This window comes from Coffea arabica, chromosome 6e, assembly GCF_036785885.1.
Source record: "Coffea arabica cultivar ET-39 chromosome 6e, Coffea Arabica ET-39 HiFi, whole genome shotgun sequence".
Lineage (NCBI taxonomy): Eukaryota > Viridiplantae > Streptophyta > Magnoliopsida > Gentianales > Rubiaceae > Coffea > Coffea arabica.
Genome location: NC_092321.1, coordinates 20,475,899 through 20,620,077, shown reverse-complemented (window position 1 = coordinate 20,620,077; position 144,179 = coordinate 20,475,899). Strand labels below are relative to the sequence as shown.

General features: G+C 36.1%; 8 protein-coding genes, 1 non-coding gene and 2 pseudogenes across 11 annotated transcripts; 7 read left to right on the top strand and 4 right to left on the bottom strand.

Annotated features, from left to right (window-relative positions):
• Positions 1 to 20,105: 20,105 nt before the first annotated feature.
• Positions 20,106 to 21,419, bottom strand: LOC140009776 (protein FAR1-RELATED SEQUENCE 5-like). Its single transcript, XM_072056090.1, has one exon. It carries the CDS (start codon positions 21,417 to 21,419, stop codon positions 20,106 to 20,108), a length of 1,314 nt encoding a protein of 437 aa, XP_071912191.1.
• Positions 21,420 to 39,307: 17,888 nt separating this feature from the next.
• LOC113739104 (uncharacterized) lies at positions 39,308 to 42,720 on the top strand. Its single transcript, XM_027266350.1, has 5 exons — positions 39,308 to 41,406; positions 41,507 to 41,815; positions 41,899 to 41,998; positions 42,080 to 42,174; positions 42,270 to 42,720. The coding sequence occupies exons 1-5, from the start codon at positions 39,308 to 39,310 to the stop codon at positions 42,718 to 42,720; spliced, it is 3,054 nt and encodes a 1,017-aa protein (XP_027122151.1).
• A 12,322-nt stretch (positions 42,721 to 55,042) lies between these two features.
• Positions 55,043 to 56,476, bottom strand: LOC113739105 (UDP-glycosyltransferase 71K1-like). The gene has a single exon (XM_027266351.2). It carries the CDS (start codon positions 56,474 to 56,476, stop codon positions 55,043 to 55,045), a length of 1,434 nt encoding a protein of 477 aa, XP_027122152.2.
• A 17,601-nt stretch (positions 56,477 to 74,077) lies between these two features.
• LOC113739993 (pentatricopeptide repeat-containing protein At1g80270, mitochondrial-like) lies at positions 74,078 to 81,731 on the top strand. 2 transcript variants are annotated; one of them, XR_003460358.2, is made up of 4 exons: positions 74,078 to 74,261; positions 76,138 to 76,747; positions 79,361 to 80,705; positions 80,816 to 81,731. XR_003460358.2 is itself a non-coding variant. In XM_027267449.2 (3 exons), the coding sequence occupies exons 1-3, from the start codon at positions 74,224 to 74,226 to the stop codon at positions 80,606 to 80,608; spliced, it is 1,896 nt and encodes a 631-aa protein (XP_027123250.1). In that variant the 5' UTR covers positions 74,078 to 74,223; the 3' UTR covers positions 80,609 to 80,817. The 2 variants fall into 2 exon arrangements, 1 of the variants encoding a protein (XP_027123250.1); XM_027267449.2 differs by having other exon boundaries at positions 79,361 to 80,817.
• Positions 81,732 to 83,865: 2,134 nt separating this feature from the next.
• On the top strand, positions 83,866 to 86,509 carry LOC113739995 (probable F-box protein At4g22060). The gene is made up of 2 exons (XM_027267451.2): positions 83,866 to 84,146; positions 85,117 to 86,509. The coding sequence occupies exon 2, from the start codon at positions 85,126 to 85,128 to the stop codon at positions 86,236 to 86,238; it is 1,113 nt and encodes a 370-aa protein (XP_027123252.1). The 5' UTR covers positions 83,866 to 84,146; positions 85,117 to 85,125; the 3' UTR covers positions 86,239 to 86,509.
• An 878-nt stretch (positions 86,510 to 87,387) lies between these two features.
• Positions 87,388 to 91,866, top strand: LOC113739994 (pentatricopeptide repeat-containing protein At1g80270, mitochondrial-like; annotated as a pseudogene).
• A 12,631-nt stretch (positions 91,867 to 104,497) lies between these two features.
• Positions 104,498 to 109,227, bottom strand: LOC113739101 (zinc finger BED domain-containing protein RICESLEEPER 2-like). Its single transcript, XM_027266347.1, has 2 exons — positions 107,235 to 109,227; positions 104,498 to 104,829 (listed from the first exon to the last, which is right to left on the bottom strand). Exons 1-2 carry the CDS (start codon positions 109,225 to 109,227, stop codon positions 104,498 to 104,500), a joined length of 2,325 nt encoding a protein of 774 aa, XP_027122148.1.
• Positions 109,228 to 113,201: 3,974 nt separating this feature from the next.
• Positions 113,202 to 114,561, bottom strand: LOC113739394 (enoyl-CoA delta isomerase 3-like). 2 transcript variants are annotated; one of them, XM_027266602.2, is made up of 2 exons: positions 114,135 to 114,561; positions 113,202 to 113,953 (listed from the first exon to the last, which is right to left on the bottom strand). In XM_027266602.2, the coding sequence occupies exons 1-2, from the start codon at positions 114,368 to 114,370 to the stop codon at positions 113,365 to 113,367; spliced, it is 825 nt and encodes a 274-aa protein (XP_027122403.1). In that variant the 5' UTR covers positions 114,371 to 114,561; the 3' UTR covers positions 113,202 to 113,364. The 2 variants fall into 2 exon arrangements, with proteins under 2 accessions (XP_027122403.1, XP_027122404.1); XM_027266603.2 differs by having other exon boundaries at positions 113,202 to 113,887; positions 114,135 to 114,554.
• A 3,178-nt stretch (positions 114,562 to 117,739) lies between these two features.
• Positions 117,740 to 119,398, top strand: LOC113739100 (putative UPF0481 protein At3g02645). The gene has a single exon (XM_027266346.1). The coding sequence runs from the start codon at positions 117,740 to 117,742 to the stop codon at positions 119,396 to 119,398; it is 1,659 nt and encodes a 552-aa protein (XP_027122147.1).
• A 15,244-nt stretch (positions 119,399 to 134,642) lies between these two features.
• Positions 134,643 to 134,749, top strand: LOC113740495 (small nucleolar RNA R71). The gene has a single exon (XR_003460490.1). It is a non-coding gene; the product is annotated as a small nucleolar RNA R71 (small nucleolar RNA).
• Positions 134,750 to 144,156: 9,407 nt separating this feature from the next.
• LOC113738700 (pentatricopeptide repeat-containing protein At1g80270, mitochondrial-like) overlaps positions 144,157 to 144,179 on the top strand; it is a 5,749-nt pseudogene continuing 5,726 nt past the window's right edge.

The following is a 144,179-nucleotide window of genomic DNA, read 5'->3' as shown; positions in this document are numbered from 1 at the left end:
GTCTCAAATCCGCAGTTCTTCACTTTGATGGCACCAACCCTTTGTAAAATTTGTGTCACTTTATCCACAACCTAGTCATACAAATATTGGGTTATGCTCCTGTGTTGCCATCGAGAAGAAGAAACAAAAAGGAGTAAAATAACAATGTCACATATAGTTGCCCCTTTTCTGGTTTGTTCAGATAGTATGACAACATCTTCAAGGTGTGCCTTTTTCCCCACAACCGGCCGCACCTCGACCCCAGCACACTTCCCCCCCTTATCCATTTCTTTTATTTCTTCAAGTTTTCTATTCGCGTCCCCAGTCTGACCAATGACAGCATCAGAGGTATAGGATTTCTTCCACATCCAACTACCATCTTCACCTTTGAATGCCAGTCTTTTGAAGTACGATACTCCCATTTTTTGGGCGTAAAATCCTTTGTCAACATGGTCAGCCAAGAATGGCACATTAAAGCGCCTAAAGAGCCTGGTCAGCAACATACCAAAAGGGAGATGTGTTCTCTTATTCTCCCTGCTCTTAATCTTCCTAATCCTGTTGAGCATTGTTGCAATAATCAAATTGCCTATGTTGACGGGTTGTTTGTGTAACATATGCCACAATATAGCTCTTTCTAATGCACTAACGGAAGTGATACTTCCGGCTTTAGGTACAATGTTATGCGTTATTATCAGATGTAACAGCCGTGGCAACACTTTCATATACGGCGCATAAAACTTATTCTTTTTGCCCATGTTCATAACTCTGTCACCATTTAGCCTAATCTCTTCAAGAAATTCTAGGTCATTGTACCCCTTCACAGCAACCTTATCTATATTCTTTGTGCTAATCCGTTTATAGTCAACAGTGTATCCACTGTCAACCAACCCAAACTCTGAACACAAAACCTCAGCAGACAATTCCATGTGTACATTCCTAACCACTGAACGCAGAAAAGGCTTCCGCTTATTTGCCCTACAGTTAGCATAGAACTCCCTAACCATTGCATCATAGCACTTGTCATTATTTTCCAGCAAATTTAACAAATTTTGGGCATTAAGATATCCCGTGATATCGATACACTCACCAGCGAGAGCTTCTACGTCGACCCACATGCCTGCATACACTGGAAGACTCATACAGGCCTCCATTTTACTGCCTATGCTTGCTTCGAGATGCGATTCAATTGTTGAGTACGTTGAGCAATAGAGGAAGCGAACGTGATAAATCTGATTTATTTGGACCTTGCTGCCTAAAACTCTTCGAACTGCTCCAAATTTCAGAAGGGGGGAAAAGTTTAAATCGAACCTTTTCAAGTGTGTTTACACAACAACGGAGCTTTTAATGGGCTCAACAGGAGAAACGATGAGAAGTTCAACAAAGACGAGCTTTTTGTGGGATAATTGATCAGGCGGGGACGGACGTGGAGGGGAGGCAAACCCGATTTCGTCAAATGAAAATCAACCCGATTCGGTATTCCAGCATGTATTCCGAAGCGGATTATGCAGAAGCCAAATTACAAGGGGTTATATTACAATCTATTCATAATAATAAATGTAATTATGTATTTATATAATTTATTAATATTATATACACATATATTATAAGGGATACTTTCAGAAACCTCCCCTGAATTAGCTTATGGAAAAATCAGAAAATGGATAATTTATGGACGATAGCGAAAAAGAGCTCGTGTTTTATTCAAGAACTTGTTTATTTTCATTTAATCCCATAAATAAATTTGTTTACGTAAATCGATTTTATTGTAAAGGAAAGCCATAAAAAACTGATCTTTTATTGTAAATCGAGTTTATTTTTAATTTATCCGATAAATAAATTTAGTTGTGAAAAAAAGGGTACTCTGTTCTTATAATGGAGGAAAGCCATAAAGAGTTTAGAAACATTAACGTAAATCGATTAAATTTTTATTTTACCGGAGTGAAAAATTTATTTATGGAAAAATGGGTACTCTGTTCTTATAATGGAGGAAAGTCATAAAGAGCTGGTCAATTAACGTAAATCGATTTTATTTTTATTTTACCCGATAAAAAAATTTATTTATGGAAAAATGGGTATTCTATTCTTATAATGGAGGAAAGCCATAAAGAGCTGGTCTTTTACGAGAAAGTGATACTTTACAGAACATACAAGGGCCAAGATAAGCTATTTAGCTTTTCATACCAGTAATATTAAGAGAGTAAGAAGTAGCGGTCAATTCAGTGAAAAAACATAATTAATTTGTACACGATGGTGACAAATTTGTGCAGTAAAAGGAGTTCTCAACATATAATCTTAAACACTAACGATAAGGTAGGGCAGCACAAATTGCTCCAATTTCTTCATCACAAGCGCAGCCTTCACATGTACTCTCCTCCACGTCATCGGCATCCATAGGCCATGAAGATGTTTTCCTCTCGTGTGTCATGGCACAACAAATGGGCGTTGGGTTTAGAAACAAATGCTTCTTGACCCATATCATCTTCAGCAGCGCTCGCAAATTGTCACGACAAAGTTTCACTCTGACTTTCAGAATTCTGGATTTCTTCAACCCGCTCAGCAGTCGCATACCTTTGCGCTTTAACTCGTCCCCACCAACAAAGATGTAAATTATTTCCAACGCATATGCAGCATCGGTATGGCCTGAATTGGCAGCTTCTTCCAGGCATTCCGATGCTGAGTCCTCATGTTTGTCCGTAAAATAATCAACCTAAGCAGTGCAAGGTTGATATTACACTCTTGCGTAAAAGTCATGAAATAGTAACGAAAAAGTCAAAAAGTCCAGGCGAAACAGTGGCGGCGGGACAAGAATTATTTACTGGGGCCCAAAGCTGCAGTAACCTGTTGTATATATCTTTTGGGGGTAAAGTGTGCAGACCAAAATCACAATGAAGTTCAAATGAAATAGATGACGTGAGCTTAGTCTAGAAATTTTCAAGCAAACGGGACATCGGCCCGATGCTTACCACTCCTTTTCGATACAAGGCTTCTGGATTTTTGCTTTCTCTACACTTCTTCAAGAATCTCGACACTTGGTCATTTTTTGCCACGGAACGATTTCAAACTTGTCGAGTGACACCCGGTGGTAAATGTTGTCTGCGTCCGAAACTTCGTAAAACAACTTACAACTGCAAAATAAGAGAAATGATCCATTAAACGCAAACGAAAAGCACATGTCAAACAAGAAAACGCCTCTTCCTGTTTGTATCATCAATAGCAGAACGAACCATAGTTTTGCCCGGAAAAGATCAGTGGATGAAGAAGATGCGACACGTGCAAGCACCTTGGATAGCACCTCGGTCGGAAGGGAGAGGATGGAGGTTGTTGAACTCCCTTTTTGTTCGTTGGCCATGTCCGGTTAACTCCTTTTACTGGCCACAGTTGAGTGAATCCGTCAAAGCCCCAAGAATGGAGTAAACTTCAAACAACACCTACTTCCTAATAAAATCCAATAATGATTGATCAGGTGTAATATATACGGAGTTTCTGGGAGACCGACTAACCGTAGCGATAAACGAACAGAAATGGGAAAGTGGCGACTTCTCCTGCAAACGACGCAACATTCTGTCGTCAAAAAACAGTCATCCGAAACAATTTTACAAACCGACCAACGTATGTGTCAATACGGTTAATTCATCCGAACCGTAACAAAACACCGATAGCAAGGGAACATGAACAGTCATGATCTACACGTACATCGTAAATTGACTGACGTTCATCGCAGATCAAAGGAGCTTCCACAGTGATAAACAGGGAGGCTTAGTTCGTACCTGTAATGGGTCGTCAACCAGCTTCTAGAAGTCGCTAGCACAGATTTGGCAGAGAGGTCCGGCGGGGTAAATGGCAACCAAAAGGTCGCGTCCGATGCATATACTCCCGCCAGACTGACTCCTCGTATGCTGCCACGGATGTCCGAACTGGAACCCATTAATTGAGAAGAGGCATAAAGAGCTGGTGTTTATTCGCCAAGTGGGGTAAATGGCATAAAGAGTTGGTGTTTATCCTCTGTAAGTCTTTTCTCTATTATAATATGATTATGTATTATTTTTTGTTATAAACTAATAAAATGAAATACTATAATTCAATTGAAATATGAGAGAAAATGAGTAGAGGATTGTACCTGTAATGAATTGTAACTTCTATACATAATATAGCAATATTTCATGAATTAATCCTCTTGAAAATACAAAGGGACATCCACACTTTTAGTTGTTTCACAAAATTTTTTATTTTATGTAACTTTCACATATTTGATTTATGTTACACAGAAAACATACTAGGTTTCCTTTTGGCCGCTATTAAACCCTTTTTTCCTATAAAGAGCTGGTATGTTTCCAGCAAAAAATCGGATACAAAACGTAATACAAAACAAGCCAGTTTCCCATTCAGCGCTGGTATAGTATGCGTTGTTTGTTCAATTTTTTCTAATAAAAACCATACTAGTTCTGTCTTGGCCGGTATTTGCTGCTATAAAGAGCTAGTATGTTGCCCATAAAAAGTTGGTACAAAACATACTAGTTTTCCTTTGGCCGCTATTTAATCAAATTTTTCCTATAAAGAGCTGGTATGTTTCCCATAAAAAGCCGGTACAATACAGAAAAAAAACCTGTCAATTTCCCATAAAGAGCTGGTATGTTATGCGCTATTTCTTTTTCTTTTTTAACTTTCACATATTCTGGATTTATGTTAAATACATAAATTTAACTTTCAGAAATTGGCGCCAAATTACTTCTTCTATTGCCGCGTAGGAGTAATAATTTTTTAATCACCTTCATTAGATATTAAATTTCTGTTATTCTAGTTAAATGTAATTACCAATCACCAGATACATTTGCCAATTACTTAACGTAAGTAAAATTTAAAAGGTGATATACTAATATTTTTACGAAAGGAAAAGTAATAGGTTTTGTATTTAACATAAATTAAATACGTGAAAGTAAAAAAAAAAGGTGATTGCCCAGTAATATATCCGTTTTGTATAGGTTTCCTCTATTACGAGTTTCTTCCATTTAATTAGTTTAATTAGTTACTTATTTTATGTTAAATAAATAACCTACTAGTTGACTTAAAATTTATGAAAATCGGCATTTTTCCTGCCACATCTGGTGCTTACAATTTTTTGTATTGTACTTATAACCCCTCAACTTTAGTAATCATTCTAATAATTTATTCTTCTTTCAATCTTCTACCAATACAAGGACCAAAGGGGCATCCATGGAATAAAAATACCTTCTCACAGATGAAAATAATATTGTAATCAGATTTGGACTGCATTGTTACAAAAAACTCAAAAGTAAGGGAGGTCAGTGAAATTTTGAGAAGCTCAGGGGATGCCAGTGAAAGTGTCAGAAACCTCAGGGGAGGTTTGTGAGATTATTCATATTTATTGTATTCGTTCCGAAACGTCAACTAAATAAGCAAACAAATGTGTTGACTACTGTTGGGGAAAACCTATTCCTTCCAACCCCCAAATTCTTGTTAAAGGCGCTGTCCGTGGACACCGTGGGAGCGCCGTGTCCTTGTGTTTGGCAGGGATAAAGTTAGGCGGTGTACCGGAGGAGATTAACCTTTGCGAATGGCTTCTTCGTCTTCAGCCGGGTCAGCCAATAGCACGGTCTGACCTACATTATATTGCAATTGTGGTCGAAGCTGTGCAATTCGTGTTGTCTGGAAGTCTGAAGCAAACAGGGGGCGCCACTACTATCGCTGCGCTAACGCCCTGGTAAGTTCTTCGGTAGAACTGTTCCGAACAAATATTTCGGATTGCTAAAGTAGTTGTATTGCAGAGGCCCTGTCGAACGTTCATTGGCTGGTGTGATGAGTTTGCACGAGCAACGGGGTTTGAAATTCCCGATCCCGCCCAGTCAAGTACCGCCCCCGTCACCAATACACCCGCGGTGGAGGTGTCTGCCATCATAGATGAACTGAGAAGCATGCAAAAGAACGTGACAATCCTTAACATTGCTGTGGTAGCTGTGGTGGCGGTAGTCCTTGTTCTGGTTCTGAAACCGTGAATTAATGTGTTGACGTTGATTGCATTCCCTCCAAACCCCCCAATACAGTACTGTTTCTATGGTGTCCATAAGGATAGAATGGGCATTTAGGCTCGTTTACAGCCTCTTGTATTTTTGGTTGCTACTGCTGTGGCATTGCCTTTTGTCCATCCGTTGTCAACCGGTGGTTGCCGCATGTGCGATTGAGTTGGCCCAACCGGCGGAGTGTTACTGTGTAAATAGTGATTTTGCGTTATATAACATACTAGATTTTCGTATTTGATTTTTGTTTACATTGTGCATTATGTGATTTTCCGAAATGCCTGTTCCTTTTGTCCCCCGAAATGTGTGTGCGGATGAGGTACTAGGGATTGTAGATGGATCGATGAACGTCATTAGTCACTGCGATGGCAACCGCTGCGTTGTTAAATATGAACTTCAGCTTAGCCAGCCAACTGAACAAGCTGAAGCTTACGTACAACCAATTGGGATGTGGCACAACATTGTTAGGTTTATCACAGCGAAATTTGTGGAGTTGAACGACGAAACAAGTTCTTACTTATATATTTGGATTTAAGTACCTCTGCTTACTGCTTACATATCGACAAACGGTGCACTCCTAATTTTCAGGCCTTGCATATTATCATCCCCTAACCCCTACCCTTCATACGCTTACAATCAAAACCATGCATGGTACGACCAATAACAGCAAGGGCCATGAACTAAAAACCACCCACCATCCAAATATGATGTTGAACAAAAAAAATTAAAAGCACACTGCTGTACCTGCGAATGTTCACTCGAAACGCTCCACAATAAGACCAAACATAGGGTTTAAGGAGGTAACCGTGGTAGCTACCCTGAGAAATCTGCGGTATTTTTTGCGCCGCACAGTGAGGAGAAGGCTGTCAATAGCATCTCTGTCTTCAAACGTGATCTCTACAGCTGATGGATTCCAGCAAATGGTTGCGGTGTGAAGGTTGTCCGCAATGGCAACGTTGCGTATCATACTGGCGGGATATCCCTGTTCAGCCAGAAACCGTGTTACAGACCAGTCTTCAAAGTTGGCGCCGAAGAGGATCCACACGTCGGTATGGAGCAGTGGTTTAAGACCGAGGAAATGTGCAACAAATTCCTCCTTGCCCACAAACCAGGCATTGTAGGTCATGATGTAAAATGCCTTCAGGTTCTGCATAAAGGGGAGTGGATGACGGCGCCACTTGACCAGCGACCGGAATACTTCCTCGTTCGCAATGGGGTTGCGAACGGGGATGCAAGACACCAGCATCGACTACGGAAACTCCACTCCGGGAAACCTATCTAACCGAACCAGCGCTTCCTCAACTATCCACTTCACTCCAATGTGGTGAAGTGGTAAGATCTCATCTTGAAAGTAGCCGACCATGCCTCCGTTGTTGAGGACATGTATTTCAGGAAGTCGTTCATACCCTGCCATGAGTCAGTCTGGAAAAGGATTATGTTACGAGGAGGCTGGTCGGTTCAGGAAAAAGAACATACAGAACGAAGCGAATCTTTCGTCTAGTTACATGTTACAGGTGGTAAAGAAAGATGCGAAACTTATACAACGTGGTTGTATGAAGCTGGAGTGGCATGCAATAGCGAAGCCTGTTGTGCGAAACCAACGCGGGGGTGAATGGGCATGCAAGGAAGAAATTTAGTTGTGTGAAGCTTTTATAGGAGGAGATATGGATGACGGACCTAAGTTTAAATGGAGGAGCTTGCAGTGCATCGATTGAGTCGTTAAGAGCAGTTTGCCTCTATAATGATTTTTTTGCGGACTACGGTTAACGAACCTAAGTTAGGTTAGTGCGATAATAAGCCACAGTTTGCATTGCATCTAAATTTTTATTTGAGAAAAATAGAAAAATCAAATCGCATGCATATTTCTGAATTGCACTACTCCGCTGTAGAAGACCAGCTGTGGACGGGTTCGGTAGGAATATGAGAACAGAGTACCCATTTCACGTAGACAGACATGTTTTTCTGAACGGTATTATAATAATAATGATTTTTCCAATAAAACACCAGCCTTTTATGTGTTTCCGCCATTACAACAGGGTACTCAGTTTCCCTTCTACAAATACATTTAGTTGTGGGTCGAATAACAATGCAACCGTTTTCGAAGAAAATAGCAGCTGTTTACGGCATTCCTCCATTACAACAAAAGAGTACCCATTGTTCCATACACAACTTAATGTAAGGGATAAAATACAAATAAAAACATTTTTGAATAAAACACCAAATATTTTCTGCCTATCCTCCGTTCTAAGATGACGGTTCTCATTTTCTCATTAACGGCTTCAGTTCCTCCTTTGGCTGAAACAATAATAAATCCATTTTGGTAGACAAGAACAACCTTTCCTACCCCTATTTGCTTGGAAGAAGTTTGTAGTTTGCTTATTACAATAAACGAATTGAAGACGGTTAAACAAAACGGACTTTATGGCTTTCATGTTGCACAAGTAATACCACAGTGCACATTTAAGCAGAGTACCACTAACCAAATTATGTATTTGAGTTATAAAGTAACCCTTGTCCACTTCAACTTACGCTTTTCTTGAGAAAATTGCTCCATTGTAATCGGAGTACCCATTTTTAGGGATCAAAGCGAATTTGCTTGAATTCGGAGTATCGTCCCCCCAAAATAATTTGAGAAGGTTAAAACACCAGCTCTTTAAGTCTTTCCTCCTTCATGACCTTTGACTACCCGTTTTCCCAAAACGCGTTATGAAGTTGGGATGACATAAAATGCCAGGTAGTTCTCGCATAAAACACCGGCCATACTTGGCTTTCCTCCATTCAAGTCAACAAATACATTTCCTAATCTAGGTCGAATGGGGCATGAAAGAGAGATTTTTTTTTCATCAGTAACAATACATTTGTATCACTTACTGTATCTTAATCTATGTTGGATGGGAGCCTACGGAAGTGGTTGTACGAGTTAGTGGGTTAATAAGACCCAACTAGGTTCAACAACTGGTGTAAGGCACACCAGTTATATTTTTTAAGGCGGCACAAAATTTGGCTCCGGTGATCATACGACTCACATGACTTACAAGGAGCTTATGTTAGAGAGCAAATTTAGCTCGGTTGGGGTGTAATTCCCCAAGATGACAAGACTGGCGCCAGTCTTGCTTATAGGAGAAGATGCAAAAGTTGTACGGTTGCCAGATAATGAACGGTTATACGTCAATGGTGGCCCACCTTTGCTTGTGTGAATTCCAATGTGAGATTTCACTACTATCGTTTTTGAATGACTACTGCAGCATGGCCCTTCACATATGCTTTGGGGCGCAACACTGGCGGTCCCAATCCCGTATGGTGAAAGGACGAAAGCATGTTCCCGCCTTCAAATTTAGTCCAATCTTTGCAGGCCATATGCACTGTGCAGCCGCAGATATCAGTCATGACACATCAGCAAATTCACAGTTTTCTTTACATTTGATAAACTTAAGTGTTAGTACTTCACTCCAATTCGCGGGTTGTGAAGATTAGCGAAAGAATTAAAGAGTTGGGTTCAGCAAATGGGTTGTTCATTTTATTTGTTTGCAAGGGTAGAATAAGCGATGTTGTTCCTTTTATTTTGTCATGGTCCCCTACGAGTTGATTGCGTAAATTGAAATTTACAAATTCGGCTGCTGAATCATCCAAAAAAAAGTTTCATTATGCTCCTTAATTATCTAACAATTATTCCATAATTTTTTCCCAAACTTATGCATAGTTCGACACAGTAGTATTTTGACACGTCCTAGGCCCGAGATTGTATTGAAAATGAAAATAATATTTTTACATCTTTTTATATTGTGGTACAGAATAATAAATAAAATATATATACATGTGTATATATGTATATATATACAGAAAATTTGGAAAAAGTGATGCATGACATGCTAAAAAAAATGTAATGTATAATGATTTACATAACAGAAGGATTGTTAAATACAGTGAATGAGAGGGTTAGGTTGGTTGGGAAGATTAGAAATAGAGTTTAAAAAATGTATCGATATCCGACAAATTATATTAAGAAATACCTATCTACCAGTACTTGCACTATTATAAAAATTTATAACTAATTCGATCATTGCATTTCTTGACAAACAAGTGTAAGTGGTATGTTGTGGCCATAAAATTGTTGACTGTGAATATTTAAGGTAGCAGTTTCGATAAATCTGAACACAAATTTAAAAAAAATGGTGTTGTTTACTTATATGTTCGGGTGAGTTTTCAAAAATGTGAAAATGCATCTTCATTTCTTTCTTCGTTTATCTGTCCCCTATCCATCAGACGCCTCCTAGTACTTTCATATCTTATATCATGGTACAACTCTCTCTAAATATGCAAAGTTGGTATGAAGTTGACAAGTGGAAGGGTAAATAATAGGAAAGCATTGTCAAACTTATTAGTAACAGAAAAAACTTAGCTGTTAATATTTTATGAAGTTAACTTAATAATCCTAAGTAAAAGTGCAAGTTTAACTAGCAAATAAAAGGGAAATAATGTCATGCATTTAAAAGATCAACAAACATGGCAGTATTAAAATCCAAAGTAGTGCGTACAATAGTGTGATAAGACTTTAGTTTGGTATGGAAAGAATATAAAAAAAGGTACCATTAGAGAACATTATAGATCAGTACAGAGAGATTATACACTCCACATTCAAAAAAGTAACATTATACTTTAAGAGTAAGATTCATAATCTTCTACTTTTAATGTCTCTCTTTGGTATATACTATTTGATATTTTTTTGGTCATAAGACTTTAGTTTGGTATGGAAAGAATATAAAAAAAGGTACCATTAGAGAACATTATAGATCAGTACAGAGAGATTATACACTCCACATTCAAAAAAGTAACATTATACTTTAAGAGTAAGATTCATAATCTTCTACTTTTAATGTCTCTCTTTGGTATATACTATTTGATATTTTTTTGGTCATTTTTTGCGTCTTGATAAGCAACTCTGTGCTTATTGCTTTTCTCACCTATTTCTTCTTCGTCTGACTTTCTTTTTTGCCCAAAAGAGGTATGTGATGCTGTGAATATTTTTCTCCAAATCTAAAGAAACATTTGTTTAGTGTTTTATTTTTTATTTATTCTGAAACTACTTTTTGATATTTTTATTTTTGGAAAAATAATAAAGTAAGGATGACAACAAGACGAGTGGTGATTACATGAACAATTTTTAGGCTAACAATGAAAGAATTGTAACTACTTTTCCCTCATAAAATAAATAACACCATTATGCAGATTACCAACCCTTTTTAATTTTTTTTTATTAAAATTGTTATTTGATAATAGGGTGATAGTACTACAATAGAGGACAAAAAAATCTAATAAATGAAAATCGAAGGTAAACGATGATCAGGAAGAAAAAAATGATCCTTATTAAATTAAAAATTAATCAGAATCTCTTAATTTATGGATAGGTAATTATATTTTAATGTATATAAAGCTTATTAATTGTGAAAAATGCTTAGAAAATGGATAAGGTGGATGACGTGTAAAATAATTGTTGGGGCTAGCAATTTAGAATGTGAAGATAATATTTTATATCTCTTCATTCAACATTTTGAATGACTAGCTTGTATCCATGATAGGTAGTTAATTTTCATGGTTTTAATTTTAGCAAATGATAGCTTGGAATTAAAAGAAGTGCAAAATTAGATTTCAGAATCTTTTACTTAAATTGGTTCTATATGACTTACTCTTATCCTTTTCTATTGCCCATAATGATAGATAATGTAATTAGAGTTTGAGCTGATTGTTAGGCATAGAAATGGACATGTCATTACTATTTGGCTAAAGAAGTTAATAATATTTTGTTCATTTGACTAGTTAAAACAATTGTAGTTTTCAAACGAATGCATTTGGTGGTGGAAGTTAGTATTCAGGCTTTTAGCTTAGAGTGTCACTCTACAAAATATTATTAGAAAATTCTATTTTGATTAAGAAGACATATTTGCAATCAAACAAATTGTTGGATTTTAATTTGTATATGTAGATTTACAAATATGGCAATTCATGTTTTTATTTAAACTTGCTATACATATTCTATAACTACTGCATTTGATAATGTTTTCATCTATTTGTAATGCTATTAGACATGATTTAAATGGATAGCTTAACTCGCTATTTCTCTCAAAAAAGAAAGAAAAATATGCAAGTTTGTATTTTTTTTTATTGATGTTGAAGATAGTGACAGATTTTTTGTGGCTTTCTATATTTTTTCTAATTATTAAAATTTTAGAAACATTATCACTACTCTTTATGTAATTACAACTAAAACTATGCTGCTATTAAACCGATAATGCACTCATAATGGATTTGCTTTCTTTTCTTTTTTGGTATCATTACGTACACATAATATTGGTTAAAAATTCTTTTTCAAAATCACAATAAATTGGGGTTAACTTTATATGTGAAATTTCTTTTCACAGCAAATTTTAATTGTTTTTATACTTAATATTTTTCCTATATTTCTATTCATTATGTACTAAAACATTTGTTGCTATGTATTTAACTAATGTTGTAGAGGGCCTAGGCCGTGCGTTGCACAGCAGTTTGGCCTCTAGTATTTTTTTTTTCGATTGTCATCTCTACTTCTACTCTATCTACGAGGGAGGTTCAACTGAGCCTATGGGGACCGATGGGGACAGAACCACCACCGGACCAGACGGGTGCACTACTAACCGGAGTTTCTGGATTTGAAGCAGAGCCACAAGAGTGGCATTTTTTGGTGGGAGGCAAACCTCCCACCCCACCAAAGCCTTAAGGGCTCGGTGGTGGCCACCAGCCCAAGAGTTGGTGGTTTTGGACTCTAGTATGAATATATGTGGAATGTTATTTTGATTTGAAATATTAACCCGTGTCAACATAGTAGTGTCATTGGAGTTGTGGCAACCCGTATTCGTTTATCATCCGGACCATCCATTACAGTTGCTTTTCAATTTTAGCTGTTAATGTCCCGAAATTACGGTTTGTGTTTTTAAATTCAAATTTTTTCATCTTTTCTAATCCAATTTTCCCCCTTGCTATAATGAAACATTCGGAGACATTTAATTGCTTACGACGCACAGGTTGGCCACAATACTGTTTCCGTAGTCGTCCAAGTAAAACTGAAAAGGGTATGTATGTAAAGGCCAATGAAAACATGCTTAGCACACGCGCCGACCGTCACTGTAACACATATTTCCCAATTTGCAACCCTACTTAGAAGGTACAAGGGCATTGCACGCCCAACCTGGCCACAGCCGTCCAAAATATCTAACTATTCAAATTTCTGAGCGAAGAAAGACGCCTACGCACCTACAAGGCCGCAACACTTAACAGCAAAGCTGTTCATAATCGCGGGTGGGGCGACAGGGATTTTGTGATAGGCTGCGCCGTCACAATATTCGTCCAAAATCTAACTCCAACAGCCGTGCGATGGGCAGGCTCTATCGCTACCGGCCACCGCGTGATGAAGAACACTCGCAAGAACTACTGATTGATCGGAAAAGCCACATATCACACATTTTCATTGCACAGGGGTTAAATGTTGCAGAATCAATGTCGACAATTACTTGTGCTTATTTTGCCCTAAGTCCTCATTTGGTTTATACATATATATAAATGGCTGAATTGGTTCTACATTAATGCACAGGAAGTCTATTCAATTTATCCTAAAGGGTCGTCAGTCGAAATTATGGAGTGGTGGAAGAGGCTGCCTCGTAAGGTGGCCGCGAAAGTTGTTAGTGCTGGGTTTGGGGATTTTCTGAGCCACTTGCCCGTGGCCGATAGAGATAGGAAGTTGCCTGTCGCACTTGCGGAGCGATGGTGGAACTCAACAAACTCCTTCCACTTGCCTTTCGGAGAGATGACACTGACACCCTTGGACTTCACCTGTATAACCGGTGTTGCAGTGGGCGGCTTGCCCATTCCGTGGGATTACAATGTTAGGGAAAATGCCAATTACATCAAGGAGCAATTGGGTTGGGTGCCAGCTTTTGCTTCTGCTGGTGCCATAAGAGTTACCGATATATTGTCATTCTACAAAGACAAGGCGATTGACGAGAACGACGACGTCCAGTTGGCACATCTGACTAGAGCTTTCTTTCTATACATGCTTGGCCGCACTTTACTTAGCAACACGGCCGAAACAATTCACCTGTGCTGTCTGCCAGCGCTGGAGGACGTAGATCGTATAGGAGATTATAACTGGGGAGGGGCGGGCATGGCAACCTTGTACAGATTTATGTCCGCCGTCTCCCGACGCCTGACGAAAAGCCTTGGCGGCTACAGTTTCGTTTGGGAGGTAAGTCCAGAATTGCCTTCACTCTGTGTCAATTCGACGTTTCCATGTTCCGTTACATAAACTTTTCGGGCAGTTAGTGTTCATCTCGAACGGTGGACATAATTTGTACGACCACGTGTAGGTGTGGTCTTACGAAATTCTTCAGTTAAGTCCGTATAAACTGAAATAGGACGAGAGGGACGTATTGCCCAGAATGTGGCGATGCCGCTCGTGTAATAGAGCCAACCGACAATCACCGTCTACGGTCGAACATTTTCACTGCGCAATTGACACCATTAACCCGGAAAACGTTAGTTCCCGTACTTAGAACATCCAATAGTTTCTACCGTCTAAGTGTTAACAGTTGTTATGAATTTGTTCCGCCTGTTGAACAAACCAATGTTACATCGCTTGTTAATTGTGTGTCATAGGTGAACTGGCTGCCCTTCCCTGCAATGGCATTGCCGAGTCGGTATCTCAAATCCAAGAAATTAACTGCAACGAGATTGCTTTTGGATGGCCCCATGGGAAGATTTTACTACTTGGGCGAGAGGGTTATTAGGCAGGTGTATGCAGGTGTATGTGCAAAGCAATCTCCCCATCGGCCATCAGATATGTACAGCACTGATACAATTTCGGGAAACAGGCTACATGATGTGCTTCATGGACTGCCCATTGCAAACCTATACCCAGATCCCCCTCCATATGCTACGTATGACGAGTTTGTGCGTAGCAGGCTAATGAAACCAATGACTTCCTCCACGTTGGCACCCAGTGGGAAGGAGTGCGTAATTCATATATGTGACCAGTTGCCACTAAGTGAGGCCACAACACAGTCACTGAAACATCCAATTAATTACCCTTCCTGGTCTGTGTTGTGCATACAAACTGATGGATCACTGGAGCAAGAGGGCATTCACAGAGTTGGTGGCGATGTAATAGGGTTGCCTCTTCCATGTGCTGTTGGTGATGTGGTATGGCATTTTTCGCCCTGTACTTCACCCGCCATTTAATTTGCGCAATTTGTGTAAAATTAATACAGCCATCTGTGTTGTTTTCGCTTAGGTGCCTAGACACTGGTACGAGGACCTGCTTGTTCAGTGCATGGGCCTGAGAAAGAAAGTCTTAGAAAAAAGTGCAGAAATATTTCGTTTTGTATCCAATATGTCGGACAACTCACAAGTGGTGGACCAAAGGCTACATCAAATACAGGTAATTTTAGAAAGTGTATTGAAACTCCAAAAGGGGACAGGAAAACCCTGCCTTCGCGGTGAACTTGGTGGCCGGGAATCCTGTGTTTGTAAGCGTTCGAACACAAGTGCCGGGACGCAGACATTTATGGATGAGCTTGGTAGAGGCAAAGCTCACGAATGTCAGGGAATTCATAATGCTAAGACTGAGCACCCATGACCCCAAACCGCAAACAAGGTTGTGTAGCCGGAGGAATGAGTATGCAAACTACTTGGGAGTCCCTGCCAACAAAGCTAAGCTGTGAGCAATCGCCACGTGTGTTGCGTAATTCTGATACAATTTTAAATTTGAACACGAAAAATGTTAACAGTTGACAGATAATTCCCACAACTAATTTATAGTCCTGTTCCTATTTTTCGTCTGTCCCAGATTGTTCTTCACCTGCAATTGAAGTTTGCAGTGAAATTAAATATTTACAACAAAACAATTTAAATGGAAGTTGTTGTTATTATAAATCTATCACATTTAATGCATTATATTTTTCGAACTTATTTATATCTTGACAGAAAAGCCTTTTGTATGAATGCAACTCCAACACAAGAATATGAGTTCAAATTTGTACAAACAAGTTACGTGAAATATTGTACTCCATTGGAAATGTACAAATGCTGTAAAAAAAATTAATCGTGTTCAGCTCTGTTTCGTTACTTTGTGCACAAGACACATTTCCCTTTTTCTTTCACTTCAACAACTTCCTCTGCAAATTTTCGAGACTAAGCTCCTATTGCATATTTTTTCGAGAGTAAACCCCCTCAAAGAAATTATAAATATCTATCTATAATTACATAATATATATATAAATACTAATTAACTAATATTTTACACAGTTATAACGTATATAAGATATTAAATTAAATCATTTTGCAACCTTATATGCATAATAATAAACATATTTATTATTATATAAATTATTAATCTTACATACACATATATATTGTAAGGGCTAATTTCAGAAACATCCCCTGAATTAGCTTATGGAAAAATGGGAAAACGGATAATTTATGGAGAAAAGGCATAAAGAACTGGTGTTTTAGTTCAGACCTGGAGTACTTTTTTTACCCAATACATAAGCAGGGTTTGAATTCACTGCGCTAGTTAACCAATTTTTCATATATAAACAAATTTACTAAAATTAAAATAGCGTATTTCAAAGTTGCGCTTCTATTTCGAAGTCAACTACTCTTAAACAGCTAGTACTTAATTTATATAATGGAACAAACCCGTAAAGAACTGGTACATTATAGCAAACAATTTTTTTTGTTTACTTTAAAATATTTCATTTATATTAAATAATTCAAAAAATGCTAGTTTTCCTTTCGTAAAAATGTTTCTGTAACGGCTTTTGAATTTTATTTGCAAATTTTTATGTATTTAACAAAATTAAATGATTTATAATAAAATGTTCATACAAAACATGGTATTTCATTCATGTAATACAGAAAAGCCATAAAGAGTTGGTACTTTATGGGGTATTTCCTTTTTAAACTATTTTTTACTTATATTACGTAGATAACCTACCATTTTTTTTTTCATAAGAAATTACTGTACCATTTTTTGAATTTTACTTAAAAACATTTCTAACTGAAACAGCACCCACAATAATGGCACAAAAAAGGTGCCTTACTCCCTAATCCAGCTTTACTTCATGTATTACTCTCTAAGTTTGTGTTATTGTTGTTAGGCTTCATTAATCACTGAAAGAGCTGGTCTTTTTCTCCGACTAAATGGTAATAATAAACCCCAACATCAGTAATAAATCCCAACTTCATACCATATATTTGTAATTTTGGCCTTTATGATGTCAGCTAAGGGACCCAATAACTCAAAGGCAAGGGAGGTCAGTCAAATTTTGACAACCTCAGGGGGTGCCAGTGAAAGTGTCAGAAATCTCAGGGGAGGTTTCTTAAATTATCCCTAATAAATATATTACAAACCACATCGTAATTGATAGTTATTGGCTAATTAAATATATTAGTACAAATGTATTAGTAAAGTTACTCGAACTAATTAATAATTTCTATTAGTAAATATGTATAATTAGTAGTATAATTCATATATTAATTATATTACATAAATTAATATACGTATATAATACATATAACTAATAATACCATTGTTATTGGTGCACTGAAGAGACGCATAAGCATTGTGAGCAATAAAAATAGATGGGGAGAAACAGAAGTTACTGTTCCTACACCTGAATGGAACGATGGGCAAAAGAAAAGGCGTTGGGCCTTACGGTCATTGGTTAGGATAGCAAGGAGAGGAACAAACAGCCCATATCGTAAAAGCAGTTTATAGCAGCAGCGTACGGCACCAGTTTACAAAAGTTGGGCAACTGAAGCTGATTCCCAAGTAGCCACTTCGGAAAACGTCTATCCCACGAAGAGATTTTGCGCAACATACGCTTCCACTTAATTTCGTATTTACAAAAAAAGGAACAAGTTTGGCTCGTCCAATAAACAATTTGTCAACTACTTACTCTCCTATTAACCAAGTGCAGTAGCAGTATTTGCTACAGCAGTGCTTACGACGCAATCTTGACAGTCATGCATCTGGTGATCCTTCTGTGCATGACCCCTTCGGTGGAACTACAATGACTTACCCATCTAGACCTATCAACCTTGAATACTCTTCATCTCATCGATACATAACAAAAGACAATCCCTCAAGCCGGTGTTGCTCTGTAACTTGTCTGTCGTCACGGCTGCTACTTCCATGCACAACCATACCATCTCTTTCAACCTCTGCATTTCACACCTAAAAGAATATATAATAGGATTTACACACGCAACAGCAGTGAAATAAGAACAACAAAGCCATTTACCAACAGGTACTGCATCAGTACAATGACTGTTTACTACCTTTCAGTGGCTGTGGTCATAGCAGCTTATAATGGCCCATGACACATTCAAACTTACATTATTTACACTTCAATGGTAACGGAATCAAATTTTTTTAAACACCACCACAACCTGTACCTAGCATTCCCCGCATTCACGAATACCTTGTAGCCTTCTCATGCTCAAGACAAATTAATGCGAAGGAAAGATACAAACCCTTCCCCTTCTACAATTTCGTACTTGTTTCATGGAAAGACTACTTTTGCACCTCTACTCACCAAAACCTGCCTTATTTATTGCGTAACTACAAACCGAAGCATCACAACAGTAGTGCCTCATCTTTCTCCTGGACTTCTTTGTTGGCCACCTGTGTCCCTTCCACCGCTACCGAATGGTTGTGGTACAAATGCTTGTCCTCTCCATTCGCCTGAGTCGCTCCAGCCCGTACCAATTTCAAATGATTTTTCCAGCGAGTCATCCAAACAATTTTCCATATAATCATCATGAACTGCTGTGTTGTGTGAATTCTTTTTGTATGGGCATGTTCGTTTGGTTGTGGCCTGCCTGCAATCTTCAACCCATATATCACATGTCAAATCATTTGTGACTGCAAGTAATCACGTTAACTGAGCACAATGCTAACATTACACCACTTCAACTTTCTTGCATTGCCAATAACTTTGTATACTTTGTATGCACTTTTAATTATGTGTTTATTTACTACTGTTCATAATAAGAACAAAAAATACCTACTTCTTTATTATTACCTTCACTGTCCACTTCATGTATTTTATCAATTAACTACTGTATAACTACGTATGCAATTCCGATAGTACCTGCAATGACCACACTTTCTTTTCTTCTTTGCTTCTGCATGCTTGTGATCACCTTTAGACCGGGACACCCTGGGATCTAACAGCCCAAATGTTCTTCTACTTCTATCGTTCCTCACTCTTGAATCCATTGCAAATCCATCTCCCCCATATCCCCTATCAATCCACTGCTCCTTTAGGTCCACAGAATGCTTGTCAAACATCTGCTGCAGGTCATTAAACGCATCATCCATGTAGGAGGCATAGTAACACATAGTATTACAGCTGGACTTTAAAGTGCCATATCTGGCCATTTGTGTCAGCTGTTCGTCTGCAACAAATGCTTTCATTCCATTATTAGTACAGTAAACTCCCTTTGTCCACCGCTTCGAAATGCATGCTTCTGGGATCCTGTTCATTCCTTCTACCACCATCACGCGAAACATGTGGGCACAAGGAATCCCCTTTGACTCGAATTTCATGCAAGAGCAGATTAGCTTCTCCATTGACCTATCATAATCCACCCTCCAACTTATTTTGTGTCTACCATATTTCGAGTAATAATATGTACGACTCCCTCCATCCTCGCTCCAGCCCTCAGAAATTAGAAGTCCTTGCCTGTTCAAATGCTTCCTCACCATGAAGAACACATTCCTTGTAAACACCTCCACTGCGCTCCCCTCTAATTCGGGCAGGATTGTGGTTAAGACTGGTTTTGTATTTTCGCTTGTGTAAACTGCTTTGCTCTCAGTATGTCGAAACCATGCTATTGCCAAATCAAAACTTCTAACGAATTCATATAGTCGCATTTTTTCATTCAAGTACTCATTCAAAAAAGCATTCATTTTCTCACACCTTTGAGTACTTCTCATACCTGCAAAAAAATGACCGCGTAAATAGGCCTCTGCCCATAACCTTCTCCTACGGTACAACTTCTTCACCCACTCATTCTCTGCCACCCCACATTCATTAACCAACCTAGCCCACCGATCCTCAAACTCAAGAGTGCTACACTTTCTCCCATCAGGTTATAGAACCTGTTATTAAACTCCTCGCAGCGAATATTACTCCGTGCATTTCTATGCAAGTGCCACGAACATAGCCTGTGACAAGCATCCGGGAGAAGATTCTTTATGGCTCTTCGCATTGCACTGTCCCCATCTGTCATCACTGCTACTGGCTTTCTACCTTTCATAGCCTCTACAAATGTACTTAGCACCCATTCATATGTTTCAATCCTCTCATCTGATAGCAGTGCACAGCCAAAAACAGTACTGTTCAAATGGTTGTTTACCCCTGCAAGTACAACTAATGGCTTGCGGTATTTATTTATTTTGTATGTTGTATCAAACACCAATACATCTCCAAATACACTGAAGTCCGCACGAGATTTAGAATCTGCCCAAAATAACATTGCCAATCTTCCTTCGTTATCTACATGATATTTATAAAAGAACATGTCATCGGCATCCTTCTTCGCTGCCAAGAACCCAAGTGCCCCTTCTGCATCGCCATTAAAAATATCTTTTCTACGTTCCTCGTTCATACGGTTATACAAATCCTTAATGCAAAATCCCACGTTACTATACCCTCCGGCTTTGATAACAAAATGTTTCATTATCTGGCATATTCTGGCCCCAACCAACTTTAGACTTTTTGCCTGCGCATATTCTGCATCGCTCACTTTTCTATGCGACCTAATGTGTTGCACACTTGTCTCTGATGCCAGCGGGTGATTGTGCTCCATAATGAAACGTGTCACCACATACTTTACCGATTCTATGTCATATTTCACGCGAAAGCAAGCCCCACACCTGGTTCTTGTGATTGGTTTTGCTTCTCTTTTCCGGTCTTCATAATTAAACCACTTTTCATTCCTATAACCTTCATAGCAACATACCCATTTTCTAAATCTTGAAATGCCATCTGCATCTCGTTTGGCATTACTTTTACGAATCCCAAATCCGCTTAGTTTCGCATACAACTTATAGAATTCCCCAGCTTCTTCTTCCATGTCAAATGTTAATTTCATTACGTCATCCACGCCTATTGCGCCCACCAATTCATCTGCCTCCTCATCTTCGTGTCCTCCTATTGAACTACCGCTTTTTTCAATGAATGTGTCTCGGTCACACTCAGGTTCTTGGTTAAGGTCAAATGACCTTAACCTGCCGCAACCATCCATCCCCATTTTTCCGTTCTCTGTTTCCTGCACCATGTCATGAGTTTTAAGCGCCCCATCCTGCCCCATAGTTACAACCCCTGTGTGGTTGTTCAACGTTTTTTCTAACCATGATCGCTTAACATTTTTTTTTCAGCCTCCCCATATGCTTTCGTTTGTAACATAAATACTGCTCGTCTACTAATGGAACAAAACATATATACACGATCATTTCAGTTAACAAACCATACTTTACCTCACAACTTTCACAAAATGCAGACGATAAACATTACTCTAACATTCATATACACAGTTTTTATAAGTGTGGCTGATGCAATTATATCAACCTTTAGTATAAAATACCACTATCGACATGCATTTTCATTAACACCCACAAACTCAACCTCTACTATGTGTTTCTTTAATTCTTTTCACATAAGCATTCGCAATGCAGTATGGGGGCCATTATCGATGTCCACACGGCCATCCAAATCACTCTATTTTAAGACTTTAGTCCTGTTACAACGTCTTCTTCACGTCTTCACTCATTTCTGCTTAATTTCCTTTACACAATTTAATACAAATTAGAGGACCAACATTTCTTACGTACGTACACAAAGCTCGGTGCACAAACAAACTACGATAATTTCCCGATTTCGTTTCATCTTTGTTCGAAGATGCATGGTCTTACACCCCGTATTTCGTATTCCTTATTCCTCTTTCATTGCCTCTTACAAGAACTGTAGAAATCACCCTACTAGACGTACAGGTGTTTTACTCGTTATTTTACTCCATTTTTCAAAGTTATGGACAAAAGTACTCACCTTTGATTTCTCTGCTTCTGTTCCACGCCGCTGCAGTCTGTCACCACAGCTTCGGAAGGGCCTTCCTCAGATATATCTACCGTCACCGCCTGCGCCTGAATTTACGCCAGTAGACACCACCTCTTTACCAAATTTTTGCCTTCCATTCCGACCTCGCCACCTGTCTTCAAACACACGCATCACCGCGGGCCCCAACATGGCTCTGTGTTTAGTACCTAATACGCTTCCTCTTCGGTGGCCCCAACATGGCTTTGTTTAGTACTGCTTACGCTTCGTCTTCGATGTTTTATACAACAGAACCGACACCGGCGTGTTAATTTTTTATTCAAGGAAATTGGGTTCTCCTGACTGTCTGATGGACGAAAGCCGTAAAGAGTTGGTCGTTTATAAGACAACCGTTTTAACTAAATTTTATCCCATAACCCAACATTTGTATTTAAGGCACGTTGGGTACTCTGTCACTGTAATGGTTGAAAGGCACAAAGAGCTGGTTTTTTACTCACCAACGAGTTTAATTTCATTTTATCCGATAAATCAGTCTGTCTTTATGGCACCTTGGGTATTATGTTGTTGTAATGGAAGAAAGCCAAGGGGAGCTGAAACTTTTAAACTGAGACACCCGTTTGAATATAATAATGGTCCTCAAAATGGATTTAATCTTTAGTTGTAGTGCAGGAAAGCCATAAAGAGTTGGCTCTTTATTCAAAAATGCATTTAAATATGATATTGTGCATCGCTAACATTTGTATTCAACGAAAATGGGTATTCCGTTGTTATTATGGACGAAAGAGTTGAAAATTGGGGTTGTTTTAATAAAGTTAACGGGTTTATTTTTACTCCTTAGCCCATTAAATTTATGTTAATTCCGTTTCACCCCAATGCATTTCCAGCTTGTGCAGTATGCTACATTTCCAATGTCCAAACCGCGGTTATAGGTCATCACTTCCTTTTCTGGAATTATTCCCTTCCGTCGTCCGTACTTGTCAGGTTGCAACGTGGAGGCTTCTTTGCCATATTATTTGCTTTCCACACCTGTCTTCGAACTTTGTGAATACACTACAGAAATTACCCCCATTCTTGACTTTGTATTGTTTTCCATCTTTTGTTGACTTTGGAACTCCTTGGCCTTTGATTAGCCTTGACCGAGAAATCAAGCAATTGAAAATCTTTCTCGTATGCTTGCCTAACACCTAAAAGAAAGAAAGCAAAGAGAGCCGCCATTGTGGACCAGTAATATTGCTTTTCCTTCTGGCTTTGACTGGAATATAGATAGTGCATACGCTTTGTACGTTTAGCCGTGAAAGGCAATCGGAAGCCATTATAATCAATCGGTCCCTTTTCCTTCTTCGGTTCACTGAATTGGACGAGGGTCAATATCAACGCATCGATGGCCCTTCCCCACCTTGTACGCGCGGCTTGTTCGCAATTGATGGGGAACTAAATCCCCAATTCTAGTCAAGGGAGCAACTGACGAATTGGTTCAGCAATTACTGTGAGATCTAAACCGTTTTTAATTATTTTCTTCATTTATTGATATTTATATGTTTCTTGATTTTAATTGCTATGGTCTTGTGTATGATTGATTAGTGCGCAATAATTAATTGTTCATATAGGCTATTCTGCTAAATAGGGGTAATTGAATCCGTAATTGTTCGTTATCTTTATCTTAGTAGCAACTTGCGTAATTGAATTTATGTCAGGGGAATATACGATCTAGTTCAAACAAACCCTCGTAGCGTGTTTGTTGGTTAGGATTGGGCCTTTCTAATTATTAATGCAAGTTAGAAATTAAATCCTACGGTCGTACCTGGAGTTATTTCTGGATTAGAGAAATAGCTAACGGTCGTACCTTAGCTATCGATAAATTAAGGAAGGGTTGGTTGTTTATCGCGTGCATGACAGTTATAACCAATCTGTTAATAAATGTTGGAATTATCTGTGATTCGATGATCAGTGCATGAACCATTTTTGAAGTGTACCCTTGGCTAGAGTTTCTCCAATTATTTCTTTAAATTAATTATTTTCTGCAGTTACTTTATTTTTAGCATTTAATCGTGAAAACCCCCCATTTGTCTTGATTCGAAAAGGAATAAATTTCTCTCCAGTCCCTGAGGAGACGACCCTGCTTACCACTGTCTACTAGTTAGTGAATTCAATTAAATAATTAATTCAGGTACATCGGATTAAGCAAACTCTTCGAGAACAGGGTGAATCAAGTAACCCATTGCACACCTAGAGTCCCTGCTCCAGTACTCGAATTGATTATTGACTGCTTTAGGTGGTAGTTAGGTTTTATTTATTATTATTGCACAGGTTCGGCATCTGTCAGTTAACAAAAAACAAATTAAAAAAAAAGCAATTATGGCACAACGAACTAAAATAATAAATTAAAAGAAAAATATGCCGAATAACAAAAGCATCACCAAAATTCCCACTCTAAAAGCAACACCAAACCAAAGACAATAGGGCTTTTGTTAAGGTTTAAGCAGTAAACCACACACACTTCTGTTCCTCCTCTATTCTACACGGTCTGTCATTTCTCCTCAGCGAACCCTCGCATATCAAAGCCAATTAATGGGGGAGTTGGACCCAAAGTGTCACAACATTAATATGAGAAGTTGCTTGTTATATTCTTCTTAAATTTATAAAAATGTTTCTAAAAAGCTGCTTTATAAGGGACCAAACTTTTTCAAAATCCTACCTTGCAAATGTGACTTGACAAGTATAGATCAAATGGTTGAATTAATCACTTTTAATAGTTTAGTTTGTCACTACATATGAAAATTAGTATAATAGGTAAAGCAAGACTTCGGAAAGTTTTCATGCAAGACACTAATATATGTGGCAGGCTTTCGACTCGTTCCCTCACCTATCTCCCTTCTTTTTCTGTTTGATTGATGTTCTCAATATTGAAGCAGTCGTATTGATTGGATTCCTAAGGTAGTGTACTATTTTTTGAGATGCCCCTCATAATGGGATCTGGATCCTCTGCATTCACGGTAGTGACCACAGAGAACATTTCATGGTGGAGATGAAGTTAGTTAAATTGGATGCTTGGCATTGAGTTAGTAGGCACAAATTGCAATGGTTGATAAAAATTATTGTGTTTTTGCATGTCGTTTTATTGGCGTTTACATTCGTTCCTTTAGTGATAACTTTTATTATATCAAGTTATACACTGTATGATGCAATTGTCATTAACAACTGCAAAAGCCATGATCCCTAATTAGCTAGAATTTGGTCAGGATTAGGGACCACGATACCTTTTCAAATGTTTTCATTCTCCTTTTGATTTAATGCAATAAAAGGCATTGATTTTTGTCAACCTCTTTCAGATATGAACCTATCATAATTTCAATTCAGTGACGTTGATTGGTGAAAACTTCTTGAATTCTTTGATCAACATAACTTAAGAATGGTACATGAGGACACAGTGGCAATAGGTATGTCAATAGGTCAGATATTACTTAGATTAAACCCAAATTTATTGTCTTTTTCTCAAAATTTGGATCCACATATTGAAATTTATATCTTACTCAAATTCAGACCTTGCAAAAGAATTATGGATTTGGGTAAAATCTAATTTTGTATAATCCATACCAAAATTTAGATATAGATCCAGACCCTACCCAAATTTAGACCTAAATACAACTTAAGTGAAAGAAATAAACTAAAAGATGACCCACATTTTTTTTTTATTTCAGGGATTTCATGTTTGTATTCATTGTTAAAAAATGTCATGATTTTAAGTCATTTTTTATAGGTGGATTCATAACTATTGCATGCAACAATCTTGAATTTTGAATTTGTAATTTGAAATTGGTAATTGGGTTGTATTTCTATTATTTTTTAATTTCATAAATTTTTTATAGTTTCTTTCTTTTTTCGAAAAGAATTTTTTTAATTGTTTCTGAACCTAACTTTTTCATTACACATTAAGAGCTATTCACATATGCATATCTGAGTACCCAAATCTATGAGGATTTAGGTGTGGATTTTCTTTTTCAAACCCATGAGTTAGTCTGGGTTTGGATATTAAAAAATTAAGTGGGTGTAAGTATGGATTAAAATTCAAATCCTACCCATTACTATTTCCAAGCAGTAGCATTTCATGAGTAATTTCTTGCTTTGGTCCTGTCCATAATAAGTATAATTGAGTTGTAGCAATCCCCTAAAAGTTTATCAAGACAGAATTTAATTAATTTGCCACCTAAAAAAAGGTACAAATGATAGATATTTGTATCATCGAGGCAAATGCAAAAACGCACAGAGAAATAATTATGCTTTGCATGGTTATGATGTTATTTGTAAAAAAAAATTTACTTGCATCATAAATACGATTTTCAAATATTTTTTTAATTATCTTCTTATTTTACATACATCAAATTCAAAAAGTGTTACAATAATGTTATTCCAAAAGTTTTTTCCAAATATTCTCCTACAAATAACTAGTCAATGTTACAGCTTTTCTGGCTGATTTGTTAGCGCAAAAAAAACATGCAGTGGAAGTATTATAATTTTCATACCAGGAAACAAGACATCCAAAAAGATGCACTAGTCGCACGACTTCGTATACCGTAAACTTCCGTGGACTTTGGGTAGACTTTGATTAGTCACAATAGATGAAGCAAAAGCTTCAAACGACAGAACACATCAAAATATCAAGAATAATAAACGATTTATTCAACGAATTGATTTTTTTTTTACTTAAATACAAACTCAGGATTTCAAGTTCTTAAATAGACAAATAAACCCATATAACCTATTTCAATACTAATACCTAAGCATAACTCAACTATATTTTTTAAACCAACTTTAATATCAATTCTAATCTAATTACCAAATAAAAAATCAACTTCTAAAATAATTAAAATTCTAATTAGCTTGGTTTTTTTTTTTGTCAATATTACTTTTCTTAAACCAAACTCTTAATGTTTTATTCTCCAATGCTATCATGAGTTTCAATTGTTATTGCAGCCACTAAATTAGTATAATTCAAGTACAACTCCAATTTAATCTTTATCTTCATTTTCACCGAGGGGTGTTAGGCATACTTTGCACACAATTCGGCTACTGATCCAACTTGTCCCAAAAATTCATCCATGTTGACCCATTCACCATTAGAGCCTCCATATCCATAATAATCTTCCACAGAATTTTTGACCAATAATTCATTCCTTTCCTTCTTTCCTTTTGCATATAATTTCTAATTCCATGATTGCTAATGGATTCATCCATTCCATAATCACCAGCAATTTCTTTTACATTTTCAACCACAACCAAATTAATGCAATCACTTATAAATTCTTCTTCATCAATCATCCCAAATAATGTATGCAGATCAAGATTTTCAACTATATCAAAAATTATACAAGTACTTTTTTCATCATCAGAAAACACATCTTCTTCCAAATTAATTTTTCATGTCAAATCAAGTTTGACTTATGAACAAATTCATAATCAAGTTCGGTCAAAATATAGCAGAGATCTGACCAAAGATATTCAAGGTGATTGAGAATCAATAAAGAGTCTCGCATAATATTCTTCAACCATGGATTTCTGCAAAATCCTGGGAAAAAAATTTGCCTTTTTTTTTTCTTCTTATCTTCTTTAAGACAAACCATAGAAAAGATTTAGTTCAAGAATATTACCCAAACAACACCTTTTGAGATAATTTTTCATTATTTCATCCCATTCTAATCTTTCTTCAATAGTACTCAGTGTGTACAAAATTGTTAATTTTTCACCATTGACAAATTCTCTCTCCATTGCAACTCAAAATATTTTACCTACCTTCACAAGTATTTTTTGCTTCGTTGTTTGAATTTGTTGGCTTCCTTGACTTAGTCTCGATCAAACTCCACTGTGGAATCAACTATAACAAGTTGGCAGGACTTTCTTTATTGATCATTACACAACACAATAATTTCTTATCACTCACCATCAACACTAACAATCATCACAAGAAATTTGGCCTTTTGTGACAACATTCACTGTGACAACACAGAAACTTGTCACAATTGAAGACTTTAGTGACGAAAAAAAAATTGTCATTATTGATCGTGGGTTCACCCGTCAATAGTGACAACAAGGAATAAGTCGTCACAGTATGGATGGCGCGCAACTGTGCAGTTTGGCGGGAGATCACCATTGTGACGACTGGAAAAGACGTTGTCACTGTAGGACCAACTTCAGTGACAACGTTTTAATATCGTCACAAAATGGTGATACGTTCTAAATTAGTGACTACGAATAGTCGTCATTGTACAAAGCGTTTATTCTCATCCCACTTTCACTAATTCTACTATGTCACCCTAATATTTTCAATATGGCCCATATGTTGTAAATAAATTTTATTAATTCTAGTAGGACACCCTAACTTTTGCTTTTTGATCCCATATATACCACCTTAATTTTTTCAATATGGCCCATGTGTTATAAATAAATTTTATTAATTCTACTATGACACCCTAACTTTTACATTTTGACCCCACATACCGCCTTAATTTTTTCAATATGGTCCATGTGTTGTAAATAAATTTTATTCATTCCACTATGACACCGTAACTTTTACATTTTAGCCCCATATACCACCTTAATTTTTCGATATGGCCCATGTGTTGTAAATAAATTTTAATAATTCTACTATATGACACCATAACTATTACATTTTAGCTCGATATGCCACCCTAATTTTTTGTATATGGCCCATATGTTGTAAGTAAATTTAATTAATTATGTTATTTCGCTGAACTTTTATATTTTAGGTCCGTATTTGGTAAACTAATCTCATTAACTCTACCATGACACCTTATCTTTTGCAATTTAGCCTCGTATGTGATAAAGAAAGGTTTTATTAATTCTATTATGGCACCCTACGATTTTACACTTTAGGTTGTGTTAATCATTAGCAAAATGAGGAAGGTATTGTAAAAAACAATGTTTACCTATTTTTTAATTATTCCAAACGTAACTAATACCTAGTTATAAAGTTAAAAAATATCATGAATTCATTATTTAGTTCTCTTGAAAACATATGGAAAATTACTGATTAACATAGTGTGAAAATAATGGTAGAGAATAATAAAATTTAATATGAAATTAAGTAAAAATCTTGACAATTGCATGACTGGAGTTTGTTATGTATTACAATGTACAATAATCAAATTGGAACTATAGTTTATGAATCAATACTTGTATCAAATAGATTTAGTGTTTCATGCATGTATTAGTAAACCATTTTGGTTATTTGATCAACTAAACAGATTGTTTGGTCTTGTCAGACCACAATTCATGCATAATTGATAAAATTATTAAATTGATACCAAAAATATTTGCATTAAAAGATCTTTTTTTGAATCATAAACATATTTTTAATAAGCGTTTTAGTTTTTGAACATTATTTTTGGTAGAGATCCTAATGTTGAGATGCCTTGAATCAATTTTTCGACCTTCGCTGAGCTGTTCACTTGTTTGGTTGCATCTGTTATAACTGTTTGGATCAAGAGTTTTTGGAGTGTTTTTCAAAAATTAGTTTTTCGAATATAATAAAAATTTTTAAAAAGTACACTAAAAGATAATCTAAAAATTAATTTAAATTTTTGTAAAATTTTAAAAAATATCTCAAAAAATATTTTAGAAACTCTTCTATTCTTAAATATCCCAAAATATTTTCTAAAAATATTTCAAAATATACTCTAAAAATTCTGCTACTGCAAAGTTTTTCAAAAATACCTCAAAAAATAGCTAATATATGTGTAGCAAATGTTAGTAAAAAAAAGAAAAAATCCAAAAATACTAAATTTTTATATTCCAAAGTTTTAATACAACTTGTGAATTAAAAAAGCTCAAAATAATAAACAATGTTAATTGCGCAAAGATTGGGAAAAGAAAAAGAGATCGAAGGCGTTATTTCTATAAAAAAAGGTTCAACAATTTAGAGAGAGAAGGCGTTCTTTTTTAATGTGCAATAGTGGAAGCGGGAATCTGAAAATTAAAGGAGTAGAGGCGGGGTTCTAAATTAAGCAGAAACAACATCGTTTGAAGTTGATTTGGAAGAAAAGCACTCAACAACACTTAGCCAAATTTCAGACAAAACTCATTTCCCTCTTTCTGTGCCTTCGGACACCATCTTCTTCTCCTTCTCTCCACTGGTATCTTGCTAAAATTACTGAGATAATCACTAAATTGAGCTACCCAAACTGAAATTGCAGCTTTAGTAGGTAGCAGATAGCAAATATCCCTACGTTGAGCCACCATTTGCATCCCTAAATTGAGCTACCCAAACTGATAGGGCAGCTTTAGTAGAGTGGGAGATAACAAATATCCCTAGTTCGTCACGGCATTTGACCATGAATTTTGGGGAAAAGCCAAAGTTTGAAGACTGAATCAGAAGGAAAAGAAGACCTAAGGTTGTGACGGCATAATTTGAGGTAAAAAATCTCAATATTTTCCATCTATTTTCGAACAGTTCTGTCTAATGTAGGTCATGTGCGCTGAATGTTGAGTTGTGAGAGTGAAACGAAGTGGAATGGAGGGTTGTGAGCTGCATGTTGAGCTGAATCTTGGATTGGGGAGGGGTTGTGAGCTCAATGTTGAGCTGAATCTTGGAAGGGAGGAAATTTTAGAAATTCTATGCCTTTGCTTTCAATACTACTATTTGGGTTGAGACCGTAGGAAGAAAACCTGCTGGAATTTTTCCAGCTTCATCCTAGAGAGGGAAATGAACATGCATGTGAGATTGGGTATAAAATGAAGAGATTATTGGAGAATTTTCTTGTTTTAAAAGCTGTTGGCTGCTAAAGCCTTTCTAATATGGCCGAGAGAGGGAAACAAAACTTTGTTTAACATTAACTTCGAATCTCTGGCTGAAAATATTATCTTGCAGCTTAAAATACTCTGAGATAAGATAATCATTCCTTGCATGTTGTGTTGGAGTTAAAACTGAAGAAAATGTGAAGAAAGAACCGTATTTTTAAACTGTCATATGGCTGAAAGTTATAGTTAGCAGATGACAGAATTATTTTGAGGTTCATGGTGGAATTACTTGCTTAAATGGTGGGTTATTTGCTATAGTTCAGGCTGGTCAGATAATATGTTGAGTGTTTAGTGTTTAAACAAGTAGAATATGAAACTTTGGGGAAAATTTTGAAGTAGTGTTGCTGGAAACTTTGCCTTGCTGACCGAGAGAGTGAGGAATTGAAACTCTTATGAGATTTTCAAAAAAGAATTGAAAAAAGGTTTTGTTTCTGATGGTACATATCTACTCCCATTAAACGGGTTGCCACACTTGGTGCATTATGTTTGGGCATCTGTTTTCTATATATTTCTTCACTAATCAGCTTTCTCATTGGAGCTTTTGTTCAAAAATGATTCTCAGCTTTTTCATTGCCTTTGTTACAGCTGCTTTACACTGGACTCAAGAGACAATTAGGCCCGTTTTTACCGCTGTTCTTCTAATTTCTCATTACGTGTCAGGTAACTTGTTTAAATTATGCTTTAATAGATTGTTTTTAACTTGTGTCCTGGAAAGTGTGTAATTGTCTCTTGAAGAACTGACTTGTTTTTGCTTTAATAGATTGCTTTAACAGATTTACAGCTTTCCAGTGTAAATCTATTGCTTCATAACTAGCTTATCTATGCTTTTTTGTGGTTGTAATGTGTAGATAAAATTTGTGACTTATGTTCTGGATTTGTAACTCTAGGAAATGGACAAAAATTGGATGAAACTTGATAATAGACAGGACGAGTCTTATAAACTTAGGGTGGCTGCTTTCTTAAACTTCGCATATTCTGGAAAGGCAAACATCTTACGATAGCTTGCCCGTGTAAACAATGCAATAACTTCTGCAACCATACAAAAAGTGTGGTGGAAAACCACTTATTTACATTTGGAATTAGAAAAAGTTACACCAGATGGATACACCATGGTGAACAATTTCGACAGGAAATTAGAGAGGATAGAAATCTGGGCGATGATGAAGAAGGGGATACTGACAGTAAAGATTTAAACCATATACTCAATGACATAGGCACTGCACAATGGGGGGCAAATTGGTTTAGTAGGGAAGATAATGGTGAAGGAAGTTCAGTCTTGAATGCTAGTGAGACTGATGCCTTCCTAAAATTGTTGGAAGATGCAAAAAGGGAACTTTATCCTGGAAACACCTTTTTCTCAAAACTGTCTTTTGTAGTCACTCTTCTACATCTCAAAACGATGAACGGGTGGACTATAAATTCGTTTAACTCCTTGCTAGAGGTCTTTAAGAAGGCACTACCTCCCGAAGCTGCAGTTTCCAAGTCTTTCTCTGATGCTAAAAGAATTATTCGAGACTTGGGGTTCATATCTGAAAAAATACATGCCTGTGTCAATGATTGTGTACTCTTCCGCAAGGAATATGAAAATTTTGACACTTGTCCAAATCCAAATTGCAAAGAGGCCCGCTACAAGTCAAAGGGTTCAAAAATTCCACAAAAGTTCTTCGCTATTTTCCCTTGAAACCCTGGCTTCAACGCTTATATGCACACAAGGAAATAGCTTTAGATATGCGGTGGTATAAAGAAAAACGTGTAGATGATGGTAACACCATGAGGCATCCGGCGGACAGCGAAGCATGGAAACATTTTGATAAATTATATCTAGATTTTGCTCATGATCCTAGAAATGTCAGGTTTGGCCTTGCGACTGATGGTTTCAATCCTTTTGGAACCATGACATCGACTTATAGCATTTGGCCCATTTTTGTTGTACCATATAATCTGCCTCCCTGGAAATGTATGAAAGACCTATTCTTTTTCATGTCAATGTTGATTCCTGATCCTAAATCCCCGGGAAATGAGATCTGTGTCTACATGGCACCTATAATAGATGAGTTGAATGAATTTTGGGATGGTCTAGAAACTTATGATGCATATACTGGTCAGAAATTTACCCTTCGTGCTGCTTTGCTTTGGACTATAAATGACTTCCCCGCCTATGCTATGTTATCTGGATGGAGTACTAAAGGGTATCAGGCTTGTCCAATTTGCATGGCAGAAACATCCTGTATGCATTTGAAACATAGGAAAAAATTATGCTACACAGGCTATCGTCGCTTCTTGCCTATTGATCATCATTGGTGTAGAGAAAGAAATCCATTTGATGGTAAAGTAGATTTTAGGAATCCTGTTATTCCCTTATCTGGAAAAGAAGTTCTGGAACAAGTAGAAAGAGTTGAGATATAGTTTGGGAAAACTCTTCAGCAAATCAAGGCAAGGAAGCGCAAACGTGATGCCAATAGGCTTAATTGGACAAAGAAAAGTTGCTTTTTTGAGTTACCTTATTGGTCAAGCCTAAAATTGCGGCATAATTTAGATGTCATGCATACAGTGAAAAATGTATCGGAGAGTGTCTTTGCTACTATTATGGATATTGATGGCAAGACTAAAGACATCTGGCAGTGTCGCAATGATTTGAAGGAGTTAGGTATCAAAAAAGAGTTGCATTTGATTCAGAATGGTGATGTTTACATCATGCCTTATGCTTGCTATCAGCTATTTAAAGAGGAGAAGAAAAAAGTCAGTGATTTCTTAGCTTCCATCAAATTTCCGGATGGCTTTGCCTCTAATATATCTCGATGCATAAAGAATGGACAATTCCAGCTTTCCGGAATGAAGAGCCATGACTTTCACATTTTCATTCAACGAATACTCCCACTTGCAATTCGTGGAAGCTTAACTAAAGAAGTTCGACAAGTGCTGTTTGAATTAAGTGATTTGATTAAAAAGTTGTGTGCTAGAACATTGCATAGGGATGTTCTACAGGAGTGTGATAGCAAAATTCCTGTGATTATGTGCAAATTAGAGAGACTATTCCCTCCTGCCTTCTTCGACATAATGCTACATGTGTTGGTTCACCTACCTGCCGAAGCAATTCTAGCTAGCCCAGCTCAATATCGCTGGATGTTCCCATTTGAGAGGCTTGCCATCGTACATATATAGTGTCTTTTTGTGCATTCATTATTATAATATGTCTCGCTTACTCCAAGGATGACTTCCAGTTTGAGAATAACATCACCTCAAAAACTGCTATAAATAGGCAGTTGAACACCTTGTATCGGAATCACCGATATCGGTTGCATCGCTATTTTCTAACTTTTGGGACGAAGGAGGAAGCAATTCAACATGTTCCTGAAGGTGTATCAGCTGAGGATTGGACATGGCTCTGCAACTATTTTGGAAGTGAAGAATTCAAGGTCTAGTTACATACTTGAATTAGTCTTGCCTAAATATAAAACTTATTTGTCATATTTATTTAGAATTATTGCTGGTTGTTTATATATTACAGAAAATCAGTGACCGTAACAAAGGAAATCGTGCCAAGAATGAAACTCATACTACTGTGGGAACAAAGTCACTTGCTAGAGTTGTTGAAGAGAAGGTAATCAATTAAAATTGTTTGGAGATGTGCTTATGCTTTTTGTCCTTCTTCACTCTCAAAGTCAGGTGTCAAAATTTCTATTTGACAGAAGAGGAAGGAGGGAGTGGAGCTTTCAGAGATAAAAATGTTTGAAATCAGTCGTACATCAAAGAAGGCAGGAGGGCTGATAAATGATCTAGCGAAAGAGACTTTGGTGCGAGATGTCCTTCTATTTTTATGCATTTACAACTCCTTTGTGACATTCCTTTTAACACCTAAGCTATTCTGTCTTGTCTAGGCAACAATGAAAGAGATGGAAGCATCAACTTCAATGAGCAGTGCTGAAATTTGTCAACAGCAACTTGGATACATACCTGGACAGCTTCGTAACCGCAGCACAACCAAGAGGCAAGCAATGGAGATTGACCACTTGAGGAGTGAAATTGAAGAACATCGAAGACGGGCAGATGTCGCAGAGCAACGAGCTACAAAAATTACAGAGGAATTCAATGCCCAAAAGGAGCTAATTAAGAGCTTGCAAGATCAGCAACTTGAAACTAGGGGGCTATACGAGGAGTTGATAGCCCAAATGAAAGACTTGCGCAAATGATAGACAACAAAAAGGTGAGGAGTTTCAACCTTAAGTCTCGGTGACTTGATTATTGGTATAATTTTATGCTTAATGTTGATCCAAAGATGATACTTATTGTGAAAATCAAGCCTTAACTTCGCATCCTGACTTTCTAGTCTTTGTTGCATTTGCATTGTGTGAAACTATGAGCACTTGAAAGTACACTACTGTATCTTGTGAAACTGTGAGCTCTTGAAACTTTGTTGCATTTGCATGTTGTGATATGTGTCCCTGGCTCTTCATAAAAGGTTAGATTTTTAGCTCTGGAAATTGGCTATTGTGTTTTGTCACCTTAATTCTTCTAACGTTCAATTATGGAAACATTGAATCTGGAAATTGTGTTTTATTCTGCACCCTATATCCTTTCTATATGGGACGTTGGGGAATTTTGTATGCAGTAGTGGAAGCTTTGCAAGAACTGTGCCTCTAGAAATGAATGCCAATCCTAATTACTTGGCTGAAATAAGAAGCAAAAAGGCGAGTATCACCTTTCTGTTGAAGCAATCTTCATTGGGCCAAAGCAAGCATTCATGCTTTTGTTATTCTCAACTTTAATAGTTTTGTCATTGTCGTGTTGAATAAATCAGAGAATCAAGATAACTATATTGCTTTTTTCTCTCTTATCTGAATTTTCTTTCTTCTGCCCTCTTTCTTTTTTAGTTTGGGGATTGTGGTCCAGTTTCTGTTATGGTCATGTCTGCTTGTTTCTGCACCATTGCCAGCTGTATATTAATGCCTTAATGGTCACAACTAGGTGTTTATAGAGCATCATCTTTGCCAAATTTACTACTGTTGATCTGAAATTCTATCCTATCAGCATTACTCATGCTTATTGGCCATTATTGTGAACGTGTGAAAGTGTGCTGGTTCAAATATCTGTTCTTTTGTAGTTGGGAAAAAAGATACTAAATTTTATCTGTTTACATATTCTATGCACAAAGGAGAGAAAGGAGGCAAGAAAACCATCTTTGATTCTTTTCATTTACATGAGAAGCAACCCCGACCTGATGATTCTTTGCGAAATTAGAAAAGTATTTTACTGATTTTTGGCTGAACTTTTATTTTGGCTGCTTCACTTACTTGACTGATTTTTTTACTTAAGTTCACAGTAGTTGGATATGCTGAAACTCTAAAGAAAAGTTTATTTTCAATGCAGTCTAGCTTCATATTTTGATCATGAGAAGACTAATGATGCTCGTGCTGCAAGAGATGCTCAAAATCTGACCATAGCTGTGTAGTCTATGCTTCAGTGGCAAAATCTAGTATTCTATCTTTTGGGAAGGATATGTAATGGCCATTAGAACTTACAACTGATTATGTGGGATTACTATATTCCCAACATTTGTGATTCACTTCTGTTTTGATTAATTTGGAGATGTGTTATGGCCAAATATATGAATTTGCGGCATATATTCTACGTTAGTTTTGCCTTTTGTCAAATTGAATGTTTTGTTATATTTGTTGAAAATGGCATCGCAATACTATAGTTGTAATGGTCAATGTCAACTCTTGAAGACAAAGCTCAGTGACAACTTTCAAAGGAAGGTTGTCACTAGCATGCAAGTTCACCAAACCTTTTGTCAAATTGAGTTTTGCTATAATTGTCGGAAATGCCGTGACAATGATGAACAATTGCAGCTTATTAAGATAAAGTTTAGTGACGACCTTTATGCAAGTTCACTAAGTGACGATTATTCCTGTCACTGAATACTAGGACTGATGGTGACAAGTTCAAGTCGTCACTGTAGACTTCAAATCTGTGACTACTTTTGCTCCATTTATGACAAAAAAATATGTGAAATAGTGACAAGAAAATTTGTCACAGAATGATAACCATTAGTGACGACTTTGTCCTCGTCATTAAATAACAAGATTTAGTGACGACTTTCAAGGGGTTGTCACACGTACCCATTTGTGACATAGAATTAGTGACAACGATGTGACAATGGAAAAAGTCGTCACTATACTCATATAATGACGACTTTTTGATTTTTAGTGATGATTTTTTGTTGTAACAAAAGGCCAAATTTCTTGTAGTGAATTTCAATAGTTTCCCCTCTTTTTAGATTTTTGTTCAATTAGGTAACTTTTTTTCCTTATTATTAATTAACGAACGAGTACCCTAAGATCAAACTTTTGTGGTCCAATTTTTCAATACACGAATACTTTACCACAATTTCGATACACTTCTATGGTTCATGGTCTTCTATCATAAATTTTACACACCCTTCAAGTTCCAAAAATATCTTAGAATCAAACTCTTAAATCAAGGGTTTTGGTGCCACTTGTTAGCGCAAAAAAAAAAAAAATGTAGCGGAAGTATTATAATTCTCATATCAAGAAACAAGGCATCCAAATATGAACTAGACGTATGGCTTCGTGTGCTGCAAGGTTCCGTGGACTTTGGTTGACTTTGATTAGTCACAATAAATGAAGGAAAAGCTTCAAACGGCAGAACATATCAAAATATCAAGAATAAGGAAGGCTCAGAAGGATCAATAATTTATTCAACGAATTCATTATTTTTCCTCAAATACAAACTTAGGATTTCAAGTCCTTAAATAGATAAATAAAGCCATGTAACTTATTCCAAAACTAATATCTAAACACAAACAACTATATTTTCTAAACCAACTTTAATATCAATTCTAATCTAATTACACTACAACAAAAATGACCTTTCCTGACATGCCTATAAGGACACTTGCTGGTTTGTGTCATTATAGTGAACATATCATGACACTTATTAATAAACTCAATAATATGTACTATAATTTTTTTATTTTATCATGATATACAAATAATAATGTGCCTTTAGGTAACCTATGATGACACTCTGGAAAATGTGAGATGAACCAAAAAAAAAAATCAAAAAAACACAGAAAACGACATCGTTTTATTTTGGCTCCAAAACACTTGCTGAAGTACTGTGAAGTTTCATTTTGCCGGCAAAAGGACTTGGTGAAAATTTTCTTCTTCTCATCTCTCTCACCTCTCAGCATACAAGCTATCTCGGCCAGTCTAGAATGTTGGTAGCAATCGAAGCTATCTCCGCAAACAACCATCTTCATCTTTTCTAACCTCAACTTTAAATCCCTCGGCTAAGACATCTGGAAGGGCAGGCAGGGAGTAAAAGCTGAAGAACGGAGCTCTACATTGGGAAAGTGGGAAGATACTTCAGGTGCGCATATCTTGTTCCAAAATTGAAGTGGTAAACACAATGAAGCTGTTGCCCATAACCTGTTCGATAAAATGTCAATTCCCCCCTGTTTTTCATTTTTTTCTGTGAATCTCTTTTAATGTTAATCTATGAAACTTAGTTGTAATTAAAGCTCTGTTTAGGCTATGAATAGAAATCGACTTGGAAGCTCTTTGATGAAGATCAAAATAGCAATGGGGTGACTGGAATGACCTTTTTGCATGACAAGTGCAAAAGTTTAAGAAATAGGTTGATGAAAATTAATATTTAAGGACTTAATTAATGGACTTTTTGTTGAACTACACATTGGTCATGTGCTGGTTATGCATCCGTGACAGATAGGTTCAGATTGTTGTTGAGCAAGATTATTGAATAGACAAACAAATATTATGTCGTTATTGAGATGGGTGAGATCGAATGGTGTACCATTTGATTATGTAGGTGTGATTGACTCAAACTTCCACCCCTCCCAGTTCAGGATGACATAGCACCCTTACGGGTTCTGTTTTTTTTCTCAATTTAGTCCTGTTTCTAGATCAATTAGCTGAATAGTCATAGCAACTTAAAAGAATCCTTGGACCAAAAAAAGATTATGAGTATAAAATAAAAAGCTAGATAGATTCTCTTCTTTCTTTCACATTTCACTGTTTCTCTGTGGTGAATGCTTTTTCTTCATAAATATCTGCTGGCGGTCTAACTGTGTCATAAACCTATGCCTTTTCTAAGTACTAATGTGTAGTTGTTATTTTCATGCTCTTGGAAGCTTGTTGGAGGACATTTATTTATATTAAAAGTATGGATAAAAGTTGGATGGATTTTCCAAGAACAAGTGAAAAGTATGAGGCAGGACTTCAAATGTTTCTAAACTTTGCATTTTCTAGATCAAGTTGTGACGGACTGATTTTATGTCCTTGCAAAGATTGCGGCATGGGTGTTTGTGTGACTAAAATGGAAGCATATGATTATTTGAAAGTGGTAGGCTTTATCAAGGGTTATAATAATTGGATAGCACATGGAGAACTTTCAAACTACTATGAAGCCAAATCTAATTCTGAAAATACATCAATTGGGGTTTCAAATGGGACTAATGACATGCAAGACTTGGTCCATGATGTATTTGGGATACCACATGGAACAAATGAATTGAATAGAGAAGGGGACTTTCCTGTTTCAGAGGCTGAAAAATTTTACAAATTGATTGATGATTCTCAACAGGATTTGTACAGTGGTTGCAAAAATTTCTCGAAGTTGTCTTTCATTATTCGTTTGCTTCACCTAAAATGCCTTGGTAAGATGAGTAACAAGATTTTTAATATGCTTGTTGAGCTGTTGAGAGAAGCATTTCCGGAGGCCATGACTAATTTGCCTTCTTCTTACTATGAGGCTGAGAAATTTATGAATACATTGGGGCTGGGTTATGAAAAGATCGATGCATGTCCTAATGATTGTTCTCTTTATTGGGGTAGTGCTGAAAAAAGAACTTCATGCGAAACATGTAACGAGCTTAGGTGGGGTGCTTCAGAAAATGATCCAACTGGTGAAAAAAGAAAAATCCCTCAAAAAGTATTGTGGCATTTTCCTTTAAAATCTAGATTACAAAGACTATTTATATCTTCTAAAATTGCATCTCAAATGAGATGGCATGAGAAAAAACGTACAAAAGATGGTTGTATGAGACATCCAGCTGATTCTCCAACTTGGCAAACTTTTGACCATCTACATCCAGAATTTGCTAAGGATTGTCGAAACGTTAGATTGGGGTTGGCATCTGATGGGTTTAATCCATTCAACAACATGAGTTCTACACACAGTACTTGGCCTGTGGTTTTAATACCATATAACTTATCTCCGTGGATGTGTATGAAGCAACCGTACTTCATGTTGTCCTTGTTAATACCCGGACCATCCTCTCCTGGGAATAATATTGATGTTTATCTACAGCCTCTAGTTAAAGAATTGACCGAATTGTGGGATTTTGACATTCAAACTTATGATGCATCCCAAAAAGAAAATTTTCAATTGCATGCAGCTCTGTTGTGGACCATTAGTGATTTTCTTGGATATGCAATGTTATCTGGGTGGAGCACTAAAGGTGAATATGTTTGTCCTGTTTGTCACAAGTTCACTCATGCTCGACGGTTGACTCATAGTTTCAAGCATTGCTATATGGGTCATTGTAGATTCTTAGATAGTAAGCATAAATTTAGAAAGCAAGCCCAATTGTTTGATGGCACCGAAGAATATGGAAAGCGACCACCTTTACAAACTGGGGATATGATTGTGAGTGAATTGGGAGACTTGCAAATTAAATTTGGAAAACTTGTGAAAGGTAATCCGAAATTGCCTTTTAATTGGAAAAAGAGGAGTATTTTCTTTGACTTGCCATATTGGAAAGATAATGTCTTAAGACATAATCTTGACTTCATGCACATTGAGAAGAATGTTTGTGAAAATATTTGGGGGACATTGCTGGATATTGAGGATAAAGCAAAGGACCATTATAATTCCCGCCGTGATTTGAGAGAAATGGGAATAAGAAAAGAGCTGCATCCCATTGAGACAGAACCTGGAAAGGTTTACTTACCTCCATCTTCCTTTGCAATGGATAAAAAACAGAAAACTATGTTTTGCAATGTGCTAAAAAAAGTGAAAGTTCCAGATGGTTATGCAGCTAACGTCTCAAGATGCGTTCGAGTAAAGCCACCAAGAATTTCGGGACTTAAAAGTCATGATAATCATATTCTAATGCAGCAATTGATGCCTATAGCTTTGAGAAAGACTTTGCCAAAATCAGTGCACTATCCTTTGATTCGATTGAGTAGATACTTCAGGCAGCTTTGTTCTAAAGTTATTTGTCCTCAAGATGTGGTTCGTTTGGAAAGTGAAATTGCCGTTATACTCTGCGATCTTGAGAAATGCTTTCCACCAACATTCTTCGATGTCATGGTGCATTTAACTATTTATTTGGCAACTGAAGTGAAATTAGGTGGCCCGGTGTATTATCGTTGGATGTATCCTGTAGAGAGGTACTGCTTGTAATTCTAATTATGCCTTAAATGTTTATTGCTTTTTTTCTTTCTTTGATTTGTGGAACTAAACAGAGAGTTTGGAATGATGATACTTTAGGTACCTAGGAACATTAAAATCTTATGTTCGAAATAAAAGTAGGCCTGAAGGTTCGATTGCTCAAGGCTACTTGGCAGAAGAATGCATAAACTTTTGCTCGTTGTATCTTGCGGACTATGTTGAGACAAAATTCAATCGTCCAAGCAGAAATGAAGAAGTACATAAGGAAATTGAAGAGGGTTTAGATATATTCTCTAAATCAGGACATCCTTTGGGGAGGGGCAAGGCAACAGTTTTTGATGCTCATATCTTGAGTAAAGCTCATCAGTATATTTTATTTAACTGTGATGCTGTCACACCTTACATAGAGTAAGTTCAACTACAACTTGATGCATTAAAATTTTATTGTAGAATTCAATGTATGATTACAATTTTGACTCATGTACTTCTAGGCAGCATCGTAGATTGATAGAAGAATGGCATCCTCAAGTTCCACAGCATCTAAAAGAGCGCTTGCACAGCGAAAATTTTGCTTGTTGGTTTGCTGAACATGTAAGTAAAATTCTAAATATTAAGTACAATTTGAATTGTAGGACTTCAAATATAGTTTTATCATCTTTTTTTTTTTTACAGATTGACAAGTTAGAACTTCCTCAAAATGTTTCGGTATTGAGAGACTTGAGGTTCCTTGCTAAAGGTCCAGATGTTGTTGGAATCCAACATGACAAGTATGTTGTTAATGGATTTCGGTTTCACACCAACGAAGTTGAGAAGAAAAGAAAAACGCAGAATAGTGGTTTACAGTCAATGCAACAACATCCAGTTTTGCAAGTATAAGGGATCAAAATCCAGTTTTGAGTGAACTAGTCTACTTTGGCGTCTTGAAAAATGTTGTTGAATTAATTTATGGAGGTCGTCGGGTGGTGTTATTCGAATGTGATTGGATATCAAATGGTTCGAGAATGAAACAAGATGCTAATGGGTTTACTGTAGTCAATTTTGCAAATGTGAGGCCTCATGTTGAGCCATTTATACTCGCTTCACAAGCATCACAGGTTTTTTATGTGGAAGATCCAACTGATAAGGATTGGCAAGTTGTTATCTTTACCACTGCAAGAGGTGGATATAACATGGGCACAACCATGGATGTTGAGACATATTTGCAAAGTGATGTTGGCAATCCTGTTGTTGAGAATGAAAATGAGGAAATTAGTTGGGTTCGTGAGGATGGACTTGGGATTGAAGTTGATTTGTCCCAATATAATCTGATTTAGTATCTTTTATAGTTGCTAAGCTTGTTGGCCCTATTAATTGTTATATGTTTCAATTGCTAAGGCTCTACTACTGGCTGCAATTACTTGTCTACATTTCGTTGGTCTAAAATTACTTGAAGCTTGTGAGTTTTGGTTCGTTTGATTATTGTATACAGCAACTAAATTTGAAGGGACAAATATGGTTTCAAATTTGCGGAATTGCAGATCATGGTGTTTATTCAAGCACCTGCCCGTACACCATACATGGTCTCAATTGAAATGTTCTGTGCAATCTCTAAATGCCTTTGTGTTATGGGAAATTGCTATCCATCAAATTCACTTTCAAGTTTGATTATGATTCGTTAAATGTTTTAACAAAATTGTTATTATTATTTTTGATAATTACAATAATCATTTCTTTGTTTTGTTTTTTAAACTTTTGAGTGTAAGATATAATGCAATTTTTGCAAATCAATTCAGACCAAACATAAAACAACCCATTACTAATTTTAAGAGCCCAATGGGTTGGATAAATACTGGTCATTATTTTATAAGCAATTCCATTAATTGTAAGCTGTAATATTAATGTAGTGAATCATTGTATTATGGCCAATTTTTTATTTCCAATCACCCCTCTCTAATTTTTGATCAATAGAAATAATTTGAAACTTTAATCGATAAATTTCTTAAATAATTTTTTAATACAATGGAAAAATTATTTTTTAAATAAATAACAATTCAAAAAGTGAAATTCTCTAAATTTCCGGTCGAACTGATGTTTGATCGAATTTAATTGGTTTAGTCGAAATTTTGGATTAACCATTAAAGTGACTGGAGACACGATCGAACCGGTCAAGCACGATCGAATAGATCAAACCGATCATACTGATCAAACGTTGTTATTGCATATTCTGTATATATACTCCATAACTAATCTTTGATTGAAGGTTGTTCGGTTTAATTGAATTTTTGGATTAACCATTGAACAAGACTGGAGACACAATCGAACCGGTCGAATCGACCGAACCGATCATTCCGAACTTGGATTGTTATTGCATATATGTCCACTCCATAACTGATCTTTGGGAGAGTTTAATCGGTTTTGTCGAAATTTTGGATTGACCATCAAACTTTCCACTAATTTAACGTTTATTAGTGGAAAGTTCAAATTTAAGATCTTGTAAGTGTTTAATAGCTTCTAATTAACACAAAGTTGAACGGCAATTGCTTTGGAATTGAAAACATTGAATATTCTAAGTGTTTAATTGCTTCTAATTAACGCAAAGTTACACGGCAATTGCTTTGGAATTGAAAACATTGAATATTCTAAGTGTTTAATATAAAATTTATTATATAATATAAAATTTATAATATAATATAATATTATATAAAATTTATAAACTCCATTACCGAATTCGAACCAAATTCGAAATATATGAATTCGGACAACCCGAATTCAAGTTTAATTAACACAAAGTTGAACGGCAATTGCTTTGGAATTGATAACATTGAATATTCTAAGTGTTTAATATAAAATTTATTATATAATATAAAATTTATAATATTATATTATATTATATAAAATTTATAAACTCCATTACCGAATTCGAACCAAATTCGAAATATATGAATTCGGACAACCCGAATTCAAGTTTAATTGCTTCTAATTAACACAAAGTTGAACGGCAATTACTTTGCCTATGAAAACATTGAATATTCTAAGTGTTTAATTGCTTCTAATTAACGCAAAGTTACACGGCAATTGCTTTGGAATTGAAAACATTGAATATTCTAAGTGTTTAATATAAAATTTATTATATAATATAAAATTTATAATATTATATAATATTATATAAAATTTATAAACTCCATTACCGAATTCGAACCAAATTCGAAATATATGAATTCGGACAACCCGAATTCTAGTTTAATTGCTTCTAATTAACACAAAGTTGAACGGCAATTGCTTTGGAATTGAAAACATTGAATATTCTAAGTGTTTAATTGCTTCTAATTAACGCAAAGTTACACGGCAATTGCTTTGGAATTGAAAATTTAAGATCTTCTAAGTGTTTAATAGCTTATAATAAACACAAAGTTGAATGGCAATTGCTTTGGAATTGAAAATATTGAATATATATATGTTCAATCAATTCTAATCCTAACATTTATCAGTGGAAAGTTCATGTATTCACAAGTTCATTTTTATGTTCCATAAACTAATTCGATCCTTCTAATGGTTTGTTAGACTACAAGCCGTACATAATTGCTAGTAGCATAAAATAAATTGGGTACCGAAAACATTTTGATTAAATTCATGTTTTTTGTTAGCTTCACAAAATTTTTAATTTAAGATATTTTTAGTTGTTACACTATATTGTGTATAGCTTTAACAAAATTTTTACTTGTTATATAGCTTTAACAAAATTTTAAGTTGTTATTTTTGTAGTTGTTATATTATATTGTATATAGCTGTAATAACATTTTTAGTTGTTATGTAGCTTTAACAAAATTTTGCCCAAACACACAAAAATTAGCGCGGCAAATTGAAAAATTCAAGAGGCTTGACTAATTTACTTTGGCGTCATTAGTACCGCCTTTATTTCAGACATCTTCTCCCTCTCTCGTTGTCCCCTCCCTTTGCCCTCTCTCTCTGTTTCAAGCTCGCACCACCAATTTGGATAAACCCGTCCATGAACTCGAACCCATTTAGGTAACTTTGTTGAGCTCGCACCATGAAAATCCCTAATTCGGCTGTTGCATTGGCTTGGTGGCAAGGAATGAGAAATTAGGGCTTCAAAGCTTGGGTGAAAGCTGAAGTTCAGATCTTTAAGCTTGGGGAAACCGAGAAGTTAGGGATTCAAGTCATAGTTTGAGGTAATTTCAGTATTTTATGTCTAATTTTGCATTGCATGGTAGACATCTGTCTAATTTAGGTTGTTCGATTCCCATTTCTGACAACCTCCTTCTCCGTTTCTGAGAAGCACATTTCTAGTTGCATAGGTCGAAAGCCTGGTAGAGATGCTATATGTTCTTCTTTCTTGTCAGATTAGGACAATGTGGCTTGTGAGAGCTGTCGAATGCGATTTAGTGTTGTGTATTGTCAGTTGCTTTCTGTTACAACTTTAAAGAGTAAATTTCCAAAGTTTTTTTCCTCATGAATCCTGGACTTCTAAATTGTTGGTGCTGATTGTTTATGAGGAAATTTGTAGTCACAAATGAAAATGATAGCTTTGGATTCTAGTATGATTGTTGAAAATTGTAAGTGTCTTTGCTAGTACTTGGTAGATATTGGGTTCTAAAATGCCTATTATGTTAGTTTTGTTTTTCACCAGCAAATGATTGTGTGCTGGACTGCTTGATTTGAGCAAGTAGGGGGTTTCCCCATGAATGATGGACTTCTTTTGGTTCTGCTCTGTTTTTACTTTCCATGGGAGCTTTTTAGTAACCTCTCAAATGGAACTACATGACCTGAGCAGACCTTGTGACGTGAGAACATTTTGTTGATAGAGATGATAGTACTAGGATTTTGAGAATTGATTTGTGGGTTTCGTCAAATTTACCCAACTGTAATCATCAAGTTCTTAAAGCTGTTTTCAAGTTCTGATTTATAAGCAAAAAGGTTTTTCAAATATAATTAGAAGCAAACTGCCCGAGTTTGATATACAATAGATTCAATAATATTCGTTGCAACTCACAATTAGTTCAATAAAAGTATGCTTGAGCTCGGCTTGCAGTGTAAGCTGTAGTCAAGATAACTTGTTCATTAATTTTAGTTTGTATACTTTATCCATTATCCCAGATTGATGCACTGCTATAGGTAGAGTGTCTGCTTCAATAAAGGCTACACATTTACATTTGTCCCTTTCTTCCCCTAAAATATATATATATGGTGGTGGACCTGGTATCAAATAAATGGTGAATTATGCAGGTATGGCCCATAGAGGTCGAAAATGTAAGCGTGCTGCAAATGGATTGAGAGATGAACCAATTGAGCAACCTCCCTCATGTCATGAAACAAGGCAGCAGCCTCCACTTGGAACAAGCCATGAAAATGTAATTGAACAAGTTCAAGGAGAAGCTGCTCGGGCACCTCAATCTCCAATCCAGAATTCTACATTGGGAATAATGCATGAATCAGGTGACCAAGTTACTCAACAAGCTAATGGAGGTTCACAGTCGCATGAGCAGTGCCAGAACTCTCCAATTCAACAATCTCCACTTGGAACAAGGCACGTACCAACTGAAAAAAATCCAAATCAGGATTCTCAAGGTCAACATTCCAATGACACCACCTTCATGTCATGCAACTCGGACGATGCAGGTATTACTAACTGTTTGAACCAATTCCAGAAGTGCATTTTTTATGTTCATAACTTGCACCTTTTTCTTATTTAATACAGGAAAAGAAACTACAAATGATTCAAGTGAAGTACATCAGAAAACCCGAGGCCCTACATTTATGAAAGAAATTTGGGGTCGGCCTAAGGACCTTCCACGGATTGAGATTAAACTCGATGACAATGGGATCCCAATAAGTGAGAAAACCTCTTTCTCTGAATTCTTGGGCAGTTTGGCTAGGAATGGTATGTATTGTCCAATAGATGTTGAAAGTTGGCTTAAGATGCCAAGGAAACTTAAAATGGACATGTTAGAAGTGATAAAAGTAATGGTAGCTTTTGTATTATGTATGCTTTCTACAAAAATTACTGTGAAGTTATGTTGATTTTCTAGTTCCTAACTACGTTTCAGGAAAGGTTTGCTTTGCCTATGGGACTAGAAGCTTGGACCTTAAGATCTATTGGCAAAAAATGGAGAAGCTGGAAGGCAGATTTAAAGGCTACATATTTTGATCCTGCCGTGCCAAATGCTGAAGCTCGGTTTCAAAAGGACATAAGGGTACGGGAAGAGCAATGGATCAAACTTTGGGCTTATTGGAAAAGTGAAGAAGCAAAGGTACAAATCAGCTACAACATTCTTCATAAAGTTGTGTTTATTCAATGCTGTAATGTTGCTTTTGATTTTGAAATTTAGAAACTAAGTGAGAGGAACAAGAAAGCTAGAGGGGAGAAGAAGATGAACCACACAACTGGAAAAAAGTCATTTGCTCATCTTCGGAACCACTTGGTGATATCTCATCCTTTTTTTAGTTGCTATTTTTTTTACTCGTACATGTTTCATTATGTTAGCTTGTTTTTTAATTATATGCTAAATGCTAAAATTATAATTAAAAAAATTCAATTTCTTATAGGTCAAACAGTTAGGAAGACCTCCTACTAGAGTAGAAATGTTCAATAAGTTTTATACCCATGCCGATGGAACTCCATCAAGTACCATAGTTGCTGAGAATTTGGTAAGGATCTGAGAACACAAGCCTATAAATTCTACCATTGTTTTCAGATAGGCTTTTGCAATAACAAGTGTTTTCCTTTATTATGTAGGAAAAAATGAATGAGCTGAAAAATCAGCTTCCATCGGAGTCGCAAGATCCAGTTGGTCGCAATGATATATTTGCCCAGGTGGTTGGGCAAGACAAACATGGTCATGTTCGCTTGTTTAGTGACGGTGTGAATCCAACGGACTTATGGGAAGACATTCCTAGTCGTAACACATGTTACCGTATAAATGTTCAACAACAATCAACATTGGTCCGTTTGGAGGAAAGGCTTCAGCGACAAGATGATGAAATAGCCAGCTTGAAGAAAATGGTTTTAGTTCAACATGGAAGGGGCTCTCCAATTGACAGCCCAAGACATCCTTCATCATCATCTAACAATGTGTCAAGCCAAACTCCATCGCGAGCCACGCGACCTATTCGAGTAAGTATTTACAACTTTTAAACTTTCACATTTGTAATCTGGAATTTGGCATGAGTTTGATTCTTGTACTTGTTGGATCTTTACTAGGTAGGGAATATGGTTTCACTAAAAAGTTTGTTTGACCCAACAAAAATCGTGGCAAAGGGATATTTACGGAGTCTAAATCCATTGGATGAGGTCGGGGGACAAGCTCTTGGGCCAAACTGGTGTGAAATATAGATACAAGTTGCAATGAGTCCACGTGATCAATTGATTAGACCGTATGATTTGCAACAAACAATTCAAGATGCACTTGGTGCACCAGTTGCTTGGCCTTGTCATTTGGTGAGATATGCACTTAAATACATTGCAGATTTTCTGGAATTTTAGTTCTAGCTATGATGATCTAATGATCCCCTTGGTCTTTGTGCACAGGTGGAAATAGCTGAAGAATGATGGGGACTTCATGGTTATGACTGAGGACTCTCAATAAAATGGAAAGTTTGGAAGCTACTTCTACTTCTTTCAACTTGTTAGGGATGAGAGTCTTTTAGTTTGTGCACAAGAAAGTCTTTCAAGTTATTGTAAATGACAATCTTTTGGTACTGGTTTGGAATTTTAGTACTTGCTTTTAATTAGCACTTGTTTGCGATTTTAGTACTTGTTATCCACTTTTAATTTAATGAAATATATTTGAGTATTGACTTCTTCTTTTAAATTGCTATATGCATTCTGCTCTTTGGGATAATTTTACAAGTCCCTTGGGATTCTGGTTGATGGAATGTACAGCAGGGAGGACTAATTGCAGGTTGCTTCCATATAAAAAAAAAATAGGGAAAAAACTCCTGGCAATTAAAAGTGTCAGCATAGCTTAGGTCGAAAAACACTAATGACAAATGGCCATGTCGTCCAAAGCAGTGTAAATTCACATGGCTGCGTGTCCTTAAAGCCAAATATTAAGACTTCAAAAGTTGGATATCCTACTGATGTTCTAAAGCTATACGGACACTTTCGATTATCACAAAAATTGTTTTTGTTGGCAGAAGGAATGCTATAGCAGCATTGTTTTCCTGACACATTTGAATGCTGCTAAAGATTTGAGGCTATCCCCACATTGGAAGGGACAACACTCGCCCTAAGTGTGAGGATAGATAAAGTGTCAGGTTAGATTATTTATACTGACACCGTTAAATGCCGCTAAATGCCATTTTTGTTGTAGTGTTATCAAATAAAAAATCAACTTCTAAAATAACTAAAATTCTAAATAGGTTTTTTTTTTTTTTTTATCAACATGATTTTCGGCTAGATAACCCTACTTCATTTCATTAGTGGTGACCTATTTCACATTTTCATGATTACCAAACACTTTGATTGACTATTTCTCAATTTTTTTTAAAAAAAAATCTTTGCTAATGTCAAATATTTTCAAAGTCAGTGTTTGGATAGCAAATTTTTCCAAATAATATTTTGTTTTTATCATAAACATATTTTGCAACTCATCTTTTATATTCCCAACTATCTTACATACATCACATCACAAAAAGTACTATATTGATTATTTCAAATAATACTCTATCCAAAAAATAAATGAAGCAAAAGCTTCAATTGGCAGAACATATCAAAATATCAAGAATAAGAAAGGCTCAGAAGGATCAATAATTTATTCAACAAATTGATTTTTCTTCCTCAAATAAAAAGTTAGGATTTCAAGTCCTTAAATAGATAAATAAAGCCATGTAACTTATTCCAATACTAATATCTAAACACAAACAACTATATTTTCTAAACTAACTTTAACATCAATTCTAATCTAATTATCAAATAAAAATCAACTTCTAAAATAACTAAAATTCTAAATAGCTGTTTTTTTTTTTATCAACATGATTTTCGGCTAGATAACCCTACTTCATTTCATTAGTGGTGACCTATTTCACATTTTCATGATTACCAAACACTTTGATTGACTATTTCTCGATTTTTTTAAAAAAAGCTTTGCTAATGTCAAATATTTTCAAAGTCAGTGTTTGGATAGCAAATTTTTTCAAATAATATTTTACTTGTATCATAAACACATTTTCCAACTCATCTTTTATATTCCCAACTATCTTACATACATCACATCACAAAAAGTACTATATTGATTATTTCAAACAATACTCTATCTAAACAATAAATGAAGCAAAAGCTTCAATTGGCAGAACATATCAAAATATCAAGAATAAGAAAGGCTCAGAAGGATCAATAATTTATTCAACAAATTGATTTTTCTTCCTCAAATAAAATGTTAGGATTTCAAGTCCTTAAATAGATAAATAAAGCCATGTAACTTATTCCAATACTAATATCTAAACACAAACAACTATATTTTCTAAACTAACTTTAACATCAATTCTAATCTAATTATCAAATAAAAAATCAACTTCTAAAATAGCTAAAATTCTAAATAGCTTTTTTTTTTTGGTCAACATGATTTTCGGCTAGATAACCCTACTTCATTTCATTAGTGGTGACCTATTTCACATCTTCATGATTACCAAACACTTTGATTGACTATTTCTCGATTTTTTTTTTAAAAAAAGCTTTGCTAATGTCAAATATTTTCAAAGTCAGTGTTTGGATAGCAAATTTTTTCAAATATTATTTTGTCTGTATCATAAACACATTTTTTAACTCACTTTTTTATATTCCCAATTATCTTACATACATCACATCACAAAAAGTACTATAATAATTATTTCAAATAATACTCTATCCAAACAATAAATGAAGCAAAAGCTTCAAACGGCAGAACATATCAAAATATCAAGAATAAGGAAGGCTCGGAAGGATCAATAATTTATTCAATGAATTGATTTTTTTCCTCAAATACAAACTTACGATTTCAAGTCCTTGAATAGATAAATAAAGCCATATAACTTATTCCAATACTAATATCTAAACACAACTCAACTATATTTTCTAAACCAACTTTAACATCAATTCTAATCTATTTATTAAATAAAAAATCAACTTCTAAAATAACTAAAATTCTAAATAGCTGTTTTTGTTTTTTTTGTCAACACGATTTTCGGCTAGATAACCCTACTTCATTTCATTAGTGGTGACCTATTTCACATCTTCATGATTACCAAACACTTTGATTGACTATTTCTCCATTTTTTTTAATAAAAAAGCTTTGCTAATGTCAAATATATTCAAAGTTAGTGTTTAAAAAGCAATTTTTTTCAAATAATATTTTTCTTGATTATAAACACATTTTTCAACTCACTTTTTTATATTCTCAACCATCTTACATACAACAAATTTTTCAAAGTCAGTGTTTAAAAAGTAAATTTTTTCAAATAATATTTTGCTTGATTATAAACATATTTTTCAACTCACTTTTTTATATTCCCAACCATCTTACATACAACACATCACAAAAAGTATTATAGTAATTATTTTAAATAGTACTCTATCCAAACAGATTGTGATCAATAAGAATGTCGCGATTCAGTTATCACATAAATAAACCAGTTTTGTACCTTGGGCAATTATTCTGCCATTGTAATCTGTAATCCCCGTAAAAATGAGTTTTAACCGAAGCATTTTCATGAAGTAATGGATTGACCACACACACACACATATGGATTATGGAGTTCAAATCATTTGTGGGTAGAATTTGTTTAAAACTCCTCTAGTAATTCAATTCGAATTTCTCAAGGAACAACCACACCATCGACCTCTCTGGAGTGTCTCGTCTAAAGCCCTATACACTTGCGTCAGGTATCAAAAACCCCACAAGCTGCTATGCATAGCTAAGTACATGCCGTTTAATGGAATAAAATTTGGACCGACTTGACTTAGTACAAGAAGCAGGGTCAGAATGGAGTACATTTGATTATCGCTTGATTAAAGTTGATCAAGTTAGGTGTCTGTATGTGTGCGTGTTTGGATGGTAGATTATTTGGGATAATATTTTGAAAAAAATACTGTAACATTTTTTTGATATGATGTATATGAGATGAAAATGTGGTTGAAAAATGTATTAATGATACAAGCAAATAATTTTTTTAAAATGTATTGTAGTACTTTTGTGTTTTAAATTTCTTTAGTTAATGGTTTTCTTTGTATCAGTATTTATTTATTCAATTTGTATCCTAACATCTTCGCGCTATAATTAATGTCAGTAAATCCTTGACCAAATCAATGAACGAATTTTTTACTTCATATCATTACAACTAATTAATTAACTTGTGTTGTAAAAGTATATCATAGTAGGATAACATTTTTCCTGAATTTATAACAAGTATTTTTCTAATTTATACACTATCTTCTACATTTAATATGTCTCAGAAGTATTCACAGTTTTTTTCTTCTGTCAATCGTTTGCAAAGTTTAATAATTTCAGAATATTTCTTATCGACAAAGTGATCCGCACATTGACTGCTTGAATTTCTAGCACTGGTACTAATAGAAGGGTTCAACCTATTGTTACCAAAAGTAAATGAAAGCAAAAAAAAAAAAAAAAAAAAAAAAAAGGGACTCGACTTAATTCAAAAATACTAGGGCAAGTGAGCAAGCGTTGCAAGTGGTTTCGCTCTCTTGGTTCTTCATTGTGCCGCATATTGTAGTCTCTGAGTCATTCTTTATGTATATGTGTTGAAGAGCGTCGAAACTATCCAACTATTTTTTTGATTGAGGGATTTGACAAAAAATTTGAGATTCTTTCAAATTTCTCTAATTGTTTAATACTATTTAGGAGATATTTAAATTTATGAATTATAAATTATTCTAATATTTAAAATAAATTTTAATAGTTGATATATTATAAATTTAAATGTCTATTAAGTAATTTAAATAATTACAACGATTTGAATAAATTTTAAATCGTTCCTCAAATTTCTCAATTAAAATAAAGCCTTCGGCGAAAGAAAGTCATCTTGCATCTTACATGTGTCCTTGTAGAAGTTCATTTGTATCATTGGACATTGCCAGTGGCTGGCGACCAAACTTAGATCTAGGGTCCGTTTGTTTCGGGTGAAAATGTTTTCCAAGAAAATATTTTCCTAATTTACTGTGTTTGGTTGCACAAAAGTTACTGAAAACATTTTCCTATGTAAAATATTTTCACTCATCTTATGGAAAACAACTTCCCTTCCAAACTTACTGAAGTTGTTTTCCGAAATGCATGCATCCCGCCTGTAGTATGTTCCAAACTTATTGAAAACATCTTGTAGTATGTTCTTTTTTTTTTTTTTAGTGTAAACAGGAGGACTCGAACCCAAGACCTCTTTCTTACACTCCCTCCCCCGTACCATCCAACCCTCCCCCTAGTATATTCAAAATAAAAAAAAAACCTCATCCTGCTCATCCTATGCTAGTAATTAATTATGTATAATAGGAAATTCTTTTCTAGAGAAACTTTCAGCAGTGAAAGTGCAAGATATATGTCACAATAAGCATTGCATGTGATTGATATTTGACACTAAATGGCCAGCAATTTGTTTATTGCTTAAGGAGATATTTTTTATTCATATATACATTTCTCCAAGATTTTTTTAAAGTTAAACAATGAGATAAATTTTCTTATTTTGCATGGGAAGAAGTATGTAGTTATAATGTGTAGAAAGTAAAGATAGAGATAAAAGTGAAAATATTTCAAAAGTTAAACAAACACCAGAAAAATGAAGTAAGAAAATATTTTCAATAAGCTAACCAAACACCTGAAAATGATGAAAGGGAAATGATTTTCATGTTAGATTCAATAATTAATTCATTGAAGAACTTTCAATCGTAAAAGAGAAAAAACTTGACACGACTCTCATTTCTTTTTTTATTTGACGCGACTCTGGGAACTGGGAAGAAAGCGCAACTTGGGAAAGTTCTTGACCATGACCTAGGCCAATTTTTTAAAACTTTGATGTGTAAGGCACAGTGTAGAGTTTTTTTTTTTTTTTTTTTTTTGTTTGACAACCGCAATCACTATTTGAGAGTACGCATTAGATAAATTTCATCCCATATAATAGCCGGTCAACCACACAGAAGGATAAGATGTACTACACAAATCTTATATGACAATGAATGTTCCACAAGAGGTTCGAAACCGGATTGATAGGAAATCAAACTTAAGATGTATAACAAGTGTATAGTATTGATTTTATATATACGAAATAAGTAGCAAACATAAGATGTATAACAAGTGAACTACAAGCTTCTGGACAATTTCAATTTTCATTCCAATTGAGAGTAACAGCTTAATGATCACCATATGAAATCAAAAAGATAATTATGGAGAAAATGTTACTTACTAACAAATCTTAGAAGAAACCTATGAACCACCAAGTTTATACTAATATTTAGCGGAAAAAATGAAAAATGAAAGTATTCAACTGGAAAGTTTAACGAAAGCAAGAATAGATTTGAAAGCATAAGTATGACCACATAAAGATGGATTGAGAAAGAACTAATATTAAACCAATAAAGCAAAAAGAAAAAAAGGAAGTTGAAGAAACTTCCCTTCATCTGTTGATTGATGATCAAGTGACAATAAGAACTGAAAAAACTTAGAAACTTCCCTTATCTTTTCCAATGTTGATGTGCATATCTTCAATCAAACGTCCAAGTGAAATGAATGAAGAACCCCCATTTTCAATGGCCTTTCTGCTCATCTCCTTCATTTCTTGAACTCTTTTTCTTATCGGATTCTCTGTGTCCATCAAGCATCTGATAGCTTTCTCGATTTTCTCAGCCACTACAAGATTCTGTGCATTTTCCATTCGATAATCCATTTTCAAGTCCAAAGCCAGTTCCAATTCTCTTACCAACTCGAACGCATTGATTTGTTGCTCAGCATATACAGGCCATGTTGCAACAGGCACCCCATGCCACAGGCTTTCTAGTATAGAGTTCCAGCCACAATGAGATACAAATCCCCCAACTGCTTCATGAGCCAGCACCTCCATTTGTGGTGCCCAACTACTCACCAATCCTCGATTTTCGACGCGTTCTAAGAAGCCTTGCGGCAACATCTCAGAAATATTGGAATGTTCACCTATCCCTTTTGTATAGGCCTTTGATAACCGGACTGACCACAAGAATCTGTATCCACTCCGCTCGAGTGCAAGTGCCATTTCTGCTAACTGGTCAGGCTCAAAACTACCCATGCTTCCAAAACAGAGAAATATAACTGATGATGGAGGCTGATCATCTAGCCATTTCATTACTTTTTCGTGATCAGGCTCTTGCTTTCTGCCCTCCAGGTCGAGCAAGGGTCCAACCGTGTAGATTGGCGGTGTTTCAGAATCGAATTTCAATTGATCCACAGCATGAGGTTCTAATTCTGCAAACGTGTTTATGATGATTCCTTTTGTCTCCTTGAACTTGGTAGCATGTTTTACGAATGAGGAATAACCACCATGCTTGTTAAATGCATAAGAAGGTATAACCTTTGAAGGTATAGGGTGAGAATAAGTTGGAATAATTGAATCAGAATCTGAAGTCTCGAACTCTCTTCCATTTTGGCTATAGTGAAATGGAAGATAAAACATGAAGCCAAGATAGGCACAGCCAGAGGGGAAGAACACATATGAAGGAACGCCAAACTCATTCGCTACATCAACCATCGAACTACAGAATAGATCAACAACTATCCCGGCAAGAGAAGTGATGGATTCTGATACTAGTACTTGATCAATTATTGCTGTTTTGACATGGGATTTATGGCTTTCCAAATAGAGAGCATAAAGGTTTTCTGGGGAGCTCCAGACCTGTGGTAGATTCGGATCTACTTGAGGAATGTTGATGAATTGAATACCAGTGTTTGAAGCAGCCACTTGTTGAGTGTAGGACTCCAAGTCTGGGCCAACAGGTGAGCTTATGACCAGAACAAATATTGATAGCTGATCATCTCTTTCAGTTAAGCGCTTGGAGAGCTCAACTGTGGATATTAGGTGACCTATGCCTGGTGATGGAACAAAAACAAGCTTTGTCTTCTTCATCTTTGTAGTGTAGGAACTGGTATAAGAATTTTATTCTGCTATGGAATTTTGAGCTATGCTTGCATAGATGAATGTTTACTTTGCTATACAAACCTCTGCTTTTAAATGGGAGGGTAAAGCATCAGCAACTTTGACAAATAGGCAACAATGTGCACATCATTCTACAGTGGAATGGCTAAAGTCAGAGATCCAGAATTATTTTTAACATACTTCTGATTTCAACATTTGACCATCCAATGGTTTTGGAGCTTTCAGATTAACATTATTCTTTCTGACATTTTCTTACAGAAGTAAGAATTTACGCAAATAAACTTAATCCCCACAGTAACTCCAAAAGCAGGCAACTTTTGGAGTCCTGTGAGGGACTTATCTACCCAAACCCCAACCCCAACCCCCCCAATACCGATGTGAGATAGAAAACCCCACAGGGTGCCCCGCTTTCAGCTTAACATTATTCAAACACCCAAAATATTTAGATTCCTCCAAATTGTGGAATGGTACTGCAAAGTCAACAACCATTGCTAAATAAAACTAGGATTCACATAATTATCGCAGACATATATTTTATCCCCTATATTTAGACGTTTTTGCAAATTTAACTTCACTTGTTACAAAAAAATAAACTCTTAACGAGTATAGCTTTGTGGTTAGTGACATTTATAGTCAGCTAGGTTATTGAATTTTTTTTTATTTAACTCCAGTGGGAATAGTCCAAAACCTAAAGGATGAAAGCATGAGCAAAGATTCTAAAATCAAAGAGCATAGCCTGAATATACACTCGGGTTAATTACACTTCACCCCTAAATCTATACCGCAATTGCACTTTGCCTCTATGAATAAAAAAAATTCACAGTTTACCTCTTTGAAAGATTCCACCATATAAAGGTTGGGGTAGAATTTTATTTTTACAAAATAACATTCCTCTAGAGGCGGTGGCTAAACCAGGATCTTCGGTCATAGGATACAATAATTTATATTAAATTTACAACTTGTGGTTTGTGAACTTTTAGCTCAACTAAATGTTTCTCATAAGGTTAATAGACATGAAGTAATTTATTCAATATTGCCAAAATAAAATAAGAATTGTGTATAGGTTGTCATTTATTATGCATTTAATAGTTATCAGGTCATCTAATGGTATAAAATTATACAATAGTTAATATTATGCATAAATCTATGAGATGTACATTGATATATACAATAGAAAATTAATGTGTATTTGGCCAAACGATCCAATGAATTTTCAATTTGCTTGTAATTTATATGCTTAGACACATAAGTGGAGTTCAATATTAAGCAAAATAAGGTTAATTAGAAAGGACTTACAAATAGTACTATTATTATACTTTCTTTCAAGGTTTCATTGTAGAAATGGAGAAGGCAACTGTAAAAAATTCCAATAGTTTCAAAGGGGGCAATGGTTCTGTCCCCATCGGTCCCCCATAAGCCCAGTTAGGCCTTCCCCTAGTTAGATTAGGATAGAGTAGAGTAGGGATGACGATTGACCAAAAAATAAAAATAAAAATAAAAACTCTAAACTTTGTATAGGTTGTTCTGTAGCTTTCAAAATATTAAGGCAATGTGGGACGAAGATTAGAAAAATGTTCCGTCAATCATGATATTTTCTTGACTTACAATAATATTTCTTTTCATTTTCCACACTAACTTCAGCAATAGAAAAGAATCTTAAAGGCACTTTACATTTTGTTTCGAGCGTTTAGTTGCCAAAACATATGACAAGAAGTTAAGTATGTAAAACATATTCCAACATTAAATGTTCAATCAAGAGTCATAATTGTCATTTTAAAATGGGTTTTTCTAATGGGTGCCCAACTAACACACCTAATTTCATCCAACTTACTATATTATATATATACTATTCAAGAGGCCCTGCGCATTCGTGACCCGTGTTAATAGTGCATTTGTGTGCTGATGTTTTTTTAATTTTTTTTTTGTGTAATGTGGTGTATGAATTGATGCAGAAAAATATTTTACAATATGTAAAATAATAGCGAGGTAGTAAGTTTTGATTGAATGAGGGTAATTGGAAAGAATTGTTGGTAGGTTATCATATAGAATGTGATTTAATGTTGAAGTAAAAAGATAGTAGTGTATATATAGTTATGAAATTGGAGGATATGGGAATAGTATTAAAGGTTGAAAGGCATAACTTTATAGTTATTTTATATTGGAGCAACTTTTACAAGTTCATTATCGAATATGTGCATTCAATATTCGTTCATGCCTAAGTGGGTAATTACGAGAGTATAGCATGATCAAATAATATGGTATCATAGCATTTTTTTCTATTCATAGGTTAAAAATTTATCTTCAACTTTGATGGCCCAACATTTGTATTGGTAATAGAAGATGATTATATTGTTTTTGTTTGGCAATATATTTGCAGTATCTTATGGCTAAAGTAAATTTATGTGCAATTTTTTTGTATGTGTTTGAAAAAATTTGGCTTACTAAAATTTCCATGTCTGTGGGCTTGATGACTACATAAAATGCGAACTTTATGAGGAAACTTTCTCTTGCAGAAAAAATGCCTGCAATTGTTAAATAAATAAATAAATAGGAAGTTGTATTGTTGAACTCTGTGGATATATTTTATTATTAATTATGTTACCATGTTGCTTTTGCTTGTGTGCTTTCAATGGGGATGATATTCCATTCGTAGAAGCTAGTGTAGTGATTTGGGTTGAAATTTTGAACTCTAAATGTCATCACTCCAATGTAGAAAAAATATATTAGTGAATTTGGCTGTAGATTGTGATCGCCAATGAATTTTTTTCATCCAGAATTTGAGGATTTTCATCTAGTTTTAGAAACCATATTTTGTTTCCAACTTTGAAAATTACTCTTCTTCTTATGTGTGGTTCCAAGTAATGTATAAATTTTGGTGGTATGACCTGCAATTTAGATCTAAATACATGTTAAATGTGTTTTGGAGAAAAAATGATGTAAATTCGGGAAATTTTATAAAATGAATACCAATGTATCATTGTGGTTCTTCATACTGCATCAAGAATGCATTGATTGGAGAAACTGTAATGGACAAATAAAATAATAGTTAGTTATAAAGTAAGATGGATATATTAGGTTTTTATTTGTTTTAAATAGTAATTGTACCTAAATAAAGATGAACCGGTGGATATGATTGTATAAAAGAGGCAAAAAGATAGTATTTTTACAATATAATTAAAATACTCATGATTATAATTGTGTAATAAAATATAAAGCTAAAAGCTCAAGGTATACCAAGAGCAAATGCTAAGAAGAGGGCTATGAAAATAATCCAAATTTGGTAGAAACAACATTTTCTTTGCTTTAGGCTGCCAAAGTAGCAATGATTACATCAAAACTTCTTCGGATTTTTTTATGGATATATATTGTTTTATTTTCTTTATGAATACATATAAATGTCTATATAAGTTGAAACTCATTGTTCCACGTAGAATTTACATTGCATGGTATATTTTGTAACCATCATTGGTTATTACAATTTCAAATAAATCAGCCAAAGATACAGCAATCAACTAAAGTAGTTATTTGCCTATTCATGCAAAGCATTCACCCTTTTATATACTTTTATATATGTGCGTGTGGTTCATAAACCAAACATTCGAAAGAACTATTGGAATTACGAAATTAATTGAAAAAAATTAAAGTATCGAAAACAAGAAAAAAAAATTTTGAAAATGAGAAAGACGAATTCTAATAATATAAAAGAAACTAGTAAATTATAGAAAATATAAAAGAAAAATTATGAGCATGCATATAGAGGACCTAAAGAACGGATCATTGATGCTAGGTCTAAGAAAAATTTCCAGAACAAACAAGCGAGCAAAAGAAGGGAAATATCAACAAATAAAATAAGCATAATATACAACATAGACTTCTTGAGAATAAGCAAAAGAAATGCAACTCACTCTTGAAAGAAGTTTTTGGAAACAAAAGAAAACAATAAAAACAAGAAACAAAGTACTACGAAAAGCAGTATAAAGAAAAAAAATACTAAGGGACCTAAAACAGCAGAGAGACAGCAATTTGTTATTCAGTAAAAGAGTAAATAAATAAAAAGGTAAAATTGAGCATTTAATGCAGGGGCAAAGGCGGCACTGTAAGTGGCAAACAAAAAGACAGAAAATTTTACCTGCTCCACGCTCCACGGAAAATGTAGCACAATAGCGGGTAACAAAATTACCGATTGGCCAGGGGAAGGGAAGCATAAACAATTCGTAAAAGGGAAAAGAAAGGGGCAAAAAAGTACCATAAAATAGGCAATACCATAATACAATACGAGGCAAAAAAGGTACGCATGATATATAGCATTGCAATTATAAAAGTAAGTCAGAGTCAAACAGTGAAGCTTCCAACAGAAGGAGCATCTTTTATTCATCTTTCATTTTTCAATTGAAAGAAGCTGAGAAACAAAAACTGATGTCTGTGGTCCACAAAAGAGAACAATCAAAAATAGGGCCAAAGAAGAAGTAAATTACGAAGCAGCAAAACAACTTGTAACATAGATCTTGGATCAAGGCAAAAATGAATGGCATAGGCAGAAAATAGGAAAAACTAAGGCTAAAGCAATATCTCCAAATCCATGACACCGAGCAAATGGACCATAATAGGGCAAACAAATTGACCAATGGCCAAATAACCAACCGAGACACTTTTTTACTGTTCATTCAAGCAACACCCACTTTTATATAGTTAGACTAGTCCAGAGGGTGAGCATTCGTGACCCGTGTTAATAATGTATTTGTGTGCTGATGTTATTTAATTTTTTTTTTGTGCAATGTGGTGTATGAATTGATGCAGAAAAATATTTTGCAATCTGCAAAATAATTGCGAGGTAGTTTGTTTTGATTGAATGAGGGTACTTGGAAAGAATTGTTGGTAGGTTATCACATAGAATGTGATTTAATGTTGAAGTAAAAAGATAGTGTATATATATTGTATAGTTATGAAATTGGAGAATATGGGAGTAGTATTAAATGTTGAAAGGCATAACTTTATAGTTATTTCATATTGGAACAACTTTAACAAGTTCATTATCGAATATGTGCATTCGATACTCGTTCATGCCTAAGTGGGTAATTATGAGAGTATAGCATGGTCGAATAATATGGTATTATTGCATTTTTTTTCATTCATAGGTTAAAAATTTATCTTCAACTTTGATGTCCCAACATTTGTGTTGGTAATAGAAGATGATTATATTGTTTTTGTTTGGCAATATATTTGTTGTATCTTCTGGATGGAATTTGTGCATAATAACATAAATGGCTAAAATAAATTTATGTGCAATTTTTTTGTATGTCTTTGGGTTAATATCTGTTTAAAAAATTTGGCTCACTAAAATTTCCATGTCCATGGGCTTGATGACTACATAAAATGCAAACTTTATGAGGAAACTTTATCTTGCAGAAAATGCCTGCAATTGTTAAATAAATAAATAGGAAGTTGTATTGTTGAATTCTGTGGATATATTTTATTATTAATTATGTTATCATGTTGCTTTTGCATATGTGCTTTTCAATAGGGATGATATTCCATTCATAGAAGCTAGTGTAGTGATTTGGGTTGAAAATTTGAACTCTAAATGTCATCACTCCAATGTGGAAAAAGTGTATTAGTGAGTTTGGCTGCAAATTGCAATCATCAATGAATTTTTTCCATCCAGAGTTTTGAGGATTTTCATCTAGTTTTAGAAACCATATTTTGTTTCCAACTTTGAAAATTGCTTTCCTTCTTATGTGTGGTTCCAAGTAATCTATAATTTTTGGTGGTATGACCTGCAATTAAGATCTAAATATGTGTTAAATGTGTTTCGGAGAAAAATTGATGTAAATCAGGGAAATTTTATAAAATGGATACCAATGTATCATCGTCTGGTTCATTATACTGCATCAAGAATGCATTGATTGGAAAAACTGTAATGGAGATATTGGGCTTGGAATATTGGTGGGATAAAATCCAAACCCAACAGGACAAATAAAATAATAGTTAGTTATAAAGTAAGATGGATATATTAGCTTTTATTTGTTTTAAATAGTAATTGTACCTGAATGAAGATGAACTGGTGGATATAATTGTATAAAAGAGGCAAAAAGATAGTATTGTTACAATATAATTAAAATACTCATGATTATAATTGTGTAATAAAATATAAAGTTAAAAGCTCAAGGCATACCCAGAACAAATGCTAAGAAGAGATCTAAATTTGGTAGAAACAATATTTTCTTTGCTTTAGCTAGCACAACTTCTTTGGATTTTTTTTATGGATATATTTTTTTTATTTTCTTTATGAATACATATAAATGCCTATATAAATTGAAACTCATTGTTCCATGTAGAATTTACATTGCATGGTATATTTTGTAACCATCATTGGAATTACTTTTACAGCAATCAATTAAAGTAATTATTTGCCTATCCATGCAAAGCATTCACCCTTTTATATACTTTATATTTATGTGCATGTGGTTCATAAACCAAACATTCGAAGAACCATTGGAATTACGAAATTAATTGAAAAAAATTAAAATATCGATAATAAGAAAGAGTTTTTTTTTTTTAAAAATGAGAAAGATGAATTCTAAGAATATAAAAGAAACCACTAAATTATAGAAAATATAAAAGAAAAATTCGTGGGAAACAAAAAAAAAAGGGCAGAGTAAAAAGGGGAACTTTCCAATAAACAACAGCAGAGGTTGGCAGAAGCATGGTAAAAAAACCGGCCCATTCATCTGGTCCACATAGGATAAAAGTAGAAAGGAACCAAGCAACTAAAGCATACATGCTGCTAGTATAAAAAATAAAAAAATAAAAAAAAAAGAGCATACATGCTGAACTTAGGATAACAGTAAGTAAATAAAAATGAGGGTCAAAAACCAATAAAATTAGAAAGGAACCAAGCAACTAAAGCATACATGATACATGCTGAACTAAGGAAACAAGGAATGGCATAACAGAAAAATAAGAGATACTCAAACCTAAAGTAATACTCATAAATATGTACGTGGGCCAGGTCTGTGGATCAGAAGTTGCAAGAAAGACACAAATAAAAGAGGAACAAAGAACAAAAAAATTACAAAGAAACCATGCGCTGAGTAAAAGAGGAATAAGAAATGGCACAACCGAAAAATGAATGACCACCAAGGCACAAACAACCGGAAAGGCAAGAGCCGACGCAAATGGACCGCAATACCCTCAACATTTCAACCAATACCCGACATAACCGACGGTGACACTTTTACTGTTCATTCACCCAACTCCCACTTTTATATAGTTAGATTAGATATACATATATACACACACATACTAAAAATTATTACCCTTTCTTATATTTATATATTTTTCTTAATTAATTTTACTTTTTTAAAATTCGAACATCTTAAGTACATTTTAACGAGTACCCATAGCACCCTTAGATAGACTCTTTCACAATTAATAGTAACACAACATGCACCTACTCTGTTATATGCAAAATGTTTTCTACTTGTTTCTATAATGATTTTTAGCTTTTTACTTCTTTATTACTTTGAATATAGTAAGGCACAACCTTAGACATGTTACAATTACATATTTTAAATAAAATTCATTACATCTTGCCAGCTTATTGTAGATTTCTTTGTTTAAATACCCTTTTTTTTAACTTTTTCTGCAAATTTATTTGGTTATTGACAAATAAAAAAAGAATGAAAAGGATCAGTGCGTTCAAGCTTCTGTTTTCTTGTATAAATTTTGTTTCAATAAAGAAATATATTAAATATATTAAATAAGGAAAAATGCATGATTTAAAAGATATTCTTTTTTGTCGGATATTAGAATAAATTAAAAAAATGAGTTTTTTGCCAAAATAACCATTTTTTCAAAAATTATTCACACAATGATTCAACTCCAAATTTTATTACTAATCTCATCTTCTGACATTATCCCCTAATAGGGACCAACCTCCTCCATGCTTTCTAAATCAAATTCTTCAAACTCAATCAAATTCTCATTTCCACCATTATTAATATAGGAGGCTTCAGACTTATGAGTATCCATCCAAAATAAAAGCATAAGACTCCTTTCCTCAGCCCTACATGCTATTCCCCCCGTATAGCCATATGCACAAAGAGTTCCCATTCAATGTAGTATGACAAAATCAAGGCTAAAACTTCGGAAAGAATTAATTGAATGAACAGAGTGATGGAGACACCTTTCCATAGCCCTACATGCTATTCCCCCCGTATAGCCACATGCACAAAGAGTTCCCATTCAATGCAGTATGACAAAATCAAAACTAAAACTTCGGAAAGAATTGAATGAATAAGTGATGGAGAGTTTTGTACAAACATACTAATAATTTCAATTTTGCTAGATTTGTAGTGAGCTTTTTCCTTTTCTTTTTTTAATAGGAAAGAGAGCATCAAAAAGAGAAAATTACAGCAACCGGAATGGAGATGAACAATCAAAATTTTAGACTTTGCTTTCGTGTTGTTATAATTCCAATTTCCCTGGATTTGTGGTGAGTTTTTCTTTATTTTTGTTTTTTTTTAATAAGAAAGAAAGCATTACAAAGAGAAAATTACTGCAACTGGAACGGAGATGAACAGTCAAAATTTAGATTTTGCTCTCATCTTTGGAAATATCGTTAGGTTTATGTTAATTATTCAAAACTTTTGCTCTCATGTTTGGAAATATTGTTAGATTTATGTTAAGTATTCAAGACTTTTTTGGACAGTACAGTGACAAGTAAAGGCAGAGAGAGTATTATAGTCAAAAAGGAAAAGATAGATTCAAAATAGAGTATTATAGTCATGTAGGAGATTTTTGGGCTATATTAATGGCTATTGAAAGGTTTTATCCTTTTTCTCATTTCCATTTGAATTTGGTCGGATGGATAACAGAAAAGGTTGTTACTAAGGATGGCAATGCGCGGGCACCTGCCCCGCGAGGGGCTTTTGTGGCGGGGACGGGGGGAATTTTTCCCCCTGTTTTGCGGGGGAGCGGGGAAGTATACCCCCACCCCATCCCCTGCCCCGCTACCCACCAAAAAAATATATATATATATGTATATAATTATATATATAATATTTAATTTAATTAGTTATAAACTTATGATAATGATATTATTAGTTATATGTATTATATAATGTATATTAGTATATGCAATATAATTGATATTATCAATTATACTAATAATTATATATGTCTACTAATACAATTTATTAATTAGTTATACTAAATTTACTAATACATTTATACTAAATTCTAAATTACACTTAATACAATAACACTTTTTTCTCAAAAAAAAAGCACAAATACAATAATGAATTAGTGATTGTATTTGTACCAAAAATGAAAACTTAACTACTTTAGTTGTATTTATTTCATCATGTTGGATTGTATTCAAATAACTTTTGTTTGATCGTTTTTATGAGTTTCAATTGTGAAATTACAATGAATAATAACTTGGCGATGTGTTGATATTTTAGTACTTAATTATTTATTAAAATTTAACTATAATAAATTTTTATTAACCCCGCGGGTGCCTCCGCGGGGGAAGCGGGGAGGGGCGGGGGCGGGGGACCCTATCATTTTGCCATCCTTAGTTGTTACGGGAATAAGGTATGAAATTGAATCATTTTAGAAATATTTTTTGTGAAGGGAGTTATTTAGGCAAATAACTCTAAAAAGATCATGTAAACGATAGACTCGGGTTCCCATCTTTTAGATGCTCTATTGTAACATCTTAGCTTAGGTTTTTTGATTAATTTCATTTCAAATATGTAAAGGTAGTACTTCTTTTTTACTTGCTTTCCACTTATAGGAGATTGGGCATACCTGCCTCCATAAAAAATTAAAAATTAATCAATAAAATATCTAGGGTGGCATTTCTTCCCCTTGCACGGGGATTACCAATAAAAAGATCATCTAAACTAATTGTACATAAATAAGAAAATATTATATTTTTATAAAAACTCAATGAATGGCATATTTGCCTAAAACAAGTTGGCATCATTACTTTATTTTTATTTATGGTGAGAGAGCCTTTCAAAGGGAGTAAACATCCATTCTTTTAGTTAAAGGAGGCAAAGTGCAACTGAACATAAATTAGAACAAAAATTTTAATTAACCTTAAATATTTAATCTCCAATAAAAATTGAGTACCATTTCTTAACCAGAACACCGCAGATAGCTAGACTGAACAAACACAAAAAAATTCGATCTCATTGGGAAGGAATGAATATTGCATATGGCACCTTAGATTAGAATCTGTGTTTTGGCTAGTAGGGGTTGCTTTTGTTTGCCTGCTGTGGAACTGTCACCTTATTGCAACTAATTTTTGTTCGGAATAAACAGGATTGAGGCTCCTAAAATCACGAATTTGGTGGGTGCAATTAATGGTATGGATGAGTTTGATTTGAGATTAAGTGGATGAAATTAGGGATGACAATTGGGACAGGTACCTGCGTGCGGTTCATGGCGTAGGGTGGGGTGGGGTAACTTTCACCTTCCACTAAAATTTATAAGGGATAATTTCAGAAACCTCTCCTAATATTTTGCATAATATCACTCAGCACCCTTTTGGTTTTTAAAATCTCATCTATCGCCCTTGAATTGACATTTCTTATAATATTTTAGCCCCCTTGAAGAAATGCAAGAAAGATAAAGCTTTTCTTCCAATACTAACCTTATGTTATCCTACTTATGAAGCTTACAACAACAATAAAAAATAAATAAGGTTAAAACGTAAAAATATGAAAATTTGAGCTGTTATAAATGCAATAACAAGTAATTTTATAGATATACAACAACTATTATCTACCATAAAGCATGATGTTTTAAAAAAAGGATATTCCTAAATATATATTTGGTCATTGGATTATTTTTTGATTATTTTTTAAATTTTGACTCATTTATAATTTTTTTCTATAAGTAAGATTTATATTACAAACCACACATATGAAGAGATTATTTTAGTTTTCAGTACAACTTAAAGTACATCATGTATTAAAACATATTTTCCAAAAATTTTTTTGACTTCCTCATATATGTCCACAAAAATTTTCATGGCATTAATTACTCATCAAAATTGTCTCAAAGTGGTTGACTTTCGCTAGATTTAATTTATCCACATCTTTTGTTGTCTCGCCATAACCTTGATATAGAGAAATATAGACCATGATTAAATAACAATTTGCTTTTGCTAATACATTTTGTGGTTTAAAATTTTTATTTTGTTTTAGCTTTTTGGTTAAATAGCTATTGAGAGCAAGGGTAATGTTATCAATTTGTAATCTTTGATAAGAATATTTAGTCTTATCAATTTGATAAGGGAGGTAGTGAGATTTTAAAAATTTTAGAAAAGTTGAGTGATATTATGAGAAATCTCAGGAGAGATATCTAAAGTTATCCCAACTTATAAATATTAAATTATGTATATGTAATATAAATAATAATGCTATTATTATTTCATAAATGATAGGATACAACTAATATTATTAGTTATACTACTAATTATGTATTTATATTAATATAAATTATTGATTAGTTATACTAATATATTTATACTAAATTAATAATTACATTTTTTACTAATTGTACATTTATTCTATTATACACTTTTTTATTAATTATATACCTTTTACTAATTATACATTTATACTAAATAACTAATTAAATTTTTATACTAATTATATATTTTTTATTCATTATAAACATTCCCCCCCTCCCCACGAATATAGCAGGGAAACGGGCAACGAGAGGCGGGGGATGTTTAGGCAATGGGGTTTGAGGGGGAGCAGAGAGGGTCCCTTGCCCCCTCGTTGCCATTCTAGGATAAGATTAATTTTTGGGATAATATATGAAACGTCCCTTAAGGTTTTTCTTAATATCGCTTGGCACTCCTTAGGTTGTAGAAATATCACTTACCACCCCCTAGTAATTGTAAAAAGACTGTATTAATCCTTACTTGACACATAATTCACAACATATCAAATAAATAGAGCTTAAAAAAAGAAACGAATGTCACTTTCTTATTTTTCCCTTTTCTCCCTCATTCTCTCTTACTCATTTTTTGGATGACTATGCAATACTTTATTTGTAAATTATAATAAGTTGAATTTTATTTATCTTTTACTTTTTGTGATTATGATAAAGTAGGGTATTATTTATTTGCTTATTTTGAGTTAATTTTTTTTATAATGATTGGTATAGTTTAATGATTTGAGCACGAGTTAATAAGATGTTGAAAAAAAATACAAATTCATAATAAATCGATTTTGAGTATATAAAGTTAAATTGATGCAAGTGTATTTCTTTTCAAATATCTTTTTTATTTTTCAAATTTATATTTTTATGAGTTATAGCATTATGATGTGGTAATACTAATACTATAAGAAATTATTTTTGAGATGATAGTTTTCTTGAAGTGAACAAAGTGGTTTAAGAATATTTTTATTTAGCAAGTGAAAGGGTAGCTTAGGGATTTTAAAAATTTTGTTATACAAATAACAAAAGTAAGGGAGGTAAGTGATATTTTTAAAACCTCAGGGGTGTCAAGTGATATTAAGAGAAACATCAAGGGAGGTTTCTGATATTATCCCTTAATTTTTTGGATACAATTTTTGAGGAGTACCAATATTTGTTCTACTTTCTTTGCATATTGTTGTGCTACTTTCTAATTTATCGTATTGGAACCTAGATTGCATAATATAATTAGGGCGGTTGATTGTAGAAGTCCCTAATGCAGAATAAGCATTTCATCACGAATCCTGTCCTTTGATTTCGTGTTGTAACAGTGGGTTTTCCCGCCTTCGTTCCTCATTATTACATTACAGATGCCACCCTGTTATGATCTCACATGCATTTCATCGTAAAAGTGAACATCGTACGTTGACTCTCTATGACGCTTCAGCTTTTAGTGTGATGAATTTCTTTTACCTTTCTTCTTCTTCCCTTTTTCTCCTTTTCATTGTTGCTAATGTGGATAATTTTTTTGAAGATACTACCTTGTCCCTGTTGTACTACAAAGTAGAATACATTAAGACTAAAATTAAAAAAAAAAGAAATAAGTCTAGTTGGTTTTATACTAAAAAGAAGGGTAAATTTTTTTTTCTGAATTAGTGATTGGACGCACCCATTTGGATTTTCCTTATATTGGTTGATCAAATTAAAATATTTATTAATTTTTGGGTCCAATAATTCAAGGATAAGACTAAAATGGAATTTGACAAAAAAATATTTATTTTGATAAATGGGATAATTGCAGAAACCTCCCCTGAGGTTTCTGACACTTGCACTGACCTCCCCTGTGGTTTGAAAAATTACACTGGTCTCCCCTGAACTTACTAATCCTTTGTAAATTCAGTCCAAACGATTAAAATATTGTTTTAGGGAGTGAAATTAAAATTTTGTACCAGATTTGCCCTTTGTGCTACATGTCCAATTAATGACAAAGTACTACAAATCAATTAACAATTAATAAACTTTAAGGGGTGTAGTTTATGGGCAAATACGCATTACCTATTTAAAGTACCGGCTCTTTATGGGTATTTTACTTTCAAACATTTAATTTATGATAAATATATCAATGTTTGTAAGTAAAATTCAAAAAGTGTTACAGTAATATTCTTACAAAAAGGAAATCGGTAGGTTATCTATTTAATATAAATTAACTATTTTTAAAAAAAAGAAATGACCCATAAAGTATTAATTCTTTATGTCTTTCATCCATTAGATGAGTAAAGTATTGGGCTTTTATGGGCATTTTATTCTAAATCATTTAATTTATATTAAATATATAAATGTTTGTAACTAAAATTGAAAAAGTGTTACATTAATATTTTTACAAAAGAGAAACTGGTAGGTTTTGTTTTTAACAAAAATTAAATATTTGAGAGTAAATACAAATCTACCAGTTTCCCTTCCGTAAAAATATTAATGTAACACTTTTTCGATCTTAGTTATAAATATTAATGTATTTAACATAAATTAAATGATTCAGAATAAAATGCCCATAAAGAGCCAATACTTTACTAATCTAATGGATGAAAGCCATAAAGAATTAATACTTTATGGGTCATTTCTTTTTTTTTTAAATATTTATTACTGTAACACTTTTGAAATTTTATTTACAAACATTGATATATTTATCATAAATTAAATGTTTGAAAGTAAAATACCCATAAAGGGCCGGTATTTTAAATGTATAATGCGTATTTGCCCATAAACTATACCCCTTAAAGTTTATTAATTGTTAATTGATTTGTAGTACTTTGTTATTCATTAGACATGTAGCACAAATGGCAAATCTTGTACAAAATTCTAATTTCACTCCCTAAAACAATATTTAATCGTTTGGACTAAATTTGCAAAGGATTAGTAAGTTCAGGGGAGGTCAGTGCAATTTTTTAAATCACAGGGGAGGTCAGTGCAAGTGTCAGAAACCTCAGGGGAGGTTTATGCAATTATCCCTTGAAAAATTATTGCATGAGCAATAAAGAGAAGTATAGACTTTTTTATAAGTAAAGTGAGAAAGGTTTATTAAAAAAAAGTAAAATGAAATTTATCGGGTATTTGGAGGTTTCAAAATGCACATACTCCATTTTAGCCCTATGCATATTGGTTCTACGACCTATATGGGGGACTGCATGAGCATACGCCTGTATTTGCCATCTCAAATTGTGCTTTCCATTAAAGAACCACATTTGCCAAGTTCTTACAAGTTAGGGATTAAAATGGGTTCGCCATGCTCATTAACAGGCCAAAAGAAAAGGTCAATTTTGAAATGAAATTTATCTTCTCTTTTCCAAGATGACTCTTTAAAGCTTACTTATATTTTGAAATGAATTGATAAAATTACAAAAAGTTAAAAGTTGAGAATGTTAGTGATTTTTTTTTTTTGAAAATTTAGGGACGGTAAGTGATACTAGTTTGAGAAACATCCCTAATTATCCCGAAATTTAATTCTTTTTCACTAATAGTAGATTTTAGCAATTATTGCCCAAATTTGTCAGGACTATTTAAAAAAGGAAAAATCAAAAAATAAAAAGAGCAATTGTGGCACCAATATGGGAAAATGGCCAATTTCGTCCCTAAACTTTTTCTAGAGTCGATTTAGTCCATAACTTTTTATTTTTGACCAATTTGCTCCTTAATTTAATTTTTGAATTCAATTAAGTTACTTTGTGGCGGCACCACCATCTAAAAGCAATTGGATTTCTAAGTTAACAGTTAAATAAGGGTGTTTCGGGAACTTCAGGTGTGAATTGTAATCAAACTAAGTAAATTAAAACAATCATTAGCATTTGGAGTATTATTTAATTTAAAACTTTTTAAAGGTATTTTTAATTAATTTCTTAACCCGTCCTCTACCTTCTCCCTCCTTGCCACGGCCACCACTGCCTTCCCTTCCTTCCCTTTCTCTTTCTGTCGAATACTTTCCTCAGTCACCCTCTTTCCTATTAACCCACCAAAGATGTGATGTTTATGGAGATCAAGTAGGAGTGTGCAAAATCAAAAAATTTCGATTTATCAACCGAATTCGGTAAATTGGAATGGAAATCAGACTATCCAATTTTCGAATTAGATGAAATTGGGTCGAATTCGATAATGAGATTTTTCAAATTGGAAATTCCGATTTCAAATTCACAATTTGAAATTGAAATCGAAATCGGAAATCGGAATTCCTATTTCAATTTTAAATCCGTTTTTCATATATATATATAATATTTATATATATAATATAACATTTATATTATAATAATAATTTTTATATTCTTGAATTCGGTGATTCGGAATTCCTATTTCGATTTCAATTTTGGTTTCATATATATATATTATATATAATATTTTTTTTATATATAATATAACATTTATATAATAACAATTTTTATATTCATGAATTCAGTGAAATCAGAATTTACCGAATTTCGAATTGAATTCGGAACGAATTTGAATTCGAAGTTGGTGAATTCGAAATCAAAATCGATCAAAAATTTTGATACCAAAATTCCCAAAAATTCCTATTTCAAAGTTCCGAATCACCGATTTCGATTCCGATTTATACTCCTAAGATCAACTTTCACCTAACATCTCTCCATGGTCCGCTGCTAAGAATTGATGCTCATGGTGCATAACAGTAGTATTTCTCTCGGACCGAAACTATGCTTTTACTTTACAACAGCTTCATAGCAGAATGGGTTACGGTAGGTCTCAGAATTCCCTGGCTAACGAGTGACTAGCGTTGGGGAAACTGTTTTATGACTCCTATTAAACAATGTAGTTGTCTATCAGGTTTGGATAGGGTATTATTTAAAATATTATTTGGAATAATTACTGTAGCACTTTTTGTGATGTGATGTATGTGAGATAAAAAGTAGTTGGGAATATAAAAAGATAGGTTGGGAAATGTGTTTGTGATGCAAGCGAAATATTATGTGAGATAATTTTGGTATCCAAACACTAGTAAATGTGCTCAAACCACTAGAGGGAATTAAAAAAAAAAAGAAAGGAAAAGTAGGGAGTTCTTTCATTGGGGTCTCATTGGGGTCCCTGCTACAGGGTTGCAAGTCTATTACCATTTGCTAATTTTTTCCTTTACATTGGAAATATATGGAAACTGTATATTGAGGCTAAGTGGAATTTCCACCACGGCTAGAGAGGAACAGTCACTGTACATTTGAAATTAGTATACGTCACAATAGGCGCATTGATAAAAAGTTGAAAAACCACCAGTTTGAGGAAACAACATTGGAGCACCATGAACATCAACTCTTGAGGGAAATTGATAGCATCGCATCGGAAAAGAATGAATAAGAGTAGGAAACGACGAGAATGGCAATTGCTCCTCCTGGACAGCTCGGTTGGTCATGGGAAGCTTCCTAAGGTTTCGTTGTCCATTCTCCCCCACCAGGGATCGAGTCCCAGTGGTTACCGGTTTGAGGGGATGAGGTTTCTCCTCTCGAGTCTCAGGGGGATTAGTCGGATCTAACATACCCGAAATCTGGATACCCCCGAGTAGAAAAAAAAAAAGACGAGAATGGCAATTGAATCTCCCTTACTCCCTAGTCCCTAGTCCCATTCCCACTTATTCGAGGAAGCAAAAGAATTACAGCACCTTTTTTTTTTTTTACAGCATTTGCAAATTATCTCTCCTACTTTCTCAATTACAATGTAAATTCAAAGGTAGGGAAATTGGGTGGGGAGAGAGGGATGAAAGGAGAAGAATAGGAGAACAAGAAAGAGGTGGGTGGTTGGTGACGGAGGTTGGTAGTGGAGAGGGGAGATAATCCAAAGTTTCCAAAATGCTCTTCTTTAATTGTTAAATTAGGAGCTAAATTGATTTTAGATGGTGGCGCAGCAGAAGGTCTTAATTGGACCTGAAAATTAAGTTCATATATTAAATTGGCCATAAATAAAAGTTAAGGACTAAATTAACTCTAGAAAAAGGTTTAGTGATGAAATTGGTTATTTACCTCATCAATATTGCCAAAAAAATAAAAATGCATCACCATTACTAAAACTTCTCCATTCTACCCTCCATTTTCCCAAAAATATCTAAACCATCACCAAACCAAAGCTGATAGGGCTTTTGTTAGGGTTTAAGCATTTGACCACTCTCACTCTCTCCGTCTCCCTCTCTTCTCTTCTTCTTCCGCTTTTCAACACACGTTCTATCTACTCTCCTCATTTCTACTCGGCAAGCCCTCTCAAATCAAAGCCAAAGGCAAAAATCAATTGTGATGATGTTGCCTCTTCGTCGAGCCTTTAATCCTTTCCGGTAGGCTTCCCTCCTTCTCTTCCTCTATGTGCTTTTTTACTTCTATTATCAACTTTCTTTTGTTCTTTTTATGTGTGGGTTTTAAAGGGCTTAAGAAATGCCCTTTATTTTTAGCATATTAGTTTCTTTCTTTTTTGTTTGTTTGTTTATGGAGTGTTTTTGCGATGTGGGTTTTAATGTATGGGGCTTTGATTGGAGTATTTAGTTGATTATGCAATTTAATTTGTAATTTTAAGGTTTTTTTTTGGTTAGAAAAAGGAAAAATTTAGAAGGGAAATTTTGGAATCAGCTTTTTGTGGAAATAGTGATACTTGGAGACGGGATTTCAGAACACCTCCCTCGCCCCAACCCCCACCCTACCTTCTTTCTCTATTTCTATGAAGAACAAAGTACTGTATGGATATGTAAAGAATGCAGTTTCTTGATCTAGAAAGATTGATTTAGGTATCTGCAATTTCTTAGCTAGATATTAGCTTTCAGCTCTTTGGAATCGGGGAAGTCAATTTCGTATCTTCTTAACACCATTAATTATTTTATCAGCTATTTTTCGAACTCATGAATAGTTCATTAAGTGAACTTATGCGCTTACGAGAGAAGGAAACTTCTGAAGTTGTAAAGGGAAAGGGCTGAATCTGATGACTTTTAGCTTTATTGGGAGGTGCTTGGGAACTTCAGCAGTTATTTTCTCCTCTCTCTCGATGGCCTAGAGGTTAAAAGGTGTCCTCTGGTGATTTGAGGTTGTGAAACCAGTTAGTCAAATGACTGATTACGCATTTTAGCAGCAGATTATGAGATTTTCATTTTATGTGCCTAACTGTGGGCTTAGATTTTTAAACATTCAGCTGCTAATATTTCGACCAGTATGAAGTTTAGTGTATCTTTGTTTAGTTGAAATACTAAATTTACTGGGAAAGTTTAGATTCAAAAGAAGCTGATATTAGTTTGGAAGGTTGTAAGATGCTAATGTAGTTTAATTTTAGTTTCTTTGCCCCTGCTGTGGCCAAGCACATATTTCAGTACTTGCATATCTCCTTGCATGAGTTCTGAATAATTTCTCTGGTATTTTTAATGTGGTATTTATTTTGTATATGCATTTGTGGAATAAGAGTTTTTCTTAGTGATAAAATGATGATACTTGTTGAGTGATTTACGTGCTTCCTTAGCTGACTTCTAGTTTAATCAGAGAAACCAGGGATAGTGAATTGTCTAATGAAGGATACAGGTTCGATCAATCCCACTAGAGATGTTCATTTAAGGTGTAATCTCCCCAGAATTGTGGGTGCATCATTAGTTTGGAATTCCCACCTAAAAAGAGATAATGCCTTAAGAAAAATGCAAAGGTGATGTCTTCTAATGCCATTTGGTTTATTGGAGAAGTACAAATTTAGAGGCAACTTGGTCTGCCTAGTTGAGTAGATTTGGAGCTTGGGCTTGGTATAAAAATTTTTCCTTTGGTAATTGTTTTGCCTCCTTGAATTAGTTTAGTGTTCCATCATTTCTACATCACCTGCATCTTTCTACATGTTAAAAAACTGATCTAGTCGTCTTGGGATTTAGTGGTCCTAACATGGGAGCCATGATTCCTTTGCTGCTTCTGGTCAGGGTTTTTTTTAACTTATAGCAAGGTCCAAATAGAGTTACTCCTAAAATGGGAGCCATGCTGCTTCTGGTCAGGGTCTTTTTAACTTATAGCAAGGCTTAAATAGGGTTACTCCAGACACAGTTACAGTAAGTGGTTATTTTTATTTTTGTTTAGTTTTTGCCTCTTTCAGTGCTTGAATGTTAATTAATGTTAAGGAAAAATTGCTGGATTACTTGTCTAGACAATATTGACTACATAGTCCTTTACTGATTAAGTTTATTATTTTGTATCTAGGAAACAAAGTTTTAGGGTTGGGACTTCCCAAATTTGCAATGAATTAGAAACAGCAAGGTGCACAGTGGAGAACTGCAATTCAGGATATACTGGACCTCATCAACTGATATCCAATAAGCATTTGTCTCTGACACGATTCTTCAACACAACATGTGATTCTCCAAAATTACTTCTGGGTACCCGCAGTTTTGCTTCTCAGGCTGGCACAAAGAGCAGTGGAGAAGATGATGATGATGATTTGGAGGATGGGTTTTCTGAACTTGAAACTTCAACTACCTCTAATATCACTAATGAAAGTGATGCAACCCACAGAAATGAGGATGATTTAATCTCTGAACCAGAACTCTCTGAAGAGGATGATGATGACATTGGGGTGCACAAACCTCAAGATGAGCTGGAATTATCAGATGCTGAGGACGACAAAGGCAAGAAAACTCTGCAGAAAACTGCTTCATCAGAATTGTTCAAGGTCATTTTGGCTGCTCCAGGTTTATCTGTTCATAAGGTTGTAGACAAATGGCTTGAAGAAGGAAATGAAGTGACCCGCCCTGAAATAGCATATACCATGCTCAATCTGCGCAGGCGACGGATGTTTGGGAGGGCTTTGCAGGTAATTTGATCTTATACCTGCTGTATACGGTGTGCAGATTTGGCCATAATATTTAGAACATTGCTTTGTTTTTTATAGTCATAGCTATAGACTAGGTTACTGGTTTTCTGTTTCTCTATTTTACTGTTGGTCGTGTAAGCATGTTTTGAGCTGGTTTTAGCTTTTGGAGAGCTGCCTAAAAGATATCATCTTGGAAAAATTGTCTAAGAATTTGCACACAATGGTTCTGTAGGCATCTGTATGTGTAGAACTCATAAAAACAGCTTGTATAAAGCATAAATTAAACTAAAAGCAGACATAAATAAGCAAATGAAGACATTTTAAATTGCATCAGCTTGGAAAGAGATATAATGAATTTATTTCTAACCAAACGAGCACAGTATGTTACTTTAAGTAACAAACCAGACTATTTTGTTTAAGGCCTTATGGTATCCATGTTGTACACTTGTATCCCTCTTATTAGTATCTTCCCCTGATACTCGATATATTAAAGTATATCCCTATAAAGAGGTTGCCTTGTTCTTGATCAACCTTTAAAGGAAGTTCTTTATCTATGGAGATCTTATGCCTTTCTATGTGGAGGCGGGAAGTTTTCTCTTTGCAGTCTGAGTCTTTGGGAGAAAGTAAGTTGTTAGCTAGTTTTTTAACATGTTTTTGGCTTCAAGAACTTAATAGCCGGTGTTTATCCAAGAACACAGCAGAAATTAGATGTTTGTGATGATTTATTGGTACCCTCTTTATGGTTTTCTAGTTGTCTGTTTTCATTATGTGTAGTCCAAGTAGAAACAGTATGACAATGGTTGACATGGGGTATGGGTCTGGAATCTGGATCGGTTCCAGTCAGATTTGAATGGGTGCGTTGACCTTGGAAAGTGTTGGGTCTGACTTGGTAGAGGTTGATGGCTTGCTTATCATTGGTGAATAGGTGGCTGCAATAACCCACTCTCTGCATTAAAGGTGTTCCCAAGAAGAACTAAAGGTAGAAAGATGAAATTGGCTTTTGCATAGCGAAAGATTGAGGAAAGTTAAAATTCTAACTACTTTGGGTGCAGAAGATGATTACACAGCAATGACAGAATAGCAAATGATAGGATAGTCATGAGAACCAGGACAATGGTTGGTGGGTCTAATCTACCAATATAAACTGTTAGTGACATTTAAAGCATCAAAAGCAATATTGGTCTCAAAACCAGACAAATTTTTTATTCTTATGCTTGCTTGGCAGTTATGTGAAAATTTAGTGGTCTTGGTCAGTTAAAAACTCCCTAAGGTCAAGCTTTTTAACAGGTCAAAGCTTTCTAAGTCTTCGCCTTACCAGACAATAAATGCTAAACATAACATAACACAATTAGACCAACTGCTTTGCTAATAAAATATCATGGATAAGTATTGCGTATTAAATTTAAGAAATTATCTTTTCATTTTAAAAATACTACAGGGCATAACTTCTTGCATACTATATGTATATGTATATTATGAAAACATCCCACTACCCATATCCTGGCACTTGTTCCCTTGTCCCATATACCCCTGATTTTAGAAAATAACACATCCAACTCTTAGACATGTAACAGTGCCGACACTCATAGCTGAATACAGGTAACATAGAGTGCAGTCAACTAGGAAATTTTGGCCAACTTTGGCATGGTTATGGACATTCAAAACATGGATATGCTAGGTATTAGTTATTAGCATTCAAATACCTCAAAGTTTTTTCATCCTTTGAGATCATAGTAGTAATCTGTTTCTGATTAACAATCAAAGATCAAGTTGTCTCTCTGTCTCTCTCTCTCTGTCACTCTTCACCTCTCAAGAGCAGTAGGGATGGTGTCCTCAGCTCTGCATAATAGTTGTTGATCATGTAGTCATTGAGTCCCTTTGCTATGATCCTGGTTTGAACAGTTTAGAAATTGCTAGTATGTTACATTTTTATTGTAAAGAGTGGCATACTTAGATAGTGCTTCTGCCCATTTTATCCTTGTAAATGCTCTATGAGCCAAACTCTGGAAACAAGGGGAATTGTGGTATTCTGGCTTATCCTGAAATAAAAATCTCCCAAAATCTGGCACATGTTCTGATTCTGCACTGTTGAGGTTACATAGCAGTATGAATTATATTAACAATAGACGTTTTCTTGGTTAAATTATATTTTTAATTGGCTGTATGGTTAAGGTGTAGCATACATCATGTCATGTATGGGACATGCCACCGATATTAGACTGGTTTGAAGTGATGCTTGAGGTTAGATATGCAACAATGGAGGGAAAGGATACTCTTCTGAGATTTAATACTATTATTTGAGTGGTGTGGACCAGTTTAAACAGTCTGTGTCAGACTCTGCTCGGTGCTATGCGCTAAACTGGGAAGTATCAGAAAAAATTTCTTGTAACCAAATGCTCCTTATCTACTTTCCCATGTGTTGAGGACAACAACATTTTCTGGGGATCGCTTCTTATATCTACTTCAAGTGTATCGTTCTGAAAGATTTACAAACATTCTGAACAGATATTTTAGCATCTGATTGACGCACACATAATTTCATCTGATCTGTATCATGCTTCTCTGTGTTTCTAGAGTTACTTATGCTCTTATTTACTTATTTTCTTGGGACAGCTCTCAGAGTGGTTGGAGTTGAAAGGTGGTCACGAGTTTGGTGAGAGAGAATATGCTTCTCGTCTTGATTTGATTGCCAAAGTGCGTGGTATTGAGAAGGCAGAAAATTACATTCAGAACATCCCAAAATCCTTCAGAGGTGAAATTCTTTATCGTACTCTATTAGCTAATTGTGTGGCTGTAGCAAATCTGAAAAAGGCTGAGGATGTTTTCAATAAGATGAAGGATCTGGGGTTCCCAATTACTAGCTTTGCTTGTAACCAGTTGCTGCTTTTGTATAAGAGGTGTGATAAGAAGAAAATTGCTGATGTTCTGTTGTTGATGGAGAAGGATAATGTAAAGCCTTCCCTCTTCACATATAAAATTTTGATAGACGCTAAAGGTCAATCATATGACATTACTGGGATGGAAAAAATTGTGGAGACAATGAAGGATGACGACATAGAACCTGATTTTGCAACAAAAGCCTTATTAGCTAGGCACTACATCTCTGGCGGGCTAAAGGAGAAAGCTGAGAGTCTGTTGCAGGAGATGGAGGGAGTAGATATAAAAGAAAACCGTTGGGCCTGCCACTCTTTCCTTCATCTATATGCAGACCTTGGAAAAGCTGATGAAGTTCACAGAATATGGAAAGTTTGTGAATCTAGACCGCGGCTTCTGGAATGCCTAGCAGCTATTGAAGCTTGGGGAAAGCTAAAGAAGGTCGAAGAAGCAGAAGCAGTCTTTGAATCTATGGCGAAAAAATGGAGTAAGCTGTCTGGGAAGCACTATTCGGCTCTACTGAAAGTCTATGCAAATCAGAAATTGCTGGACAAAGGGAAGGATCTTGTGAAGCGGATGGCTGATAGTAACTGCTATATAGGGCCACTGACTTGGGATGCGCTTGTTAAGCTTTATGTTGATGCTGGTGAAGTGGAAAAGGCTGACTCCATACTACAGAAGGCTGCAGAACAGAACCGGATGAGACCACTGTTTAGTTCTTTTATGGCCATTATGGATCAGTATTCGAAGAGAGGTGATGTACACAATACTGAGAAGCTGTTCCACAAGATGAGAAAAGTGGGGTATGTATCCCGTATTCGACAGTATCAATCGCTTGTTCAGGCCTATATTAATGCCAAGACACCTGTATATGGTTTCCATGAGAGGATGAAGGCCGACAATATATTCCCCAACAGAGCGTTGGCAGCTCAATTGGCTCAGGTGGATCCCTTTAAAAAGACGGCAGTTTCAGACTTGCTCGATTAAGGTCAATTTTCTGGTTGCAGAATTGCTTTCAAGCAATGCGGTTATAAATTGACCACATCATCTTCTTCGTATTCAAAATTAGTCTTACCAGTCAAATGTAGGTTGAAGACTAAGATTTCTTGGTTCTTGTAGGTTTTGGAGATGTTCCCTTTTCGCTATTGATAACTTGAGATCTACTAATTCTTTTTTAACTAATTTTTTTCCCAGTATTTGCTTGTAACTCCGCCATAGGGTATGCCGGTATGCTCCTGCTGACTCGAATCTGGTTGCTGTGTCTCCGTGATTCATTGGTAAAAAGGTTGGTATTAAATCTGTCTGCAATTTGCAAGATTGCAGCATGTCATTAAAGCGAGTCCAAGGAAAATTTTTGGCTTTTGGTTTAGGGTGTCTTTAACTCTTTCCTAGTTGGGGCATAAACGTACCAACGATTATATTATGGGGGGCGCAAATGAGTCGAAGTACCAAGATCAGCTTGAAATTGAGTTTAATCTCAAGTTAAATGCCAAACCATCAGTTAGGTAGGAGACTGCAGTATCCTAAAAGCCTCCTGAGTCCTGACTGCGTTTTGGTCTAGCCAGTTGTAAGAGCACTGCAATTGAATGTTTTATGCTGCAGGTAGTGTGAGCCCATAGCATTGTGCTAGGGAGGAGGGGCTGGAACGGTTACAACCGTTCCGGAAGGTTCACGGCCATGATTAGGTCAAAAAAATTTGTGCGGCTCAGATCACTTCTTGTAACTTAATTTTCACATCGTGTGGGATCCACAAAAATGTTGTTCTAGTGTTACTCGTTATTTTATTGTTACACCTTATACAGATGATGTTACACCGTGTGCAAATGGTATTACACCTTCCAGAGCAACTGTTCCAGCCCTGAATCCTTGTGCTAGCATGGTGTCAGAATCGGCTATGCCTCTCAGGCACAATGCAGTTCCACTAGTCATAAGTCTCCACAGATTTGAACCCAAGTCTGATCTAGTTTCTGGATTTAGATCCAAATTTGGCTTAGTACAGAATACTAGCTGGGAATATTTGTAATATCAATTTAACCTTCAAAGGACAACTTTTTCCACATTGCCTGGATACAATATTATGGTACCCGTTGACCCTTTGGTTCTTCTTGGATTTTTTTTTTCTTCTTTCAAATTAAAGGTTTTACTTCGACATTTGACTGTGATCCTAGAGGATTTTCCTTCACGTTTGCCAATCGTTTGCCAACTAGAGAACTTCCCTTAGTTTATTCCCGATCATCAATACGCACTATTGTCAAATCCCATGGGAAATTTAATTGCAAGTGGAATGAAATTTTGTTGTCAAAATTTAATGAGAAGACCACAAGATCAAGTCTTTAATGTTTGTCCTAGCTGATTGTATATGACATATATGTAACTAATCCAAAAAACTAGTAGCTAAGCTTCTTTTTGTTCTCAAGCTTCGATTTTCATGCTCAATTTTACGTACAAAAACCGGATTCTCTTGACCGCCAGGAAATGTTCATATTTTAGTATTCTGATCACACCTTGGGTTGTCTACTTAAACAGTGATTATGTTATAAAAAGATGCATAAATGCATTGAAAGTTGGAGCTCAGTTATTTACAAGACTCTCTTGGGCTAGAATAAAAGTGCAAAACTGATATGTATGAGATGAAGTCCTCCATGAAAGTTTGTCTAGGGGTTGCTATTATTTGCCTCATGCTTGCCTTAGCAGTTGCTCTTCCAGCTTCAAGGGGAGGAGTTGGAGCTGAGGACTCGGGTAGTTGTGGTGATGGTGGTGGTTGCAGTGCTGTCCACGGAGGCGCTGTTGCTGTGAATGCACCTGCTGAATATACTGCCAGCAACAGCCCACCAGCTGCCGCTACTGGATGGTGGTGGTGCTGTATATGTTTCGTTTTTTACATTAACCTGCAACAGGATTTACAGAGCTTATTTGCATGTAAATTGGGTGATATGGCATAAAACCACAAGGTATCCACGCAAATTATTTTTCAGCACCAAGTTCCTCTGCTCTCCGGCCTCCCATCTGCAGCAAAAACAAAATCAAAAAGACAAAAAGGGAAAAAGATAGCAAAATCAAAACTAGGCTTTGTTTTGTTATTTACTTCAATGTCTGTCCAAAATAGAAGAGCCTAGTTCTCAAGGGGTGTGCCATTGTCTTCCTCTTTTCATCAAGTTGACATTATTACAAGCTTTCTCTATCTCTTATATCAATTTGTAAGTAGCATGTGACGTGAAGAAATCGTTTTCTTTTGGTTTTTTTTTTTCAAATCTAGGAGTGATAGTACATATGTTTCTATGCAAGAATCTTAATATCAGTACATTTTTATTTTTGCATGAATCAAATTGAATACAGTTTGTATTAACCTTTTAACTGTCAGTCTTCATGCAAATTGGATAAGTGATATTGCTCCATACAAAAGAGAGAAGAAAAAACAAATAAATACATGACCTGGATTGTTTCAAAATTCCTAATGTTTCTCTCTTGAGGTGAAAAATAAGGCATTGATTACTACATAGGGGTGACTTAGTGAACCAAAATGATTTAATGTTACTAACTAAACTATTGTTGCTTTAACCATTAGGGGTGTAAATGAGGCAAGTAGAGCACGAATTAGTGCTCTGCTCAAGCTGGAACTAGTGAGAAAAAGTTTTGCTTGAACTCGAACTCGAACTTGATTGAGAATTAAAATCAAAACTTGAGATCTACGAAGGCTAAGATTGAGCTCAAGCTTGACAGCCACACAATTGATCGAACTCAAGTCTTAACATGAGACAAGTTCGAACTTAAACTCTAGTTAAAAACACACACACACACTAATGTGCTCGAGTTTGGCTCGTTATCTCAGCAAAGCATGCTCGAGCTAGACTCGAGCCCATGTTGACCAAGTTCAAGTGGGCATTTCATCCAATTACTAAAGAGCTGCTCTCTAGCAGCTCTATTTGTTTACAAGAACTTTGAATGTGTTTCTTTCGTTCTTTGACTTTTGTTACCATCCAGTTAGTAAATTTGGATGTTGCAATGCCACAATTTTTCAATATTTATGTGTAACCAAATGAGAAGGAATAAATATTTTTGATGATATAATTAGAGGCAGAGGATGAGTATTCGGTTTGGTCCAGCGGACTGTACCAGAATTTTGGTATCAGGTTGACAAGCTTTAGTACAAAAAACACAGGAAGTGTCACATTAATATCGTACAAGCTTATGGTAATATAAAAGAAAATGAAAATGAAGGAGGGAATTGCTACGTCGGCATGCTATCCTTTTTGAAATTCCAAGGTCTACTAAAAATAAATGCTAGTCCTTACTCGTGGGAAGACTTTTCAAAGTGCACCGACTTTCAACTGCCGTGGAGATCAATCTTTCCTACACCTTCGACTTTCCTGGTGCTGTCAACTTCTTGAAGTTGGAATTTGAGTGATATAGAACTGGAAAATCACCTCAACTTTGAGGTCAATACAGACCATTGGAGTCGCAGCAGGGAACACTTCAGTCTTGTTCTCCTTTCATCTATCCTCAGCAGCTACCAGTTTAGTTTCAGGTAATAAGATATGTCATACTAGAATATGATTGAAATGCTTGCAAGAAAGCCTGTTGAAGTAGCAGATCATATATCTAGTAGAAGGCATTTCAGTTCTTGGTTTGATATCAAGATTTGCAATCCTTGTGCTTTGTTTAAGGAAGGGTTTTTTTTAGTAAGTGGTTTGCATCATAACTTGATTAAAGATTGTAAAGATATATGATAATAACCCTAGCTACCAGAGTTCTGTTTCCGTTAATGAATTCTGTTTTCTATTTGATGATGAGTTTATTTTCCTCGTTGATGAGGGATGAGAATTCAATTCTTACCATCTTCATCACCAACTACTGCTAGATTTCTGGCCCTCCTCTTCAAGAATAAGTTAAAGAAAGACACTTTGTAACTTTGCTGCCTGGATTATTGTAGGAAGTCAAAGTTGTATCCCATTTTGGGGGGATTAAATTATTGAAAACACAGAAGATAATTCAATGTAGTGGTTGAAGCTCTTAAGCTGTCGCTTCTACTTGTCCTTGGTGTCATATTCAGTGAATTTGCTAATTAAGTACAAATTATGTGAAGTTACGAGGGTTGTCTCCCCAATGCCTTAGCAAACTTATATAGATGGTTGCTCCTTCAAGTGCTACAGTTGCCTTGAACTTTGTGGATCCTCTACAATTGGCCAATACTATCTGCAAATTCTTGTTTTTTTTTTAATAATTAATTGGTTAAGGAGTAAAAACAGCATGAACAGTTCAGTTGATTGAGTAGTAAGATGTCTGTATCTGTAATGGGCTTGAATTCGTGTCCTTTTCACAAAAATCTCATTTTTCCGGATAGATAATCCAAGGATGTTGATTCGTGCTTGTCTTATTGATGTTTCCACTATAGTTTGTTTTTAAGGTGCCCATATTTTATGCAATGATCTAAAGGTTTGCTGTTACATATACATATCATAGTCCAAAACTTCATTATTCTCTCATGTTTCAATCAGAGATCACAAATGGCTGACTGGTCCCAGCTTCCATATGATATCATTCAAATGATTGCAATTCGATTAGATGCTGTTGAAGATTTTCTAGCATTTTCTGCTGTTTGTAGTTCTTGGAGATCATTTTACGTGACCAAAAAATGGACTCCAGGTCCTCAAGTGCCTTGGCTAATGCTCTCTGATAATAAAAACAGTAACATGAGGAGTTTCTTTAGCTTGTACAGAGATAAGGTATACGAATTGGAGCTGCCTGAAGCTTGTGGTCGGAGGTGCTGGGGATCCTCTGATGGGTGGCTTGTAACTATAGGCAGTGACCTCGAAATCCATCTTTTGAATGCTTTTACCAGAGACCAAATAAGACTGCCTGCAGCAAGTACATTCCAGTTCCTCTTCAACGTAGCAGTTGATTGGTATCAGTTGATAGAGAAGGCCATTCTGATGAGGAAACCAAGCCAATCGACTGCTAGCAAAGAGGATTTCCTGATTGTGGCGATTTATGGTCCTCTAAGGCAGCTGGCCTTTACCAAACCAGGCTATGCTTCATGGATAACCGTTGAAGAATCATTTCAGTATAGGATCATGGATGTTGCTTGCCTCAACGATCAAATCTTTGCCATTTCTGCCACTGGTACCCTTCTTGTTGTTGACATCAATTCGCATCTCCCCGTGATTGAGCACATTGCAGCACCCCCACATGAATGGGCCAGGGACCAAATATTTTTGGTGGAATCGTTCGGAGAACTTTTGATGATTTACCAAAACGTCTATGTTGGTAATTTAAATCATACAGGTGATCCAGTACAGTTTGACGTGTTTAAATTTGATTTCGGCGCAAGAGAATGGACACAATTAATGGATTTGGGAGATCGAGCAATCTTTCTTGGTGATAACATATCCATGTCTGTTTCTGCAGCCAACTTGATCAACATCAGAGGGAATAGCATCTATTTCATTGGTAGTAAAGTTGAACATTGGTGGAGATATGATGAGCATTTCGTGGATCGTGATTCTGGGGTGTATAACATGGCTAGCAGGATTGTTGAACCATTTTACTTTGGTGCAGATTACCCCAGTTACTACTCTTGTCCAGTTTGGTTGACACCTACTTTATGCTACAACTGTTAATCCCATCCATTTGCATAATCTCTGCAGGATCACAACTTGACAGGTAATGGAAGATGGTATAAAGGGAGATGAGACAATGAATAGGTCTGATAATGGCCATAACAGTGTTATTCTTGTGTGTATGATCTTCAACTTAATTCATCATATCTTCTCATTGCATCAACTAGCTTCAAAGCTGAACGAATTTTGGGCATGTTAATGATAATTTGTGGTGTAAATAATAGTCACTCACCTTGATACTGATATATTATGCTTTGAACTCTTTCATCAACTAGGCCCCATGGTGTTGGAAATTGCCTTTTCCTCTTGGCAATTGATATCGTTGGCTAATTGTGAATGTAAAATATTATTGATTGACCTCAAAGTAGAGTTAGATGGATCAATGCAACATTGTTTACTGAAGACAGAGGTACTGGTAAACCAGGGAAAGAAAGCCAGGGGACCATGTAAATTTCACTCTTCCTTTGCTAAAAAATAAAGAGTAAATCTTACATATATTAATAGTGTATATACTATCACGGTTGGATACATAACACATGAACAAAATTTTAATTTTAATTTTAAATTCAGATAAGTTGTCATGCATCCAACGGTGATGGTGTGTACACTATCAGTGTATAAAAGATTAATCCAAAAATAAAATAAAAAAACTTAATATAAAAAGTTAAATCTCACATTTCTCCTTTATTGCCTAATGATTTGCAAATTCGATGAATTTCTAATTTTTGTCCATCACATGTTCAAATGCATCAATATGGACACAAATCACAATTAGACCCATTCATTACCGGTTATAAAACTTGTCCAATCCTTTCCAAGCATACAAATATCCCAAGTATAAGTCCTAAACTCTAATTGATCACATTGAAAATAGAGTAACAATCCAAATTAAAATTAATCAAAACAAAAAATTCTCAATAATTTAGAGAGTGTTCATTTTCCATCCACATAAATGTGGACCTGACAATGAGTTTGGATTCTATAGTTTGATCCAAACCCTATGAGTTGTATTGGTTATAAATTACAATTTGATATTAGTATTCACTTTATCGTTGATGAGTTAGCTTTTTCTTTTTTTTTGGTATGAAGGCGCAATATGTATGTACACGTTCATCAGTGGCGCTAATTTTCTTCCCCTTTTCGCAGGGTTTAAGCATTATCAAGATTCCACGCTTTTGCTCACACATACTCTCTCACAGTCTACTCATTTCTACATGTGCCAGCCCTCGAAAGATCAAGGCCGAAGAGAAGAAAGAAATCATTATGATGTTGTCTCTTCGTCGAGCCTTTAATCCTTTCCGGTAATCTTCCCTTCCTTTTCTTCATCTATGCATTTTTCACTTCTTTTACATGTTTTCCTTTATTTTTTCTTTTTGCTTTTCCTTTCATGGGTAGTAAAGGGCTCAAGAAATGCCCTTTTCTTTAGGAAATTTTGGTTTGTTTTCCCCTTTTTTCAACCCTTTATGAAGAATATTTACGATGTATGTTTTGATGTGTGGACTCTGATTGCAACCATAGAGTTGATTCTGCAATTTAACTCGTAATTTTCAAGGTGGCATTTTTGTTTTGGTTTTTGAAAGAAAAACAAATTTAGGAGAGGATTTTTGGAATGATAGAAGCTGGAACTAGTAATAGTTGGAGATGGGACAAAAGGCCTTTTCCCCCCTTCTTTTTGTCCATTTCTGAAAAAGAAGATAAATTATGTGAAGAAATGGAAGGAATGTACTTTCACTGATAAAAATAAATTCCTAGGTTGCTGCAATTTCTTAGTCAGACTATTTTCCTTCTGGATTTTGCTTTTGGTTAGATGTTATTATCTTACTAATATTCCTTTTTAAAATGAGAGAACAAGAATGTACACTTTTGTTATCACCATTAGTGCTCTAATCTTGCATTATATTTATAAGCGGATATCTGATTAATTGAACTTTTCTGCTTAAGAAAAATGTGGATTCTATACATGGTTCTTTGCTAAGTTCTGGTTTGATCAGAGAAACTGAAAAAAGTAAATTTTTTAATGAAGCAGGAGGTTCGGTCAATCCAACTAGAATTTTTCCTATAAACCTGTAATGTGCCCCCAAAATGTGGATGCAGAAAGTACAAGGCATTTTCACCTAATATGGATGAGTTCTCTGTTGTTACTGCAAAGTGATGTCCTCTAATGCCATTACATGTATAGAGAGCTGCAACTTTAGAGGCAACATGATCTTGCTAGTTAAATTGATTGAATGCTTGGGATTAGCATACAATACTTTTCCTTTCATAATAGATGTTGGTTGTCACATCTGATGAATCGATAGTATAAATTAGGGTGTAATATAAATCACCAAGAATGTGCTAGATGGGAAATCATGAAGTTATTTATTTATTTATTTTTATATGGGGAAGGGGGGCTAACATGGGAGCCTAAAGTCCTTAGCTGTATCTGTTTAGGATTTTAACTTGTAGAAAGGTCAAAATAGGTTCGTACAGATGTTATTTTATTAGTGCTTTTCTTTTATTTATCTATGTATTCCTTTTGCATCATGTTGTGCTTCAATGGCTTTGATTATAAAGAAAACTTGCTGGATTACTTGTTTTGACTGCATTTACTTAATAGTCCACTGTATTTTGTTTGTACTCATTGTTGATCAAGTTTACCGTGTCTTCTAGGAATCACAGATTTGGAGCGAGGATTTCCCTATTTTGCTATGATTTAGAGACAACAAGGTGTGCATTGGAGAACTGCAATTCAGGTTATACTGGATCTCAACAAATGATATCATCTGTCTCCGACATGGTTCTTCAACGCAAGTTGTGATTCTCAAAAATTACTTTCAGGAACCCGCAGTTTCACTTCTCAGGCTGGCACTGAGAGTAGTGGACAAGATGATGTGACTTGGAGAATGGGTTTACCGAGTTTGGGACTTCAACTACTTCTGATCTCTTTAATGAAAGCCATGCAGTTCATGAAAATGAGGATGATTTAATCTGTGAATCAGAACTCTCTGAAGAGGATGCTGGTAATATTGGGGAGGCCAAGCCTCAAAATGAGCTGGGGGTATCTGGTATTGAGACTGATGATGGAAAGAGAACTCTGCAGTAAACAACTTTCTTCCGTATTGTGCAAGGGAACTTGGCCATACCAAATTCTTGTTGATTATTTAGTCATTAGAGTTCCTTAGTCCAATAATGGTTGGAGAATTTAGATAATCCGATATTTGGGTAGTAATTTTTGTCTTTCTCTGAGCATGTCATTTTTCTTGTGCGCATCCTAAGAACTCAACCTTGAAAACCATGGGAGTCTATTGTATTCTAGTTCATCCGAATAAGGACAATCTCCCCAAATGATGCACATATTGTGCTTGTATAGTTTTGAGGTTAAATAGCAGAATAAACATTCTAGCAAAGTGGTAATTTCTTGGTTGAAGTGCATTCTTATTTGCCTGTATGGTTGAGGTTTGTTTATGGCATGTCACGTATGCAGTGAGCCACCAATATGGAGTGGTTTACACTGATGCTTGAGCTTAGATATGTGAAACTGTAGGGAGATGGTACTCTTCCAAGAGTTAATACTATTAGTTGAGCTGTGTGGACCAGTTTTAACTGTAAGTGCTAGACAAGACAGTGACATGGATATATTGGGAGGTACTGAACTACATGGTAGAAGAAAGTTTTGCTTATAACCAAATGTTCCATGTCTATTTTCCCATATGCCAATAGGACAGCAACAATTTTGTAGGAACTTTTCTTCTTGCTAATACTAGCATATGTTCTTGAAAGATTCACAACTACTCATGTACAGATGTTACAATGTATAATTCACACATGCTTATAGAGTTTCACCTGATCTGTTTCATGTTCGTTTTATGCTTCTGGAGTTATTTACACTTCACATATTTATTTTCATTGGACAGTTCTCAGAGTGGTTGGAGTTGGAAGGCCACGAGTTTGGTGAGAGAGATTATGCTTCTTGTGTTGATTTGATTGCCAAAGTGCATGGTCTTCAGAAGACAGAAAGTTATATTGCAAACATCCCAAAATCCTTCCAAGGTGAAGTTGTTTATCATACACTATTAGCCAATTGTGTTCCTGTAGCAAATGTGCAGAAAGCTGAGGAGATTTTCAATGAGATGAAGGATCTGGGATTCCCAATTACAAACATTGCTTGTAATCAGTTGCTTTTTTTGTATAAGAGGTCAGACAAGAAGAAAATTGCTGATGTTCTATTGTTGATGGAGAAGGAAAAGGTAAAGCCTTCTCTATTCACATACAAACAATTGATAGATGTCAAAGGTCAATCAAATGACATCACTGGCATGGAGAAAATAGTTGAGACAATGAAGGATGATGGTTTAGAACCTGATTTTACTATAAAGGACTTGTTAGCTAAGCATTACATCTCTAGTGGGCTGAAAGAGAAAGCTGAGAATCTGTGGAGATGAATGTAAAGAAAATCGTTGGGCCTACCACTCTTTACTTCCTATATATGCAGCCCTTGGAAAATCTAATGAAGTGGAAAGAATCTGGAAGATTTGTGAATCTATACCACGGCCTCTGGAATGCTTGGTAGCCATTGAAGCTTGGGGAAAGCTAAACAAAATTGAAGAAGCAGAAGCAGTGTTTGATACTTTGTTGACAGCATGGAGTAAGCTGTCCTCAAAGCATTGTTCTGCTCTACTGGGAGTTTATGCAAATCACAAATTGTCGGACAAAGGAAAGAATCTTGTGTAGCAGATGGCCGATAGTAACTGCCATATAGGGCCACTGACTTGGGATACGCATGTTAAGTTTCTAGTTGATGCTGGTGACGCTGAAAAGGCTGACACCATTTTACGGAAAGTTGCAGAGCAGAATCAAATGAAGCCAATGTTAAGTTCTTACATGACCATTATGGATCACTATGCAGAGAGGGGTGATGTACAAAAAACTGAAACTGTTCCACAGGATGAGAAAGGTGGGGTATCTACCCATATCCGACAGTACCAACCACTTGTTCAGGCCTATATTAAAGCCACGGCTCCTGTTTATGGGTTCTACAACAGAATGAAAGCTGACAATCTATTCCCCAACTGCCCAGCAGAGCCTTGGCAGCTCAATTGGCTCAGGTAGATCCCTTTAATGAGACAGTTTCAGAGTTGCTCAAATGAGGTGGTCTACTGGAGATTTTCCGGTTGCAAAATTGTTTGCAAGCAAAGTTATGAATTGTCTGCATCAGCATGTTATTGTACAGAATTAGGTGTAGAATTAATTGAAGGTTGAAAACTAAGAATTCTTGCTTCTTTTTTGGTTTTAAAATGTTCCATTTTTCCAATTGGAACCAATCTGATGTGCTTGTCCTTGCTTCTTTTGTTGCAGTGCCTTCCTAAATCCTTGGTGAAAGGTTGGGGAGTAAATCTGGCTACACTTACAGGATGTTTTTACCCCACTTGGGATCTAACGGGTTATGGGTCTAACAGCTTGACCTTTCATTGAAACAGGTCCCCTAGGAAAGTACTTTGCTTTTGGCTGTGGTGTGTGTGTGATTAATCTTCTAAATAGATGTAAGCCATTTTTTGACAGCAAAATTAGCTAAAAATTGTCAAAACGAATAATTATGCTGCAACTAATTACTACGCAAATTGTTTCTAACACGTTGAGCTTTCGACATTGTGGTGGTTGCAGCTATGTTTGCATGAAAAACAATATGCCTGTTCTCTTTTCAGATGCTGCAGATAATATAATGATTTTAATTACATGAAAGAAAAGCTCAATAATGACCACAATTTCTATTCCAACTTTCCTCCTTAATGACCACAATTTCTATTCCTATCACAAAACTAACAACTATCCAACTCTTGCACATGCTGTCATTTCCCTAATAAATTTGATTCTTCCTAATCAACCCTTGTTACCAGAATTTAAGTACAAGAAATGATAGGACTGAATTGATTTTTTATTTTTTATTTTCTTTTTAGCAATGGAGGGGTAAGACTTAAGAAGTGATAAGCGAGTAGGGTATTTAAAATCAGAACTTCTAATTTCTAGAAGCTGTCGGTCAACCATTAGATCAAGGCTTTTTCAGCGGGACATAATTGATTAATTACTAGCAATAGTTTAGGTACCTTTTTTTTGTGTGTAAACCTGGTGTCTGATGACTGCATTAGACTCGACTAATCTGGGCCCCAACTATGAGTTTGGTATTTAACTTTCACCATTATTTGATTATTAAATTGCTAAGTTACTCGTTTTTGTCTTTGTTTTACTAAATATAGTTGCTAAATCAATATAATATAACATATTTCTAGTATCCGCTACTTAATTGTTGCTTAGGATGACAAATTCTGTTGGGATTGATGATTTTATTGTTATATTTGGTTTCAAAATAAGTTATCTTGAAATGGTGTTCGGATGTGGACACACAATTTATAATTAATATCATGAGTTAAATTTTCACTTACCATTCATTTCCTAGAACCCACCCACCCACTTTATTCAAATTCCTTACCTTAGATATGGTCACACAATTTATAATGAAATCATAAGTTAAATTCTCACCTACTATTCATTTCTCTATGGCTCACCCACTTTATTCAGAATCCTTACCTATTTCATGTACAAATGCAAAGGTAACTGTTGGCATTTTATAAGGATAAAAAGCCTCCAAAAAAAAAAAAAACCTATTGGCTTCTTTATTGCTCTCCTTCATCTGAATTCCCCATCCTTCTCTTTTGGGGTAATCTGCAATGCTTGGGTCACTATTTTAGAAAGGTTGGATGTTGGATTGATGAATTATTCATGGGAATACAATTTCATTTGTTTGTCGGCATACAGTTGACTAATCATCCAACTGTTGCTACTACTCTATGCAACTTTAATAAAGTGGTTAAGATCGATAAAGAACGAAATCATTGAAACGGTGATGGTTTATTAGTTATAAACATTAGTCACAAGAAAATACATTTACTTATCGAGACATTACTCTTGAATCGTCCAATAAGTACTTGCTTTCAATAATTTTTGAAAGTATGTAATGAATGAATGCTTCAGAAAAAAAAAAAAACAAAAAACAACACAATATGCAGAAACTATTCATCAATAGTTTCTGATAGAATTAGGTTTTACTTGTTGGTTTCTTGTTTAAGGCTTCGATTTCGCATCTATAAATGAATGCAGCAACTAGTAGAATGAAAATTATTCTATTGTGATGTATTTTCTAGTTTTATTGAAATTAAAAAAAAAAAGATGCATGGGACAGAGAAGAGAGAGAGACGGGTTGTTAATGTGTGGTTTGCATGTCTGTCCCGGTAAATCATTTTATATTGTGTTAGTATTTTAGGGTCAAACATTGTGGGCTAAGCATTTTTTACAAATAATTACTCAGGTAAAGCCAATCCAAACTTGTTTGTTTAACTCAAGTATGAGACGAAAAGGAGATTGTTATGGCTACCTGAGTACCCCACCAAAGGAAAAGAAAATAAATGTCCTAAACCAAACATGATTACAAAGTGTATGTATGGAATCAATTCGCCGGTACATCACTTCAACAGAAATCAAACCTAATTAACTTGTCCCATTTCAAAAAGACAACACAGTCCTAGGTACAGAAAGTGACATTATTAAATCAAGAAATACAATAATTAACACATAATGAATAATTAAAGTTATTACAAGTGCAACCATATTAGAAATTAATTCTGACTACTTTATCATGCCTTGGAGTGAATTATTGCTGGGTTAATTTCACTTTGCATCCTTAAATTATACCTAAATTTTTATTTTGGGTTCTAAACTTTAAAATGGAATACTTTATTCTCCAAAATATAAAATATATTTCCCTTTAGTCTTCAAACTATAAAATATATTCCACTTCAATCTCTAGGATATAAAATTTGTCCCGCTTAAGTATAAAATTGGTCCATTTTTTTCAACCATGTCACATAAATGGGACAAATTTTAAATTTGAGGTATTAAAGTGTCGTATTTTAAAGTTTAAAAACCAAAATGGGACTGTGGGAATAATTGAAGGGTGCAAAGCGGAATCAATCTCTTTTTGCTTCCTTGTCTCCAATTTTGATTCATTTCTCATCTGATCCGATCTCTTTGTTGGTCTGGTGGCGTGAATTGTTCTAAAGTCAAGTCACAATTTATTTAATAGCCTCTTGTGCTGTTGGTTGTTTCCAAAACTTTAAAGTCTTGATGTTGTAGGTGGGAGGTCAAGAGTTCAACTTGCCACTTAATTGTGGCTGCCATTGTCAGAACCCAACTTCAAGAAGAAGATACAAGGAAGACTAGTTGAAGAAGAAGAAGAAGGAAAAGGAGGAATCGAGGAAGAACAGGGAGAGACAGAGGAACTAGGAATATGACAGAGAAATTGACTTGAAAATTCTGATATTGCCTAATGGCTTTCCACCATTTACAACTATATATACATGCTTATCTTTACTAATCAATCCAAAGCCCTCCACTAAACTACAATATTAACAACTAAGAATTTGGATTATCTAATACATTTGGGGCCATGACAATACTCCCCCCTTAAAAGAATCCTTGTCCTCAAGGATTGAGTTTTGAAACTGAAAACTGGAGAAATGCAACATTCATAGAAATCTTGTGAACTATCTTGGTCAACTTCAGACAATCAAAATGCAGCCCATAATCTTCTAATACCAGTTGCTTTCCCAATGGCATTGTGCTACTCAAAGACAGGGTGCAACAGAGAAATCTCTTTGATCTCACCCTTCCAAAACTCTATCAAAAGTTGTTTTCTAAGTTGGAACAACTCCTTTGCAACATCCGGTTGTAGCCGGTCCATAACCCTATTCCATTTCTGAATTTTGAGCTTTAAGTTTTCTAACTTCTACACATATTTCTTAAAGAGTAAATGTGAAACTCTTGAATGCAACAATTCCCTCAAACTACCAGTGCCACCCATAAATGTAGTCACACACTCAATCCAATGCCACTGATTTAATCATTTCCACATCCATACCAGCTTGGTAACCACTAAGGCCATCAAAAACAAGTGTGAAACTTGTATTTGATTCAGTAGCAAAGGATGAATCTTGATCACTAGAAACATCTTCAAGGAGAGACATGCAACCATTATTCAAGTTTACCCAAGTGGCTATTCTATAATTTTGGCTTGGACTTTGATTAAAACTTCTTGTAAGAGTGCCACCTTTGAACCCAGTAATAATTTCTGCCCATGCTTTAATCACAAATTTGGACTCCTTTCCGATGATTCCAGCCAAGTGCTCTTGAAGGAAAACACTTGCGATAACCTCTATGAGGTCTCCTAGCTTAAAAAACTGTAGCACAAATTTGGTGTCTGCCTTCGAGGCACTAATTACATAATCTCCAATCAATCCAGGACCTCCTAACAACATCAACAATCTGAATTCTTCAACAGCTTTGTGATTTTTTTGAACAACAACCCATAGCTGCAATACACTAGGCTCTTCCACTTCATCTTGCAATCTTTGCCTTTCTAGTTTATGACAACCCTCAACAGATTTAGACATATTAATCTCTTCTTTCATCAATTGCAAGTCGTGTGACTCAATATCAACATTTTCTTGAATACCAATTCCATGAGTTTCAATCTCTATGTCATCCAGCACTTGATGATTTAAGATGATTTCATCATATTTTTCATCTTGTCTAGAATTTCCCTTAGAAGACATAACCAAGTCAGTACTTGAAAATTGTGGAAAAGAAATCATGCCAACTTTTTCCTCAATCAACTTCTGATTCAAATTAATTGTCTCAGTTTCAAGAAGTTGATTCTTGAATTCTAATTCTCGTTCATTGCCCCACGTTGAATGTTTCAACTCCCCTTGAATTGAAATGACTGAAGAAGGAAGCTTTGAACTTTCATCAAACAAGTGGTGTTCTTCAATTGCAAAACTATAGTCACCTTCCAAATGTTCTTCCATTTCACCATGGAAGGCTCTAAACTTTTTTGTTTCTATCGTCGCCGAATGTGCATCAGTCCATTTCTTGATTGGGGTAGATTTTGAAAGAGGGACCTCCTTGGTTTGAATGGATGTGGCAGGCTTTTCCCCAATAATTCTTTGATGCTCTTCCAGTGTATACCCCTTTTTATGACTGAGTATTTGAAGCATAATATTGAAATTACAATTGAATTTGTACATTGTTACATCCAACTTATGATAGCCATCCTTTCCTTTTGCGGCCAACTGTTCTTGGAATCTTTGAGCTTGTAATTCAACTTGTTCCTGCAACTCATCCATATTCAAGTCTCCCCTCTTGATTTGGTCTTCTAAGAGTTCATAGACATTATTTTCATCTATTGGTTCAATTTAATAAGGTGGGAATTTGGAACTCAATCCGGTAGTAGTAGTAGTAGTAGTGGATTATTGGAGAATCTTGAAAGGTTAACAAGAAGGAATCAGAAATAGAAGATAGAAAGGATCAGAGATAGAGTAGAGAGAGAAAAGAAGAAAAAATAGAGAGGAAGGGGAAGGGAAGAAAGAAACAGAGCTTGCAATTGAAATCAATAGCAGTCCAAGGAAGGGCTGCTCTGATACCAATTGTCAGAACCCAGCTTCAAGAAGAAGATACAAGGAAGACTAGTTGAAGAAGAAGAAGAAGGAAAAGGAGGAATCGAGGAAGAATAGGGAGAGACAGAGGAACTAGGAATATGAGAGAGAAATTGACTTGAAAATTCTGATATTGCCTAATGGCTTTCCACCATTTACAACTATATATTCATGCTTATCTTTACTAATCAATCCAAAGCCCTCCACTAAACTAAAATAGTAACAACTAAGAATTTGGATTATCTAATACATTTGGGGCCATGACACCACTTCAACGGAGTTCTCCATCGGTTAGGCTCTCACTCTCCCTCCCCTAGTCTAAGTTAAAATAGGTTATACTAATATTATCGTAGCGACAAAACCAATTTGTTCTAAATTCAAAATCATCTTTTGCACATTTCACATCTGAATTATGATTTAAAAACCTAAAACATCTAAAGATATTTTTTTTTTGGCAATTCAATAGAGGGAAAACATACTTTAGCTGACTCTGATGTAATGCATTGCATTCAAATGCATATCATATTTATAAATTGTAAAAAGAAAATGATAAAACTAATTTATTCTACTTTTCCTGTGGAAATATGGCTTTTTAAGTTTGCACTTTTAATCTTTCTTAATCCAACTGCAGATCTAACATATGGAACGATAGTCCTACTAAGATCACACCATTAATGAGAAAATTAATTTCATGTGCAATTCCAATAGAAAAAGAAAATAATTCATGCTTTTTAAAATCCTACAATGCTTTGTCCTCTAAACTTTTAGACCTCAAACCGACTATTTGTCATAATATTGTAGCTTTTTATCTTTGTTTTTTTTAATTTGTCATTGATACAAGTATTAAATAATGGGGGGACCGTTTTACCTACCCTAAGTACCACACCAGAAGAAGAAATTATCAAAACATGGTCTGTTCATCATTATCAACCCCAATCAGACCTCATAACCTAAACAGATAATATAAACAAGTTTACAATGATTAATCAAATAATCATACATAATTTTTACATCGCACGTACAAAACGTGAAATACATAAAAAATTAATTAACCTTGACTACATGAAATAATGATCCTATTGTGAAATCCAAAATCGCGCCCTCTTGATCTTCCAACCCATTCCAATTATATTATCATTAGTGTAAGTCAGGGACAAATCAAATAATCAATACTTAATGTCCACAATTTGTAAATGACCATTTTTTATTGAAACTCCCCTAGGTCTTCTCCCACCATTAACAATTTAATAGCAACATTTTTTTTTCTTCATAATTGACTACAACAAACATATTAGACACAATTAAGAACACGAATTCATCAAAACAGCCAAGTAAGCATCCAAAAAGATTAATTTTTTTTTACTTAATTTACAGATTTTCTTGGGACCTTGTTGAGAGCTAAGGCCACAAGTTGGGAGCCTTTTCAAACTTGCGTATAGAGGGGTCCATGGACTTTATCTCGTGCAGTAGGACCTTAAAATCATGGTTCTCAAGATCAAAATCCCATCTGGAATCATTTTTTTTTTGCAGGATCAAGTAGTGGGATTGGTAGATTTTACCACAAATTTAAAATATAGTCATATCTATGATTTTTTAAGTTTGCAATTCATGTAATTCATGTGCAATCAATACAGTGATATTGTTAATTAAGGTTAAAATTGTGCTATATAAAGTATTTGGGGCAGTTTAGAAATTTAATAAATTTGGGACTGAATATAACAGCCCCACCTTCCCCTAAGGCGGACCTAAGGGGTTTGCGGACTGCCTGCCCAACTCTCGCCAGGACTACTAAGACGGTAAAACACAAACTCAAGTCGTTCCAGAATCTATTGGCGCGCTTAACCAAACCAACAATCGTGAAACGAAAAACGCAAATCGAAACGGAAAACAAATAGTGACTACCACGTCACAATCCGACCAAGACCCAATCGAATACAAGTAACATCATATAATCCTTGAAATGGATTTATACAAACCAAAAATAACACGTGAACATGAGTACACACTTTTACAAATCACATTCGTATTTTTACACATCAAAAGGTAATATTTGAATCCAAGTACAATTAGGGTTTCCAACCAGTGAAGAGCTATACAAAATATCTAAACTAACTCAACTCATTCTTCAAAATCAAAAGTCCAAAGGATAGTTCCCTGTAAGGAAAACAAAATTTAACGGAGTGAACTTTCGCCCAATGAGGTACCATCACGTAAATATACTAGGATCGCATAAACACAAGAATATTCAATTCAAATCCATTCATCAAGTGAGCAAAATCAACACCACACAATGATAGAGAATAAAAGGATACGGACGGCTCTCAAGAGCCCTTTTCCTCTTTTGCCATACTTGATCTTATCTCATTGACTCTCCGTCAACGTATACAGGATAATCATAACCGTAGACTCCTCTTTACTCCAATTTTCCATCCACCACACATTCCCCTACCGGGCCCGAACACCAAGCAGTACAGAATTGGTAATACTCGAGTATATTGGAATCAAGGGTCTCATACCCAAAGATTCCCAAATACAGTCCTCATGGCTTGTCAAATTTTCTCGACCAAGTCCTTACTGGCTCGAGTCAATTGACTTCCAATGAGGTAGAGTTCAGAGTTAATAGTAATGGTCGTTAGATACACGTCCACACGAAACCAAATCAAGTATAATCAAGAGAAGTTCAAGTGATACAGTAAACGGTCAAGTAAGCCATAGAGTACAAGAGTGATAAAGTACACCCTCGTCTCATCTAGCATAAACAATAATCACAAGTAGTCCAATCACAGATTCCAAGTACAGTAAAGCCACGAAATAACAAACATGTGAGTAGTACACTCACAAAGTCAAACAAAGTAATTTCACAAGTTTTCGCCAACGTGAGTCTCGGATCACCGGCACTCCCTATAATAAACAAGGAAGTACAATTAAGACTCGGACACGAGTCGAATACCTCTTAAACGAACTATTAAGGCAAAAACCAAATACAGCTTGAAAATGGAAAATACATAACATTTAGGGCTAAAAGTAGAAACAAACCCCAAAACCTTTCATTTCGATCCAACCTCAACCCAAACTCACAAGAATCCAATATCCTAACATTTGGACAGCATTTCCCCTAAAATTTCAGCTTTTCCATCTTACAAAACAACCATTAAAATGCATCCAAAACAACCACAAGCACCCAAACAATTCATAGGCCATTCAATATACTTCATTAGGGTCACAATACCCCTTAATCATAGCCAATTAGAAGCTCAACAACCAACCCTAGAAAAGCCCCAATTAGAAACCCTAAATCTGAAATTTTTTCGCACAAGCGGAAATTTTCCGCAAATACCCGCAATTAACGCACAAGAGGTCTATTTAACACCATTTAGAGCCATCAATCAAGTCCAACCATATCCATCATAGGAAAACAGAAAAATTCTCACAAAAATCAGAAATTTATCTAATTTCACTCTAATCCATAAAATCTTTCATAAAATCAACTAGTTAGCTACCATAAGTCACTAATTGACCATTATTAGGAACAAAGAGTGAGTTCCAAGCAAAATACCTTAACTCTTCAAGAAAGGTAGTAGTTTAGGGGTTTTTCTTCCAAAACAATTCCACCAAGTCCTTCAAACTCCCTTAGCAAGTCGATTTTGTGGACTAATTCAAGAGTTAATCGGTTGGTATTCAAGATGTAAGCAAGAATGGAAGATGAAAGGTTGAACCTTTCTTTTCTTTCTCTCAAGATGAAGCTCGGCCAAGGAGGTGATGAAGTGAAGATGATTTGGGTCAAAATTGAAGTTTTAGTAAAGTTAAAGAAAAGTTAGGCAAGTCAACTTTGACTAGGTAGTGACACTTGGCACTTTGTTGTTGCTTGAAGTCATTTTCTTGTCTCCCCATGGTTAATCCATCTAGATAATCTCTAATTATCTCCTAACACCTAGGAATTAAATCCCTTTATGCAAATTTTAATTTAATTGGCCGAATTTCTCTCACTTAATGCACTAGCGGGTCCCACGTCCAATATACATTCCTAATTTCGCATGAACTAACTTATACTAGAAAAATGATTTAAAAACTCTATTTACTGATAAAAGATTGATAAAACTAATATAATAAAGGCAATTTAAAAATAATGATGCACCGGAATAAAATAATGCCAATTTTTTTTTTCTGGGTTCTCACACTGAAGAGGTGAATTCTGATCGGATAAGTTGCCTCGGGTAGCTGGAGTGTAATCCTGCTGGAAGAGGTAACTACACGAAGATCACCTGCTCAGTTTGTCAGAGACGGGGCTAGGTCCCTCGATTTCCTCCGACGATCTAGTTAGTTTTTAGGTGAAAAATGTAAAAATATTCTCAAAGTTTAGGCTTTTACCAGTAAAATCGTCCTTGTCTTAGTGAGGGGTCCTGATATTTATAGGGGACAATTTGGAGGGAAGAATCGTGGGGTTCAGGTCCCTAGAAATCTGATTTAGACAGCATATCACCCTGACTTGACAACTCTAAGCAGTGGGCAGTGTGTTAGGGCAGTAAACAGAGTGTGACAGGAGTCACATCTACTTTTCAGTTGTCAGATCCTTAGACAGGACTTCGGTTGTGGTGTAAATCGCCACTCCGTTCCATGGTGACGTCGGATGCTGAGATTACCTCAGTCATCAGCATCCATGGAGTAGCCGAGGTGATCATAGCAGATGGATCATCCCGGAGTGGGCTGGAGGACCGGTTCGGGCAATCCGGACCGGGATGAGCATCCTCAATAAGCCCCCCAAGCCTCGGGATAGTATTGGTTGCTAGTAGATTCCCGAGGTTTTCATGAGAAAATAACGAAAAAGCCCCTGTACGCCATAATGATGGCACGTAGAATACGAGCGAATAAGGACATACATAAGGTGATAGGACAATTGTCAATCTGAGTGATGGAACGTGGACATGTAGAGGACAGGAATACAAAGGGTCAGGCGACGGTTGGTCAAAACGATGGCCTCATATAAATGAGGAGGGCGCGCCTTTTTTGAAAGTTCAATGTACCGTCTCTTGGTTTCCTCTTCCTCCTTATAAATAGGGGGTCCTTTTCTCACTTTCACCCTTTTTTTCACTTTCACTTTTTATTCCTTGCCGTGAGAACTTAAGCCATCAGAGCAAGCTCCCGAGGTGACGCTTCATTAGTAGCCATCCACCCACCTAAAAATAGTAAGTCCGTCTCTTCTTCCCCTTTCTGCTCATGGCTCGGGTAACCCGCACACACAGGGAAACAGTGAGACCGGGTTTCAATGAGGCAGAGAGGCTTGACCCATCTGAGGAGAGAACCTCTTTAGACTTCGGGGAGGAGATAGCCGAAGCGTCCAATGAGGCCGGGACGTCACAAGTGCAGGACCAAGAAGAATCCGAGATGATATACACCGACGAACTAGGGACCGAGGTGCCCAGGGACGAGGGCGTGCTTGAGCCGTCCACCCCTTCGGACCTATAGGCTATCGACTACGACCAAGTCCCAATGTTCAGTAGTATCATGGGTGAAGCCCTAACAACTGCACTGGTATGCAAATACCCCTTTCGGGGAGACTACAGTATCCGCCCATCCAGGCCGGACAAATCAGCAGAGCTTCCTCTGAGGGATAGGGTGGCTATCTATGCGGATCAGTTGGAAGACGGGCTCAGAATGCCAACCACCAGGTTCTTCCGAGACTGCCTCAGATATTAGAGGGAGAGGATCATTCAGTTCGTTCCCAATGCAGTTCGGGTCCTTGTCGGATTTGAGATGCTGTGCCGGCATCAAAAGATAGCCCCCTCAGTTAATCTCTTACGTCGCTGTTATACCATAAAAAATAGTGGGAGTGAGAAGGGATGGTTCTACTTCGGGAACAGAGTCCTGAAGTTAGTAGTGGACGTTCCGTCCTCAATAAAGGAGTGGAAGCGTAACTTTGTATTCGTTCCTACCAAGGACTTTCCCAGGGGGTTCTGGTGGAGGCCCCCCACCACGGTGAAAGATATTTCCCCGGGAAACATAGAAGAAGAGAATTTTCAGAAACTCATGGGGTCGGGTCTTAGGATCAACAGTTGGATTTTTTCCCAAGCAATCCTTGTTGATGGCAAGATCAGCTGAGTTCTGATAAGCCGGATCGTCCTTCCTTCTTTTCTATTAGGCTTCAAAAACCTTGTACTTTTCCATTCATAATCTTGTTTTTATTTTTGATTGATTCTAAATAACCTCACTTTTTCCTTATGCAGTGGTAAGAGTGTCCGACCTGATCATTTTGGATAACGCCGTGGTGGCCAAGAGACAATTGAAGCGGAAGGCCACTGTCGAGGCATCTAGTCTGTAGAAAGAGAAGACCACCGCAGGCACAACGATCCTATCCACTCCAGTGATAATTTTAGGCGAGACTTCCCAGACCTCGGCCATTCCAGTAGGCGTTGCCACCCGAGGTGTGACGATAACATCACCACCTCCAGGCCGAGGCGTGACAGTACCTCCTGAAGTCCCTGTCACGGGGTCGTTTTTATGGAACCTTCACCACGTGCGACCTTAGGAAGTCGGGGAGGACAAGAGGCACTCCGGCGCACACTGGTGTTCGGAATGAGACCTTAATGTGAACGACCGCTGCAAAGATCCTCGGGTCGCTCACGAGCTCTTGGTGCACTTCGTCCTGCCAAAGGACCATACTTATGCCAGAAAGCTCATGCCTCCTGAACTGATGCAAAGTGCCTCGGTGGCATTGGTCTTTACTACGGTCTTCCTATCCGAGATGACGCAATGCTACACTAACATCGTCGAGCATTACCAACCATCCTCCGAGGTTCAAAAAAAGATCTCCCAACTAGAAGAAAAGTTGAAGGCTACCGAGCAAGAACGTGACAAGGCTGTGGCCGAGCGGGAGCAAGCTGAGGCCACAATCAACTCTTTGAAGACGGCTCTTGAAAAAGAAAAATATAGAAGAGTCCAAGAAGAGCAGTCAGCTCGGGAGGCTATAGAGAAGGCGGGTACCTCGGTTGTGGAGGCTTTCCGCAAATTCGAAACTTTCACTCGTGATCTCGGTGAGCTAACACTGCCGAGTTTCATGTTTGGATACACCTCGGCCATCAACGAGGCGGCATCTTTCCTTTCCTCCGAGCAGCTAGACTCTTTTAAGGACAAGCCTAACTATAATAAGGATGCCAAAGAGTTGTGCGACTGCATAGCTGAAGGCATCCAGGTTGGGAGAGACCTGGCTGAAGTTCGGGGAAGAGTTCAATCACTGGTTGTCTGAGTTTGAGCAGTCACCGGGAAGTGATGAGCTCAAGGGAAGTGGAGCAGGAGGAGAAGACACCAGCACTGAAGAGGGTGAGAGTCGTGAAAATGCCGGGGCAGGGAATGCTTAGCAGCATCCCTGACCTCGGCTTTTTGTAATTTATCATCTCTTGTACTCTCTTTTTTGAATACCAATTATTTCTTTTCTTATAGTTTTTGCTTTTACTCTCTACTTGTCCCCTTATTTTGTGCTTAATCATTAACTTGATGTTAAGGAGAAAATAAATAACTTGAGAATGACTAACACAAGCAATACTAAGTAGTTTTTAAATAAAAACATACTTTTCATGGATGATACAATTTGAGATTTTTCGCATGCCAAATTCAGGGCACTAAGGCGCCATCTCGATAGGTCAGTTTACAATAGTCATTTCAGTTAGACTCAATGATGCGGTACGGCCCTCCCATCTGGGAGCTAGTTTGCCTTGGGGTTCAACTCGACTAACTGAGTTCTTTCATAGAACAAGGTCCGCCGGGCTGAACCGCAGGTGTCTAATTCGAGCGTTATAGTAGCTAGTCAGGATGTTTTTATACAATGCGACTCTAGCTGTTGCGGCGTCCCTCTTTTTCTCGATGAAGTCAAGATCTACTCTTCTCCCTTCTTCATTAACCTCGGCTGCAAAGGCGTCTATGCTCGGGTTCGGGGTGATGAATTCAGCCGGGACCATTGCCTCGGACTGTAGGTTAAAGAAAACGGGGTTTCCTGTGTAGCGGATCTCAGGTGGTTCGGTAGGACCATAGCACGTTGGGGAGTTCGTCCACCCAAGATGACCCGACTCGATGCAACCTGGTTTTCAGACCATGGAGAAGTGTTCGATTAAAATTCTCAACTTGTCCATTAGCTTCAGGATGTTCAACCAAGGTGAAATGTTGTTTGATGCCGAGGTTCTAGCACCAACTCTTGAAGGGGTTATCTGCGAACTGCTTCCCATTATCCGAAATGATAACCCGGTGCAATCCGAAGCGGCAAACCACGGGCCTGTTTGGAACCGAGTTTTTTGGCCAAGTTTTTTAGTTACTAGTTTTTTAACAACTTTAGTTACAGGAACCCAAAAAAACGTATCAAAATTTTTAACCTACATATTTCAAAATATCTAATACATAAAAAACTTCCTCTTTTCTTCTTCTTTCTCCCTCACCCCTATCCACCACACCTTTATCGCCAGCCATCCCTCCGCCGCCGGCCACCACCACCTCCGCTGCTGTAAAGGGGAGGGGAGTAGGAAATGGGAGAAGAATGGGAGAGGAAGATGGAGAACAGGGGGAGAGAAAAAGTAAAAAAAAAATTATAGGTGTCATGGCTGCTAGTTCTCTGCTTCGGGAGGGAGAAGGAGATAGTGAAGGGGAGTAGAGGGGGAGGAGGAGCAGAAAGGGAGAAGCGGGAAAGAGAAAAAGAAAAAAAAATTTGGGAGAGGGGCTGCTGGTTCGTCTGGTACCGCGAGGGAAGAGAGAAGGGGAAGGAAGGATGAAGAAGAAGAGGAGGAGGAGAGGAAAGAAAAGAAAAAGGAAAGAAAGAAAAAGAAATAGAAAAAAAAAGAAAAGAAAAAAAATGGTAGGGCCATGGCTACTGGGAACTGGGAAGGCAAAGGTAACGGAGGAGGGAAGGGGGAGGGAGAAGGGAGAAGGAAGAAGAAGAAGAAGAGAGAAAAGGAAAGACAAAGAAAAGAAAGAAAAAGAAAAAGAAAGAGAAAGAGAAAAAGAAAAGGAAAAAAAAATTTTCACCTTACAAAAAAGTTTTTCACCTTACAATAACTTCTACAAAATCTTTTCAAAAACTTTTACAGTGCGTTACAGTAAAGTTTTAGACAAATTTCCAAAAAACTCAGGTTCTAAACAGGTCCCACATTTTTCCAGAAAAACTTCTGGACAGTCAAACCGATTATGCTCCTTAGGGGTTCGACTTTGATCCATTTCGTGAAATAATCTACTGCCACCACCAAATAGGTATGATTACCGATGGCCTTGGGGAATGGGCCGATAATATCCGTCCCTCAGTGCTCAAAGGGCTAGGGTGATGTGATGGGAACCATAAGTAGGGCTGTCAACGGATCGGGTCCGGGTCGGAATGCATATATCCGGATCTGGACCCGTTATACTGGATTAGTTCCGGATTCGGTCCGAATACCCGACGGGTCTTCTAATCTTTCACCGGACCCGCACCCGACTGGTCCTGAATCCGGACCGAGTCTACCCGGCAAAAAGACCCGTTAAAAACCTGTTTAAGTAACACCTGGAAAATGCAGTCTAATTTTTATCACATTCTCCTCTTATATTCAAAAGCATAGCTAACCTCTCTCAGGAGTGACCCCATGAAGCCTTCAAAGACTGGTGTTCAAAATGCAATCCAAAAGGGATCCCAAATATGTTATAGTTCACCAGACTGGTGAACTATAAATGAATTATAACATAACTATAACTATAACATAATGAACTAACACCAATCTTCGAGAAGCATTCATGATGAAGGTTCCAATATGCAATCCAATCAATAGTCTCACCACTATCGAGGGGACTATCAGCTCAAGAAAGGACTAGAAACAAAAAAGAACAAGGTGATGAATCGTTTTTCCTAACATCACCACAGCTCAAGAGTTAAACACTTAACAGATTTCAGCCAACAAGGACATAAAAGATAATATAAAGTAACATTGTCAAGAAGAAAACAGCATGTAGCAAACTATTTCATATAATCTAATCCAACGAACACCAGGATTTAAAAAGTTCAATCAAAGCCAATATGACATCCAACAAATTACAATTTCAACAAAGCCAATATTAGCAACAACACCAATATGACATCCAACAAATTACAATTTCTAAAAAGTCCAATCAAACATAAATATAAAATACATCAACCAACTAATGAAGTCCTGTAGATTACAATAGTCTTCATGGCTCTCAAGTTTCACAATTTTCTGCAACAAAAATAAGGATACAATATATTTGTAAACTAATTACTAACTAATACAAAAAAAAAAATCAGGTAAGAAAGAAATCAAATTGACCTTACTCAAATACATCACCTTAACTTGAGAAATTTAGAAGAATCACCCAAATCTTCTCCAAATAATTCTAAGAAAACAAAGAGAAAAAAAGTAGATTAGTCTTTCTAGAGTAATTCAACCAAACAAACTTGTAATATGGATTTAAAAAGAAAAAACAACAAAAGAAACATAAACATGAAGGACTTACTTCTTTTCTTTTTCAAAGGTAACCAATCTCCCGTCGTTATCAAAGCTTCGACCACATCAGGAAGCAAGGCAGCACAAGTCTCATCAATTACCCTTCCGCCAACGCTAAATGCTGATTCCGATGCCACAGTAGTAGCTGGAATTGCAAGAATATCACGAGCCATCTTGCTAAAAATAGGAAATTTTAGACTGTTTGCCTTCCACCAACCTAATATGTCAAAATTATCTTTTCTTGGAAATACAGGCTCGTCCAAGTATGATTGCAATTCAGATTTTTGGCTAGCAAGAATAGTAGAAGAACATGATTGCTGATACCATTTGTCAAAATCAGACAACTTATCATCATCATCTTCTGCATCTATATTTTTGTTACCACAACTAGAAGTCCCTTCTCCTATATTATCTCCAACATAACTCAAAAACGGAGTAAGGTCACCTCCATATTCAACAAACAAGTTAGCAATAGCATTACGAACTCTATCCACATATCTTTCACCACCTTCTCCATAAAGATCATTGTAATAATACTCTACTAAAGCCAACTTAAATCTAGGATCAAACACCACAGCAATAGCTAGCACCAAAGAACATTCTTCCCAATATTTCTCAAATTTTGCTTTCATTGGAATAGCCATTTCTCGAATAAAATCATGCTCACTAACTTCCCATTGCCTCATCTTAATACGAAGATTACATATATCGGGAAAGAAAACATTTGATGTGGGAAAATTAGAACCACTAAAATGACATGTGGCTTCATAAAATTTTTTCAAACAACCATGAACAACACTAGCCACTTTCCAATCATTTTCTGAAGGATTGAACTTGTAATTTCTGTCCATTTGTTCTAAACGACAAAAAGCTTCCTTCAAAGGCAAAGCAGTCTCAAGTATCAAGAATGTAGAATTCCATCTATTTTGAATATCTATACCCACTCTTTTTTTATTTTTCAGCTTGCATTGATTAATTGCATTCTCAAACTTTTGATAAAAAGAAGTAGACCTTTTCAAGTACTTTAAGGTCTCTCGAATCTTATGAAGCAATTTTCCAACAATAGCTAACCCATCTTGCACAATCAAATTAAGAATATGTGCACTACATCGAACATGAAAAAGATCACCTCCTAAATTGAGCAATGACTTATCCAATAGCCATGATTTCAAACATTTAACCATTGAATCATTTGAAGATGTATTATCAACAACAACAGAGGTCAGCTTCTTATCAATGTTCCATTCCAAGATGATATCAGAAATAAATCTAACTAATGTTTCACCATCATGAGGATATGGAACAGATTTAAAAGCAATAATTTTCTTTTTCAATTCCCAATGTTCATTGACATAATGAGCTGTCAAACAGGCATAGGCAAAATTTTGGTGATCTGATGTCCAAAGATCAGTAGTTAGACTTATCTTACCATCAAAATCATCCAAATACTTGTACAATTCTGCCTTTTCTTCTTTATAAACACTAATCACATCTGCCCTGGCTGTATTTCGAGAAACCAGCTTAAAATTTGGCTCCAAATTATTCAGAAAAATCTCAAAGTACTCATGCTCAACTATGTTAAAAGGATAGTTGTGTTTTATTATAGCTCTAGCCAAATCCATTCTACTTCTCTCTTGATCAAACTTGAAAGTTTGAACTTTAACTTTATCATCCAAAGCATTTTTAGCCAATTGAAGTACTTGCTGCCCTCCACTCCTATGTCTTCTAGCAATGCAATTATCTATGTGTTTTTTCAAATGGCTTGTCCTGCATGAGCTATCCCCGGCCATTTTTTTTTTACAATGCTTACATATGGCAAGAATACCAGTAGCAGTCTTAACTCTATCCATATCAAACCATACCTTAGATGTTAATTTCTTTTCCCTAGGTTTCTTACACGAATCATCTTCCTTCACCTCTTCCTTTTCCGAATCCAAAATGGCAACCTCATTCTCATCAGCTGTGCTACTTGGTCCTGTTGGATTACTCGGCAAAGATGACATCCAACAATTAGTGAATAACATAATTTATTAGATAAACATGGCACAAGACAAATTCCTTAGAATGTCGCATTCAAAATCCAGTGAATGCAAAAAATCTAAACAGCAGAATGCAAAATTTTTAGCACGAGTATAAGATAGTACTGTCCAGTATACAATACTCCAATAAAGGTTGATGATGAAACGATCCGTTAATTCTCCTCCTCTTTTAATGCAGCCACATAGGGGTTGTTAGCTAACCATTTTGGACATAAATAAACCCACCCAATCAAAGAGCCCAATTGCCAAATTAATAAGTCTGGAATGACAAAAAAATCGTAAACATATGCTGCATGCACGCAAAAGAGATCCAACAATTAGGTGGTGAGGTGAGGTGCGCAGTAAATCTTTGAAGAAGCCAATGAAGTATGAAACCAAACTTTACTTTAATTTTAACAGTGTACTAGCTAGTATCATCAACCATTTCTGGTAGGCGCCATTAACGATCAAATCGTTTAAGCACTCTTCCGAAAAGAAAACTCCAAAAACTGATTTATTTACACCCCCCAACCCCATTCACAACCAAATACTTAATTACTAATTTATTAGCACCACTCTTCCACTACCAGAAAATTAGATTTTCCTCGCCGATCATCTCGCCGTTGGTCATCCCGGTTTTCGCGACGAGAGCCACTCCGGTTATAACTCTCGTCTCGGCGGGTGAACTGCTTCAGATGCCTCTGCTTGATGAGGTGCTCTATTTCCTTTTTGAGATCGTTGCAGTCCTCAGTCTCACGCCCGATATCTCGATGGTATAGACAGTATAAACTGGAGTTCCTCTTTTTTCTCTTTCCGAACATCTTTGGAGGGGCACGTCTAAGGTTGTTCTGCTTTATCACGGAGAGCACACGGGATTGGCTAGCGTTCAAGGGGGTTAGCTCAGAATCCGGGATAGATGACTTTCCCTTGGCTATCATATCAAAAACGCTTCGACGATTTCGGTTGGGATTCTGGAGACTGCCACTGGTGCCAGTCTCGTTTCGGCCTGATTCTTTCTTCCTTTGGGAATCAGGTCTTGAGCGAGCCACTTGGGTTTCTCTCTTCATACGGTTCAGGTCCTCAGTCTGTATGCCTCTTTCGACCTTCTGCCAGAGCTCCCGAAGCGTGCGGGGATACTTCTTGTGCACTCCGGTATTGAACACTTCGGCTACAAGCCCATTTGTAAATGTGGCTATAGTTACTTGCTCATTAGAATCAGGTATCTGCACGCTCTCATCTTGAAACCTCTGTACATAAGAACGAAGGGACTTCACTGGATTCTGCTGTATATTTAGCGGATAATCCGAGGTCTTTGTCGTCGGTTTGGAAGATATAAATCGGTGAATAAATTTGTCCACCAGTTCTCTCAGAGAGGATATGCTCCTAGGTTCTAGTCCCCAGAGCCATTTTCGAGCAGTCGCTTGCAAGAATACTGGGAAGGCCCGACAAATAACCGGGTCGGGAACGCAGTATAATCAAAAAGTCGAAATAAAGGCATGAAGGTGATCCTCAGGGTCACCTCGGCTATCATAAGGTGGTATTGTGGGGAGTTTTAAATTTGGGGAGAGCCTTTTCTCATTAATGTTATCCGTGAAAGGCGGAGCCCTCATGTAATCCACCTCCAGCCTTCCTGGGTACCAAGGTTCTTCCTCGGCTCGTTTTCCGAGCAGACCCCGTGAGAATGCCTTAGAGATGGAGGCAATTCTAGAAGTAACCTTGGATGAGGCTCGTTTTGGGGTGCTCCTAATAGAATGTCTTCCATCAGATTCTTCATCGGATGGGATCTCGGGAGATTCATCTGATTTTCTCTTAGAGGATTCGATCTCTTGCTTGTCTTGCCTCTTGAAGTACCTCCCTAACTTTTCGAAAATATTAGGGTTCTTAGCCACAAACTCGGCCATTCGGGTCATGGCTTCTTCATTTGCGGGCTGAGTTCCTTGGGACCCTTGTCCTTGTTGAGCTGCACCGCTTGGTTCAGCTCCAATAGTGAGAGCCTTTCTGCTCCTAGAACGCGTAGGTCTCATCTTCAGGTACTCTCGTTTCCCACAGACGGCACCAATTGAAGAGGTGAATTCTGACCGGATAAGTTGCCTTGGGTAGCTGGAGTGTAATCCTGCTGGAAGAGGTAATTACACGAAAATCACCTGGTCAGTTTATCAGAGACGGGGCTAGGTCCCCCGATTTTCCTCCGACGATCTAGTTAGTTTTTAGGTGAAAAATGTAAGAATATTCTCAGAGTTTAGGCTTTTACCAGTAAAATCGTCCTTGTCTTAGTGAGAGGTCCTGATATTTATAGGGGACAATTTGGAGGGAAGAACCGTGCGGTCCAGGTCCCTAGAAAGGTGATTTAGACAGCATATCACCCTGACTTGATAACTTTGGGTAGTGGGCAGTGTGATAGAGCAGTAAACAGAGTGTGACAGGAGTCACATCTACTTTTGTTGTGATGTAAATCACCACTCCGTTCCATGGTGACGTCGGATGCTGAGATCACCTCGGTCATCAGCATCCACGGAGTAGCCGAGGTGATCATAACAGATGGATCATCCCGGAGTGGGCTGGAGGACCGGTTCGGCCCAAACCGAACTGGGATGAGCATCCTTAGGGACCATATGTAGTATATTCGAAATGTATTTTGATTAAACTAAAAATCTTGTTCTTTCTCGTTTTAAAATCCAAATAGAATTACTGGACAAGATACTTAGAAAAATTGACTTCATATGTGTATAAACCATCTAAGTATATACTAATAAAATAGATAAACACCACACATTTAAGTTAATTATGATTTATTGATTAATTATTACATCATTTTTATATAATAGAATAATTAAATATTACATATATAATAAAAAGTTTCAAATATATTTTAAATAATTGAAAAATTGGTATACAATAAACACTAATCAAAGAAAATTCTAAGAATAGAATTTTTTGCCAAAAAATGTATTTTGGGTTCAAATTTATGGCCTACCACTTATCCACATAGACATAGAAAAAGTAGTTGATTCATCTTTAAATACTCTAAACCATGCTAATTTAACATAATAAAGACAATAAACACTATCCTTAAGTGATAACTTGTAGCAAATATCATCTCTTTACTCTAGTGAAACATATGAATCAAATTTAAAGATTCTCCAATTTTTGTAGGTAAGGAATTCGAGCGTGGTATTTATGTGGTTTTAAAGTCCTCTGAATCTAGTCTCTGAATGTGGTTTCCAACACAACAAATGGCACTCAATTTCACGTTTTTTACACAAAAATATGATCAAAATGCTAAAATTATTGCCTAAATGTTTGAAAATGGTAGGACCATATTAGGAATCCTATTGATCTTGCTAAATTAAAACCAAAATTTGATCCTATTTGTGATCTGAATCATTGGTCATCTTATGAATCCTAGTATCATACGATCCTACAATCCAGGTTGCAATCCTAATAACCATGCTTAAAATCAGCTTCACTCAAGTAGAACAATCCAAGGTTTTTTCCCATGTATTTATATCGGAAACAAACACAAATTCCTCTGAAGAATTGCTGAGAGCATAGACTGCCCCACACGTTTCCAAATTTACATGTACTTGTAGCTTGATTCCTACTCAGTAAGAGTTTCACCGTCAAAAAAATTACTCTATGGATAAGATGTATATCATTTCAACCTCCCGTGTATGTCTCACAAAATGGTATTTATCAGCTGAACACAATTCATTCTTTCAAGATCTGTGTTAAATTAATCTTGAAGGCCAAAAATTAGATAACTAGTTCTAGGGAAACTTTCTGTATTTTATTTTCCTAAACAAATAATATTCAATGTCCTATCCTATTTTTGACCAAAAACTAGAAAATAAATGGATTATATAAAATGTTAGAGAGAGAGAGAGAGAGTAACCTCTAAATTTTGGTGCTAGGTCCAACTTACCTCAAATAAGTTACTTAAATCAAAGGTAATTCTCGAGTGCCCAAAAACTGCATATTCATTCTTGTTGCTCCAATAGTAAGAGAAAGCTGAATGTATACCACAAGGCATATGCGATCCCAAACCGGCAAGTGTTATTATGGTACTAGCTATTACTAGTAGTATTATTACAATCTTAAGACCGTAACAGAAGAATTGGGAGTTTAACAACTATGGCTAGAAGTCAATTCCAATTCCTTGCACAGCTCGGGATACAAAAGTTGTCTCATCTCAGCATAAAGCTCGCCATTCCATTCCTTTTTCGCTAGTTCGTCTGCCTGTGTCTTTGCAACTTCCAAGGCATCCTTCTCGCTTGCAACCTCATGGTTCCAATCCAGAAGTCCGATCTTTGCTGCTTCTTCTGCATCAATCTGCACGTCCCTCAACAGCAATTTACGACGAGCCAAAGGGCAGCCTACTTTTGACCTGATCAGAGCAGCGAAGTAGCCGGGGTAGCTCCTTTTCCTGGACAAAAGCTCAGCTCGCAGATACGGCTCAACGACTTGCTTCATTGTGAGATGGTCGTGGCTGAGAGCAAGTATCAGCCCTGCCTCCGTTGCATAGCCATTAATTGCTGCTATGGTGGGCATCGGAAGGGAAATCAAGTCTTTTACCACATCCTTGAAGCCATCATTCATTTCTTTGTATGCTTTATCCTCTGATCCTCCAGCATGGGACCGGACATACCTGATCGAGTTGATACACCACAACTTATTTGTCACGAGTAATTGCATTAATCTACACCTTTTCTTTCTTGCAAAAAAAAAAAAAAATCTGAAAAATGACCGAAGTTGAATTCTAGACACTGTTATTTCGTTTCAATCGGACATTATTATTCAGATAATTCTGATGTGTAGTTACCGTAATATTTTTTGTAATGTAATGTACGTGAGATGAAAAATGATTATTCAGAAATTATGCTCTGCAACCATACCTGAAGTCGAATCCTCTGCAGAATGAGCCACCCTGAGCGGTGGTAATGAGGACGGAGCCCGGGGTGGCCTTGGACTTGACATTCACCTCTTCAAGATAACCTCGGAACGAGTCAATGACTGTTGGGTTCAAAAGATGCTGATCTCTTTTGTGGGTTTCGAGCAGAGTGAGTACGAGGGAGTGGCGGAATTGTTCTAGCCTGAACTTGGTGCACTGCCTTATTAAGGTTATCTTCATGTTAGACTGGTCACGGACTTGGTGGTAAAGGTGGTTTTGGTAGGTAGCAACGAGGAAGACAGGCCAATTTGGTTCTTTAGAAGATACTGCAAGCCTTTTCTTACACAATTTTCACTACGAGTATTTATATGTATCAGGTTATTCTAATGTATGCCGTAAGGTTCAAGATAAGAGGTGAATTAGGTGTTGCTTTGTTACCAAATATATAAATTTTTTGTAAAAGTGTATGCAATTCAGAGTGCAAATATTGATAATAAATTCTTAATAATGAGCCACTCTCCCTTTTTTTTTTTTTTTTCTTCACAAAATAGAGAGTTAGGCTCGAATGACCAAAAATGCTTGAAGTGAGAATGCAACCTACAACAGGACACTATTTTTTAGTCATTTAAAGTTCAAATTGGTGATGTGAAAAATGTGCATGTTTGAGAGCTGATTGCAGCAGATTAAACAATATGTTATGCTACTAGGATGCCTTTAACATTATTGTGAACCATCATATACTGCCGTCCAAGAAAAATTAAGCAAGGTAGGTGCATAAGTTGTAAAATGCCCTTTGGTATGTATCTTAATGCACGCGTTTGAGCATTGATGACTTCTTATGTTCTTGTCTCCAGCTTTCGTCCATTTCTCGTTGAGAAGAAGACAAGAACAATTATTACTATCTCAAATAATTGCACTAAGTCTAGTCAACAATTGTTTTTTTAATTTTAAATAAATCTTTTACTTTAAATTGTTGGATAATAATGCAACATATCCAAATGTTCACATGCAAAAATATCATGGCTTATGGTTCAGAAAGATTGTGAGGTCACCACCATACTGCACTATAGCTTCCTCTTTCAATTGACAGTGAATGAGGGGGGGGCGGGGGGGGGGGGGGGGGGCATTGTCCTGACTTCTCTAGATGGTTTGCTTCACATATTGAGCTGCTGTGGTGCAAATATCTAAGTAATTTTTTCTTTCGCAGTTTGATGGTGTGAAAATTGATTTTGCCAGACTCAGATCGTGAGATATAATACTTTGTGCTAATTCACGGTATAGAATAATATTTTTTAAAAAAGAACAAGTGAAAATATTTTACACAACTTTGGCTGTTCTAATATTTTTGTCTTTGTATTTGTAGTTTTAATCATTTTATAAGAGAAATGATATTAGTACTCTTCAAAGAATCTCACGCACATCTTAAACTTCATCTAATGTAAAAGAAGGGAAGGAGTGCCTGAAGTTTTTTTTTTTTTTTTTTGAAAAGTACTAATATCATTTTCCTTTTATAATTGCAAATATTGATATCATGTGCAAATGAGTCTTCTAGTTAAAAAGAAAAAATTGACTTTATTTGGAATTATAGTAACATTTTCTTTCAAGTGGGCTTCTTTCTTTTCTTTTTTTTGTCATCAAAATATTATTTTTTGATTATTGAAACATATTTAATATGACGCTAAGTTTTTCCTAGTAAGTTTATGAAGATGAATTAACAAGATGGAAGCACGAGGGAGAAATATTTGTTTCTACAAGAAATCACAAATAAATCAAATAAAAGCGCGTGATTGAATGAAAAAGAATTCATTAGATTTTAAAGAGAAAATGTTATTTACACAGCTATTTTTACTAATCGTATTTTCATTATCACTTTAATCATATAATTTTCATTTATTAGATTACATGATAAAATAAATAATGAGAGCATAAATAACAAAAAAAATAAAGTGCAAATAACATTTCCCTTTTAAAATTGGTTTATGTCAAATGGAAAATTTTACAATCTCTGAAACTGTTTGTTTATCTTCTTTTATCAAACAAAGAATTGATTATCGTGCCCAGCAACGTACCCCACCACATGAAAAGAAAATAATTGTCTATACAATCATGGTTTGATGGTTTACAACTGTATGGTTTCAATACTTTTGTACATCATTTCGATCATTCGATGGGACTCAAATCTAATTAACTTGACCAATTCCAAAAAAGACAACACACATAGCCCTAAAAAGATAACATAGAAAACTTGCAAAAAGGTTATTCATGCATATTTCTAAGTCTTCTACACAAGACGTGATATTATGCAAAAGTAGAAATTAATCATTGCTATATAAAAAATTAGAGCTATTACAGATGCAATCGACTGTAAACCCTTGTTGTGACTTGTGACTACTTTATGTACCATTGACAGTGATTTTGACTTTAGTGCCTCCAATTCTGATTCATTTCTCATTAGGTAAAAGGACAATGAAGATTAAAATATTTTAAAGGAGGGTGTTGTTTGCATTTTTACTATTTATTTTATTATATAATTTAATAAATAAAAATTATATCATTTTAATGTGATTAATAAAAAATTTTATAGAGGGACGGATAGTTTATACCTACCAAAGTACCCCACACGACGGGGGAAGAAAATGACTTATCAGAGTTTGATTTAGGGGTGTATGGTTTCAATACTCACGTACATCATTATCAACCACAACCAAATCTCATTATTTTGATCCACTCGTGAAAAAGAAAACATAATCCTAAACAGATAATATAAACAACTTATACAAGTGATTGATAATATGCATTTCCAAATTACATGTACGAAGCGTGATAGTTGATATAACTAAAAAAGTAATTAAAATTGACCATATAAGTCAGAAATTTTCTATTTTATACATCACATGGTGCAAAAAAAAAAAAAAAAAAAAGAACACCAAAAAAAGTTGTGAAATCATTCCACTTACTTCTAAATTGTATGCATTTGAATTAAATTTTGCATATGTAACATGCATCTAAAACTACTAATGTGTATGGGATAAAATACCAAAAAACTCTCTGTAGTTTGTTGAATGTTTAATTTAACTCCCTCTGATTTAGAAAGTTACATTATAACTCCTTATGATTCAGCTAACTTAAAAATTGGACAGAAGGCATCCAATCAGAGAGAGTTAAAATTGAACGTTCAACAAACTACAAGGAGTTTTTTTGGTATTTTATCCATTGTGTATGCTATCAGTATTTAAAAAGATAAATCCAAATTTTATATACTTATCCTAAGAAAATTCACTTTTTCCCAAAAACAAAAGAAAAAATATCGTGAGCATCTTTCCACACAAATATGAAGCACTAAAAATAAGAAATAGATTCACTCTTCTACCCTAAACTGCACACACTTAACATAAGAAAATGCACACATTTGCCCAAGGAAGTGATACCAGGCCTCATTTTACACAAGCACCCTATAAATAATGACAGCTAGTGGTAACTAGTTAGTACTTACATGACTCATCCCTTTTTTAAGTTTAAACCCCAAATTCAAGAATACACCAAAAAATGCCTTCCACTTCCACTCCAGTTTTCACTTCTAGCGAGAGCCAAAAACGATGGATAAACCACATGAGGCTCAACTACATCAAGAACTATACCGTCCGCCCCTGCGTCTTCCATGCTCCAGACAACTTGAGGGACACCAAGCCCGAGGCTTATACTCCTCAGCTAGTAGGCCTCGGACCATACCACCATTTCTGGCCACAAGTTCAGCACATGGAAAGCCACAAACGGGCAACTGTTTTAGATTATCTGGAAGGCCTTAACAAGGAAGACTTCATCAAACTTGTTGAGGAAGGTCCTGAAGATTTTGAACCCAAAATTCGTTCGTGTTACGATAGATACCTCGACCTGGATAAGGAGACCTTGGCTTGGGTAGTCATTGTGGATGGCTTGTTCCTGTTGGACTTGATTGATTACCTGGGCTCTGAGGAGCCGAACAAGAACAACCCTGGGTCCGAGGACGTGGAAAAGGACAGGATTTACTCGAAGCCTGAAGCATTGGCTGCCGATGTATTCATGCTCGAGAACCAAATTCCAATTGTTCTGATTCAGGAAATGCGTGCGATTCTCCAAGAAAGTTTCGATATTGATTCAGATGCAGAGTTGTTTGGGAAATTCGTCCGTTTTTGTGACAAGTACTCCCCCCTAAAGCTGACTTCAGATTCAACCTCAAGAAACGAAGCTTTTGACAATAAGAAGCATCTGCTGCATTTTATGTACCAAATGATTGTCAAAAACAACATCAGAGATTTCAATCCAGAAACTATCCCTCAGGACAACAGAAATAACAACCATGATTCAGTTGGGATAGGCGACGAGGTGCGTAAAATTTCTCAAACAAATCAAGAACATTACGGGGAAAGCAGAGCAGGTGCAATTGCAAAAGCGGTAGCCTCTCATGCCGGGGAGTTTCTTGAGCACGCAATAGAGGAATTCGACTCTGCACTTTCGGATGCAAAAATGGCTGGAATTAAACTTCCAGGAAATGTAGAGAAAGTCACCAACATTCTCCGCAATTTGCAGAAGAATATTCAGCATGTGAATCACAAGAAAGATGGATCTTTGGGAGATCAAATTGGCATTCCTTCAGCTTCACGGCTGTATATCTTTCTCAAGATGAAATTCAAGCCGCTTCCTAAAGACTGTGGTATAGGAAATATTACACTGGACGGGGAGAAGAGGATACTGTGTCTTCCAGTTATCACTCTGCGTGCTAATTCTGAAGTCATACTGAGGAACTTGGTGGCCTACGAGGCAACGTCGAAGATGGGATCGACCCAAATGAGGGATTATGTGGATTTGATGTGCGGGCTGATAAGATCCGAGAAAGATGTGGAAATGTTGAAGAGATCTGGAGTCATTGAAACAAAAATTCCTGATGAAGAGATATTCAAAATGTGCAATGGGTTTACGAAATCTGATGAAAAGCCTGACGAGGTATCTAAGGTTGCTGGCACCGTGAAGGAAGTCAGTAATCAGTTCAACGATGTTCGAATTGTTAAGGCTTCTAGATGCTGTATGAAGGTTTCTGCAGATTGTGTGAAATTTTGGAGGCCACTTTTTCCGATATTCGTGGTGTTGCTTCTTCTTTTTCAATCAATTTGTGAAATATGGGACTGTAGGAGGAGGAGTTCTCTTGGAGGAGGAGCCTTGCGCGATCTTTATTTGGGGGATTTGGGTCCTGAAGCTACACTCATGCTACCCCGGAAAATGTATCCATATTAGTCATGAATTTGAAAGCTCCAAATCTAGCATTGGGAATAATGAACTACAATAGCTAGTTGGGGGCTGATCAGCAAAATGTTCCTGTATTTCTATTGCCATCCCCCTTGATGATTGTTAATTAAGATCTATATATAACTTTTGTGATGCCTAAAATAGTCTTGTTGGGGTATATGAATTATGGGTGAGTGTGTGTCTCTATATCTATTCTGTGAAGCCCCTTGTGTTAGTGTAGTTGTTAACACTTCAACTTGAGAAAATTAGGCAAATGATTTTGATACTCCATTTTTTTTTAAAAAAAGCTATGATTTTGGTTACATTGTCAAGTTAGTCCAATTATATGTTACTACTATGTTTTATTTGACTTGCTACAAGGTTGCTTTCCGATGGATAGAGGTTGTAAAATTCTCATGGATTCCCTGGCCATTAAAGAGTGCATCGAGCAGGACCAAAGTTTTGATTGGGGAATGATATGATCTTACGCTTTAAAGGCCATTCCACTTTGTTAGAAAAATATAATGAACTTTTATTGCCTTTTGACAGTGTGTAAAGTTGAAAAAAGTAACCTGGGCTCTAGAAATTTGCAGTGTTTTTTTTTTTCAAATAAGTGAAAGGTTTTGAACCTAAAATCTCCAATTTACAGCGTAATATGTTAGTTTTCTAGCCTTTTCTCTACAAGCATTTTGTTTATACCAAAATATTAACTGCAGTTTAATTTCACAAGACTATTCCCTAAATGCTGTAGTGTCAAACGTTGTAACAAGATACACATATCCCATCACTAGAAACGGAAGTGGTTATGAGTCAAAAGATTTGAATTATTGTAGCAGAAATGGGAAAAAATTGCTTAGTTGTAAGAATTATGCTCTCTTGGTGTCATGATTGACACCACTTGTGAATCAATGTGTTGAGCTAATCTTAATTAATGTCATTTGCAAAAATTTGTGGAAGATATTCTTTGGAGAGAAAGTTAGTCATGTACTTTCTTCTGCTAATTTTCTGAAAATTAATTAGCGTTCCACATTCGTCCATAATAATCACATCATCCGAATAAAAAAGAGTGTCATGCATTGCTAGTTTCAGATAAAAGTTCCTCCAAAATTGGAAATGAGAAAAATCCAGAGCATGAGTATGAAGAACTGCAGATATTCTAGCACAGGGATCAAAAAAGTGGCAAGATGTTTTTACACATTAGCGTTACAATAAGATGAGTTGAGAAAGAATTAAGATATATAAACCAACTTGAAAGGGGCCAAAAAAAAAAAAAACAAAGGCACAAAAGAAGCTGAAGAAACTTCTCTTCCTCTACAGATTGATGATCATGTGATAGAAATGATTTTAGTCAATTGCTTTGTTGATATACAGATCTTCAATCAAGCGTCAAAATTAAATTGAAGGAAATTTTTTTTTCTGTATCCTTAAAATTAGAAAATTTGAATAAATGACTCATTTTCTATAATCACATTTTCACACTGATTATTTGGACATCTTTTTGTTCTTTGTTCTCTAATGGACTTTTGCTTATTAATTATTTTCATTACCATTTTTTAAAAGTAGTCAAATATTATTATATTTTCTAATAAATCTACTTCTCTCGTTTGATATTTTACAGCCATAAATTCGAATGAAAAATTAAATCACAATTTAAGACTAATTTAGAAAAGAAAGAAAGAAAATACTTAGCATAATAGAAGGATGGTTTTGTCTCTTAGGGGACTAAGTTAAAAAAAATTAAAATTAAGAGGTAAACTGCAAATCTAACTATACGTTAGGGATAACTTTTGTGATTAACCCTTATGTATGCAACAATTTTTCATAAATTTGATTTTAGCAAACTCCACAGGCGCTTACTTTTCAACCATCATTCTTGCCTTAAATACAATTTATGCCTGCGAAAAGTATAAATCAAAATGCATTGACATTTTTGGGTTCGGCTCAACCAAAGATTAAACCAAAGACAGCAAGAAAAATGCCCAAAGATTGAGGTGGCTAACGTCAGTGTATTGTGCGGGGCAGTAGGTCGGGGAATGAGCCATTAGAAAAGGCAGTGTAACTAGATTGCTCTTTAAATTTGCAGAAAGCCAGAAGATGAATTTAAACAATGTCAGCATTGGAGGTCTTTGTATCTCAGTTTTTGGACAAAAGGGATGTTTTATTAAGCATCAATGGCATAATACAGGTTAGCCAATGGGGCTAACATCGGCCAATGGCCAAGGCTTTCATCAGTCAACCGCCAGGGAAAATCTTTCATCTTTTCAGGGGAAACTCTAAGGCGTTCAAGAGACCATGGATAATGGAAGGCAAGAACAGCCTGTAACGGACAACGGGGGATGGCACGGCTTCTTTGGACACAAAAAATTTGGTGGTTCCAATTACTCTAATGGTAATCAGATCACCATTTCCATCAAATTCCTAATTGAGCATAGATAAGGTTTTTGGTATTCGCCTAAAAAAAAGGGTTTTGGTGTTTCGAGATCTGATTTAAATAATTGTGCATTAGTATTTGATGATGGAAGATAATGACTTTCCTCTGTCTTCTGTGTACAATGCCAGGGGCTAGATATCATTTGCTGACCCGCTAGCTGAGATTAGAAGCTTGTTGGACCGTTATTTGGAAAATGTTGCTGAAGGAAATTAAACAATAATTTATGACTCAACAAGAAATTTCAAAAGTGGTATCAGAGCTAAGGGTTTGATCCTGTGATATCTGTGGTGTTTGGAGAGAGTGCAAAATTTTTTGATAGAGAAACCTATACCATAAAAAGGTATAGAGGTTGTGGTAGAATACTCATATATTGAAAAATTGGACCACGAGAGTTGGTCTTGAAATACTTGTTTGTTTATTGGAATTAGGGAAAGACCCTAATTGGATAGAGGTCTGAAAATAGGGATTCTATTGTGATTATTGATGTTATGCGGTGATCGAAAGGAAAAAAAAAAGGTCCTGCCAAATTGTTGATTATCACAGTGAAGTTTGATCAAATTTGAAGCCAAGGAGGTCAGGAAATTCAAAGAAGAAAAAAATATTTGTCAAGGTACACAAATTATTTTGAATTGTTATGGATAGAGAATTTATGATTGGTGAAAAATTCAAAGTTTATGCACACTTAGTGATGATAAAGAAGGATTTGAATGGTCAAGAATAATGCACAAATATCTTAGGAAGTGTGGTTTGAGTGAATTTCTTGAGATCAATTTAAATAGTGGTCAATCAAAAGAAATTAAGAAAAAGAGGGCCAGATTATTTTTCAAAATAATGCAAAAATCAATGGTTAGTATTATAAAAGGCTTATAATCTCTACTCAATCACCTCAATGGTTTTGGTCAGATCTCTTTTATATTTTGATGATAGAATTTTCATATGAATCTAATTCTAAGTCAAAATTTGGTTTGGAATGGGAAGTTAATTTGGAAGAGAATGTATTTGTTGATGATAACGAGATTTTTGAAATTTTTGATATGGTTGAAAATTATGATTTGCATGCTTTATTTTGGGTGATTGATGAAGAAGAAATTTGTGATGAGGAAGAAGAAAAAAAAAGTTTTTGATGAGGCAAATAAAGAAGAAATTGTGGGTGCACATGAAAATAAAGAATTTGTGACTCAAAAAGAAATCTCATGTGTGGTTGAGAAATAATGTGAAATCATTAGTCAAATTAAAGATGTGATTGAAAATCGTGATGATATAGAAATTGTTGAATTTATCGAGGTTGGTGAATTTTTTGAAGAGAAAAATCATGTGATGGGATTGGTTGAAATCAATTGTGGAGTGGACAAATTAATTGAAGGTTGTGGTGCAGTTAAAGTTGATGCGATTATTAATGTGGAAAAAGTAAAGGAAAAATATGGTGATGTTGGAAATCTCAGTATTGGAAATTATGATTTTATGGTGTTGGGCAATTTTCTTGGTGATATGGATGAATTAAATGATGGAGAATTGGATGAAGAATGGGTAAATATGTTTGAATTTTTTGACAAAAGAGATCGTGCCAAGAAATTGTTCGACAAGTATAAGTTTCGTTCACTACCATGCATGAAGATGAAAATGGAGATCAATTACAAGTTGGAGTTCCATGTCATCTATATAGCAACAAAGTTATTCATGAAAATTCAAGCTCGGGATGACATTGGAGATGACAAAATCAAGAGTTTGGTTTAAGGGAGGCAATAAAGGAAATTAAACCAAGCTATTTTAGGATCTAGTTTCTCAATTCTTTTTGGTGTCTTATTTGTTTAGTTTCTATATTAGATTTGAAAATTTCAAGTTAGTTTGCAAGTAAGTTTTGGTTTACAATTATAGTTGTTTTAGGAAATTTTACAATCTATAAATACTACTAGTCTACTAGGTTATTATTTGAAGAATTGAGTTGAGTCTAGAGAGTGGATTTGAGAGAAAATCTCATAATTGAGATTTGTGAGTTGTTGTGAGCAAAAGGCTACAACATATTTGTTAGTGTTGATATTTGAGTTTTGGATTGATAAAATTATTGAGGATTTGTTGTGTGTTTGTTCTCTTCCTCTTCCCACATATTTTTATGTGTTAGAATTGCTCCCGCTATGCATGCGCAATTTTTTGTGTGCTAACAATTGCTTTGCCACGTTTTGTACTCCGCTAATGGACGGTAGTATTCCTATGTACTAAAAAGATAAAAATCAAAGTAAGATGACTTCATCTAATACATAGCTAAAGGTGCTTTTGAGTTGAGTTTAAACTTGACTCGAGTTATAACACATGAGTTCGACCTTGAACTTGAGCACAATGAGTTTTTAGAAGTTGAGCTCAAACCTGAGTTTGATTTTAATTTACCTTACTCGAACTTGAGTTTCAATTCAACTAAACCTAATCAAGTCTAATTGAGTTCAATCAAGTCTATGTGAGCCTAATCGAGCTCATTAATAAAAATAAATATTTTATATAGAATTTTAAATAAAAATATAATCAAACATTTATATTAGAAGTTCAATTAGGCTCATCGAGTCTTTGAGGCATCGAGCAATTTGAACTCAATGAATATCAAGGTCGAGTAAAGTAGTTTGGTCAACTTGCAACCCTAGACCAATCAAGTAGTTTGGTCAAGTGGTTTGATCAGGCTTTCCTAAACTAGATATGCCCTATTGAGTAGTTGGAATGTTTGTGTATTATGCTATATATTACTTATGCAGTAGAGGTAAACCTTGATAAAATGTACTCTAACTTAGTATTTTATTTTATTTTCGTTTGGAATTATCAAATTGGAGCTCTTGAATCTTACAAATAAGATTTACCATCACATAAACGAAACACAAACTAAAGGACTTTTACATACTGAGAGAGTTAATCTTGTCTCTTCTCGACTTTGCGATTGGGCAAGGTGACATTCGGAAATCCTGTGCCACTTCGACTCATAGCCTCAACCCATAGGGTTGGTCTCTGACTCCCCAAGGTGGCTTCACCTCGTCTCAGCCTCCTATCTTCATCCCTGACATCTGACATCTGACGTTCTATTGGGAAAGCTGACTCATGCATGACAGAATGACATGACATAATGACAAAACCACTGTTATGTCCCCTCTATCAGGTCTAACTCTGGCACTGTCAGAGTGAGATCCATGAGAATTGGAACTCATCATTTTTCCCACTATATTGTCTAGTATAAATATCCTTCCATCCGTATGAAAGGTTTGCACTCACACACACACCCACACATACACACATACTAGAGACTCCTAACCCCTTACTTTTAGTTTGCAATTGGGTACTCAAATTGACTTGATCATCGAAGTGGGACCGGGGGACAAAGTCCCGTACACTGCAGATTTGACAGGTGAATTCCTTCGACTCGGTCCAACCATCTGGAAGTCACCTCTTCAATTGGCACCGTTTGTGGGAACGATAGGCTTTCCAACATGAAATCCACGCCCTCTCGAAGTAAGACAATTTCTCCAACTGGGGCTAAGCCAAACGCCATGGCCCAGCGAAAGGATAATCAAGAATATTAGAAACCTCAGCAAACTCTTCAACCCACCAACAGAGATGCCCTTGCAAGGATGGCCGAGTTTGTTGCTAAAAATCCTAGTATCTTTCAGAAACTGGGAAGGTTCTTCAAGAGACAGGGAAAGGAAAAGGCCGAGTCTTCTAGACAGACCGGTCGAATCTCCTGAAATTCCCTCAAAGGAGGAATCAGATGATAGGCATCCCGTGCGGAGTCTTTCCAAGCGTGCCTCCTCCAGGTCCATATCTAAAATTGCCTCCATCTCAAAGGCATTTATCCGAGGCCTTCTCAGAAGATGCTCCAGTGAGATGTCAAGACGGCCTGAGGAGTTTGCCACCGATTATATAAGGGCGCCGTCTTTTACTGATAAGATCAATGGAGAGATGGTTCCTCTCACCTTTAAACTCCCTATTCTGCAGGCCTATGATGGGCGAGATGACCCAGAGGATCACCTTTATACTTTCATTTCAGCTTTTAGGTTATATTGTGTCCCTGACTCCATTATCTGCCGAGCCTTCTCCGTCTTTTTACAAGAAAGCGTTCAAAAATGGTTTTGAAGTTTATAACCTATGAGCATTTCTTCTCTGGGCAAGCTCGTCGATAAGTTTATCCATCGGTGCGTCTCATCTAAGTCGATGACGAAAATTTTGACCTATTTGATGAACATATAGCAAGCACCGGGAAAGTCTCTGTGCTTATACGTGTAGAGGTTTCATGAGAAGAGCGTCCAGATACCTGACCCAAATGAACAAGTCACTATCGCTGTCTTTACAAACGGATTAGTGATTGGGGTGTTTAACACCGAAATATACAAAGAGTATCCCCAAACACTGCGGGAGCTATAACAAAAGGTAGACAAGAGCATCCAAAGTAAAGATGTTAACCGCATGAAAAGGGAAGCTCAGGCAACCCGGAATGGCCAAGACTCGAGGAGAAGAAAAGATCAAAACCTAGGCGAATTTGGACCAGGCGATGGGGGAGTTCTAAGTTCCTCTTGTGACTGCCGAAGCGTCTTCAACCGAATTGTCAAGAGAAAGCAACCCATATCTGACTTTGAACTAACCTCCCTTAATACAACCTGGTCATACATTCTTGCTGTAATAAAATAACATCATATCGGACGAGCCCGCCAAAAATGATCGAAAAAAAGAAAGAAAAGGAATGCTAACATCTACCGTACATATCATCGGAACATTGGACACGAAACCAATAATTGTAATGAATTGAAGAAAGAAATAGAAAATCTAATCAAGCAAGAGTACTTGAAACAGTTCGTCCAGGGTGACAGAGGGATTGACCGTCAGGACAATCGCCGGTATCAGCAGTGAAAGACAGACTAGAATAAACAAACTATGACCGAGCTCCTTTGGACCCTAGGGAGCCCGAAAAGTCTCCTCGAGACAGATCCTCCGATTACAGGCCCAATATAATAGGGGTCATCAATACCATTGTAGCTGGCCCAACTGGAAGTGACAGTCAAAACTCTCAGAAGAAGACGTATCAACAGATTAATCTAGATCAGATAGAGTCGAGCTCCCGTCTCATAAAGATAATTACATACGGCCCGAATGATCCTGTCCCGACCACGTCTAACAATCATGAAACTTTGGTGATTGAGGTCATTATTAACAACTACATTGTAAAAGAGGTGTATGTTGATTTAGGGGGTTTGGTAAAAGCCTTGTACTACCGGACCTTCAAAAATTTAAAATTGACTGATGACTAATTAGCTCCTGTGTAAACCTCCATTAATAGGGTTTGGTCAACACATAGTCTATCGAGAGAGGGTGATTACATTGATGTTGCCTATCGGGCGCCACCCACGCTGCCGAACTATCCTCGTCAACTTCGCTGTTGTCAAAACTGACTCTTCATAGGTCAACTGATCTTAAATGCCTTACAAGCTGTATACTTAATGTACCATTTGAGTTTCAAGTTTTCAATTCTGGCCGATATTGTCGAGGTAACCAGTGATGTACATGAGTTCAGGAATGCTATCTCGCTATCTTGCAAGCTACGGTTTCCTTTAGTGTTGGATCGAAAATTGAGGAAAAGCGACCAGATACTGTCCATAGACTCCATAGATCCTCATCAGGGCAGAAAGCTTGGGAGACTGGAGACCGGAGATGAAATTAAAGAAGTTATTTTAGATCTAGAGAAGTCAGACCAAGTCATCTGCATTGGTACGAGTTTATCTCCTAACCTTTGAGATGATCTGATTAGTCTCTTCAGAGAATACCAAAGTGTCTTCGCTTGGTCAGGTGAAGAGATCATCGGTATATCCTATCACCTAATGATACATAAGTTTAACATTGACCCGCGGACTCATCCGGTGAAACAAAAGAGGAGACACTTCGGTCCTGAACGCAACCAGACCATCTTGGAGAAAGTCGACAAGTACCTTTCTGCACAGATGATTAAAGAAGTCCAGTACCTGATCTGATTATCTAATCCGATCATGGTCAAAAAAGAAGTCAGAGGATAGAGAATGTGTGTAGATTTTAGTGATCTTAATAAGGCCTGTTCTAAAGATTGCTATCCCCTGCCGATAATTGATGCATTGGTCGACTCGACAATGGGACACGAGATTCTCTACTTTCTTGATGTCTTCAAGGGATATCATCATATACGGATGAGTGAAGAGGATCAAGAAAAGACAGCTTTCATCACTGATCGAAATGTTTACTGCTACACCACTATGATCTTCAGATTGAAGAATGCTAGAGTCACTAATCAACACCTCGTAAATTGTATCTTTCAAGAACAGATCAGTCGTAATGTGGAGACATATGTTGATAGCATTCTCCTTAAGAGTAAGACAACTGTTATTTTCCTCTCTAACATGAAAGAGATTTTTGGGATTCTTCGGGGCACCCAGATGATGCTTAATCCCAAAAAGTATATCTTCAGGATTATCTCAAAAAAATTCCTTAGCTATCTTGTATCTCGCAAAGGTATTGAGGCTAATCTGGATAAGATTAAAGCAATCCAAGAGATGGCACCTTCCCGCAACATTCGAGATGTTCAAAAGTTAACCGGCCGACTGGCAGCTCTTAACCGTTTCTTATCCCGGTCTGTCCAGAGAGAGTTGTCCTTCTTCAAAGTTTTAAAAAAGGTAGAAAAGTTCTTCTGGATTGAGGAGTGCCAACAAATCTTCGATCAAATGAATGATTATCTGCATCGTCTTCCTACCCTCACCTTGCTTCAAGTAGGAGAAACTTTATATCTTTATTTCACCTTGACTGAGGAGGTGATGAGTGCTGTTCTAGTACAGGAAGATAAGGTTCAACAACCAGTTTATTATATCAGTTGAATCCTCTAGGGGTCTGAAATCCAGTGCCCTCAAATGGAAAAGTTGGTTTTATGTTTAGTTCACTCTGCCCGATGACTAAAGCCCTATGTCTTGACTCATCCCGTTTGTGTGAGAACAGACCAACCATCCAACAAATCTTGTCCCGACCCGAAGCTTCAAGATGTCTCACCAAATGGATAGTAGAACTCGGAGAGTACGATCTTACTTATGAGTCTTGAACAACTATTAAAGCTCAGGTCTTGACTTATTTCTTGGTCGAGTTTACTTCAATAGTAGGCCAAGAAGCCTCCATGAAAACCTCTGTTTTCGCTTACTGGATACTTTACGTCGACGGCTCCTCCAACAATGAGGGTAGTGGAACCGGGTTACTTCTCGTTGGTCCATATGGGGAGGAGTGATCATACGCTCTTCCTTTTGATTTCTCGGCCTCCAACAACGAAACTAAATATGAGGCTCTAATCGCTGGCCTACGATTGGCCCCTGAGTTGGAAGCCCGACAAATCCAAGTCAACAGTGACTCTCGACTGGTGATTCGCCAAGTTCTTGGTGAGTTTGAGGTTAAGGAAGAGGTAATGTAAAAATATCTTTCCAAAGTCCAACACATCTCCTCTCATTTCGAGTCATTTGTAATCACGAGAATACCTCAACCACAAAACAAGCGAGCAGACGCCCTATCTTGGTTAGTTTCAAACTCATTTTTTTAGGTCAATAAAATTGTCATGGTAGAGGTTTTGACTGAGTCAAGATAACGGAAAAAATGGGTAGGCCTCGTTCACTTGGGAAACACGTGAATGGGTCCCATTGTCAAATTCTTGAACCAAGGGACCCTTCTTGAAGATTGAGTTGAAACAAGAAAGGTTCAACATAAATCTGCTTGTTACGTTCTCTGACAGGTGTAGAGCCTGTGTAATAATAATAATAATCCTAAGTGCCAACAAAGTAGTTTGTGTCAATTCTAGTACTGGAGTAGGGACTCTAGATATGCAATGGGTTACTTGATTCACTCTAGTTCTGAAGAGTTTGCTTAATCCGATATGCCAGAATTTATTCACGAGAAATCTCTAATTTATATATAGGACAAGTAGAGTCGTATCCTCAGGTACTGGGAGAAATTCGTTCCTTTTTAAGTCAAAGCAAACGAGAGGTTTGAGAATTTAATACTAATGAATTGTTAACTAAATTAATCAACTGTGAAAAATAATTAATAGAGAGAAATAATTGGAAAAACTCTAACCAAAGATACACTTCAGAGATGGTTCATGTAACTGATCATCGATTCACAAATAAATCCAATATTCATTAATAAGTAAGTTTTTAACTGCCGATACGATCTGACAGTCAGTCTCTCCTTATTGTTCCGATAGTGAAGGTAAGACTATTGACTATTTCCTTAATTTAAGAATAACCCTACGTACGACCATAAGATTTAATTCCCAATTATATTAGAAACGAGAGAAACCCTACTCTAATCAATAAACACGCTACGAGAGTTTATTTAAATTAGATTGTATATTTCCCTGACACAAATCTAATTATGCTAGTTGCTACCGGGATCAAAGTAATCAAACAAATCAAACAATTAGCAAATAGACTACGTGAATAATCAAATATTACACAACTATTCAATCATACACAATAGCTATAATCACTAAAACCAGAAAACATACAAATACCAATGAATGAAGGAAGCAATTAAAATAATTTAGATCTCACAATTATTGTCGAACCATATCTTCAGTTGTCTCCTTGACTAGAAGTATGAAATTAGTTCTCCATCAATAGAGAACCGTCCATGCAAATAATTGGGAAAAGCTTTCAATTGTTGTCTACCCAAAAATCGGCCAGTTAGGGAAAAAAAGTAAAACAAGGGTAACTACTGCTTTTTCGTCTCTAGCCACAAAGATGATCATCTAAGATCTGCCGAAAATCCCCCCAAAAATCCTTTGCCAATCTCTATTTTTTAGGAATAAATTAACTAATTTGAAGGAATGGTTTCCTATTACAAGTCAACTTCTTTAACCTTTCCTTTTTCTTGAGGATGACGTGGACTACCCAAAAAGGTAGGAAATCTTCATCAGCAGTCAATTGTTTTGAAATTTGATTTGGACTAGAAAACTACCTAAACTCCTTCCCGATCTTACGGCCCACGTGCAAATCATTAGGAACTCTTAATTTAAGCACTTCCCGTTCCAATTCTTGAAATTAACACAAAATACTAATTGTGAGTAGAATCAATCAAGTAATACAATATTTGGCTAAAATCAAAGAGAAAATAATAATAAATTTAGCAATAAATTATGATCTATCAATTTTTTTCACACTTAAACCATGCTTGTCCTCAAGCATGAGAACATAAATCAAGAAATCAAATTCCAACAGTGACTATTACTCGAATCATCTATTGCTAAGATACAATTAAAACATATGTCAAGTATTAATAGCTATTTTCAAGAAATATCACTCCAGTTAGTTTTCAAGATCAAGCACTTTCAATTTATGACTAACTAATTTAAAAATATAAAATATTCAACTAGTATCTATCAGCAAATGGTTCGATTATTAAGCAAAATTTCAACATTAAAATTCATGGATCAGTAGGCTAACAATTCATTCAAACACTTCCACATTTTTCACTATTAGCACATTTTTTTTTGTTTTCTAAAATATCTCCACACTTGATTGATTTTTTTTTCAGGGGGAATGCTTAGTCTTTAGCCATTTAAACGTTTTGACTCAAATTCCGACATTTACCAAATGAAGGAACCTAGTTACTCATCCATTATCACATAAAAATCACATACTTACAGCTATCATCGCTTTTTGATGCGAAAAATCGACACTCGTGGTGAAAACTTTCGGTTACTAGGCAACAATACTAATGGAGTATAACTGAATACGATTCATAAATAAACATCAAATTAAAATTAAAAGTCACAAAAATCACGTCATTTCTTAAATATAGAGAATTAAGAATAATAGTTGAATCAATTTACATAAAAAATGCTGGACAAATATTTACAATACTTAGATAAGTTAATCAAAAAGTACAAAAGTCACAAAATCTCAAATATTCATCAAAAAGATACTATTAACTTAATCAAGTCATACTTAACACTTTAGAGTGTAAAATCTTAGCAATAGAAAAATTTGAGACATCTAACCATCATTTATCAGGAACAATCACAAATATGCAGAAAAATAGGCAAAAAATGGATAAAATTCGATAAAGTCAAACAAAAAATTTCAACAAAAACGCCTGCACTTGCACTTTTTCAATATATTATTAATATACTACTCCCCCCACACCTAAATCTGACATTGTTACTAATGTAAAAGATAAAGAATAGAATACGAAACAAAAGGGACAACGAAACTTTACTGAGCACGTAATGGAGAGTCTCAAGCAGCTAAGGCATAGGTGGGAATGGTGGTGTGAAACCAATATGGTGGACCTCCACTGCCCCCAAATCAAAATCGAAGATGCCAACAGATAGCGAAAACGAAGATGGTCATGGGTGGTAGTTAGCGGCGGCAACATGGTGTGGTAGTAATGGTGACGAGCAGAAACGTCGCAAGCAACGGCGATGGCATGAGAGTGGTGATTAGCAGCCGCATACATCTACTGAGAGAGGGAAAGATAGCAGTGGCAGCAGGAAAGGAAGAAAAGGGAAGGAAGAAGAGAACGAAAAAGAAAGAAAAAGAGTAGGGCAATCGTGGGGGGTTTTTTTTTTTTAACCACTGTGCTAGGCATGGGCACATCTAACTGCCTTCGGGTCTTCTGACCAACCCTCCAAAATTAACTTTCTTAAGCGTGACCACCTAACGTGGGCACGCCTAACTATTAGAGAGTATTCTGGCTAATTTTGGAAAATTGAGTTCCAAGTGGTCACGCCTAACTAATAGAGAGTCTTCTGACCAATTTTGGGAAATTGAGTTCCTTAAGTGTGGGTATGCCTAACTAATAGAGAGTCTTCTAGTTGCCAAATTTAAAACTCTTTTCCTTAGGCGTGACCACTAGACGCAGACACGCCTAACTGCCAGTTTCCTGCCACAAAAGCAACAAATTACTAAATGCAACTAACACTTAACAAAAACTCCAGAAATATAATAAAACTAAAACAAAGAGCCTTGGGTTGCCTCTCAAGCAGTGCCTTCTTTTAACGTCTTTGAGTAGACGTCAAGCATCACTTCTCAATCTGGATATAATTCAAATTTTCTTGCAATCGGTGACATTCCTCGAAGATCCAAATAGCTATTGAGTGCAACCATCTTTTTTAATTTTCTACTCATTTTCAGCTCATAAATTGCTTTCATCCCATGATACTTGTTCGCAGCAAATTTGCATTTATCCCTATAATCAAACTCAGAAAATTCTTATATAAAAATATTAGTAGCATGAATGATAAACACAGAATGAGAGTTAATAGGATATTTCATTGTATAAAAAATATTAAAGTGGACTATTTCTCTATCAAATTTCATTGTGAGAGTACCCTTATTAACATCAATCTTAGTTTAGCAGTACTCAAGAAGGGCCTTCCTAATATAATAGGTAATGGATTTGAAACACTTCTATCATCTATATAAAGCACATAAAAATCAGTAGGAAAAATTAATCCATCTACTTGTACTTAAACATTCTCAATTACCCCATCCGGATAAGCAAATGTACGATCAACTAATTGAATTATTATCTCTGTTTCTTTTAAAGGTTCTAAATTTAGGGAATCATAAATTGATTTAGACATCACGTTAATAGAAATCCCTAAATCTAGCATTGCATCTCTAATCTTAGTATTCCCTATTCCACATGAGATTGAAAACATATCTGGGTCTCCATATTTTGGAGGTAACTTCCTTTGCAACACTGCTGATACGTTCTCCTCCACCACAACTCGTTCATCTCCCCTCAACTTTTTTTTAATTAATGCACAAGTCCTTCAAGAACTTGGCGTACTTGGAAACCTGCTTGATTGAATCCAATAAAGGGATGTTGATTTGTACCTTTCGAAATACCTCTAAGATCTCTTTTTCCTTCTTTTGCTTCCTTGGCTTCTCCAACCTGCTAGGAAAAGATGGAGTGCTAGACTTATGATTCACAAGAGAGTTAGATATTACCTTGGGATTTGAATTTTTCCCTCCTTCCTCAAGTTCCTTTCTATTTGCTCCTCACTCTTATCTTTAGGGACTATTGGCCGGGGCTCTTCAACTTCTTTACTGCTTCTCAAGATCATGGCACTCACGTTCTTTGGATTTGCTTCGGATTGAGATGGCAACTTCCTAAAAACGTGAGACTCTAGACGGTTGATTGCAGTTGCTATGTGGTTTATCTGATTTTTCAGATTTTTCATGCCAAACCTTGTCTCCTGTTAGAATTGAGCAGTACTTTGCTGGAGTTGGGTGGTACTTTCGGCCAAATTCTTGACCAACTCTTAGAAGGAGCTTCCTCCATTTGAGAGTGATTAATGGACCTTCAGCTAATATTGGGGCTGGAACCCTGGTAGCCTATTTGAACCAAAATTTTGTTGACGATTCCCTCCATAACTAAAGTTCGGATGATTCCTCCAACTCGAGTTGTAGGTATTAGAGTATGGATCATATTGCCTCCTTGGCGCGGGCACGTTACCAGTCATGTTGACTTGTTCAGGGCTCTCCTCTTGAAGCATTGGGCATATATCAGTAGCATGTTCCGTGTTGGTATAGATCCCACCAACCTTAACTTATTGTATATTTCCTACAGCCAATTGGCGGACAATTAAAGTTAGCTCTGACAACCGCTGCTGAATAGATGAACTTTTCACCTCATTCAGTTCATGAGTGGGGACATTATTTCTGGGGCCAAATTGTTGTGAGTTCTAGGCCATTTTCTCAATCAACTTCCATGCCTCTCCAGGGGTTTTATTCACCAGTGCCCCATCACTTGCGGCGTTAATGATGTTCTTGTCAGACCAACTGGACACTTATCTGATATTGGGGACATCTAATACACAATTTGTTGAACCACTCCCAATATTCAAATAAGGTCTCCCTTAGCTACTGTTTAATGTCACATATCTCTTTTCTCAAGTTAGCAGCTCGGGAAGCAGGAAAGTACTTCTCAAAAAAAAAATTCTTCAGTTGCACCCAGGTGGTAATACTACATGCCAGTAAGTAGTACAACTAATCCTTGTCCAAGTTCTTAAGAGAGAAAGAAAATGCTCTCAATTTAATCTGCTCTTCAGTCACCCCAGAAGGTTTCGTACTTGAGCACACTACTTCAAATTCTTGTAGTGAAAAGAAGGTAAGAGATGAATTAATCCAGATTTTAACTCAAAAGAGATATTTTCATTCAAATTAGAGAATGTAATGCAAAGTGGCTGCTGAGTTAAGTCAGGAGCAGCCAACTCTCTTAGTGTTCTGTTATTTGCCATCATATACTCTTCTTGTTCTGAATCGCTTGCAGTAGATGATTGTTCCTCTTTGTATTTCTTGGTCTCTTGTCTTCGCCTACGTGTTGCCTTCTCAACCTCAAAGTCGTATATTAATTCACCTGTGCGGGAAGAACGAGACATACATTAGCAAAAATACTATAAAAATAAAAATAAACTAAAAAAGAAACAAATAATTCAGGCACCAGTTCCGGTAACAGCGCCAAAAATTGACAGGTGTCTAGTCTGTGCAATAATAATAATAATAATAATCCTAAGTGCCAACAAAGTAGTTCCGTGTTAATTATAGTACTGGAGCAGGGACTCTAGATTTATAATGAGTTACTTGATTCAACCTGATTTCGAAGAGTTTGGTTAATCCGATATATCAGAATTTATTCACGAGAAATCTCTAATTTGTATATAAGGCAAGTAGGGTCGTATTCTCAGGAATTGGAGAAATTCGTTCATTTTTAAGTCAAAGCAAATAGGAGGTTTGAGAATTTAACGCTAATGAATTATTAACTAAATTAATGAACTGCAAAAAATAATTAATCGCAAGAAATAATTGAAAAAACTCTAACCAAGGATGCACTTTAGAAATGATTCATACAACTGATCATCGATTCACAAATAGATACAACATTCATTAATAAGTAGGTTTTTAACTGTTGATACCATCTGACAGCCAGTCTCTTCTTACTATTTCGATAGTCAAGATACAACCATTGACTATTTATCTAATTTAATAATAATCTTAGGTACGACCATAGGATTTAATTCGCCAATTGTATTAAAAACCAGAGAAACCCTACTCTAATCAATAAACACGCTACGAGGGTTTATTTATATTAGATTGTATGTTTCCCTGATATAAATCTAATTATGCCAGTTGCTACCGGGATGAGAGTATTCAAACAATTACGGATTCAACTACCCTTAATTAGCAAATAGACTACGTGAATAATCAAATATTGTGCAACTATTCAATCATACACAATAGTTATAATCACTAAAAATAGAAAATATACAAATACCAATGAATGAAGGAAGCAATTAAAATAATTTAGATCTTACAGTTATTATCGAACCAAATCTTTAGTTGTCCATTTGACTAGAAGTATGAAATTAGTTCTCCATTAATGGAGAACCATCCATGCAAATACTTGGGAAAAGCTTTCAATTGTTGTCTCCCCAAAAATTAGCCAACTAAGGAAAATAAGTGAAACAAGGGTAACTACTGCTTTTTCGTCTCTAACCTCAAAGATGATCATCTAAGGTCTGCCGAAAATCCCCCTAGAAATTCTCTGCCCAATCCCTATTTTCTAGGAATAAGTTAACTAATTTGAAGGGATGGTTTCTTATTACAACTCAACTCCTTCAAGCTTTCCTTTTTCTTGAGGATGACATGGACTGCCCAAAAAGGTACGAAATCTCCATTAGCAATCAATTGTTTCGAAATTTGATTTGGACTAGGAAACTGTCTAAACTCCTTCCCGATCTTCCGGCCCACGTGCAAATCACTAGGAACTCTTAATTTAAGCACTTTCCGTTCCAATTCCTGAAATTAACACAAAATACCAATTGTGAGTAGAATCGATCAAGTAATACAATATTTGACTAAAATCAAGGAAAAAATAATTATAAATTTAGCAACAAATTATGACTTATCACCCTCCATGATAGATTACTCTACAAAAGATCTTATCTTTTACAGTGGTTATGGTGCATCATTTTGGAGAAAGAAGGGCGTGTTTTTCAAGAAATATATGAAGGGCTTTGTGGAACCCATGTTGGATATAGAATGTTAGTAAAAAAAACCTTGCTGCTCGGATATTTTTGGCCCATAATTCGGCACGATACCCAACTCTTGGTTCTTAGTTGTCCCTCCTATCAGCACCATACCCCTGAACACCACCGGCCTATTAATCTCATGGTTCCCATCACGTCTCCTTGACCCTTTGAACAATAGGGGACGGACATCAACGGCCTTTTCCCTAGGGCTCCTAGCAACTATACTGTCTTAGTAGTAGTCATTGATTATTTCACAAAATGAATTGAATCCAAACCATTGAGAAGTATAGCTGGCGGAACTATCCAAAAATTCTTTTGAAAATATATTGTTTGCCATTACGGAGTGCCTGGCATGGTCATTTCGGATAACAGTAGGCAATTCATGGATAACTCGTTTAAAAGGTGGTGTGAGGATCTCGACATCAAACAGCACTTCACCTTAGTAGGACACCCCTAATCCAATGGTCAAGTAGAGAATTTTAACCGAACTCTTTTAAATGGCCTTAAAACTTGGTTACACTAAGTTGGAGTTTCTTGGGTAAATGAGATTCTCAGTGTTCTATGGTCATACGGAACAACCCTGAGGTCGATAATCCAAGAAACTCCCTTTTCCTTAACTTACAGATTCGAGACAGTAGTCTCCGTGAAGTTTGTTACTCCAAGTCCTTAGATAGCAGCCTTTGCTACTGAAACCAATGATGAAGAGAGGAGAGTAGATCTTGACTTCCTCAAGGAATAAAGAGACGTCATAGCTGCTTGAGTGGCCTTGTACAAAAATATGCTTGCTCACTACTACAACACTCGGATCAAACACCTTCGCTTCAAGTCAGGAGATCTCGTTTTGCAGAAGAACTCGATCAGTTGATTCGAAACCCAGGGGAAGTTAACTCCCAAGTAGGAAGGATCGTATTGTGTTGTTAAATCTAGTCAGAATGACTATTATAAATTGGCTTATCAAGATGGCACCCTAATGCCCATAACTTGGCATGCCAGGAATATTAAATTATATCATCCATGAGATTTCAATGGTTCATCCATTTGGGTCTGAATTATTTCATTATTTTTTAACATGTATTTTTTGACCTTTAATATTACTGTTAAAAAATAAAGGGGATAAGAGGGCTCCGCAGCTGATATAATTTAACAGCTTGGTATAATAAATGAAATTATTATTAAAAGTAGCAAAATTTACAAGTTGGGCATTTTCAAGTACAAGAACCCGAAGTCAGAGATATTTCTAAGTATCTTCTGCTTTGGTGTCGTCCCGATCTTCCCCCACTCTGGCGTCTCCACCAGCCTCGGTTGTCTCTCGGTCAGCACTTTTAGGCTTCTCTAATTCAAATTCGAAGAGTCGCTGGTTGAACTCTTCTCGCACTTCGGTCAAGTTTCATCCAACTTGGATGTTCTCGGTTATGCGATCACAGAGTTTTTTGACATTTTCATTATAACTCTCCTTGCTCTTGAACGCGTCCAAGTCTTCCTAGGACAACAGTGGCCCCACCTCGTTCACAGCCGATGTGTACCCGAATATGAAACTCAGTAATGTCGGTTCACCGAGGTCCTTGATAAAGGCATCAGATTTCAAGAAAGCCTCGATGGCCGAGGTGCCAGCCTTCTTGACAGCATCTTGGTGAGACTTCTCCTCTTCGCGTCACCTCTTCTGCTCTTCGTCAAGAGCTGTCCTGAGGGAATTGGCCTCAGTTACTGCCATATCTCACTTAGTTACAACTTGATTGCATTCCTCGCAGAGGCGGGTTTGATCGTGCTTGGCCACCACCAATTTCTTTTCCAATAGGGACACCTTATCCTGGAGCTCGGCAATGGAATGATAGAACTGACGAGCGCGGAGTATACATATAACAATTAATTCATCCACAATCAAGTTTTACATTTATAAATTTTTAAATACCTACACACGATTTTTCGCAAGTATACGAGTCGTTTATTAAGTATAGGGGTATTAGGTGTCAATCTCACAGGGAAGATTGTCAATTACTGATATTTTTCAAATTTTTTTTTTTTTAGACTATCACAAGTACAAGAAATTAAATCTACACTATAAAAGTAACAAAAATACAATAAAAACTCATAGAGGTATGAAATTCCTTACTATTCTTACAAATTACATTACTGGTTAAGTGAATGCTATTATCTTGGCTAGTTATGGCGTAATTTCTGAATGTATATGAAACCTACTTTTGTAGTAAATCAACTATACTTGTAACTAAATCATACCTACTCTCGTGATTATGAAATTAACTACAAACTCATTTCTTTTATAAAATTACATGAAACAAGTCACTAAAACCACATAGCTGTTCCTCTACTTTCATGAGTGAACTCCCTAGATTTATCACTTCCTTGAACTAGTGTTAAATTTCAATTTTCAATGCAAATTTAACATCTTAAGATTATCACAATTAATGACCGGTTAATCATGATTAGAAAAGCAAAATTGATAAATAACTTGCTCAAAATAATATCATCAAATTACTAAATAAACATCACTAATAAGATATAGAAAGTTTATCCATAACTCTAGACATAAACTTTAGCAAAACATGTTAAAACACAAAGCCAAACTTATATTATAGCTAAACATGAAATCCAATACAAGAGTGAAAGTAGAAGAAGAGAAATCACCCTTGTCACATGAGATCAACCTTTGCACTTTTGCTCCTCAATCTTCATCCAAATCTAGCTACATATACAAGAAGAATAAACTACACTACCTATACTATATTACTCTAACTAATGAACAAAGAAAACTCTAGTGAAAGCTACATTTTTTGTGAATTTCTCTAGCCTTCCAAAGTTGTGAAAATGGTCTTTAAAGGTTGCTATTTATAGAAAGATTCAAGCTCAAGGTGAGTTATTTCTTGGTTGACAAAGTTGGCTTTTGAACCCACCAAGAGTTGTTCCCTAAGTTTCCACACTTTTTTTGATCAGATATAGTTGAAATTCTGAGGTGTAGATGAGTTGGAAAGATTGTGTGAACAAAGAACAAGTTGCAGAGCAAGTTGCAGCTCAAAATGAAGAATACGCGACTTGAAAACGCAACCTTAGGTCGCGTATTGCCTACCCACGTATTGCTTTTGCAGGTTTGCACTTTCTGAACAAAATTTATCCTTGCTCTATTTTTTGTCCAACTTCAACTGATATTTTCTCGATGATGGATGTTAAACTAACTCTTGTATAAAACATGAAAGTTGTAACTCTTTAAGTTAGATTTTCAATGCATCAATAATCATAGTTAGAGCTCTGTGGACTGAGAAATAACCAAAATACCCTTGACTGGCCAATCTCCTATTTCAGCTTTCGACTATGAAAATAAACTTCTATATTTCGACTTTTTGACAATGAAAATGACTGAACTAGACTTCTATGTATTCAAACCAAATGTAGATCTATCTCTTAGCTTCAAAATGGTATAAGATTCACCTCAATCCAATGCTTGTAACTCAAGATATTACCGAAATACCACAAGGTGTCAAAGCTTTCTTCACATACAGTTCTTCCTTTGAATGTTTTGCACTTCATGTCTTCTTTTTATCACTTCAAATCACCAATACTCATCTAATTATCTTCTCAAATCACTCCATTTGATGATTGAATCATTAAATCTATAAAAATATGAATTTTTACCATTAAAATCCATATAAATACAATTTTTACACTTTAAACCACAAAATGCATATTTTTACTAGAATCTTAGTTAATTAACTATAAAAGTAGTTAAAACACACTAAAACTAACTAATAAAACACACTTAAAACATATAAAATATGCACTTATCAAGGACTCAAGCAAATAGGCGTAATGCCTTGATAGCTCGGCTGTGAAAGTCGAGGAGGAGGCTCAAGCGATGGCTGTGTGCTGCATTAGCTCTGAAGGTGACAGCTTCTTAATGTACTCCAAGTCTCTCGGCAAAGTGGAGTGCACTAGCAACTCTTGGGTTGGGTGAGGATCCAAAAATCGGTCGTTCACAGTGAGGTCCCAATCCGGGCACCAATACTCACCGGGATGCCTCATGTCATCCTCAATTAGTTGTGAGGTTATGTGGTACCAATTCTACAAGGAAGACCCCAAGACAGGTAGGGGTGAAGGCTGTAGCGATTTGCCTCGACCATGGGGGATGACGGCTATCATGACACCTCAAGTAGCCACCTCCAGGGGAATGGCCAAACTCTTAGAAACCTCCTTCTCGGCCACAGTCATTGGTGGAGTGGTGCTTGTAGCTGAGCCCCCAATCTGAGAAGATACAATGGCTGATGTGTCCTTTTTCTTCTTCGCTACTCTGAACGACTCAGCAGGGCTTTTCCTCTCAGATTGCTCTTCGGCACAGTCCCCGCTCCCGAGATAATCAAGTCAGAGACCTTCACCACTGCATATAGGAGATACATTATTACTTAAACAAGTAAAAAAGAACTATAAAGTTGTGAAATGAAAATTACAATATTTCTCAAACCTAGATGAAAAATATGAGGATTTGTTGGGGTAAATGAGAGCTCGGCTGATTCTCCCATCTAGGAGTACTGCCTCGAGGAAGAACCAGTTATTGATCCGGAGGCCCGAACCCATGATTTTTTGGAAGCTTTCTTCTTCCATCTTTTCAGGAGAGGGATCGGTTGGAGCATTGTGTGGCCTCCACCAGAAACCGTAGAGAAGTCTTCGGTCGGAATGAAGACAAAGTTATTCTTTCACCTCTTTATCGAGGTTGGAGCGTCTTCCACTAATTTCGAAATACTCATATTCTGGTTGCTAAATTAAAATCAGCCCCTTTCATTCCCACTGTTTTTTTATTGTGTAGCATCGGTGGAAGAGATTGACGATGGGAGTCACCCCCTATTCTCTACATAGCATCTCGAATCCAATAAGAATTCGGATGGCGTTAGGGACTAGTTAGGTGATTCTCACCCCTCCTCCCCAATATCTAAGGTTGTCCCAAAAAAATCTAGTGGTGGGCATCCTCAGCCCGACTTCCAACTGATCTATACAGATAGCCACCCTGGAATTCGGGGGCATCTCGACAAACTAGTCTGCTTTGGGAGGATAGATGCTATAGTCTCGCCGAAACGAGTAATTGCATAATAGGGCTTCCGCCTCAGCCCTCCCAACCGTGCTCCTGAAAAGAGGGAGCTAGCTGAAATCTACTCTAGTGAGGTCTAGTGGGGCCGCCAGCTCCAATACCCCTTCATCTCAGGGTACCCCGGATCCGAGATTATCATTGTATAGAATCTCGGAATCTACATCCTCAGCTTCATGGGAAACCTCGGCTCTTTCTTCCTCTTGGTGGGCTGAGGTACCTTTAGTTGTACTTAGTTCCCTCGGTGCTTCCTCAGAAGGGTCGGGCAACTCCGCTTCTTCAGAGTTTGACTTCACTGTCTTTTTATGCATGCGGGCTACCCTAGCCATACTTGAAAAGGAAAATAGACTTACTATTCTCCGAAAAATGTTGAGATTGGCTATTGTGCACTTGTAAGAAATAATCTCAATGGTTTGCCTCAGTTGAGTTGCTGTAATTTCCTCTCACAGTGAAAGTAAAAGGTGAAAAACCCTTTATTTATAGGGATGAGGGAAAGGCAAGCGAGCAGTTATTTTGAATTTCAAAAGATGTGCCCTCTCTCCCCTCATTAATGTGTGACTGTCTATCTAACATCTGTTCAATGCATCCCTCAACATTCTAGCATTCATTTTTCCCATTGACACTTGGCATACCATCGTCCAAATGTGTGCCACGTCCTTCCATTACTCTGCGCCTTAGTCTCGAGTAGGGAGACATGCTAGCTTTTCCCTTCCCAAGGCTAGGGGCTTATTAAGGGCGTTCACCTCATCCCTCCTTGGCTTTGCGATTGGACGAGGTGATCTTTAGAAGTCCCGTGCCACCTTGGCTCATTGCCTCACCCCATAGGGCCGGTCTCTGACTCTCCGAGATGGTTTCACCTCGGCTCGACCTCATTTCTTCATCCCTGACATCTGACGTCCCACTGAGAAAGCTGACTCATGCATGACAGAATGACGTGACAAAATGACATAACCATTGCCATGTCCCCTTCATCAGGCCTAACTCTGATACTGTCAGAGTTTGGTCCACAGAAATTGGAACTCATCATTCTTCCCACTATATTGTCTACTATAAATACCTTTCCATCCGTAGGAAAGGTACACACTCACATACACACCCACATATACACACATACTAAAGACTCTTAAGCCCTTATTTTTAGTTTGCAATTAGGTATCCGAACTGACTTGATCGTTAGAGTAGACCAGGGGGCAAAGCCCCGTACACTGCAGATGTGACAGGTGAATTCCTTTGACTTAGTCCAACCATCCGGAAGTCACCTCTTCACATAGAGTTCAAAAGTCAAATGTACCACCATACCTATAGGAAAATTCTGCTTTTTGGATATTATTACCTCAACTTGCATCTTTAACTAAAGATAATAGTTTAAATTTTAAATATTTAACAATTTTTAATCTAAAGGTCAATAACACTTCTTTTACCATCTAATGATGAATTTTTCTTGGGAATATGATACCAAAAATGGATGGTAAAATCTCCCTATACTATATTTAATCACTTACTACCTGGCAATGCTAGCGTTACTGTTCTTATGTGCTACTAATTGAGTATAGTCAAGTCAACTTTATTCTCAATTATAGTAGATGAGATGAAAATTTGTCAAAAATTAAATAATAAAGAAAAGTGCACAACAAATGAATATTGTCTTCCTCTTCGTTCTTCTTATTGGGTTTAAAAAGTCTTAGTCATGGGCCAACCCTAAAAACACCAAGCCAGACAAGACCAAAAAGTATATTAAATAACCTATTAAGGCCTAATCAAGCCAACCGCAAAAACATCTTTTAGTTTTTTAAATTTTTTGAAATCAGTTGAGAAGTGAACTTTTTCTTTTTTTTTTTTTTGGTCCAAGATGAGATTCCAAATCTTACAAGGAAAAAGTGAAAGAAAGCAAAACTTTGAGTCAAAACAAAGATCTCAAGATCAGCTGACTAATATCGTTACTAGTTAAATTGGATTTTGAAGACTTCTTCCTCTTCAGATACTTGCAAACGTGGTGTTTTGTCTCTCTAAAAGTGTATCAATTACATTAGAGAGTGTTCATTATCCATCCACATAAATGTGGACCTGAGAATGAGTTTGGATTCTATAGTTTGATCCAAGCCCTATGAGTTGTATGGCTTACAATACAATTTGATATTAGTATTCATTTATTGCTGATGAGTTAGCTTTTTTTTTTTTTTTTTTAAGACTTAGTTTGTATGAAGGCGCAATA

Excerpts from the sequence above, each read along its gene's own strand:
- LOC140009776 (XM_072056090.1), bottom strand. The coding sequence starts at position 21,419 with ATGGGGCAGGATGGGGCGCTTAAAACTCATGACATGGTGCAGGAAACA.
- LOC113739104 (XM_027266350.1), top strand. The coding sequence starts at position 39,308 with ATGGGTGTTTGTGTGACTAAAATGGAAGCATATGATTATTTGAAAGTG. Across the intron at positions 41,407-41,506 it reads TGGATGTATCCTGTAGAGAG|GTACCTAGGAACATTAAAAT; the intron begins GTACTGCTTGTA and ends ATGATACTTTAG. Across the intron at positions 41,999-42,079 it reads CTTGTTGGTTTGCTGAACAT|ATTGACAAGTTAGAACTTCC; the intron begins GTAAGTAAAATT and ends TTTTTTTTACAG.
- LOC113739105 (XM_027266351.2), bottom strand. The coding sequence starts at position 56,476 with ATGAAGAAGACAAAGCTTGTTTTTGTTCCATCACCAGGCATAGGTCAC.
- LOC113739993 (XM_027267449.2), top strand. The coding sequence starts at position 74,224 with ATGATGTTGCCTCTTCGTCGAGCCTTTAATCCTTTCCG. Across the intron at positions 74,262-76,137 it reads CGAGCCTTTAATCCTTTCCG|GAAACAAAGTTTTAGGGTTG; the intron begins GTAGGCTTCCCT and ends TTTTGTATCTAG. Across the intron at positions 76,748-79,360 it reads TGTTTGGGAGGGCTTTGCAG|CTCTCAGAGTGGTTGGAGTT; the intron begins GTAATTTGATCT and ends TTCTTGGGACAG.
- LOC113739995 (XM_027267451.2), top strand. The coding sequence starts at position 85,126 with ATGGCTGACTGGTCCCAGCTTCCATATGATATCATTCAAATGATTGCA.
- LOC113739101 (XM_027266347.1), bottom strand. The coding sequence starts at position 109,227 with ATGTCATCTTTGCCGAGTAATCCAACAGGACCAAGTAGCACAGCTGAT. Across the intron at positions 104,830-107,234 it reads ACCTTTGAAAAAGAAAAGAA|GTTGCATCGAGTCGGGTCAT; the intron begins GTAAGTCCTTCA and ends TCTGAAAACCAG.
- LOC113739394 (XM_027266602.2), bottom strand. The coding sequence starts at position 114,370 with ATGAAGATAACCTTAATAAGGCAGTGCACCAAGTTCAGGCTAGAACAA. Across the intron at positions 113,954-114,134 it reads TGCAGAGGATTCGACTTCAG|AAAGAAAAGGTGTAGATTAA; the intron begins GTATGGTTGCAG and ends TTTTTTTGCAAG.
- LOC113739100 (XM_027266346.1), top strand. The coding sequence starts at position 117,740 with ATGAGGCTCAACTACATCAAGAACTATACCGTCCGCCCCTGCGTCTTC.